The sequence below is a fragment of the Scyliorhinus torazame genome, chromosome 19 (assembly GCF_047496885.1).
Source record: "Scyliorhinus torazame isolate Kashiwa2021f chromosome 19, sScyTor2.1, whole genome shotgun sequence".
Classification (NCBI taxonomy): domain Eukaryota; kingdom Metazoa; phylum Chordata; class Chondrichthyes; order Carcharhiniformes; family Scyliorhinidae; genus Scyliorhinus; species Scyliorhinus torazame.
In genome coordinates, this window is record NC_092725.1 from 130733602 (window position 1) to 130877780 (window position 144179).

Consider the following 144179-nt stretch of genomic DNA (forward strand, 5'->3'; position numbering starts at 1 on the left):
GAGACGGCAACTCCCGGGGGAGACTCTGGACGATTTCTTGCGGGCTCTACAGATTCTCAGTAGGAACTGTGATTGCCAGGCAGTTTCGGCAGTCCAGCACACCGAACTACTAATCAGAGACGCTTATGTCACGGGCATTAAGTCGACTTACGTTCGCCAGCGGCTATTGGAAAGGGGGACACTCGATCTTGCAGAGACTGTGCAGCTTGCCAATTCCCTGGAAGTGGCCTCCCGTAATCTGGAGGCCTATACCTCTGACCGCGTGGCACCCTCGTGGGCATCGTGGGCCCCACCAGCTGCCGACTCGGGTACACCGCAAGCCTGCGCCGCGCGGCAGCCAGCCAACTCCGGAGGGCCCAAATGTTACTTTTGCGGCCAGAGCAAACATCCCAGGCAGCGCTGCCCGGCGCGGAGCGCGACCTGCAACGGGTCCGGGAAGAAGGGCCACTTTGTTTCCGTTTGCCAGGCCCGGTCGGTCGCCGCTGTTTCCAGGCCCGGCATTGCTACACTGCCCACGTGTGATCAAGGAGCGCCGCCACCTTCTCCACCACAAGCCACATGCGGCCCGTGGGCACCGCCATCTTTGATATGCCTGCCACGTGCGGCGCTGCCATCTTTGCCGCAACTTTGGACCGCGCCTCAGGGCCCCTGCTTGTCAGGCTGTTCGCTGCCCACTGATACCTCCGCCACCGCTGATCAGCCCGGGACCTCCCAACATCTTCCGCAGCTCGCCTCCATCACCCTGGATCAGTCTCGGCCCCGCAACCTCGCGGCAGCTAAGACGACGGGAAAGATCAACGGGCACGAGACGACCTGCCTCTTTGACTCCGGGAGCACAGAGAAGTTTCATCCACCCTGCTACGGTAAGGCGCTGCTCCCTCCCGGTACACCCTGTCACCCAGAAAATTTCCCTGGCCTCGTATCCCATTCCGTGGAAATCCGGGGGTACTGTATCGCGATGCTCACCGTTCAGGGCGTAGAGTTCAGCAACTTCAGGCTCTAGGTCTTCCCCCATTTCTGCGCTGCCCTGTTACTAGGTCTTGATTTTCAGTGCCACCTCCAAAGCCTTACTTTGAAATTCGGCGGACCTCTGCCCCCCCTCACCGTCTGCGGCCTCACGACCCTTAAAGTCGATCCACCTTCACTGTTTGCAAACCTCACCCCGGACTGCAAGCCCGTCGCCACAAGGAGCAGACGGTACAGTGCGCAGGACAGGGTTTTTATCAAGTCGGAGGTCCAATGGCTTCTGCGGGAGGGGATCATTGAGGCCAGTAACAGCCCCTGGAGAGCTCAAGTGGGGGTAGTGAAGACTGGGGAGAAGCACAGGATGGTCATTGACTACAGTCAGACCATCAGCCGGCAGCTCGACACGTACCCGCTCCCACGCATATCTGACATGGTCAATCAGATTGCGCAGTATCGAGTCTTCTCCACAGTAGACTTGAAGTCCGCCTATCACCAGCTCCCCATCCGCCCAGAGGACAGCCAATACACTGCCTTCGAAGCAGATGGCCACCTTTATCATTTCCTTAGAGTTCCCTTCGGCGTCACCAATGGGGTCTCGGTTTTCCAGCGAGAAATGGACTGAATAGTTGACCAGTACAGGTTGCGGGCCACTTTCCCGTAACTAGACAATGTCACCATCTGCGGCCACGATCAGCAGGATCACGACCAGCAGGACCACGACGCAAACCTCCAAAAATTATTCCATACCGCCAAACTCCTTAACCTCACTACAATAAGGAGAAATGCGTGTTCCGCACCAACCGCTTAGCCATCCTTGGCTACCTAGTGGAAAATGGAGTCCTCTGGCCCGACCCCGACCGCATGCGCCCCCTCCTGGAACTCTCTCTCCTCCACTGCCCCAAGGCCCTGAAACGATGCCTGGGGCTTTTCTCGTATTACGCCCAGTGGGTCCCTAATTATGCGGACAAGGCCCGCCCACTCATCAAGTCCACAGTTTTTCCCCTGATGGCTGAGGCCCGCCTGGCCTTCAACCGCATCAAGGCGGACATCGCCAAGGCCACGATGCACGTGGTCGACGAGTCCCTCCCCTTCCAGGTGGAGAGCGATGCATCAGACGTAGCTCTGGCCGCCACCCTCAACCAGGCGGGCAGACCCGTGGCTTTCTTTCCCCGCACCCTCTATGCCTCCGAAATCCGGCACTCCTCTGTCGAAAAGGAGACCTAAGCCATTGTGGAAGCTGTGCGACATTGGCGGCATTACCTGGCCGGCAGGAGATTCACTCTCCTCACTGACCAACGGTCGGTTGCCTTCATGTTTAACAATACGCAGCAGGGCAAGATCAAGAATGACAATATCTTGAAGTGGAGGATCGAGCTCTCCATCTATAACTATAAGATCTTGTATCGCCCGGGGAAGCTCAATGAGCCCCCTGATGCCCTATCCCACGGTACATGCGCCAGCGCACAAGTGGACCGACTCCGGGCTCTCCACTGTGACCTCTGCCACCCGGGGGTCACCCGGTTCTTCCATTTTGTCAAGGCCCGCAACCTGCCCTACTCCATTGAGGAGGTCAGGACCGTAACCAGGGTCTGCCAGGTCTGCGTGGAGTGCAAGCCGCACTTCTATCGGCCAGATAGAGCGCATCTGATGAAGGCCTCCCGCCCCTTTGAGCACCTCAGCATGGACTTCAAAGGAGCCCTCCCCTCCACCGACTGCAACACGTACTTTCTGAATGTGATTGACGGGTACTCCCGGTTCCCTTTCACCATCTCATGCCCCGACATGACTTCAGCTACGGTCATCAAAGCCCTGCACAGCATCTTCACTCTGTTCGGTTTCCCCACCTACATCCACAGTGATCGGGGATCTTCCTTCATGAGTGATGAGCTGCGTCAGTTCCTGCTCAGCAAGGTCATCACCTCGAGCAGGATGACCAGCAACAACCCCCAGGCAAACGGGCAGGTGGAGAGAGAGAACGGGACGGTCTGGGAGGCCGTCCTGCTGGCCCTGCGGTCTAGAAATCCCCCGGTCTCCCGCTGGTAGGAGGTCCTCCCTGACGCGCTCAACTCCATATAAAACTCCGTATAAAAGTGTATGCTCTCCTGGGCTGCTCCCATTCTGGTTCCAGCTGCAGGAGGCACAACATCTTGTGCAATAAAGCCTTGATTGTTTCACCATTCTCGTCTCGTGGTAATTGACGGTACATCAGCGGACAGCACAGGGGGTCCACGGCTGGTGACCTGCGTGCCGGGGCACACGGCAATGGCAGGTGGTATGGGTGTTGGCATGTGGTGCAGGATGGGGTGCAAATGGACTGCCGGCTGGTATGGTTCGCCCTCTATGTGGGGGTGGGGTTATGGGTGTGTGAAACGGGCGTTCGTGCCAGGGGCACGGTGGTGGAGGTGGCACACCCTGGCTGTCCTCAGCTGGACTTACAGCTTCTTGCTGCAATGCTTGCCGACCCTGGTGGTGGCGCCCACGGCGCTCACAGCCTCTGCCACCTGTGCCAAGGCCCGATTGACATACATGGGTGGCAGCCTCCTTCCCAACTGGGCAGCAGGGTGTCCTGCCTCTCCTCCACGGCATCCGACAGTGTGACAAGCTCGACATCAGCGAACCTTGATCTCCCACCGTGTACACCGAGGATTGCACCAGAGTTGATTTGTGTCTGGCACAGTATTATATTACTTGCCCGACACATGGACTGTTATTTTCTGTTGATGAGAACCTGCCAACGATTCAGATTAAGCTGCTTATAGAAACCTTCACATTTGCAACATATATTTCTTGTGAGGTGTGATGAGATCTACATTGCCTGCAATGTTTTCATCATTTGTTCAGTGTTTAAGCTAAATTGGTACCACTTGAGGTGAAAGTGTTTATTAGCAGATCTCTTGTACATCATTTGCATCAGTCCATCAAAATCCTGCACGGAGCTGATCAGTAAAGAACGTACAGAATACGGCAACAACAAGAAATGCTGGAAGCCCTGAACTGAGACAACAACAGAGGGAATAGACAAGTTAGTGTCGCAGGTATATACCTTTATCCGAAAACAAATTACGGATGACCACATTTGCAATAGTTAGAAATCTTTTCCATGGAATTTGTTTAAGGGACAAAAGGGATGATGCCTCTGAAAAGTATATCATAAAAACATCCTGTTGGCTGGTTCGGGAGAATATTATCATCCCATGCACATAAAATCCAAGCAGAAATGATCAAAAGCAAAAATCAAATCAAAGTGCTTCTGCTTATGCAGAGTGCTGATGCATGGCTGCCTGTCCCTGAATGATCTTTCTGCTCCTCACGCCCTTGGTTTGGTTTTGTCTGCTGCCTGCCATTCATTATTCTCCTCTCCCTCGCTTGGTCGACTCCTCCATTGCTGGTTCTCGCTCTGATGCCACTTTTGTCATTTCCACTGTTCCGAACTTCTGGGTTTACTGACACCCAAAATCTGAGGATGTAAAATTTCAGCTTTGGTTCTTTAAACTTTCCATGGGGCAAACACCAATGAGCCCTGAAGATGGGTGCAGGAATCGCGATGCTCGGTGAACCCATGTCCATTACGTCCGATGCAGGTGGCGTGCCAACTTCGTGCCACGTGCCAAGTTGCATGATGGCGGCGTGCAGTCAATGGTAGATCTGCCATTGAGGGGGTGGCACGCAGAAAGAGTTTGGATGGAGGGTGCACGCCAATACTTAGAGTTGGAGCTCGGCTTCCTGATGAAAGGTCTTTGACCTGAAACAATGCGATGGATTTTACCAGCCTCCCGGGGCTGGAATGGGAGGTGGCATGGGAAGCAGGGGAAGGGCGAAAGTCTTCCCATCGTTATTCCTTCTTGCCAGCGGTGGGATGATGGCCCCACCCACCCAGAGGATAATTGAATCGTTTAAGGCCAAATCAGGGACTCTTCTCTCTGCTGCTGACACTCTTCATTCCACAGAGGGCAGCCCCCCCCCCCCCCCCCCCCCACGCAGAGACATTGGTCTCCCCATCCCGGGCGCGGTTATGCTTGGCCTCACCAATTCCCCCCGCGCACCCTCTCCAACCCTTGCAGAACGAGAAGAGCTCACCAGCGAAATGGCTCACACCAAGTTTTTCACGAAGCTGGATGCCTCCATGGGGTTTTGGCAAATACAGCTGGACGCGTCCAGTCGAAAGTTGTGTACATTTAACACACCGTTCGGTCGCTATTGTTACAACCGGATGCCCTTTGGCATCATCTCCGCCTCGGAAGTGTTCCACCGCATAATGGAGCAAACGATCGAGGGCATCGAGGGGGTGCGAGTGTATGTCGATGATATTATTATCTGGTCCACAACTCCTCAGGAACACATCGATCGCCTCAAGCGAGTGTTCCACAGGATCCACGAGCATGGCCTCCGACTCAATAGAGCCAAATGCTCGTTCGGTCAACCAGAACACGTTGCCCGCCACAGAGACTGAACTTATAGACTGAATGTTGCATTACCTTGTGATCCGTTTACACATCTGTACATATTGTTTCTTCCAAATTTGTTATCTGCTCTCTGTCTGCACTAGACACATTCGTATGTAAATACGTCAACATACTTTGCATTTAGTCAGGCTCCTGTACACACACACACACTCACTATTTATTGACCTACACACATTTTTTAATAAGTAAAAAAAAAAGGGGGGAGATGTCATAATATACACACAGGTATATGATGGTGCACAGGCAGGCAGTGATTGACACACAGGATGACCAGTGAACACACAGAACACAGCAGCCAATCACCAGACAGGACACAACCACTATAAAGCCAGAGGGCACTAGTTTTCCCGCTCACTTGGGATGAAGCCTCTGAGACAGTCAGAGCCCGTGAGCAGCAACTAGAACATACACCATGTGGCCGTAAGATAGTCTGGTCAGGTTAGCCTCAGGTCTCCAGTCAAGTCAGCATAGTGTCAACCCACAGTTAAAGTTTGTATGATAGTTAAGAGTTCAACAAAATCAATTTGCATTTTTTCAAGTGTTGGAAGCCTGTCTCTCTCACTGCTGCAGCAAACGCAGTCCTCGCAGACCCAGCATACCCAACACATCAATGACCAGGTGATCAAAGGGTCTATTACAAAAATGGCTGCCAAGCTGATGGGGTAAAAGGGAAAGATTAAGAGAACTAATCAAGTGCTTGGTTGAAGAAGTGGAAGTTGGGAGGATCGTAAAGGAACAAATGTTAAAAAAAAAGGGTAAAGAGATTTATGATGGGAATGTCACAGTGTGATGTCTCGGAGATGAAGACAAAGCCATCACTGGTGGATGGAAGGAAGGGGAATTTCAGAGTCAAGAGAAGTGGAAGGTTTTGTGTGGCCGCAGCGGGGAGGGGGTCCTGCCAGGGCTGGCGGAAGGGAGGGGGAGGGGGGGATGGTGGGCCGAGGAGCCGGGTACCCTCGCACAGGACTGGGGCAGTGCCCAGTCACCGACCACCATCTTGCTAAACACCCACTGGCCACCCATCCCGGCCCCTGATTCCGCACAGTAGCACTGGCTGTATGGGTGCACCTACCCCTGCCACAGCCCCTGCCCCCCCCCGACACCGAACACCCTGCTCAACTGGCAACCACCCACTGGGGAACCACCCAGGGCCACACCCAAGGCAGCCCCCAGTGAGGGCAGTGCCAGCCAATAGTACCCCTGGTAGACAGGGGGCACCGGCGGATAACAGGCCCGCGGTGAGGGAGGTAAGGGTGAGGGGGATGAGGGGTGAGGAAGGGGGGTGAGGGGGTTGTGGCGTCTCTTCCGGCACTGCTGGCCAATCCGGATGACGTTGCCCACGGCGCTGACCATGTCTGCCACCTGCGCCCAGGCACTGCGAACGGTGGCACCTCGTGGCCTTCCTCCTGGGCCAGGGTACAGGGTCATCCCTCTCTCCTCTACGGCATCCATGAGGGTCTCCAGCTCAGCCTCCCTGAACCCTGGTGCTGCTCTCCCTCCAGCCACCGTATTGGCTGGGACGGTGTGTGTGGGAAATGGATCGTTTAAGTGTGGCTGCGGCGTGTGAGCGTCATGTGCGCCAATCATAGATCCGGCGAATCCGGCAATGTTTTGTTTGGAACCTGTTGTGTTCCCCGTGGCGATAGTGCTTGCCCATTCAGAGTTTGATGACGGCGGCAGACGTCATGTCGGGGCAGGGGATGGCGAAGGGGAACCTGGAGTGCTCATCGACCACACTGAGAATATACGTGTTTCGGTCGGTGGAGGGGAGGGGCCTTTGAAATCCACGCTGAGGCAATCAAAGGGGCGGGAGGCCTTCATCAGGCGCGCGCGGTCTGGACGGTAGAAGTGAGGCTTGCACTCCGCACAGACCTGGCAGTCCCTGGTGACTGTCCGTACTTCCTCGACGGAGTAGAGCAGGCTGCGGGCCTTTATGAAATGGTACAACTGTGTGACTCCCAGGTGACAAAGGCTGTCCTGCAGGGTCCGGAGTCAGTCTACTTGTGCGCTGGCACATGTACCTCGGGATAGGGAGCCTGCGGGCTCGTTGAGTTTACCGCGGCGATACAAAATCTCTCAATTCTAGGTGGAAAGCTTGATCCTCCACCGCAAGATTTTATCGTTGTTGATCTTGCCCCGCTGTGTGTTATCGAACATGAAGGCTACGGACCGTTGGTCAGTGAGGAGAGTGAATCTCCTGCCGGCCAAGTAATGCCTCCAATGTCGCACAGCTTCAACGATAGCTTGGACCTCTATTTCGACGGATGAGTGCCGAATTTCTGAGGCATGAAGGGTGCGGGAAAAGAATGCCATGGGTCTGCCTGCCTGATTGAGGGTGGCGGCAAGGGCGACGTCCGATGCGTCGCTCTCTACTTGAAAGGGCAGCGTCTCGTCTACTGCGTGCATCCCGGCCTTGGCGATATCGGCTCTGATACGGGTTAAGGCCTGCTGTGCCTCGGCCGTCAGGGGAAAATGGGTGGACTGAATGAGTGGGCGGGCCTTGTCTGCATAGTTTGGGACTCACTGGGCATAGTACGAGAAGAACCCCAGGCAACGTTTGAGGGCTTTGGGGCAGTGGGGGAGGGGAAGCTCCATGAGGGGGCGTATGCGGCCGGGATCGGGCCCCAGAACTCCGTTCTGGACCACATAGCCGAGGATGGCTAAGCGGGTCATGCTAAACACGCACTTCTCCTTGTTGTAGGTGAAGTTGAGGAGAGTGGCGGTGCGGAGAAATTTGGCAAGGTTGGCACCGTGGTCCTGCTGGTCATGGCCGCAGATGGTGACGTTGTCTAGGTACGGAAAGGTGGCCCGCAAACCGTACCGGTCGGCCATTCGGTCCATCTCCCTTTGGAAGACCGAGACCCCGTTAGTGACGCCGAAGGGAACCCTCAGGAAGTGATAGAGACGACCGTCTGCCTCGAACGTGGTGTATGGACGGTCCGATTTACGGATGGGGAGCTGGTGGTAGGCGGATTTGAGGTCTACCGTTGAGAAGACCCGGTACTGCGCAATCTGATTGACCATATCAGATATGCGTGGGAGGGGGTACGCGTCGAGCTGCGTGTACCGATTGATGGGTCTGGCTGTATTCCACGATCATTCTGTGTTTTTCCCCAGTTTTAACGAGAACCACTTGGGCTCTCCAGGGGCTGTTGCTGGCCTCGATGATGCCTTCCCGAAGCAGCCGCTGCGCCTCGGACCTGATGAAGGTCCTGTCCTGGGTGCTGTACCATCTGCTCCTGGTGGCGATGGGTTTGCAATCAGGCGTTAGATTGGCGAAGAGGAAAGGCGGATCGACCTTTAGGGTCGCGAGGCCGCACACAGTGAGGGATGGTAGGGGCCCACCGAATTTGAGGGTTAGGCTCTGGAGGTTACACTGGAAGTCCAGGCCGAGTAGTAGGGCAGCGCAGAGGTTAGGGAGGACGTAGAGGCGGAAGCCACTGAATTCTACGCCCTGGACCGTGAGTGTGAACCCCCGGATCACGACGGAATTGGATCCGGAGGCCAGGGAAATTCTTTGGTTGGTGGGGTGTACCGCGAGGGAGCAGCGCCTTGCCGTATCCAGGTGTATGAAGCTTTCGGTGCTCCCGGAGTCCAGCAGGCAAGAGGTCACGTGGCCGTTGAATTTCACACTGGTCGATGCGATAGCCAGGTTGCGCGGACGAGACTGGTCAATGGTCACTGAGGCGAGTCGTGGTCGGTCATCGCTGACGTCGGATGATGGGGAGCCTGGGGGGCCCAGGTCCTGGAATGCTGTCGGTGTCCATGTCCCGTGGGGGAGACAAGATGGCGGCACCTGATGATCCTGCAGGGGACAAAATGGCGGCGCTCATGGGCCGCACGTGGACTGAGGGGGAGAAGATGGCGGCACCCACTGGCCGCGTGTGGTCCGGGGAAATGAAGATGGCGGCGCCCACTGGCCGCGTGTGGTCCGGGGAAATGAAGATGGCGGCGGCCATTGTGTCTAGGCTAGGGGGGTGGGGGCGATAGCGGCGACTGCGCGGGCCTGGCACACCACGGCGAAGTGCCCCTTTTTGCCACAAGCCTTGCAAAGGGCAGCGCGGGCCGGGCAGAAGTAACATCGGGGGCCCCCGGGGTGCGCGGGCTGGCATGTGGCGCAGGCGTACTGGCTGGGTAAGGCCCCCACTGGGGCGGCCATCTGTGGGGTCCACGAGGGGTAAGGGGGTGGGCAGCGCGGCTGGTGGGGTAGGCCTGAATGTTACGTGAGGCAACCGTCATGGAGAGCGCTAGCTTCTTTGTTTCAGCTAGGTCGAGCGTGGCCCCTTCTAACAGTCTTTGGCGTATGAGGTCCGACCCAATCCCCGTTAGGAACACGTCCCACATAAGAAGGTTGGAATGTTCGGTGGCCGTAACGGCCTGACAGTCACAGTCCCGGACGAGTGGGATTAGGGCCCGCCAGAAGTCTTCTATGGACTCATCAGTGAGTTGAGAGCGAGTGGCGAGTACGTGCCTGGTGAAGAGCGTGTTCGTTTTCTGTGCGTAGTTTTCTTTGAGAAACGTCCTGGATCAGTGAAAACATGTTGGAGCTCAACCTTGAGTACAGGATCTGTATCTTCTGAGCCTCCGGAACAGGGGTGGTCGCTGAGTTGATGTCGGCCTCGAAGCAAGCTAGCCAGCGATTAAAGTCCTTTCTGCCGTCGCTTGATTGCGGATCCAGCTGCAGGCGATCTGGTTTGATTCGGAGGACCATCTTTTAGAAAATCTTAGAGCAATAAATTGAGGCACGATCAATTGAACAAAGACTTGAGTTGGGTACAACTGAGGCTTTATTGCTCTAAGATGTGTGGCCTCCCACAGCAGCTGGTGAAATGGCTGCTGAATGGAGGACATGCATATTTATACTCCGCCTACTGGGCGGAGCCAACAGGCAGGGACTACCGGCGAACCAGTAGTACAGGTCCTACTTTACATCACCTAATACAGGTGCAACAGTGGTTTACCACACACATTTGAAAGTTAGTAGAGTTCTCTGGATGGTCCTAAATTCACAGCCTGGCAGCCGAGAAATCCAGAACTGATTGCTTCATAATCCTGAAATCTGGGTTCTATTACTTGCATGCCACCTTGTCATATAATATAATCCTGGAGAACAGATGTGGAAGAACAATGTTGTTATTAATCAAAGCATATACGTTACAGCTTGTTATTTGAAATCACTCAAGTCAGAGCCACGCGGAAGTTATTTTTCCAGGACTTTGTTGTGACAGCAACTGTAATGGAATATAACAATGTTTCTTAGCTCCAGGGTAAGTGAGCAATATGATTTCCAATGGTAAACTACCAACTATACATGAAAACATTGGTGTGAAAATAGGATGGCACCACACCTGATTTGCAGGCATGAAACGAGCACCTGGACATCCAATCATTAATACAAGCCAGTCACTATATTGACCTCGGTATCAAAAGAGGCGTCTAGGATATGTGCCTGAAAAAAACTTTCTTGGTATTTGGAAATATAGAGCCTAAAGCCTGGTGATGACTCTTTTGTTAAAATGGCTTACGCTGAATGTGGCCACTGCTGAGTGAACTGTTCGATAAAAAAACAGGTCTACACACTTGGCTGAGGGACCACTGCCAGCATCATGAAGAAGTTAAAATGAAAAGAATGCTTATCTGAATGTGGTATCAGGGTGTGCAGGAGTGCCCTTGCTTGGTCCACATCAAAACCTAGGGTTGCTTCTGGCAACCACTCACTTTCCCCCGCCCGATTGCAATCTGACACCCTCCTAATTATCACCTCAACTCTCCCTTCCATTCACAATCACGGCTTCCCTCACAATCACAACCTTGAACCCTCTCCCGATCACCCCCACAATCAACACTCTTTCTTGTTAGAGGTCCTTCTGATCATCCTACTCTCTTCTTTCCAGTAAACCCCATTCTCATCTCCCTCTGCTTGATCGATCCCGAGCTCCATCTTCTACCTTCCCTCAATACCGAAGGAACATTCTCTGCTGATGATGCAGCAGGCCCAAATTAACACTCGGTACGACTGTAGCATCTTCATCGATGTTTTCAACCCTGTTGTTGACCATAAGTTCAGTCATGGCTGATGACAAGCACCGCCTTTCACAGGGTTGAGGACAGGCGTCTGTCCCCTGCTGCTTAGCTCCTGCGGTCTCCAGATAGGGACGACCTTATCCAGCACAATTGTGTCAATGAGTATTGTGCAGTGTGTCTGACTGATGTACCAGTAATTTGTGCAAGCTGTAAGTTGTAGGTGCAAAGCTTGTGGCAATGCGAGGAGAGGCTATGGATGTTCGGTATAAGTCATGATTGATAAGGATAAATGAATGCTGGCATGTCTGGGGTGGTGAATTGAGTAGTTTGTGGTTCAGTTGGTAGGATGTCGCATGTGAAGATGCATTCACCGACCTTGACTGTTCATGTGACGTTATTAAACATCTTGTGGCAGTGGCTCCAGATCCTAGGAGCAACACTGGTGGCGTTGACCTGCTTGGCTATCTGGTCCCACTGCCTTCACAATAAGAGGAGAGACCCTTTTGGCTTCCTGTGGTTGGAGAACGTCCCCCCCCCCTCCTGTCCTTCTCTCGCACAAAAGCCTCTGACGCAGGGTGTGAGAAATGATGCACGATCAATTGCACAAAGACTAAAGTTGGGTACAACTGTGGCTTTATTGCAGTCAGATGCATGGCCTCCTGCTGCAGCTGGTGAAATGGCAGGGCACCGGAGGTCATGCAGTGGTTCACCACATTCACCCCCTGTTAAAAATGAGTCCGGCAGGGGTGACGTGAAACTATGCACAATTAGTGCAATTATGTACAGTGGTAGGGAAAGGAAAGTCCATGTTGACAGTCCGGAGTCCGTCAAAGGTTCAGCCGGTCCGGTGCTTTGGTGCTTCGTTGGCAGCGGCGTAACGGTGGGGGCGAAGTCGGTGCTGGCGGTGGTGGAGGTGGCACCGATGGTGGCGGTGGCGGTGCTGATGCTGGCCAGTCATCGGGGAACTCCGGGAGTGTGCCGAAGTCCTCTTCGTCCTCTTGTGCAGAAAAGGGGAGGGGGGGGTGGGCTGGTGGGGTCAATATTGGTGCGGTGGGAGGTGGGGGGGTGGGGGGCGCATTGGTGGGGGTGTGTGTTGGGGTGGAACATGATGGTGCCAGGTCCCTGAATGAGACAGTATCTTGGTGGCCGTCAGGGAACTCAACGTAGGCATATTGAGGGTTGGCGTGGAGCAGGTGAACCCTGTCCACCAAGGAGTCCGCCTTGTGGAGTCGGACGTGCCTACGGAGAAGGACCGGTCCTGGAGCAGCGAGCTAAGTCGGGAGTGACACCCCGGATGTGGACTTCCTGGGGAAGGTGAAAACATGTTCATGGGGTGTGTTATTAGTGGCGGTGCACAACAGTGACCGGATGGAGTGCAGAGCGCCAGGGAGGACCTCCTGCCAGCGAGAGGCTGGGAGGTTCCTGGACCGTAGGGCCAGGTGGACAGCCCTCCAGACCGTCTCATTCTCCCGTTCTCCTTGCCCGTTTCCCCGGGGGTTGTAGCTGGTCGTCCTGCTGGAGGCTATACCCCTGCTGAGCAGGAACTGACGCAGCTCATCGCTCATGAATGAGGATCCCCTGTCACTGTGGATGTAGGTGGGGAAACCGAACAGAGCGAAGATGGTGCTGAGGGCAGACATCATATCGGGGCATGGGATGGCGAAGGTGAATCTGGAGTACTCATCGACCACACTGAGAATGTACGTGTTACGGCCGGTGGAGGGGAGGGGCCCTTTGAAATCCATGCTGAGGCGTTCAAAGGGACGGGAAGCCTTCACCAGGCACGCACGGTCTGGCCGGTAGAAGTGCGGCTTGCACTCCGCACAGACCTGGCAGTCCCTGGTGACTGTCCTTACTTCCTCGATGGAGTAGGGCAGATTGTGAGCTTTGACCAGATGGTACAATCGAGTGACCCCCGGGTGACAAAGGCTGTCGTGTAGGATCTGGAGTTGGTCCACTTGTGCGCTGGCACATGTACCTCGGGAGAGGGCGTCTGGGGGCTCGTTGAGTTTACCGGGGCGATACAAGATCTCGTAATTATAGGTGGAGAGCTCGATTCTCCACCGCAAGATTTTATCATTTTTGATCTTGCCCCGCTGTGTGTTGTTGAACATGAAGGCTACCGACTGTTGGTCCGTAAGGAGAGTGAATCTCTTCACGGCTAGGTAATGCCTCCAATGCCGCACAGCTTCAACGATAGCTTGGGCCTCCTTTTCGACGGATGAGTGTCGGATTTCAGAGGCATGAAGGGTGCGGGAAAAGAATGCCACGGGTCTGCCTGCCTGGTTTAGAGTGGCGGCAAGGGCGACGTCTGAAGCGTTGCTTTCTACTTGGAAAGGCAGTGACTCGTCCACTGCGCGCATCTCGGCCTTGGCGATGTCTGCTCTGATGCAGGCGAAAGCATGTTGTGCCTCGGCCGCAAGAGGGAATTGGGTGGACTGAATGAGTGGGCGGGCCTTGTCCGCATACTTTGGGACCCACTGAGCGCAGTAGGAAAAGAACCCCAGGCAGCCTTTAAGGGCCTTGGGGCAGTGGGGGAGGGGAAGTTCCATGAGGGGGCGCATGCGGTCGGGGTCGGGCCCGAGAAGTCCGTTTTGGACTATATAGCCGAGAATGGCTAACCGGGTCGTGCTGAACCCACACTTGTCTTTTTTGTAGGTCAGGTTGAGAACAGTGGAAGTGCGGAGGAATTTATCGAGGTTGGCATCGTGGTCCTGCTGGTCATGGCCGCAGATGGTGACATTATCTAAGTACGGAAAGGTGGCCCGCAAACCGTACTGGTCGACCATTCGGTCCATCTCTCTTTGTAAGACCGAGACCCCATTTGTGACACCGAAAGGGACCCTAAGGAAGTGGTAGAGGTGGCCGTCCGCCTCAAAAGCAGTGTATGGCCGGTCAGACTTCCAGATGGGGAGCTGATGGTAGGTGGATTTCAGGTCAATTGTTGAGAAGACCCGGTACTGCGCAATCTGATTGATCATATCAGATATGCGTGGGAGGGGGTAAGCGTCGAGCTGCGCGTATCATCTGGCTGTAGTCCACGACCATCCTGTGTTTCTCCCCAGTTTTAGCCACTACCACTTGGGCTCTCCAGGGGCTGTTGCTGGCCTCGATAATACCCTCCTTAAGCAGCCGCTGGACTTCGGACCTGATGAAGGTCTTGTCCTGGGTGCTGTACCGTCTGCTCCTAGTGGCAACGGGCTTGCAATCCGCAGTTAGATTGGCAAAAAGGGGGGGGGTCAACCTTGAGGGTCGCAAGGCCGTAAGGGGGGTAAGGGCCCGCCGAATTTGAGGATGAGGCTCTGGAGGTTGCACTGGAAGTCCAGGCCCAACAGGAGTGCAGCGCAGAGATTAGGAAGGACATAGAGGCGGAAGTTACTAAATTCTATGCCCTGGACCATGAGGGTGACTGTACAAAAGCCTCGGATCGGGACGGAGTGGGATCCGGAGGCTAGAGAGATCCTTTGATTGGCAGGGTGGACCGCGAGGGAGCAGCGCCTTACCGTATCTGGGTGAACGAAGCTTTCGGTGCTCCCGGAGTCCAGCAGGCACGAGGTCGCGTGGCCGTTGATTTTAACCGTCGTCGACGCGGTGGCCAGGTTGTGCGGGCGAGATTGGTCCAGCGTCATCGAAACGAGCTACGGGTAGCCATCAGATGCTTCAGGTGGCGAGCGTGTGCAGTTCCGATGTCGGGATGTCCGGAGACCCTGTGGGGGACATGATGGCGGCGCCCATCGTGCGTCTGGCGTGGGGGAGGGGGCGATAGCGGGCGCGATCGCAGCGACTGCACGGGCCTGGCACACAGCCACGAAGTGGCTCTTTTTACTGCAGGCTTTACAAACTGCAGTGCGGGCCGGGCAGTGTTGGCGGGGGTGCTGCTACTGACCACAGAAGTAGCAGCGGGGACCCCCGTGGTGCGCGGATCGGCGTGCGGCGCAGATGTATTGGGAAGGCAGAGCCCCGGCTGAGGAGGTCGTCGGCGGGGTCCAGGAGGGGTAGGAAGGAGTAGAAGGGTGGACTCACCAGGTAGTTGCGAGCGGGTGGCGAGTACATGCCTGGCGAAGAGCGTGTTCGCCTTCTGCGCGTAGTGTTCCTTATGGAGTTCCATTGCTTTTGTGTAGTTCGTGGCATCTTGGATCAACGGGAACACGCTGGAGCTCAGTCTGGAGTACAGGACGTTTATCTTCTGAGCCTCCATTGGCGCGGGGTCCGCCGCATTGATGTAGGCCTCAAAACATGCTAGCCAGTGAGTAAAGTCTTTCCTGGCGTCGGGCGAATGAGGATCCAGCTGCAGGCGATCGGGCTTAATTCTGATATCCATTCTGTGGAAAATCTGACTAATAAATTGATGCACGATCAATTGCACAAAGACTAAAGTTGGGTACAACTGTGGCTTTATTACAGTCAGATGCGTGGCCTCCTGCTGCAGCTGGCGAAATGGCAGGCCACTGGAGGTCATGCATATTTATACAGTTCTCCGTGGGCGGAGCCAGCCGGCAGGAGCTACCGGCGAACCTGTAGTGCAGGTCCTACCTTACATCTCCTATTACAGTGGTTCACCACAAGAAATTTGAGCATACGTTGTCCCCCTGTTAAGCTATTGGTTCCTCTCCTTGCATGTCAGATTGTCTTGCCCAGTCACGTGCAGCGCCTGCTCCTTTCGCAATGCACCTGAAGAGGTGGTGCTAACCTCGCAAAAACTTGGCCCTTCTGCTGAGCTGTTCAGCTGCTAAGCAGCATGTTTAGTGCTGAACTTCAGCGTCCTAATTTGAGTGAATTTAAATTTAATTCTCAGGCCTTTACGCCTGATAGAATCCTTCTCCCCTCCCTTTGCTTTGTCCATTCATGTCATCATGAATGGTAGGGCAGCACGGTAGCATAGCGGTTAGCGCAATTGCTTCACAGCTCCAGGGTCCCAGGTTCGATTCCCGGCTGGGTCACTGTCTGTGCGGAGTCTGCACGTTCTCCCCGTGTGTGCGTGGGTTTCCTCCGGGTGCTCCGGTTTCCTCCCACAGTCCAAAGATGTGCAGGTTAGGTGGATTGGCCATGCTAAATTGCCCTTAGTGTCCAAAAATTGCCCTTAGTGTTGGTTGAATGGGGCTACTGGGTTATGGGGATAGGGTGGTGTGGGCTTGGGTAGGGTGCTCTTTCCAAGTACCGGTGCAGACTCGATGGGCCGAATGGCCTCCTTCTGCACTGTAAATTCTATGAAATCTATGAAATGAGAGTACGCCGTCGTCAATCACAAGAGGTCCCCAACAACCTGCACCTGGTGAGCAGAACCCGCCCGAGGTGCACAGGTGAGCATGCTGCCCTTGGGTAGAGGGTCATGGCCATGCAGTACCCTGGCACTTCCCCCCCCCCCCCACCCCACCACACTGCTTGGGCATTGGCCCCTGGCACTGCAGTGCTACATTGTTCTGATTGAGCCCATCCCACCAGCGTGACATTGTGGGACCTGCCCTTTAACTTTTTTAATAAGTTCCTGACAATACGGCAGCAGAAGCCATCCTTTGGGGTCGACGGCTTCCACGTCTTTCTTCCCCACGTACTGTGCCATTCTGCCAAAAAATGGGAACATTCTGCCAATTGTGACTCTTAACCAGGGTAAATATTGGGTCAGATTTAGCTGTAGATGCAATAGTTGGGCTAACAGCATACAATGTTATCTAATTATATATCAGATAACAACTTCCGGTTATTTGGCATGTGCCATTCATGTGAAAATGGGGTGTTGCTATCCTGCTCTTCTAAAAGATCTCTTAGAAGAGTATTTCACCAAGCGGTTCATCACTGAAATATATGGCATAGCATGAAGTGCTGTAATGATGTGATAAATACACACTAAACTCACCAGAAAAACGTTGGGGCTTGTCCAGAGTTAAGTAAATTTCTATTGGTGTTTTAATTGCTGCAAAAAAGCCTTTCATGCACTGGAACATTTTTTTTTACAAGTGTGGAGTATCATTTCTTCAGATTTTAATTATTGCTGGCGTCTTCCAACTTTATTTCACACTGAATGAAATATTTGAACTTATTCTTCCTATGCCAGACTCTCCGTGCCTCAGGAAATATTCAGGAGCTGAACTGTTGTTTATCTTGGTCACGGGTCCCAACTCCCCTGTTAAGGGATGAGGGTGCTGCAATTGTTTTTTTATTTGAGCACTGTGACTTGCGCAAGATGTGTTTTTGAGCGAATCCGCGGTGCTGACCCTTGTGCTGGAAGTTTGTGAGATCCCTGGAGATCAGATGGCCTTATGGGAGTGCAAGTTGAGATTGAGGAAAAGGGACACTTCCCTTGGCGGCGCGGGTGAGATCATTCATCCTCTTCTAAGGAGCACTACCGATGACCTCCCTGCTCCCAAACTTTGGTAGTCAGGTTGGTGGACCTCTGGCTCCCATCATGGGGGGGGGGGGGGAATGACCTCCTGCTGGACTCTGACTGGCTGGGGGAGTGCCCCCAGTTTTGCCGCTGAACTTGGGCCATCGCTCTCCACGCTGCAGAGAGTGAATGTGTGCATGGGCACTGCTTAAATATGGCGTGCAGGTACCATTTAAATATGGCACCCAAAAATGATGAGGCAACGGTTGGGAACACGAAACCCACGAAATACGACGTGCTGCTCATCGTGCATTCATAATGAGGTGTGTAAACCCGCCAGGCCAGCCAATGGGAACCGTGGTCTTTTCCGCCCACCATCGCACTTTGTCTCCAGAGTGGGAAATTCTGCCCAGCATTTCTCCTGATATTTAACCAAAGGTGATTCTCAGTTGATCGCGATCTGTCATTCTGACTGGATTTATACAGTAGCGACACCAATGTGCAAAGCAGTGTTTTTCACTGTTTGTCATGCCACGCAGGGGCTGGTTTAGCACAGGGCTAAATCGCTGGCTTTGAAAGCAGACCAAGGCAGGCCAGCAGCACGGTTCAATTCCCGTACCAGCCTCCCCGAACAGGCGCCGGAATGTGGCGACTAGGGGCTTTTCACAGTAACTTCATTTGAAGCCTACTTGTGACAATAAGCAATTTTCATTTCATTTCATTTCATTTCAGTTCAGGAAAACAATGGGACAATTCCACTTTGAGCTCTCAGTTCACTTTCGATCGCATTATTCCATTATGTTTGTAAGAATACTGAAGTGAACGTAGCCCAATGTTGGCTACATGCCTGCTCCTCATTTGCAATCATTATTATCATCTTAACGACAAGCTAACAATTGAGCTGAAAAGTTATTTTGGATCTGCAGTGGAGCAAGGATATTGATTTCTTTGTCATTTCTGTGGCCAGACTATTTTACATAACAAAAGTATATTCTATTGTTGAGGATCTACTGCACACAAAATGATTTGTACATTTTGTTTTAAGCTTGAATACAATTGCTTTTAATAACTAATTGTCCTATGTTCATCTTCATCCTGTCAATCACAAAAGAGCTCCACATAGAAACATGACATTTGCTCGGGATTTTCATTACATTCTTTGTGTTCCATAGAAAATGGACAAATCCCAAAGGGCTTGCATAATGTCTTTTTGGTGAATGGGAATAATTTGCAAATGAAATGGTATTGAAAATATTCTGATTAGATAATGATCATGACAAAAGTCACCGTCCCTTTATGGCCTGAAAATTCAATGTGTCCATTTTTTAAAAAATAAATAAATTCAGATTACCCAATTAATTTGCAATTTAGCGCGGCCAATCCACCTACGCTGCACATTTTTAGGTTGTGGGGGCGAAACCCACGCAGACACGGGGAGAACGTGCAAACTCCACACGGACAGTGACCCAGAGCCGGGATCGAACCTGGGACCTCAGTGCCGTGAGGCAGCTGTGCTAACCACTAGGCGACCGTGCTGCCCTCAATTTGTCCATTTTTTGAGTGTGCCAGAGACGTAGGTACAATCTTTGAACCTTCATGTAAAGGCTTAAAGCACCTCTCATTTTGGCCCTTAACTATCAGTTCCATGAAGCAAATGCGCTGTGGGGGGTAACAGGCAGCTCGCCGGGTGAAATGTGGTTGGAAATTGGAGCCAGTACAACCCCAGTAGCTGTCTTTGAGTATCGCCGGTATCAATGGCTGAGGGGGGTTGGTTTTCTTTTATTCATTCTTGGGATCTGACGTTGCTGGGTAGGCCAGCATTTATTGCCCATCCCTAATCACCCTTGGAAAGCTGGTGGTGAGCTGTCTCCTCGAACCATTGCAGAGCATGTGGTGCTGGTACGCGCACCGTGCTGTTAGAGAGTGTGTCCCAGCAACAGTGAAGGAACAGCCAATATATTTCCAAGTCAGGGGTGGTGAGTGTCTTGGAAGGGAACGACCAGGTGGTGGGATTCCCAGGTATCAGCTGCCCTTGTCCTTCTAGGAGGTAGCAGTCATGGGTTTTGAGGGTGCGTCTTGTAGATAGTACACACGGCTGCTACTATGCGTCAGTGGTGGAGGGTTTGAATGTTGTGGAAGGGGTGCCAATCAAGCGGGGCTGCTTTGTCCTGGATGGTGTCGAATCTCTTGAGTGTTGTTGGAGCTGCACTCATCCAGGCAAGTGGGGAGTATTCCATCACACTCCTGACTTGTGCCTCGTACATGGTGGACAGGCTTTGGGGAGTCACGAGGTGAATCACTCACCGTAGGATTCCTAACCTATGGCCTGCTCTTGTAGTCATAATATTTACATGGCTCGTCCAGGTCAGCTCACATTGGTGGCCAGGTTAGGGCAAAGAGATCTTTGTGGAGAAGAGGGCAATTGGCAGTTCAGGAGGAGTGATTGGTAGATGGTGGATGGTTGAATGTGCCATGGGTGATGTTGGTGGATGACCAGCAGAAGAGGCCTGTGATCTTCGGAATCAGTTCTCCTTCTCCGCTCAGTTCCAAATTCAGATAAGAATATTTTAAAATCTCGCCTAGTTGGTTTCAGCCTTGAACATTTTGGCGACATGGTAAGCCTGCAGAGTGCAGAACAAACCAATATTGCAGTGAGGGCTCCAGACAGGCACCGGGACCCTTAATGCAAAGGGCCTGAAGCCTGTTTCAGGCTTGAGCAGTACGCCCTGATTATTTTGGTCTCCATACAAGGCTGATGGCGCTCTTCTGCATCACAATAGAATGACCACATATCCCGGTTTTGTGAGGATAATCCCGGATTTTCATTAGACCTCCCGGTGTCCTCACAGTCTCCTCAAAATCATTCAAACGTCCTGGGCGGGATTCTCTCAGCCCAGGCCAGGCCGGAGAATCGACGGGCCGGGCGCGAATCGCGCGACGCCGCCCTGACTCCGGAGAGCGGAGAATCGGTGCCATTGGCATCAGCGCGGTTGGCACGGCGCTGGTTGGGGGCCGCTCTACGTGGCTCCCCGCCGATTCTCCGCCCGGGATGGGCCGAGCGGCCAGGCAAAAAATCTGAGTCCCGCCGGCATGTTCACATCTGGTCTTACCCGGCGGGACCTCAGCGTTCATACATCCGGGGGCAGCCTGGTGGGGGGGGAGAGAGAGGTCCGACCCCGGGGGGGGGGGGGGGGGGGACTCCGCTGTGGCAAGCCTCTCGGGCTGGGAGCCTCTTTTGTCCCGCGTCGGCCCCTATAGCCCTACGCCATGTTGTGTCGGAGTCACTGCGTATACGTAGACACGCGGCGCCCACCTGACGCCGGGATCGGCAGCCGGAGCAGCGTGGGTCGCTCCAGTGCCGTGCCGGCCCCCTGTAGGGGTCAGAATCACTGCTTCTGAGGGTATGTCTCGACGGCGTTTACGGTAGTGTCAACACTTAGCCTCAGGATCAGAGAACCCCACCCTCTGTTTTTCAGCTTTTCCCATTTTTTGGACAATCTGCCGGCAATGCCAGTGGGAATGGGGCAGTGGCAAAATAGCCAACCAGCAGGTAAAACGAGCGGACACAGCAGAGCTGGGTTGGGGAGAACATCCAGGGATGATTGACAGCTGATCCCAAGGCTCCGGCATGCCTCGGAATTTTATCACTCTGCCTTTTACTCACAATCCTTGCTTAGCCTGTTCACTGTTTTCGGCTGAGATAAGTCTTCAAAGTCGTATGGAGGAATAAACCGTAGAATTACAAATTGTGCGACGTTCACACAAAATCATGAATGATTAACTGCGACCTACTTCCATATATGCCAGACCTATATATTTTAAAGAGATATCACGAATCACATATCCAAAATATTTGAGGATTAATCTTTAAATAACCATTTCAGTCATGACTGGCTCCACAGGAATCACTGACAGCAGAGGATTACAAAGGGGAAGCTATTGTCCAAGCATTTGATTTATATGGCTATCTGTGATCTTCGAAGTTCACTGTGAATTGATATTTTAGCTCTCGCAACGCACAATTTTAAAAGAACAATGATTTGTAAGGTTTAGTTCACGTTAAAACCACTCGTAAAACATGAACAGCCAGATGTAACAGTAGAAATTATTTGCTACCAAAATGCATAATAAGAGTGCATAAGATAAATCTAAATTAATTGACCTTAGACGAACATTTATTATTTTGCAGGACGCAAACTAGAGGTAGAATCATATCAAGATGCCACTAAGGTTGCTATTCCTGTGAAATTGTACCACACGCCTCCGACATACTGTAAGCAGCAGGCAATGAGCTATATTTACAGATTCAGAACATGCTCCATGTCATACTTAACAATCTGCAAAGCAATTCTAAGATCTGTAAGGAATAATTTATAAATAAGCATCTTGGTCTGATTATAGCGTGATTATGGTTTTAAAAAAATCAATTTAAATAAACAGCTGTAAAGTTGTAATAGGAACTTTAAATCACAGATGACAGCCCCGCTCTGAGACTGTAGATGATCATGGGCTGGATTCTCCGTCGGCTGATGTGGAATCGGGAAATGCAATTGGGCGGAGAATCTGTTTTGATGCCGGAATCGTGACGGGCGCCGGCTTCATGCCAAATATCAATTCTCCGGTGTTTAAACAGCGGCCTCAATGCATTCCACTCCAGTACAGTAAACACCGTCGGCGTACCATTAGCGGGACCATTAGGGCAGCACGGTAGCACAGTGGTTAGCACAATTGCTTCACAGCTCCAGGGTCCCAGGTTCAATTCCCGTAGCACAATTGCTTCACAGCTCCAGGGTCTCAGGTTCAATTCCCGGCTTGGGTCACTGTCTGTGCGGAGTCTGCATGTTCTCCCCGTGTGTGCGTGGGTTTCCTCCGGGTGCTCCGGTTTCCTCCCACAGTCCAAAGATGTGCAGGTTAGGTGGATTGGCCATACTAAATTGCCCTTAGTGTCCAAAATTGCCCTTAGCGTTGGGTGGGGTTACTGGGTTATGGGGATAGGGTGGAGGTCTGGGCTTGGGTAGGGTGCTCTTTCCAAGAGCCGGTGCGGACTCGATGGGCCGAATGGCCTCCTTCTGCACCGTAAATTCTATGATTCTATGACCCAGTTTCTCCGGGTCCTCCGCGATTCTCCGCCTCCATGGCTGGGAATTCCCGACGGCGAGGTTCACTTGTGTTTTTAAAGATCATGAAACAGGTGCCGTGGCTGATGAAGGAGACAGAGGAGATCGGACACGGAGAGGCGCGACCATGGGATGCAGGTTCTGGCACTGGCTGGGGGTGGGGTGGGGGCCTGTCAAGGCAGTGGGGGGGGGGGAGGTGACGGGGGGTAGGGCCATGGTGTCGGGGTGATCCCCCACAGGGTCTGGGTCTCCAGGAACATAGAACATACAGTGCAGAAGGAGGCCATTTACCCATCGAGTCTGCACCGACCCACTTAAGCCCTCACTTACACCCTATCCCCGTAACCCAATAACCCCTCCTAACCTTTTTGGACACTAAGGGCAATTTAGCATGGCCAATCCACCTAACCTGCACGTCTTTGGACTGTGGGAGGAAACCGGAGCACCCGGAGGAAACCCACGCACACACGGGGAGAACGTGCAGACTCCGCACAGATAGTGACCCAGCAGGGAATCGAACCAGGGACCCTGGTGCTGTGAAGCCACAGTGCTAGCCATGTGTGCTGCCCTTTGTCGCAGACGGCAAGGCAGCCATCTTGCTGCGCACCCCACTGACCGCCCACCTTGGCCTCTTGTTCTGCAGAGTCACACCAGCCATTTGGGTGCCCCCATCCCACCACTCCAGCACACCACCCTCCGCCATACCACCCCACAAAGTGGCTGGCAGCAACCGAAGGGGCATCATGCGGCCCACCCGGGCAACGTCTTCAGTCATCGCTACAGCGCGGGTGCCGGACAGGGGCTGTGAAGTGTACCTCTGGCAAGGGCAGTGCCAGCCGATGGTACCCGTGGCAGCAAGGACGGGCACCAGGGCCAGAGGCCCCCATGGAGGGGGAAGGGGGACATGGGAGGTCAGAGTCCGCAGTGCCAACCTGGGCCATCGTGTGCCCCGATGGACCTGGTTGGGCAGGGGGGTGCGCACCATGCTAACATGACGACCTTTCACCCCACTGAAGTCAATGGATATTGGAATTCAACCAGCAATGGTGGCCTTCCTGCTGGTCGCCGCAGCCCTGGGGGATACCCTGCTACTGCTCGAGGACGAGGAAGCTGCAGCAGCGGAGCGGGCAGCAGCGGGGCGGGCAGCAGTGGACCAGGAGGCTGCTGGTGAGGATGGAGAGCCGGCCGCCCAACAGGCGGAGGAGGAGGAGGTGCAAAGGAGGCGCCCCAAGAGTCCTTCGTGAACCGGCCGCGCTTGACATTCGAGGATGTGCCGGACCGGGCATGCGTTCGAAGACCCTGGCTGAGCAGGGGAACAGTGCAACAAATCTGCCAGATCAGTGGGCAGCTGGCACCGTTTGGCGACGCCTGACTCATGCCCATGGTAGCACTTTCCACCGACCACCTGGGTGATCCCTGCATGCGAGCTGAGTCATTCCATCACACAGGGCCATCGAACCCTGGGGTTCCGGAGGTTGGGATGGTGGAGATGTGCTACATCTAGGTGGACCCCTAGACGGTACATCAAGAGTGTAAACGACCTGCTGCGATTCTCGGCCTGCGACCGTCTTCTGGGGTGACCAGGACTGGATAAGGCCGGCTGCTGCTCGGGTGTCCCAGGTGGCGTGGTGCTGTCCTGTTTTGCCCACTGCACACTGGATGTGCCAGGGACAGAAGGGGGGGGATTCCGAGGTGCTCGCCGTCGGTGAAACGGGGTGCCGCTCTCCTTGCTGTCAACTTGTTGGCTGGGATGGTGTGTATGGGGGGTGAAGAGCTATATGCGGCTGCAGCTTGTTGGCCTCCTGAGTGTCAATCACGAACCCGGTGAATAAGACACTCTTTTTTATTGGAATCGATTGTGTTCCACGTAGCACCGGTGCCAGCACCTCCACAGTCGCTGAATTGGTCCAGGTGCGGGGCCAGTTTTGCTGTCGTGGAAGTTCACGAATCCTGCGCCAGGGTCAACACTTAGTCGCAGGAATGGAGAATTCCGCCGCATATGTTTTGTTGTGTTCTGTGACCTTGCCATTGCAATGATATACACTGACTGGTGACTTAATGATGATTGATGATTTATTGATGAACACGTGGAAAGATAACAAACAGAATACTATACAGACTAAGTTACAATCTGAGTTCCGTGACCTCTCCTGGAACTACCCTATGTGCGACTGTCCTGTTGTACGCCTTACTATCAACTGGCGAGTGTCCCACATCATGTGACCGATGTCTGAGGCCACCAGCTGCTCACTATGTACAATACTATTCACAGGCATATCACCACATCCCCCTTCCTTTGGAGATGTGAACATTTATATACAAAAACATGATTTGTATTATCGATTAACACATGTGGCATATATATATACAGATTCAACTGTGCTTCAATTAACATGATGTGCCTGCTGAATGTGTCCTTTGTGCACATCTCATTGTGCATCTTCGACAGGATCACTCCACTGATCTTAGAGGCTCTTCTTAGCTTTCCTATGTTGCATTTGCTTCTGGAAGACTGGTTTCCACGCGGGCCTTTTGTGCCTTAGTCTTGCTGGCCATGCCTGTGTCACCAGCTTCTGCGTCACCAGCTTCTTTCATGCCTTTATGCGATGCTTTTTGCTGCTGCGTTGTTGTGTGCTCTCTGTCCTGTCAGCCACATTGCCGATGTCTTCTTGTTTGGTGTCATCTGTAGGACTCACGGGATCCCCCTTTCTCCTTCTCTTCCTCATTTCTTTTCGTGAGAGCAATTTTGTGACTCATTTCGGTAGTACCCATGTTGCCGCTGGCCTGCGCCATGGGGGCGGTTGTTTGGGGATCGTCTGCTGAGAAGTCACGTGTTGGCATACTTCCGAGGGACTGTATGGTCATGGTCAAGTGTGCACCTTCATTGGGGGGCTGCAGAGCCTCGCACTCTAATGTCTGGGTACGTCCACATCCCCAACATTGGGTGCTATCCCAGAATCTTGTATTTGAGATCAAGTGATGGCTCCTCGTCACTCAAAATGACAATGCATAGGTCATCTTTTCCTGAAGAACAAGTAATGGCTCATCCTCATCTTGTAATGTTATATACGTATCATCCATCGTCATGAAACTGCAAACGGATACAGCCACCTGCTCCTCGAACTCATCTTTCAGGGGAGTGGTCTCGAGTATTGGGGAGTGTATTACCGGAACTATTTCGTAGGCCTTAGATATTTCACCGTATGCCTCTGGAGCCAGTTTCTCCACAATGGGTACTATACCTTCTGTTATTAGTTTGTTCGCAGCTGAGTTGTTTTCATCCAAAGTATCAGCTACTTCGACCTCACTTTCAATCTTTGCATGCTCCAACTTAGAGCTTCACACTTTTCGGTGTCCTCCGCAGACCCTTGTGATCACCTCGCCATTCCCGTCAAACCACCGGAGTAGTGCTTCACAGGCTTCCTCATCGGGTTTACCATCACGCCCGTGAAACAACCTGACTAGCGTTTCATAGTCAGGCTCACCCTCCGAACATCTACGTTCTTCATCATGCTCATGGTCTTCGTAAATATCATGGTAGTACTCATCATCGGAATCAATATTGTTTTGTTACCTGTGTGATAGGTAACATGTGCTACTCAATCCTTGGTTACTGATGAGGTATTCTGAATGTCGATGAAGAAGATTCAAACTCGTCCAGTAGTAACAAAAGGTTTATTGAGTAACTACAACAATAATTGCATGAGTTCTTTACTTTAACTTTGATACCAGTGATAAGGTTAACAAGATCTAACTACAGTAACTGTACGTAATTCCACTAGCCATCTGAACTAGTCTGCTATTGCCCTGGTCACAGTGCACCCCCGAGAGAGCCAGAGTCCCAATGTGGTTGCCTTTTATACCCCTGTTGGTCCGGCCCTCTAGTGATCATGTGAAATGAAATGAATGAAATGAAAATTGCTTATTGTCACAAGTAGGCTTCAAATGAAGTTACTGTGAAAAGCCCCTAGTCGCCACATTCCGGTGCCTGTTTGGGGAGGCTGGTACGGGAATTGAACCGTGTTGCTGGCCTGCCTTGGTCTGCTTTAAAAGCCAGCTCTATAGCCTTGTGCTAAACCAGCCCCTGGTGCTATTGATTACACATTAACCCCTTGTGTACATGCACATATAGAGATCACTACATCCCCCTTTTTTTGTGTTACATATTTTCTGTATGTTGTAAAGAAAATTGAACAAACATAATGGATGCAGTTTGCAAATGCATTACATAAAATCAATGAGTTAGTCCGTCAAATGTTCATACATTTAGCCTCTTAGGTTTTTTCGCTTGCGTGAAATCGGTAGACAAATGATGTTATGTACAAGTTGTGATGATCTTAATGATTATACAAAGCCAATTAATATTTATGAGTCCAATCTGAATTTTAAAAAATTTGTGAGTCCATGTTTTATGAGTTTGTTCGGTCGAGTTGCTTTCTTCTTCTGTTCATAGAATCATAGAAGTTTACAGCATGGAAACAGGCCCTTCGGCCCAACCAGTCCATGCCACCCAGTTTTTACCATTAAGCTAGTCCCAGTTGCCCGCACTTGGCCCATAACCCTCTATACCCATCTTACCCATGTAACTATCTAAATGCTTTTTGAAAGACACAATTGTACCCGCCTCTACTACTACCTCTGGCAGCCCATTCCAGACACTCACTACCCTCTGAGTGAAGAAATTGCCCCTCTGGGCCCTTCTGAATCTCTCCCCTCTCACCTTAAACCTATGCCCTCTAGTTTTAGACTCCCCTACCTTTGGGAAAAGATGTTGACTATCTACCTTATCTATGCCCCTCATTATTTTATAGACCTCTATAAGATCACCCCTAAGCCTCCTACGCTCCAGGGGAAAAAGTCCCAGTCTATCCAGCCTCTCCTTATAACTCAAACCATCAAGTACCGGCAACATCCTAGTAAATCTTTTCTGCGCTCTTTCTAGTTTAATAATATCCTTTCTATAATAGGGTGACCAGAACTGCACACAGTATTCCAAGTGTGGCCGTACCAATGTCTTGTACAACTTCAACAAGACGTCCCAACTCCTGTATTCAATGTTCTGACCAATGAAACCAAGCATGCCGAATGCCTTCTTCACCACCCTGTCCACCTGCGACTCCACCTTCAAGGAGCTATGAACCTAGATCTCTTTGTTCTATAACTCTCCCCAACGCCATACCATTAACTGAGTAGGTCCTGGCCTGATTCGATCTGCCAAAATGCATCACCTCACATTTATCTAAATTAAACTCCATCTGCCATTCGTCGGCCCACTGGCCTAATTGATCAAGATCCCGTTGCAATCCTAGATAACCTTCTTCACTATCCACTGTGCCACCAATCTTGGTGTCATCTGCAAACTTACTAACCATGCCTCCTAAATTCTCATCCAAATCATTAATATAAATCACAAATAACAGTGGATCCAGCACCGATCCCTGAGGCACACCGCTGGTCACAGGCCTCCAGTTTGAAAAACAACCCTCTACAACCACCCTCTGCCTTCTGTCGTCCAGCCAATTTTGAATCCAATTGGCAACCTCACCCTGGATCCCGTGAGCTTTAACCTTCTGCAACAACCTACCATGCGGTACCTTGTCAAAGGCTTTGCTAAAGTCCATGTAGACAACGTCTACTGCACTGCCCTCATCTACCTTCTTGGTCACTCCCTCAAAAAACTCAATCAAATTTGTGAGACATGATTTTCCACGCACAAAGCCATGCTGACTGCCCCGAATCAGTCCTTGCCTCTCTAAATGCTTGTAGATCCTGTCTCTCAGAATACCTTCTAGCAACTTACCTACTACAGACGTTAGGCTCACCGGTCTGTAGTTCCCAGGCTTTTCCCTGCTGCCCTTCTTAAACAAGGGCACAACATTCGCCACTCTCCAATCTTCAGGCACCTCACCTGTGGCTGCCGATGATTCAAATATCTCGGTTAGGGGACCCGCAATTTCCTCCCTAGCCTCCCACAACATCCTGGGATACATTTCATCAGGTCCCGGGGATTTATCTACCTTGATGCGCTTTAAGACTTCCAGCACCTCCTCCTCTGTAATATGCACACTTCTCAAGACATCACTATTAATTTCCCTTAGTTTCCTAACATCCATGCCTTTCTCCACCGTGAATACCGATGAGAAATATTCATTCAGGATCTCACCCAACTCTTGTGGCTCTGCACATAGATGTCCTTGTTGATCCTTAAGAGGCCCGACTCTGCCCCGAGTTACTCTTTTCCCCTTTATGTATCTGTAGAATCTCTTTGGATTCTCCCTTGCATTATTTGCCAAAGCAATTTCATGTCCCCTTTTGGCCCTCCTGATTTCCCTCTTAACTCTATTTCGACAATCTCTATACTCTTCAAGGGATCTACTTGATCCCAGTTGCTTATATGCCTCCTTCTTCTTTTTGACCAGAGTCTCAATATCTCGAGTCATCCAGGGTTCCCTACTTCTACCAGCCTTGCCCTTCACTCTAAAGGGAATGTGCTTACCCTGCACCCTGGTTAACACATTTTTAAAAGCCTCCCATTTACCAGCCGTCCCTTTGCCTGCCAATAGTCTCCCCCAATCTACCTCTGCAAGTTCCTGTCTGATACCATCAAAATTGGCCTTGCCCCAATCAAAATTGGCCTTGCCCCTACTTCTGTTGTTGAAGTAGTGATGTTGATGTTGTTATTTCTTTGTGAACGTCGTCAGTGTTCCTGTGTTTAAGTCATCAATGAGGTATCTGAATGGTCGAATAACTTTGTTGTCTGATTTATGTTTTTTTTCCCTTACTTGCGGTAGCGATTCTGTGTTACATCTTTGTTGTCTGACCTGGACCTTTTCTCATGTTTGTGGTATTGATTCTGTATGTCATCTTTGTTGTCTGACCTGGACTTTTTCCTGTGCTTGTGGTATTGATTCTGTATGGCATCTTTCTTGAAAGCTGGTTTGCTTGTTTGTTGTGGAGCAAATGTGAATTTGTGAGATTTGTTGCCATGCCATGGCATGTTTGTACTCTTGCCATTGTTTTGCAGTGTGCTGTGGCATTGTCCTTCATGTGCAGAGTTGTATCATGTTGTACAGGTTGTTGTTTCATTGTTGTTTCTGTCGTTTCTGTGTTTGTTGTTTTCGTTGTCGTGCTTGTTGTTTCTGTTTTTGTCGTTTTCGTCGCTGTTCTTGTCATTTTTCTTGTCGTGCTTGCTGTTTCTGTTATGCTTCTTGTTGTCTTTGTTGTTCTTGTTGCGCCGCATGTTGTTTTTGTTGTTGCAGTTGTTGTTCTTGTTTCTGCTGTGCATCTTGTGTGTTTATTGTTCTTGTTGCGCTCAATGAGTGTGCCGTATGGATGATTTGAGTCATTGTCACAGTTATTGGTGTCAGTGTCCGTTTTGGTATCTGTTACATTGAGCGTTTCTTCTTGAGAATTGTGAGAATGATCTGATGTTGCATTGATGTTGGTGACATCAGTCATTTGTGGTGGATTCGATTCCTCTTCTTTGCTTCCTTGGTACTCGTCTTCTAGAGTCATTTCTGGTTCACTTGAATCATCATTGATTTCATTGTGCTCCTCTTCTGGAGTTATTTCTGGTTCATTTGAATCACCTTTGGTTTCTTGGTGCTCCTAGTCTGGAGTCAAAATCTCCATGATTTCATTTTCTTGTGGGTCGTGGTGCTCCTCTTCTCGAGTCAAAATCTTCATGATTTCATTCTCTTGTGGGTCTTGGTGCTCCTCTTCTGGAGTCAAAATCTTCAAGATTTCAATTGACGTGGTCTCTCTGGACTCATGAGTATCCCTCCTCTGATTGTTGAGTGCTTCTGTGCAGACGAGGTGAGATCTGTCAGTCACACTGTGATCCTGCACATCCTGTATGGGAATTGTGATTTCTTCACTTGTCTCACATATAGTGGGTAGACATTCAGTGTCCTCTTGTTGGTTAAATGAGCAGGGTAGACTTTCATAGTCTTCTTCTGGTGACTCAAATAAGCTGGGTAAACTGTCTTCTTGTTGGTTAAATGAGTTGGGTTCTGGTGGCTCAAATAAGCTGGGTAGACTGTCATAGTCTTTTTATTGTTCACGTGAGCTTGGTAGACTTTCATAGTCTTGTTCGTGCATGGCATTCACGATGGAGTGTTTGCTTGCTTCCATTTTTGAGTCTGTCACCGAGCTGTCTGTGGAGGCTTGTGTCGCTCTCTTTGTGGAAGCATGTGTCGCTCTCTCTGTGGAGCCTTTCATCGCTCTCTCTGTGGAGTCTTTCATCACTCTCTCTGTGGAGTCTTTCATCGCTCGCTCTGTGGAGTCTTTCATCGCTCTCTCTGTGGAGACTTTCATCGCTCTCTCTCTGGAGTCTTTCATCGCTCTCTCTGTGGAGCCTGTCATTGCTCTCACTGTGGAGTCTGTCATCCCTCTCTCTGTGGAGTTGTGCAGTGATCTCGCTGTAGAGTCGATCTGTGCTCTCTGTGTGGCGCCGTCTTCTTCTTGGGTATTGCTGTCATCCAATGTATCGACGATCTGCCATGGCATCATGGTATTGGATTCATCTACCATGACAAGAGCCGTGTTGAGCATTTCAACCGTGTTGCTGATACAATGATCATCAATTCCGAATAACACATCCATGTCTGAGCAGTAGTCTTCAATGAATAAATCATCTCTTTTTGTTTCGGATTTGTCATTGTTCTTTCGATGTCCAATGAAGAAATCATCTTCTGAGTAGTATTCTTCAATGAACAAATCATCTCTGTTTGTTTCATAAGAACATAAGAACCAGGAGCAGGCGTGGGCCATCTGGCCCCTCAAGCCTGCTTCACCATTCAATGAGATCATGGCTGATCCTTTGTGGACTCAGCTCCACTTTCCGGCCCGAACACCATAACCCTTAATCCCTTTATTCTTCAAAAAACTATCTATCTTTATCTTAAAAACATTTAATGAAGGAGCCTCTACTGCTTCACTGGGCAAGGAATTCCATAGATTCACAACCCTAGACACAGCTACAGGGTGAGAGATGCTGAAAGTTGGATGTTTGAGTGACAGGACAGTAGTGCGACTGAACTTCCTCACCTTGAGGTGGCAAAATGCTCCCATGTATTGGTGAGCTCAGCAGATGCCAAGTCTGAACGTTGATAACATGGTTAGCTGACAGCAGCGCTCACAAACTCAGAATATGGGCTTCGGGCATGAAAACCGTGCCAAGGAGGCAGAGATCACATGGAGTTGCCTGATTTATGACCCTTGTCCATGGGTGAGCACATCTCTCCTTATACAATACACCTTCACCTTTCAAGAACAAAGAACAAACAAAGAAATGTACAGCACAGGAACAGGCCCTTCGGCCCTCCAAGCCCGTGCCGACCATGCTGCCCGACTAAACTACAATCTTCTACACTTCCTGGGTCCGTATCCTTCTATTCCCATCCTATTCATATATTTGTCAAGATGCCCCTTAAATGTCCCTATCGTCCCTGCTTCCACTACCTCCTCCGGTAGCGAGTTCCAGGCACCCACTACCCTCTGCGTAAAAAACTTGCCTCGTACATCTACTCTAAACCTTGCCCCTCTCACCTTAAACCTATGCCCCCTAGTAATTGACACCTCTACCCTGGGGAAAAGCCTCTGACTATCCACTCTGTCTATGCCCCTCATAATTTTGTATACCTCTATCAGGTCTCCCCTCAACCTCCTTCGTTCCAGTGAGAACAAACCGAGTTTATTCAACCGCTCCTCATAGCTAATGCCCTCCATACCAGGCAACATTCTGGTAAATCTCTTCTGCAGATGAGAGGGAAGAACACGCCTGCCTCAATCTTACACAGCCAAGAATAAACATGAGATGATCCTGCCAAGCATGTGAATGATGTTCATTCCACAAGCACGCTTAAAATTAAAGTCGAGATGCCACTGATATTGAGGATGATCAGGAGATGGATCACATGCTGTGATGATATGGATGCTCCCTACATAGACGAAAGCAACATCTGAGTTACGTGGGGCCGTGGTATTACACCTGATTGAAAGCAACACAGCTCATCATAAAAAGGAGGCACAGGAGGAGATGTGCCCTGGCCTGCTTTGAGGGTCCTGCTGTGGGCCAGGTGCATCCTCCTGGGTCTATGGAGCTGGTAGTGATGGGATCAGAAGATTTGGATTGGTCGGAGTTGTGTGGATGGCCCCAGGATGTCTAGCTGCAGGACCCGCTCCCTATCGGCACCCGATTTAGCTGCACAGACTGAGATAGGTGTGCATCGGCTCAGTTTAATAATAATAATCGCTTATTATCACAAGTAGGCTTCAATGAAGTTACTGTGAAAAGCCCCTAGTCGCCACATTCCGGCACTTGTTCGGGGAGGTCGGGATGGGAATTGAACCCGTGCTGCTGGCATTGTTCTGCATTACAAGCCAGCCATTTAGCCCACTGTCCTAACCAGTATCTGGATGAGGAAGCACTGAGATCATGAAATTGCTGGCGTATCCCCGGCCGTCTGCCAGCAATCTGGCGTGTTTCCTATGCCTGCATAACTAATGAGGCGGGGAATGGACCATACGGTGCGAAACCCCACCATTGCGGGTGGCGGCAAAAACACTATCGCACTTCGGGGAAAATCGTGCCCACTGTCTGGGTTCACCATCCTTACAACTGTGTAAGTCACAACAACCTCCGGTACTTGCACAAGCGCAGTTAGACTCAGAGGGAGCGATTCTCCCAATTGGACACTAAGCTCCCTCGCCACCGTAAAACCAGAATGATTCCCAGTATCCTAGAAGGGAATCATTTGTGCTATTCAGTGGCACACCAGCTTCTCGCTGAACCTGAGAGTGGCGGGACCTAATCTCTCTGACAGGCCCCACTCCTCAGAAATCAGGGCACCATTTTTTAGGGCGCCTTGATCTCAGAATGCTGCTGCCGTACCTCCCCTGGAATGCTGGCAATGCCCCCCCCCTCACCCTAATCGCTGCCATGGGCTGCCCCCTCCCCCCAGTCACCCCAAGGTAGGGAGAACAAAGAGATAGCCTCTTTAAAAACAGAAAAATAGAAAAACAGCTGCTCCTCAGAATTAATGGGCCCTTGTAGAGTTATATAAATAATACCTCCTTTGAAACTGCATGGACCTGTCAATCAAAAAGCTTTTGAAAGGAAATGGTCTGTGAAATTGAAGGTAAATAATGCAGTTCAAAGCTTTTAGGCATCCAGGCATGCGAACAGGCTAGAAAACGTTAAATGGCCATGAAATTGACAGTGAAAAAAACACTTTGAAGGTTTTCACCACATTAAAGGGAATACCTTCACCTTTATCTCACAACTCTTTGAACTTGACATACTTACAGACTGTTTGAAAAGTTTAAGTCTCAGATGAGAAGACTTCCAATTTATTCAGAGAACTTTAATTTTGAGATATTGACAGATGTTTTAAAGGGTTTAAAGGCTACAGATGGTAAAACCAGCCAAATGACCCCCATTACAGGAAAGATCCCCGATCTGAGCCCTCCCAGTCCAGCACACCTGACTCCCACCTCCAATAATGGACCCCTCTAAACACCCTGGATCCAATTGTAGGAAGGGCACTCACTTCCTTTGCTACCCCTCAGAGGGTAAACCATCAGGCCCCCGTTTCTCAGGATTTACACCTGTTCACACCAGTGGCAATCGCGTCCGGGGGGGGGGGGGGGGGGGGGGATGCTGTAGCATCACAGGAGGCCAGTGAATCAAGCTTCTTGCCCATAAATGACACCCAAATTAGGGTTAAAGGCCACTTTGCACGTTCCTGCCAGGTCTGGGCAGGATCCTCGTCGGGGCCATCGGAAACCTTTTCCAATTCACTGGGTCATCTGGATTCCCACTATGGGTGGCCCCAGAGAATCTTGGCCGGAGAATCAAACTTTATCCGTGTACCACTGCACCTCTGCCAGGTCTGTTATCGAATTCCCTCCAGATGAAGATCTTTAGAAATCACTTGAACTGAAATGAACATCCACTTTTTACGCTCCAATTAAAAATTCCTGGAAACGTTACACCTTGTTGAAGAAGTGTAACTGGAGTTTTAATAGCATATCATTTTATAATGACTGCTAATTAACTTCTGTTCTTAAAAAATAAGTTCTACATTTGGAAAATGTTAAATCCCTCCATTGTGATAAAAACTCCATAGCTGGTTAATTATTAATTTTCAAAGTTTGTTTTGTATATTTTGACCATAGCCACATGTGTATATCCCAATCTCTATTTTGCGCCGCATGAAGTGATTCAAAAATGAAGTGTAATATATTTGCTTCCTGGTGTGCTGTTTCTGAGATTGTTTCATTGCGATTGGCTGTTTGATGAAACCAGAAAATACTGGACAATCTCAGCAGGCCTGACAGCATCTGGGGAGAGAGGAGAGGGAGCTAACACTTCGAGTCTGGATGACTCTTTGACAAAGGAGAATCCCACGCTAGATTTTTGACAAGGACATTTAAATGAGCACAATTCTGGAGCAACTGAGAAATAAGATCCAAGCAAGCGAATAGGACTCTGCCTAACAAGATTTGGTTGGCCGAGAATTCGAGTTGGCCTTTACCTCCCTATCTGAGGAAGTGAAACAGAGTTTTGCCACAGAACTTCAATTGGTTGTCAACTGGAGTGGAAGAAGAGAAATCTTCAACTGCAAGCAATAAATCGCCATGAATCTGTCTTCCTAAACCTCCACACCAAAAATGAATTGCAACTCTGCAATGTTTCAAGACATTATCATCTTAGGTGAAAAAGCAACTGTGACAGAGAACTTGTGAACCTTTAACACTTAAGTGCACGCAACCTCTTGCAGTTGTCATGATAGGAAATGTTAGGAACTTGGGTCCAGAAATTGGGCCCAAGATGTAGCAGGCAATTTGCAGCTTAAAAAGACCGCTAGCAGCAGACTCAGAGGGATATGCCCACATCTGGCTGACTCAAATTCAGACTTCGACTCGTTAGGGAATGCAGAAGGTGATTCACCCGAAATCCATTGTCATTCATGATAACCTTGTTTGACCAGCCATCAGCCCATCAGAGTCTGCTAACCCGTCCATCACTGGAAGGTTAGGTACCTATTAATTGGCATAGCTCTATTCGTTTGTATAAACGGGAGTGGGTAATCAGCCAAGTTCATTGAGTGATTCAAGGCTAGCCACCTCAGGGGAGAACCTTTGTTTGAGGGTATGGGTAGAGCTTAGAGAGAGAGGAAGAAATAAATGTTGTATTGAACAGTTACGGCAGAAGCCTGTGGAGGTCACCCAGGGTGGCCTGCAAGAAGCTGTTCCAGATTACAGACTTTTGAAAAGGGTTGTATAGAAACTTGACATACAGCTGGAAATTGCTTTGTAAATTCAAGACTCATCTTTGCCTGTGTGTGTAAGTGGAACAAAACTGTATTTTCATGAAAAGTTTTGTTTGATGGGAACTAGTGTTAAGGTTAAGAAAGTACATATAATCTGTTAGTGATAAAGTTGAAGTTCAAGATTTTAAATATTGTTATCCTGCCTTTTGTTTTAATAAAGTTTATTTATAAAATAACCAAACCCTATTTCTTATATTCTTACTCCTGAAACAATTTGATCTTTCTTCGCAGTCTTAAAACTTACAAAAGCTACCCGTCTAGTTCAGTCTTAGTCATTGTTGAGGGCTGACCAGATGGCCGTAACACAATCACTTAAAGTGTTTGCTGGCACTCATTAATAAGGCTGTTCAGTATTTTGGTAGATACCACTTGGCCTAACGCCTGTTCCTCGAGCAGCCACCAGCGATTGGAAGTAAGCAGGTTATTGCAGAGGATGTAAATTAATGGTTTTTAAAAGTTTTACAATTCAGTAACTCTTGGGAGGTTTGAAGGGGACATTTGAGACACATTGGGAGACTTTCTGAGACACTTTATCAAGACCTTAACAACACTCTATCAACATTTATTCTGGAAATTCTCAGGAGTCTTTGCCTAAAAAGAGTGGGTGCTCTGAGGACGCCACGAGGAGAAAAGGAGTGTTTGGCCATTGGTATATTACGAAGGGCTACACTTGATCAGCAGGGGGTTTGGGAGGAGGATGTGTGGCCAGACAGAACAGGTAATTATCAATTAACCCTCAAATTGTGTTCTAAAATCAGATTTTGAAACAGGAAAATTTTATTTGCACAGCACCCACTTAAGCGTCTGTTTTCACCCTTTTACTAAAATAACCAGCTTAATGTTTATAATTTTTTATGGTTCAAATCCATATTGTCTGCTAATCTTTTCTCACAGTTTTGCTTTGCTTCCCGTATTAACTTTTCAATTCCCACCAGCACATTCCATAATACTGCTCCTAATAATATCTTGAGCCTTCATCACTCACTCCAAAAATCCCTTTACCCGACCCATCTCCACCACCCCCACCATGCCCACTCAGTGAGCTGCAGAATAACATTGGCAAGCCTTTGAAATTCTCAAGAAATGGAAAGGAAAATCAGTCATTCAAGAAATCCTTTGAAAAACATCGCCCTCTTTCCTTCTTATAAAATGGTCAATCAAAGACATCCGATGGAATTTCCATTGAAGAAATCTTTAGCCTTATCCAAATAAACACATTGGCATTGAAAACCGCAAGTCATAACAAAATTATAAATAGGTCAATCAAACAAAGTTAGCAACTGTGTCAATCAACCTCTGCAGGGCTGAATGCATCAGTCATTCTTAGAGCTCAGCCAAAAATTCCTAAGGAGGCCACTTGGCAACTGTATCAACAGAAACAAGCGTAACAGATGGCTGGACATCTGTTTTGCCAGTTGGTCTCATTCTAAATGTGACAAAAATGACTAATGGGGTCAGGCTAGTTGGGGCTGTTTAAATAGTTGCAAAGGGCATTGTTAACTTGGTTTGATTGACTGTTTAATCACTTTATAATAACATGATCTTTCTTTGAAGTGGTTTTTCGATGCCTGCGCCATGGATAAGATTAAAGATTTAATCACTGGGAATTTCACTGTTTTTGAACGTCAGTTTTATGAGAATGTTGGAGACGCAGTGGTTTTGAAAGGGATTCTCTTTTAATTTAATGAGCATTTTGAGACTTGCCATGTTATTATACGGAACCATGAACAGGTCTCTTGCAAAGCCTGGCCCGACACTATCCAAATTGCGAGGAGAATGAAATGCCTAGTCCACAATGGAGATGTCAAGGTTGGGAGTGCTGTGCGCAGGCTTACTTCCTGCACCCTTATCCATTACTGGCAAAACATTTACAAGAATAGGAATGGGCAGGAATCTCCGAATCGGACCCTGCTTGCCATTTGTAAAGTCCTTCCGGCTCTGTTCCAACACAGATGGAAGCATGAAAATATGGACCTTTGTTTTCGATACTTTCAGGACTCTTTCCATAATTACTTTCAGCCTAATTAGGTTGTGTACACTGTTTGCTAGATCAGTGTTCTTCAAACTTTTTTTCCGGGGACCCATTTCTATCAACCGGCCAACCTTCGGAACCCAACCCAGCCGACATTCGCGACCCACGCCGGCCGACCTTCGTGACGCACGCTGGCCGACCTGAGCGACCCACCTTTTTCTCCGACCTTGTTTGCTGCTGACAAAAATGGAGGAAATGGTTTTGTGTCCCTTTGGCCCTCGCACACGCTCCTCCAATGGAACCTGCTGGATGAAGGTGAAGCCTTCCGGTGACGGAAAGTATGGAGTCTCCATATGTCCAAAGTTCTGCATTTTCTTCCTGTACATTTTGTCAAATAAAACCCCACCGAACTTGCAAAAAAAAAAAAATGAATAAAATAAATGAAAAAAAGAAAAATTAAATGAATAAAATGAATAAACCCCCCCCCCCCCCCGAGCTTGCAAAACAAAAAGCTGCGACCGTTTTTATAAAAACGGCCTCAATGCGCATGCATGCCCGATCATCGGCGCGCATGCGCATAGTTCTGTGCATGAGTACTAAAGATGTGGCACGCATGCACAGTACGGCCACATTGTTTTTTATGGTCGCGGCCGTTTTGAAAGCCGCTTGCAGCCGGCATTATTAACAGCCGGCTGATGCGGCTGTTTCGGGCAGATTTGCGCTATCGGCAGTGCCGCGACGGACGGCTTCACGACCCTCCCGACACCCGCCCGTGACCCACCCGCAGGTCGCACCCCCGAGTTTGACAATGCCTATGCTAGATGACCTCCTGCTTCCACACACTCCACTTGCCTCATTTCCCAGAAGCAGATTCTAAACTGTTTCCTTCCTTGCTGGACTTGAGACATATTGACAAATGAAACCCAGCTCGATCTCTCTGGGGGACTGGGGATTCCCGGCTTACACAAACACAAGTTGTTGTCACACAACAGAAACTCTTTCCCCTCCCGTATGTTAAGTAATGGGTTAAGAGACATTCCAATTAGTTGTCTCATTTATGTTAAGTATCCAATAATTGACACTGATATGTAAAGGGGCTTCAGCTGGCCTTTGTGTCAGGTGATGTGATGTTCAAGTTTTGTGCAGAGTCTGTTAAAGTGAAATAAAGGTGTTTGTAAAACGAGCAGTACCCTTGACTCTTTATACAACAGCAGCTAAACGTCTAACAAATGGAAGCAGAGGATGGTTGTTGTGCAAATGTGAAGGGTTAAAAGATACAACTTTTCCAGACCAAACCAAGGAGTGAATGAGAAGATGAAAAAAAAAAGAAGATATGTGACTGATCCTAGGATAAAAATGGCTGGATATGACTATCCCCCCTTATTTTCTGAAAGGGGATCGTACGACCAATGGAGAAGTGCAGTAGTTATGTGGACTGTAGTAGTTATGTCTGCCTTGGGAAAGAGAAAACAAGGTATGGCATTGGCTCTTTCTCTACCTTATGACAGTAAAATCCGAAGCAAAATGTTTTCTGAGCTGGAATTGGAAGAGTTAGACTCAGAACAAGATCTGGAGACTCTATTACATTATATGGATAAGATTTATAAAAAGGATGACTTGTTAAGTGCGTATGAAGCATGGTTGGATTTTGATAGGTCCTGAAAAATAGAGGATTTCTCCATGGAAAACTATATAATGGAATTTGGCAGACTATATAAAAGGCTGCAGATACACAACCTGGAATTTCCAGTCTGTGTTGGCCTTTAAATTACTTGACTGTGCTAGAGTGAGCAACATGGATAGGCTCCTGGTTTTGACAGGTGTTCAGTTTACTGATAAGGATACCTCCTTCGATCAGATGACAGAAGCTTTAAGAAAGGTTTCTGGGGAAACATTCAATTCCGATGGCTCTGATGACCCAAATAAGTCAGTCTGCAATAAAGCAGAATATGGAAGATACACTACTAACAGGATGGTGAAATCGTATGGTTACGAACAGAGCTCAAGACTATAGAAGGAGATTGGGACCGGAAATTATGAAGACAGAAACCCAGTTAGAACCTACAATAGGAAGATGAACCCCAGAAATGCCCGGGATATGATAAATCGATGTTTTTGATGAGACTCTCAATACCATTATGCTTTCAACTGTCCAACACGTTATAATAGAGTGTTTGAAGCGACACATGACACGGCAGAGTCAGAAGAGGAAAAAGATAGTGACCAGAAAGAAGGCATTGTCCTATTAACAAGCAGTTTTACGCCGGTAATGAGGGTGTTGGTTGCAGAATCCTACAATTGTGCTCTGTTGGACAGTGGCTGCACATCTACTGTGTGCGGAATTGACTGGTTAAAATGTTACCTGGACTCCTTGAATGCTGAAAATCGTAACAAGGTTAAGGAATTTGAAAGTTCCACAATTTCAGGTTTGGGGATGATAATACTCTGAAGTCGCTGAAAAGAGTGGTGATCCCTTGCAATATTGCAGGAGTGAATCATTTCATTAGCACGGATGTTGTATCAAGTGAGATACCTTTGCTTCTGTGAATCTACAGAATTCCCTGCCCACTGAAGCAGTTGAGGCTCCTTCATTAAATGTTTTCAAGATGAAGATAGAGTTTTTTGAAGAATAAAGGAGTAAAGGGTTCTGGTGTTCGGGCGGGAAAGTGAAGCTGAGTCCACAAAAGATCAGTCATGATCTCATTGAATGGCGGAGCAGGCTCGAGGGGCCAGATGGCCTCCTCCTGCTCCTCGTTCTTATGTTCCTACCTTCTTATTAACTCCCATACCGGCTGAGGTTATTCATGAACTTCTCAACTTTGTCCCTCGCCTGAGGTGCGGTGACCCTCAGGTTAAATCACCACCAGTCAGCTCTCCCCTCAAAGTGGAAAGCAGCCTGTGGTCATGTGGGTCTTTGAAGGCTTTACTTACTGCTTAGAGAATCTTTCACGCCAGCAGCCCAGATACACGATGCTGGCATGATGATCGGCCTTCCTCCTCTGGCATTCAGCAGTGTCTCCCCTCGTGCGAGTGTATTTTAATGCAACAGAGATGTCATTTATGGCGATAGTGTTGAATGGGAAAGTTATTTGCGTGTCCACAGTGCACCTGACAGGTTTTCTGAAGTAAAAGAGTATGAGCAAAAGAGAAGGAACATTTCCATGGTTTTGCAAGCAGCATCCTTGAAAGTTCCTGATGCTTCAAATGTTTGTTTTGGTCACATGCGAGATATTCCAATAGTAATAATAGGTCCAATGATGGATACAGACCATAGCACTTTGACACTCATTTGTCTCCAGGTCCAACAAACATGGAAGATTCCATCCAAGTAGGATGTGCACCTCTTTCGGTGGTGAATGTCCAGCAGACGGCCATCCTCTTGTATAGATTTTCCTGCATCCGAGGTGGGGAGGGGGGGCCCTTGCCATGGGAGGGGGGGCCCTTGCCATGGGTGAGCAACATGCTGGTTTCCGCATAATCAGGGCTGCCAGTGTTTCCAGTTAATGGTTATACGCTGCCTGACAACCTTCGTCGGATTGCTAATTATGCATCTACCCGCCATCTCAGCATTAGCATTCCAAAAAAAGCCTCAGGTACAGTAATGAGTTGGAGCTGAAGCGACGTTGTGTGAGCCACTTGATTTTTCTGATTCCTTTGTACACAAGCTATTTCCCGAAGGACCTGCTGAGACTGGCAAGGCTGGCACAATGGATAAAACCCTGCTGCCAGTCACGAGGTGTTCCACCTGAGGGAACTGAGAGGGACTAGCTGACTTTAATTACACTTTTCAAAGCAGTCGAAGGCAGCAGAGGGTCAGATGCCGAGACTGTGCATTTTGGCATTGATTTGTGCTTTCCCGCTAACTATTCAGCAAACTGAATATTGCTGGAGGCAAAGTTAAATCACTTAAGAGGTGCAGTATTTAATTTGAGCTCAGTCTGCTGTAAATGTAATTTGTAACAAAGCATTTTTCGCATTTAAAATACTTCAAATGTTATTCAGTTTTCCAACAGTGTGAATATATTCATTTTTTCCCCCCTATCATTTCCCCATTTCTTCACTCCCTTCCAGCTTGTCCAAAGGTTTTTGGCTCTTTGCCAGAATAGGATATTACAGGGGCCAGGGACTCAAATGTTCCGCAGCCCATGTGGCCATTTGCTCTACAGAGAACTGCCATGTAATTTGGTTGAATAATATAGTCGAGCTCAATCCCATTCTGAGTTCCGCCATAATTCACGAGACAGTGATTAGAAGTAGGCAACCTATTGATGTTTAATCCGGGGTGTTTAGGCTAATGATAGCATGGCTATGAGCATGGCTAAGAACAGATACAAAACAGCCATCATGTGAGATCTCCCTCGTTTATTTCGATCAACCACTCAAGGTACCTTAACCAGCAGAGCCTATTTCTATTAGTTCGGTATTCTGTCATGCCCAGTATGGAGAGTTCAAATTATGAACTTAATTTCAGTCAAACCGGGACACCAACATGCATTTAAAATGACTGCTGGCTGCAAATCGTGTCAACTTTGGCATTTGAGCTACAACCAATGTCAAGTTTCGAGCAGATATCTAATTAAATATGGACATTTGCAGCCATCCGGGGAATTCACACATCTCTTTGTCATGATATTCAGGTGAACATCACAGCACCTACATACACACATAATGATGGACAGATCAACGGACCAATCAACACACACAACATGACAGCCAATCACGGACAAGAGCATACACAGTACAAAGCAGGGAACACGACACTTCCTGAAGACTCGAGCAGGAGAGAGCTCAGGGCACAGACCTCATTGCCAGCCACTCAGAGGTTCACCATGTGCTGAATACCAGAGTTTACTATGTTTATAGTTCAATGAAATAAAACTGCGTTGTACCATACGCAACCGTGTTGGTTCATCTGTGTGTCAGAGTACCCAACACTTTCATGATACCAGGAGTGAATTGACACCTACCGACAAATCTGCCATCCTGCGCCATGGGCACCGTCAACACACCGCAGCCGCTGCAAGTCGCTGGGAACTTCGGCGTAAATTGGAAGCTGTTCAAGCAGCGCTTCCAGCTCTTTCTGGAAGCCAATGAAAGAGAGAGCGCCTCGGACACCAGAAAGATCGCCATCCTCCTCACCACCGCAGGGCAGCACGCCATCCATATCTACAACTCCCTGGTGTTCGCGGAAGGCGAGGACATATCCAAATACGAGATGGTCCTTCTCAAGCTCGACCAACACTTCAATGTCGAGGTCAACGAGAGCTTCGAGAGATATGTCTTCCAGCAGCGCCTGCAAGGTAAGGATGAGCTCTTTCAGTCATTCCTTACCCATCTCCGCATCCTCGCGCAGTCCTGCGGTTACGACACCACCTCAGAGTCCATGATCCGGGACCAGATCGTTTTTGGGGTCACCTCGGGCACCCTACGCCAGCAGCTTTTAAAAATAAAAGGCCTCACCTTAACCTCCGCAATCGAAGCCTGTGTCCTGCACGAAAACGCGACTAGCCGCTATGCACAATTTCAGGCGACCGAATCGGCGCGGCGGGGGTCCTACGCGGCCGGATCGACGAGCCAGGTGCCCCACGAGGCCGAACGGGTCCAGGCGATCGAGTTCCTTCTGGCGCACGGCCCGGATGACGTCGGCCATTTCCCGCGCTTTTCGAGGCCTCCCGCGCTTGTGCGCGCCAAAACCTACGGCAACACTGAGGGATGTGATGTGCAGGTGCGTCCGACGCAAGACCGAACTGCGCATGCGCAGTGGCGCAACGAACGTCATGACGTCACGATGTGCGGCAACTGTGGAGCTGCACATTTAAAGCGGCAATGTCCCGCAAGAACCCAACAATGCCTACGCTGTGGCAAGGTGGGCCACTACGCTGCTTACTGTCGAGCAGCTCAACCTGTCGATCTTCCACAACTCCGACAACCTCGCAGGGACGTGCGGACCATTCAGCCTCCCCATTACGAATCTTGCCCAGACGACATCCAGACCGGTGACACAGATGACCAAGACGCCTTCCGTGTTGCGGTATGGGAACCGAGTTAACACGATCAATCTGGGTGATGAATGGTGTGCCACCCTGACGGTCAACCCGAATTTGTCGCCCACCTACTAGACTGGACTTATGAGACTGTTTATACATTGAACTCATGCAACCACTTTGTTAATATGTTTATGTTCTTATCGTTACAGGAATTCGCTTTATCATTCAACATTTCCCCGTTCTTTGTTCATGGTACAACCTCATTGTTATGTCACACCCGACATCGCCCCTTGTATATAGTTAAACCCCATGTACATGCTGTAAATATTGCACGCACACACATTTAGCTACACTCTATTTATAACCACGTAGGCACATAATCCTGTAAAAAAAGGGGGATGTCATGATATTCAGGTGAACATCACAGCACATACATACACACATAATGATGGACAGATCAATGGACCAATCAACACACACAACACGACAGCCAATCATGGACAAGAGCATACACAGTACAAAGCAGGGAACACGACACTTCTTGAAGACTCGAGCAGGAGAGAGCTCAGGGCACAGACCTCATTGCCAGCCACTCAGAGGTTCACCATGTGCTGAATACCAGAGTTTACTATGTTTATAGTTCAATGAAATAAAACTGCGTTGTACCACACACAACCGTGTTGGTTCGTCTGTGTGTCAGAGTACCCAACACATCATTCTTTGTCAAGGATGGGCCAACAAAAAAGACTGGGGTTTTCCAGACTGCCTATTTCCCTGTTTCATACTTAAAAAAACATAAGATTGAAAGTCACTTGGTGGAAGATAGATGTGAACGGCCCTTTTCACCATCGCATTATGTCGCAATGCTTCTCCCCATTCAAACTAGACTGCATGGACCTCTCACCACACAGGATGTGGAGTCAACATGCACACGACCCCTTTATTTGAAACATCCATAGAATCCCTACAGTGCAGAAGGAGGCCACTCGGCCCTTCAAGTATGCACTGACCCTCTGAAAGAGCACCCCATCTAGACCCAACCCCCCACCTAGAGGCAATTTATCATGGCCAATCCACATTACCTGCACATCCGTAGACTGCGGGAGGAAACCGGAGCACCCGGAAGAAACCCACGTGGACATGGGGAAAATTTGCAAACTCCACACAGACAGTCACCCAAGGCCGGAATCAAACATGGGTCCCTGGTGCTGTGAGGCAGCAGTGCTAACCACTGTGACAGTGTGCCGAAAACGATGGCAACTAGTAGACAATCTAGACAAGTGAGGCAGTGATGTTGTTGTCTGCTGTTAAAAATCAACTAAATTCTGTTCAGCCAGTCTGTGAGGCTACCAGGCCACCAAGGTACATAACCTGTTCACCCAAGAACCAGCCTTCTAGAAATTCAACTTCAAAAAACATCACAACCCGCTGTGAACTCTCTGCTTCACAAAGTCGTTATTTCAAAGCAAAAGTATCCTCGCCAACTCTGACTGCCCCACAGCACTCGGTCCCGTTTCCTCCACGGAGAGCCCCACTCACCAACACTCCTCAGTGCGGGGAGAGATTGGGACATCATTCAAAACCCCAAGCCCAACCCCCAAACCCCAACTCACTGTAAGGGGGTCCCCAGGCACCTCCCTTTCATACTCACCTCACCCCACGCAGGGCACCCCCCCACCCAATCACTGCCATCCAAACAAAACGCCCGGCCTCCGCGAAATAAACGGCCGGCGAATTGCCGGGCCCCTTGGCTGCGCATGTGCACGGCGACGACCTGCAGCGGTCGCGCTGCACAACATGGCACCGACCGTGTGCGTGTGCTAGATAGTGCCCCTTGGACACCCCCTCGCCACCCCCGGGGCCACCCCCAGCCATCGCGGAAGCCCCCCCCACCCCCTCTCGGCCAGCAGCACGGCTCAAGCTCAACTGTGGCGGCGCTGGATACAGACGCAGTCGCCACGCCGGGTTCTCGACTGCTGAGACCACACGTCAACCGCGCGGTCGGGAACCCGGCTCATTGAGGGTGGAGCATCGGGGGAGGGGCTTCAGGTGACATCCTAAGGCCGTCCCAACGACGTGCGGCACGTGTCGCGTTGACGCTGTTTTGGAGGCAGCGGACATTGCGTAAATAAGGCGGCGCCCCCGATTCGGTTGGAAGAAAAGATTCTCCGCCCCATCGCCGATTACGAAATCGCCGTCGGGAAACGGAGAATCCCGCCCATGGTAACTGACAATGGGACCGTATTCACAAGTACTGAGTTTCAAAACTTAATCGCTCTCAGCAATTCTAACAGATCAGAACTGTGCCTTCCCACCCAGCATCAAATGGAATAGCCAAGAGAACCTTCCAAACTTTCAAGTCTGGACTGAAGGAAATGTCAGGTGGAAACGAGGAGACTCACGATTCTCTCCTTAGCTACCCGACCCCTTCAAATGCAACAACGGGAGTTCCACCAGCAGAACTGCTGATGGAACACTGCATCAGACTGTGACTGAACCACATCTCCAAATTTGCCGGGGAAGGTAGAGGCCGGCTGAAGTAATCACAAAACAAACCACGATTCACATAGTTCAGCATGACCATTTCTGGTAAATGAAGCCGTATATGTGTGAAACTTCGGTGGTGGATCAAAGTTGGATCCCCGGAATTATTGTCTCTAAGACCAGATCCCATTCACATTCTGCCTGGTCATGATGTGGTGATGCCGGCGTTGGACTGGGGTGAGCACAGTAAGAAGTCTTACAACACCAGGTTAAAGTCCAACAGGTTTGTTTCAAATCACTAGCTTTCGGAGCTCTGCTCCTTCCTCAGGTGAATGAAGAGGTAGGTTCCAGAAACATATATATAGACAAAGTCAAAGATACAAGATGATACTTTGAATGCGAGCATTTGCAGGTAATTAAGTCTTTACAGATCCAGAGAGAGGGGCAATTCCAGGTTAAAGCGGTGTGAATTGTCTCAAGCCAGGACAGTTGGTAGGATTTCACAACCCATGGCCAGGTGGTGGGGGATGAATGTAATGCGACATGAATCCAAGGTCCCGGTTGGATAAGGCGGTAAGGTCTCACGTGTGCGCAGCTTGGCTATAAGTTTCTCCTCGCCGATTCTGCGTTGTCGCGCATCCTGAAAGCTGCCTTGGAGACTGCTTACCCAAAGATCAGAGGCTGAATGCCCTTGACTGCTGAAGTGTTCCCTGACTGGAAGGGAACACTCCTGCCTGGTGATTGTCACGCTATGTCCGTTCATCCGTTGTCGCAGCGTCTGCATGATCTCGCCAATGTACCACGCTTCGGGACATCGTTTCCTGCAGCGTATGAGGTAGACAACGTTGGCCGAGTCACATGAGTATGTACCGTGTAACAGTGTAATGGTGGTACCCATGTCGATGATCTGGCACGACTTGCAGAGATTGCCATGGCAGGGTTGTGTGGTGTCGTGGTCGCAGTTCTGAAGGCTGGGTAGTTTGCTGCAAACAATGGTTTGCTTCAAACAACAGAGGGTTTACGTCAAACAACCGCACAACCTCAAACAAACCTTTATTAACATTAAATTAAAAGAGACAGTTTAAAACATAACCATCCTCTAAATCCCCACGCTCTTAACAAGTAATTGCTATGGAAGACGCAGCTCCAAGATTATTTCTGACTCAGAAAATTCTAATGAAAAAAAACTTGAATTAAGCAGCGCCTTTCACAATTTCAGGGTGTCCATGAGACCCAATGATACATTTTTGAAATTCAGTCACCGTAAGGACATAAACGAACACAGCAGTCAATTAGCATAAAAGCAAGGTTCCCAAAACAGAAATGAAATGAATGACCAATTTAGTTGTTTTAGTTATGTTGGTTGATGCATACATACCGGGGCACTGGGGCAATCCCCTGTTCTTCTTCACGTAACACCATGGGATCTCCCATGCCCACCTAAACAATGCAGACTGAACCATAGTTTAATGCTTCACCCAGGCAGCAGCACACCCTTAGTATTGCAATGGAGCTTCAGCTGAGATTGGAGCTCCTGGAATGGAACGTGAATAATCTTCTGACTCGAAGACTAGAATGCTACAGTTGAACGAAGGTTGTACAAGGATGGGTGAATGTACTTCACCTTCAGGATGCTTGAATGAGATTTTGTCACAGAAGAATGACCAAATAGAGCAGGTTAATGTGATGCTTCTAACAGTGGATCTTTATATAGAGGACATACATACTATGAAAGAAATTTGGCTCTTGAATCTGCGGTACTTGTCAAAGACTGAGCATCTAGGGATTTATGCAATACATGTCTAATACCAATATTCATCTTGTTGCATATTAGTGCATGTCATTAGCCCAGTAAAGTGCAGAGAGGCTTGATTAGCATTAGAAGAATGTCAATTACTTATCAGACATAATTCAGTTTTGTTAAGAATCTATGTTCTGTATAAACTCTAACCTTTTCATTAATTCAACTTTAATTGCTATGAGGTGCTTTCTCTTTTCAAAAAAAAAAATCAATAAAGCAGATGTTGAGAATTGTAATTTTAACTGGCAGGGTTGGACCTGAATGTTGGAAAGCTCTTTGCTGGGAGATAGAGCTGGAACAGAAAGATAACGGCCGTGACCTTGTTATTGCCGCTGCTATTTCATACCGGATACAATGAGTTAGTGCGGAATTGACCGGAATTCCACAAGTCTGTCTGCTGATTGGCCAGTGGAAGATAGGTGGAATCTGTGTTTACATGTGTTTCCGTGGTTTCCATCCATCTTAATTCCACTGGAAATCGGAAAGAGTCCTCAGTGAGGATCCCAGTGACCAATTAGAATCTCTCGAATTAAAAGGATTGTTTCCCTGCATTCTCACCAAATGAGCGTAATGGATGTCCGACTGTTTGGGATGAGACAGGCGAGGTTGCATCTTGTGGCTTGGATAAATGCTGATTACCATTCTCCTAGGACTGGTGTAATTCTTGTAGTGATGGCTGTTCAATGATGATGCTGTCCCAACAATGACGAAAGAATGTATTTAAGTCAAGTCAGGATGTATGTGACTTTGAGGAGAAATCGGTCATTTGTTTCCCCACACATTTGTTGCTTTTGTCCTTCTCGGTGTCCTGCCTGTCGCTGTTTCTCTTCCTGCCATTGATGGTGCACAAGGCAGACTTTCATCTGTTCCCATCGTGAGGTTTTTCCTGAAGAAGGTCGCTAGCCTGTTCGTGTATTCCACCACATTCCTGTCTTGAGCCGTGCAGATGGCGAAGAGGCTTTGAGAGGCCAAGAGTTGAGTCATTTGTGGCAGACTCTGCCTCTACCTCTACCCTTTAGTTGGGGCTTGCTGTCATCTCTCATGGGCTCCTTTACTATCAAAAATGTTGCCAATGGAACCACCAGCAAACAGAACTGTATCTGTGCATAGACATTTCTGTAGTAGCTGAAGATGGTTAGGCTGTGGACGCTGTCTGAGGAATATCTGCATTGGTGACCTAAGGGCTGTAAGGATTGTTCTCCCACAGCCACCATCACTGTCCTTGGTGCCAGGTGTTACTCCAGCCACTGTGACTTCAGGTTAGCGAAGGTTCAATGCTGTAGTGGTTGAATATTTCCTTGATCATGGGCAGCTATTCTCACCTCTCTTCTAACATTAAGATATTGTGCCCATGTCATGATCAAAGCTGTGGTCAGGTCTGGATTGGTTCTGGTGGATTATGGAGTTTCAGCGAGCAGGTTATTCTTGGATAAGTGTTGTTAGATTACACTATTAATGACTCCTTCCATTATTTCACAGATGATCGGCTATTTTTAAGCCAGAATACGTGGCTGGGGCTAGTGCGCGCCAAGCCAGAAGTGCGCTAAATTTTGCAAGAGGTTGGGTATGCTTCCTGACATCATTATGAAAGAGCGCAACTTTGAGGTCGAGTTTGTGCCCGCCAACAATTAAAACCATTAACAGTCCAACGAGCAAAAATTTTATGTCGCCTGTGCTATTTTCAGCTCATTGCACAGGCAAGGCGGGTGGACACACAGCATATTTTTGCACTTTCTCATCCAAGTGCAGGGTAAATGGCCCCCAGAGCATCAGCAGTTTCTCTGTGATAGAGTTTGTAGCTGGGTGAGTACAGAGTTTTCCAAGAGTTATTTAGCATCCGAGGAGTGACTTTCAGCATTTCAAGAACTCCCCGGAAGGTTTTCCTGAGAATTGGAGGATAGTGTTCCATCATTTGCAAGGCACTGGTCCCCTGCATCTGATCCAATGGGGGTAGTCTATTCTGCTGGTGGGACCTCCTCTGAAGTGGAAGAGAGGGACAGGAGGACAAGTGAGTGCAGGCAGCACCCCAGGCAGAGGTCTGTAAGAGGAGAGGCACTGGCTAAGTTGGTGAAGGGCTGGCAGGGAGGCCAATGCGGGAGGGAATGCTGAGGCACCAATACCCAGCAGCTTGAGTATACAGGCAGCGCAGCAACTACCTCTAAATGTCTGAGGTCCAGTGCCACAGGAAGCTACACCTCTCCAAGGACACAGTGACATCCCTTTGTTATGGGCGAGGCGTTTTCAGAACCCCAAAATGTATGATGGGGTTCAACCAACCTCTCCTTTTAATGTATTTGTTGCTTTTCCGAGCACACGGCTTTTTCCCTAGGTGTGGGATTACAATTATGGACACGTGGGTTTTTCAACACAAAACACTGCTTATTCCATGAACTCAACTTAATATCTTAGATAAACATTGGATCTCTTAACACCCCTTACTTCAAAGATAACTCAGAAAATATTGCAACAGTAAATAACTCCTTAACATCCACGCTGCTGTCTCAAACCTGGCTTTCTCCCTTCCAGCAAATCACAGCAAACCAGAACTTCTCAAGCTGCTGTCTAAAACTGGCTTTCTACATTTAAACTGCTCTCAGCAAAACCAGCCAAGCACTTTTTAGCTGCTCTCAGCAAAACCAGCCAGGCACTTTTTAAACTAACTGCAAAACCAAACTGCAAAATGGCTGAACCGAGCTGAGCTCCACCGACTCTATGACATCACTGTTTTCTTAAAGGTACATTGCTTAAACATCCATATCTTAAAGGTGCTCTCACATGACACCTTTGCAACCTGTTGGGCCCAAAATCGCCTCCAACTGTGGGGTGGACAGTCGCCCCATGCTGGTGGATTAAAGGTCACAGTGACCCGCAACCGCTACATCTCCGGTTCATTTCTGCACTCAATGGGGGATCCGTGCTGCATTTCAGAATCAGCTACGAACACTTGTGTCAAGCTAGTGAGTGATGCCATCTTCAGACCCGCCCACACTTTCCTCAACTACCAGACAGATGAGGGCAGCCAGGTGGCGGGAGCACGAGGGTTTGTGACGATGGCTGGGTGCCCCCGCATCGGTGGTGTTATAGCGTTATAGCCATCAGGGCACCAGCAGGGGAGCTGGGAGCTTGCATCAACAGAAAGGAGTTCTGCTCAATGAATGTTCAGATTGTCTATGTTCACAGGACACAGATTCTCCAAGTGTGTGCCTGTTACCCACTAGGACTCATTGGCACCTACCCCACCCGCCTTCCATTGCCACATGGAGCTGCTGCCATTGCTGAACAACAGGAAAGTTATTCCTCTTCAGCCTCACAGTGCCCTCAGCTTCCCCCAAAACCCCTGTCAGTCTTCAGTGTGCTGTCTCCTCATTCTTTATAGCTCCCCTGGCCCAGATTCTCATTGGACCCGGAGCCCGATGCGTTCCCACCCCCCGCTCAGTGCGAGCCAACCAGCAGACGCTGTGGTATTCTTTGTGTTGCTAAATTCAGAATGGTTAGCGTCGTGTTCACAAAGACCACAAAGTAGCTTGAACTTCAACAAAGCTATAAATTTATTAACACTACTAATTTGGATTTGACACGTACGTCTAAAGAATCCACTGTTGATTATTAACATTTAAACTGCATTCAGCTTCTGATTCAATGGGATTATCTTTATACTGATATAAACTATGATCTGCTCTCACTCACACCATTTGTACTAAGAACAAAGAACAAAGAACTTCTGACTCTCTTTAGCTAACTCCTGCACACACTCACCCCACAAGGCTTAGCATAACTGCCTTATATACTTGTAACTGTAGCTCCCTCTAGTGGCTACTCTAGACACTTCATTAACTCTTGCAGTTTCAAATTCCTAGGGGTACACATCTCCAAAAATCTGTCCTGGTCCACCCACGTCGACGCTACCACCAAGAAAGCACAACAGCGCCTGTACGTCCTCAGGAAACTAAGGAAATTCGGCATGTCCACATTAACCCTTACCAACTTTTACAGATGCACCATAGAAAGCATCCTATCAGGCTGCATCACAGCCTGGTATGGCAACTGCTCAGCTCAGGACTGCAAGAAACTTCAGAGAGTTGTGAACACCGCCCAGTCCATCACACGAACCTGCCTCCCATCCATTGACTCCATCTACACCTCCCGCTGCCTGGGGAAAGCGGGCAGCATAATCAAAGTTCCCTCCCACCTGGCTTACTCACTCTTCCAACTTCTTCCATCGGGCAGGAGATGCAGAAGTCTGAGAACACGCACGAACAGACTCAAAAACAGTTTCTTCCCCACTGTCACCAGACTCCTAAACGACCCTCTTATGGGCTGACCTCATTAATACTACACCCTGTATGCTTCATCCGATACCAGTGCTTATGTAATTACATTGTATATGTTGTGTTGCCCTATTATGTATTTTCTTTTATTCCCTTTTCTTCCCATGTACTTAATGATCTGTTGAGCTGCTCGCAGAAAAATACTTTTCACTGTACCTCGGTACACATGACAATAAACAAATCCAATCCAATCCAATCTTACAGTTATGATAATACCACAGAGGTGTTCCATGCTGGGCAGGCCTTAATTGGCCACTCAGTGTGATATCACGTTAAACGTGCAATCTCAGGAGGGAGCGGGTTTCACATCCGCTGTTACCCATGTCGACTTCAGGAAGGCCCCGGAGGTAATGTTTAGGCCTTAATGTTTGGCACGCAGGAAGCCATGCAGGATGATTCCAATGAATTGGTATTGACAACACATTTATGCCTTTCCCTGTCCCAGGTGGTTTGTTTCGCTGGGCTGCTGATCCACAATCTAAAGACTGAGCATGTTTTTGTGTGTGAGAAGCACAGGAAATGTTAATAACCATTTATAATAGGCGCAGTGTTACACCTGAAGCCATATCCACTATAATTACACTGCCCGATGCTTGACTCTGAATTCTTCTTATCACAATCAATGTCAGCCACAAGCTTCCCAAGTGTCCAATGAATGAAATCCTGGGCCGATAGGTCAATGTAGCAATCCAGGGAATGGGTAAATTGGGCACTGAAATTTCTGGTAAATTCAGGATTCTGAAATTTTAACGAACCGGCTCCCATAAATATTTACGTCATGTCTGAATTTTAAAAGTATTTTTTCAATTAAGATTCACATTAAAGTGTTCAAGGAAACTGTTTTTGGGGTGTACAATGGCATTTGACAATAAATAAAATTCATAAAGTACTTCATGTACCTTTGATTAAAGAATGTACTTTTACTAACTAAGTTGTGATCTACACCGTATATTGGTTAAGATTAAGGGCAACATCTATCTTCAAACATAACCAAAAAAGAGGTCTTCTTGTGGAGACTGAGGACTTTGCTGAGTTAATGAGTACTTGGCATCTACATTCACCAAAGAAGAGGAGGCTGCCAATTCAGCAGCAGCGATGTTGGATAGGGTGAAAAGAAAGAGGTCCTGCTTAAGATGTTAAGATAATCAAAATACTGCGGAAGCTGGAACTTGAAGCAAGAACAGAGGATGCTGGGAACACTCAGCAGATTTGGCAGCATCTGTAAGACGAGAATAAAAGTTGGGCGGCACAGTGGTTAGCACTGCTGCCTCACAGCTCCAGAGACCCGGGTTCGATTCCAACCTCGGGTGACTGTCTGTGTGGAGTTTGCACATTCTCGTCGTGACTGCGTGGGTTTCCTCCGTGTGCTCCGGTTTCCTCCAAGGATACGCAGCTTAGGTAGTCTGGCCATGATAAATTGCCCCTTAGGGTGGGGTTACGGGGTAGGGTGCGGGGTTGGGCCGATGTAAGGTGATGTTTCAGAGGGTCGACCCAGACTCGATTGGTCGAATGGCCTCCCTCTGCACTAAAGTTATTCTATTCTATTCTATGATTAATGGGCGCAATGCAGCCAACGCCATTAGTCCCATGGAAATATCCCGGCGTCCGGAGTCAACGGCCCCACCTACGAGGCCTCAACCGGGTGCTGATTAGTACTGGCTTTCACAAGCATGGATCAGACATTTTGACATTTCGGATGGTCGGCGACAGGGCAGGCTACAACCCCGGCACCGAGCACCCTGGCAGTGCGAACTGGGCACCCTGGCAGTGCCAACCGGGCACCCTGGCAGTGTCAATCAAGCACTGCTAGGGTGCCAATGGCACTGCCAGAGTGCTTGAGGCCCCCCATGCCCTTGAAAGGTTAGGGGGAGTGAAGGGGAGGGCATATCATATCAGAGAATTAGAGAATCCCTACAGTGCTGAAGGAGACCATTTGGCCCATTGAGCCTGCACTGACCCTTTGAAAGATCGCCCTACCAAGGCCCAATCCCTGACCTATTCCAGCAACCCCACCCTAAGAGGCAATTTATCATGGCCAGTCCTCCTAACCTGCACATCTTTGGACTATGGGAGGAAACCGGAGCACCCGGAGGAGAATGTGCAAACTCCACACAGTCACCCGAGGTGGGAATCGAACCTGGGTCCCTGGTGCTGTGAGGCAGCAGTGCTAACCACTGTGCCACTGTGCCGCCCCATCCTGAAAGGTGTGTGTGTGTGGGGGGGGGGGGGGGGGGCCTCAATCCCAGTTAGAGGTCAGGGCAGCCTTTCAAATTGCGCCCGATCTCCGAGGAGCCGGTCTCACTGGCGAGTTCAGCTTCCCAATGCTGGAAAACTTCAAAGTGTGGTCTCGACCAGGGAGAAACTCCTCAAGACCCAAATAAATGGCTTTGAATAGCGGACTCCATCTCGACACTGCAGCTGTTGCTAAACACTCCTCCAAACTCACCCAAAATCACACTTTGAAATGTTGCCATTGAATCGCGCCCAACGTTTCAAGTACTTTTGACACTTCACCAGAATTATTTGTCGGTACTTAAGAGTTTGGCTGTCTTGAAAGCAGAGGCATCATCAAGATGTAGGAGCGGAACGCCGAGGAGGTTTACTAGAATCAGTGCCAGCGATGTTGTAATTATTTTGAGAGACTGCAGGAGCTGACAGGTTGCACTGAGAGCTGAGATAGTTTATGGTAGTTTCAAAATGGCTTTGATAGAGTAAACAAAGAGAAATTATTTCCAATGACAGAAGGACCAGGAACGAGAAATGACAAATTTAAGTCGATAAAATGGAGTCAACATGAGGAAAACATTTTTACACAGCACCTGAAATGCACGTCTTAAAAAAGGTTCTTTTTAATGCAGTCACAGGGTGTGGATGACATTGGTATTGCTAATATTGATCTCCCATCCCGAATAGCACTCATGATGGAGGTAATGGACTGCATCTGGAATACAAATCAGTGGTTTCCTGTGGGCCTGGGGCCACATATGTGTGGTGTTGGGCGTTCTGACACACAGATGAGCCAACACGGTTGTATATGGTACAACGCTATTTTATTTAAACTTTCTATGTACAGTTTTGTCTTGATACTCTGCACGTGGGGATTCCCTGTTTGTGATCTTGTAACAGGTCTTGTCTGTGTCTTTGTCCCCAGACCTACTGTCCACTAGGTGTCGTGCTCGTGCTTTTATGTGGTTGGTGTCCTTGTGTGTGATTGGTTGTGGTGTTGTGTGCTCTGATTTGTCTGTTGGTGTGTCCATCATGATGTGTGTGTTTGAATATCATGACATCCCCCCTTTTTACAAAGATATGTGCCTACGTGGTAATAAATATGATCGCGTCGTGAGTGCATCTAAGAGTATGTGTGTGTTGTGTACAGCATGTGCATATGAAGTAACTATTTACATGGGGCGATGTCGGGTGCGTCACATGAACAAGGTTGTACCATAACAGAACATGAATGCGAACGAGAAAAAAACTTGAACAGTGGTCCAGTCAGACGACATCTGGAACGATAAACAACAACAGGTTATCATATAAAATTGTGTAACTTGTTAGACATATGAACGGTGTTATAAGTCCAGTCTAATGGGCTTGCGACGAGTTCGGGTTGACCGTCAGGGTGGCACACCACTCATCGGCTGGATTGATGGCATTGACCTTGTTGACATCGATGACGGAAACGCGGAAGGCATCCTGGTCATCTGCATCACTTAACTGGAAGTCTTGATGCGTGGGCTGGACGGTCCTGACTTGTCTGCGAGATTGTCGGGGATGTGCAGGATCCATGGGTTGAGCCGAACGACAGTGGGCAGCATAGTGGCCCATCTTGCCACATCTGAGGCACTGTCGGTTTTTAGCAGGACATTGCCCTTTTAAGTGTACAGCTCCACAATTGCCGCATGTCATGACGTCACGGCGTTCGTTGCGCCACTGCGCATGCGCAGTGCGATCTTGCGATGGGCGCGCCTGCGCAGTGTGTCCCTCGATGTGGCCGTTATTTTTGGCGCGCACCAGCGCGGGAGACCGCAAAAAGCGCGGGAAGCGGCCGCTGTCGTCCGTGCCGTGGGTCGGGAAGTGATCGACGGCCTGGATGCGTTCGGCGTCGTGGGCGGCCTGGCTTGCCGATTCGACGGCTGGGGCCCCCTCCGTGCCAACTCGGACGCCTGAAATCGGGCAAAACGGCAGGTTGCATTCTCGTGGAGGACACAGGCTTCCACAGCAGACGCTAAGGTGAGGCTTTTTATTTTAAGAAGCTGCTGGCGTAGGCCACTAGAGGCAACGCCAAAAACAATCTGGTCCCTGATCATGGACTCTGTGGTGCTGCCGTAACCGCAGGACTGCGCTAGAATTCGGAGGTGCGTCAAAAAGGGTTGAAAAAGCTCCTCCTTACCTTGCAGGCGTTGCTGAAAGAGGTATCTTTCAAAACTTTCATTCACTTCAACCTTAAAGTGCTGGTCCAGTTTGAGGATGACCGTGTCATATTTGGATTGGTTTTCGCCTTCTTCGAACACCAGTGAGTTGAAGACGTCGAGGGCATGCTGACCTGCGTAGAAGAGGAGCATTGCAATATTCGTTTCATCCGAGGCACTCTGTTTTTCGTTGGCTCGGATGTACAGGTCAAATCGCTGCCTGAAGAGCTTCCAATTGGTACCTAGGTTCCCCGCGACTTGCAACGGCTGCGGTTTGTCGGTGCGGTCCATGTCCAGAATGGCAGGTTAGTTGGCAGGTATCGATCCACTCCTGTACCATGTGGTGTTGGGCGTTCTGACACACAGATGAGCCAACACGGTTGTATATGGTACAACGCTATTTTATTTAAACTTTCTATGTACAGTTTTGTCTTGATACTCTGCATGTGGGGATTCCCTGTTTGTGATCTTGTAACAGGTCTTGTCCGTGTCTTTGTCCCCAGACCTACTGTCCACTAGGTGTCGTGCTCGTGCTTTTATGTGGTTGGTGTCCTTGTGTGTGATTGGTTGTGGTGTTGTGTGCTCTGATTTGTCTGTTGGTGTGTCCATCATGATGTGTGTGTTTGAATATCATGACAATATGGGCAGCAGATTTCCATTCCCCAAAGGACATTAGGGAATGAGATGGGTTTTCAAGACAATCCAACATTTCTATTGTCACTAATACTGATAATGGCTTTGTATTCCAGATTTTGAAATGAAATGAAATGAAATGAAAATCGCTTATTGTCACAAGTAGGCTTCAAATGAAGTTACTGTGAAAAGCCCCTAGTCGCCACATTCCGGCGCCTGTTCGGGGAGGCTGTTACGGGAATTGAACCGTGCTGCTGGCCTGCTTTCAAAGCCAGCGATTTAGCCCTGTGCTAAACAGCTGAATTATATATTATATGAACTGAATTATATATAAATTACCTAGCTGTTATGTGAGATTTGAATTCAAGATCATTAGTCTAGGCCTCTGATTAATTCATCCAATATCATAGAGTGAAATCCTGTGGTCACGGCAGGGTCTTGGCTGGGGGCTGAAGAACCAGCAAGATCCCAGGACCGCCTCTTTTCGGGACATTCAGATACTTGACAGGTAACGGGTCAAGAACTCTAGGGGGGGTGTTAGTAGTGCCTCCTGCTGAGAGCTGCCACCTGATCAAAGGCCGGCAGCTCCTCTGCACTCACTTGGAAAGGGGCGGCTTCTTCTCGGGTGACATCCATCCGAGGTCTCAGATGGCGAAGGGGCCCAGGCACAGGGGAGTGATGGTGGGAAGGTGGTTGTGGAGTGCAGTCACGGGGTAGGGATTTTGACAGCAAGGGCAAGGAGTCCAGCCCCCTAATCTGGAGAGCCCCTGTCTGCTGCTGGGTTAGTATCAGTGATGGTGAAATGTGGCCTGTAAGTGGATATTAGTGCCCTCTTAGGGACCTCAGTTGGCAGCGGGGCGAGAAGGCTGTCCATGGACCTTACTGCATGGACTTAATCGGGTGGAAGCAGGAAGGAAGTACCGCTCTCTCACCCGACTGAATGCTCCCCCCATTGACCAAAAAGCCATTGGGGAAGGCACGGTAGCACAAGTGATTAGCACTGTGGCTTCACAACGCCAGAGTCCCAGGTTCGATTCCCTGCTGGGTCACTGACTGTGCGGAGTCTGCACGTTCTCCCTGTGTCTGCGTGGGTTTCCTCCGGGTGCTCCGGTTTCCTCCCACAGTCCAAAGACGTGCGGGTTAGGTGGATTGGCCAGGATAAATTGCCCTTAGTGACCAAAAAAGGTTAGGAAGGGTTACTGGGTTACGGGGATAGGGTGGAAGTGAGGGCTTAAGTGTGTCGGTGCAGACTCGATGGGCCGAATGGCCTCCTTCTGCACTATATGTATCTATGTATGTATGTCCCAACGAGCGCTCAATGGTAAAATCCAAATATTAATTGTATAAATGATTGAAATGAAAAGAAAATTACAGGCCCATGTGGAAAGAGCACGGAAATGGGATTAATTGGCTGGCTGTAACACAGACATAATAAGCTGAATGACTTTCTTCAATGCTGTATGAATGTATGATTCTATGAACTAAAACACAATGCAAATCAGGGACTCCTTCATTTAATTAAATGACAAGACCATGTAAACAGCTTAAAGCGCACAAATATTAATTAATGTAGTAAGTCTTCCTGTCGGCCATGTCATCCTAAGTTTAAAAGATGGGAAATTTAATTTTTTTCACTACGTTTTGTTTTACATTTTTACACATAGCTGATAGGACAATTAAGGAAAGATATTTTTCTAAATTCGCAAAATCGATTTTTCAAAAACCTCAAAACCCTTCAATTGTGTTTTCAGATTTATTTTTATAGTTTGCCGAGCTGCCTTCTGAGAACTATTTGACAAGATTATTTTCTGGTGAATGATGCCCAGACTTGCTTTCTGCAAAACATCCCTCGCAGAAGTCATTTTACTTTTTAATGTAAATTGAAGATTCATTTTGTATTGCAGATGTTGAAGCATCCCATAGGTTCTAATGATTTGCAAGTTAAAAACAGTAGATACGGGTTGTCCCTGAAGAAGAATACCACTGCGACCAATTTTGTTTGCTAATTCATGGATTAAATTGCTTTACAAATGAAGGAGTTCGGAACTCCTCCATCATGTACAGCAGCAGAAGCTACAACGATCATTGATATCTCTTAAAATAAGCCAGTGTACGCTCTCAGGATGTGACTGCAATGCCAAATATGTTTATTGACCTCAGCAGAGTTGTTTTAAGGTAAGAATCATAGAATCATAGAATTTACAGTGCGGAAGGAGGCCATTTGGCCCATCGAGTCTGCACCGGCCCTTGGAAAGAGCACCCCACTTATGCCCACACCTCCACCCTATCCCCACAAGCCAATAACCCCACCCAGAATCTTCAGGAGGAGGTGGTGGGATGGTGGTATTGTCCCTGGACTAGGAATACAGAGACCCAGGGTCATGTTCTGGCAATCTGGGTTCTAATACCACAACGGCATGTGGTTAAATTTTAGTTCAATATAAACCTAAGATTAAAAGTCTAATGATGACTATGAAGATCATTGTCATAAAAACCCATTGAGTTCACTAATGCCCTTTCGGGAAGGAAATCTGCCACCCCTTGGTCTGGCCTGCCTGTGACTATGAAACGACTGCAATGTGCTTGACTCTTAAATGGCCTAACACTCAGTTCAAGGGGCAATTATGAAGGGCAATAAATGCTGACCAAGCCTGCGCCGCCCACAGTCCCTGAATGAATAAAACAACTATTCTCTCACCTTCTGTAGTCAATGCAATGATTGTCAAGCATCAGTTGGTGAATGAACAATGAAGGGTTTATTGACAAACAATGTACAGAGTACATTAAATAATGTCTTCATACAGCTCCAGGTCACAACTGGCTGAAAAAGCCCGGGCTCCGCACTGAGGTCTCCACCCTTGTTTCCCATTGGCCGATCAGGTCACATGACCCTTCCAATGTGCACCCCCTGAAAGGGCCGAGTGATTCCATCCCTTCACCTACAAGTCCCTTATTACTGAGTGCACTGATAACTTGTACAACTTTCCAAACATTAGCAATAGTGAATAATTTTTGAATCACAGCTCAGCAGGATCTCAGTCTGTCAGGGGACTTTCTCTTTCTTTGGAAGCAACGTAGCTCAACTGGTTGAGTTTCCGCTGGAGAGGTAGCTTCCGTTTGGTTTACTTCACTGGAACTCTCTCTTGATCGCAGAATGCCACCTTGCACTGTTTCCTCCATCCCATTGGGTGTAACACTTTGACCTTCTGTTGGCTGACAGGCTGTTCACTCATTGGCCAATCAACAACACTGCTTGCTGGCACCATTGGCTCAGGCACTATTACTGGTCTCTAGGATGGCACCGGTGGCAGTAAATAGTCTCAGTGTTTCTTCAAAAGCTTGTCCTGCACAGGGCAGTGACCCCGGCTTGGCCAACACGACTCCCGGGCCCCAACTTTGGTCCACATCCAAATTTCTTTACAAAAACTGGATCATCTGTCTCAAATGCTCTTTTCACATTTTTCCGAATTGTGGTTTATTTGTTAGCCACTCTTGCCTTGTCCTCACTGTCATGTGAGAGTACCTTTAAGACATGGATGTTTAAGCAATGTACCTTTAAAAAAACAGTGATGTCAGAGAGTGGGTGGAGCTGAGGTCAGGTCAGCCATTTTGCAGTTTAGTTTTGCAGTTTGAAAAGAGCTTGGGAGTGTCTGTGTTTGCAATGAGCTGGATCTCTGCCACGAATGACTATCTCTGGATCATTTGGGTGATTTAAACTCATAATAGTAAAGCCTCTAACCTCATGTGATTCTGCTTAAAGGTGTTAAGTCTCTTGGAAGTTTGAAGGAACATTTTGAGGAGTTATTCACTGTTGCAATATTTTCTGAGTTGTCTTTGAAGTAAGGGGTGTTAAGAGATCCAATGTTTATTTAAGATGTTAAGTTGAGTTCATGGAATAAACATTATTCTGTGTTTAAAAACCCATGTGTTCATAATTGTAATCCCACACCTAGGCAACAAGCCGTGTGCTCGGAAAAGCAACAAATCCATTAAAGGGAGAAGTTGGTTCAACTCCATGATACATTTGGGGCTGTTTAGCACAGGGCTAAATCGCTGGCTTTGAAAGCAGACCAAGGCAGGCCAGCAGCATGGTCCAATTCCCGTATCAGCCTCCCCGAACAGGCGCCGGAATGTGGTGACTAGGGGCTTTTCACAGTAACTTCATTTGAAGCCTACTTGTGACAATACGCGATTTTCATTTCATTTTCATTTCATTTCATTTTGGGGTTCTGAAAACGCCTCGCCCATAACAATTGGGGGCTCATCCGGGATAAAATTCTATCTATTGGATTGGCTTTTGTGAACTTAAAGACAGTGAAGGATTGTTGCTTTTCCGGTGTGGTATTTTAGTTTAAGTGGGGAGAGTGTTGTGAACAATGACTCTTTCAGAGGCTCCGAGGTTTTTGGGGGTGGAGAATGTCACACGTAGTACTTTACGGACAGAAACGAAAAGCAGACTGTTAGATTTGGCATGAACATTGCAGTTAACATTACCTGACAAAATACGAAAAGATGAGGTAATTATGGCGGTGGCTAAGCATTTAAAGTTGCCTGAAATAGAGTTTGACTCATTGGAAATAGCAAAAATTCAGTTGCAAATTAAACAAATGGAACATGAGAAAGAATTAAAGCGGCTTGAATACGAGAGTGAGAGAGAGGAAAAAGAAAGAGAAAGAGAGAGAGAGAGGAAAAAGAAAAAAGAGAGAGAGAGAGTAAAAAGAAAAGGAGAGAGAAGAAAGGGGAAAAGAAAGAATAGCCCTAGCAGAACAAAAAGAAAAAGAAAAGGAGATACAGATCAGGGAAAAAAGATGAAGAGAGAGAGTTTGAACTTCAGAAAATGGCCATGAAACATAACAATCAGTTAAAATTTGCAGGCGTAAAGGGAAATGTACAGTTGGATGATAGTGATGAGGATAGTGAGAAAGAGCGTCATAGTCGAAAGCTTGGTGGTAATCTATTTATAGATGTCCAAGCATTGCCAAGGTTTGACGAGAAGGAAGTAGAAGCCTTTTTCATTTCATTTGAGAAGATAGCTAAACAAATGAAATGGCCACAGGACTTGTGGGTGTTACTGATTCAAACAAAGCTGGTAGGTAGAGCTAGTGAAACGTTTGCATCACTACCGGAGGAGTTTTCTGGAACGTATGAGGAGGTGAAGAAATCCATCTTAAGTGCATATGAGCTAGTGCCTGAAGCTTACAGACAAAGGTTTAGAAATTTAAGGAAAGAATTTGGTCAAACGTACATGGAGTTTGAAAGGCTCAAACAGAGTAATTTTGATAGGTGGATAAGGGCTTTGAAAATAGACCAAACGTATGAAGCTCTCAGAGAAATTATACTTTTGGAGGAGTTTAAAAATTCAATTCCTGATGGAGTGAGAACTCATGTGGAAGAACAGAGGGCTAAAACTGCGAGATTAGCAGCGGAAATGGCAGATGATTATGAATTAGTTCATAAATCAAAGATTGGTTTCCGACATCAGTTTCAGCCGGTGAGGGATAGAAACTGAGGACATGAGAAATACTCAAGTGGTAAAGGTAAAGGTGATCTGATGGGAGACAATAAAGAGAGTGTACCTCAGATTAAAAAAGAAATCCAGGAGGGTGGAAAAGAAATGAAAAGTTTCAGATGTTTTCACTCTAATAAACTAGGCTGTGTAAAGTCACAGTGTTGGTGGTTGAAGAAAAGCACTGGGAAGGCTGATGTGGTAAAACAGGATAAGACAGTGGGGTTTGTTAAGAGTGGTAAAGGAAAGCCCAAGGGAAGCAAAGGAGGTGCAAACGACTGTACAGCCTGTTCAAGAAGTAATTGTTGAGAAGGTGCCAGATGTCTTTAAAGAATTTAATTGTATGGGTAAAGTTTATTCATGTGTATCAGGAGGAGCAGGTAAAGAAGTCACAATTTTAAGAGATACAGGGGCTAGTCAATCTTTAATGGTAAGAGATTAGGAATTATGTAGTTTGGGAAGAATGTTGCCAGAAAAGGTGGTGATATGTGGAATTCAGGATGAGAGGAGTAGCGTTCCATTATATAAGGTAAGGTTGGAATGTCCAGTGAAGAGTGGTGAAGTGGTAGTAGGAGTAATAGCTAAACTATCTTGTCCAGGAATACAGTTTATCTTGGGTAATGATGTAGCTGGATCGCAGGTGGGAGTGATGCCTTCTGTGGTTGATAAGCCAGTGGAAAATCAGACAACTGAAGTGTTGAAGGACGAATATCCTGGGATTATTCCGGATTGTGTAGTAACAAGGTCGCAAAGTCACAGGTTAAGACAATAGGAGAAATCAATGAGTGAAGATGAAGTTGAAGTGCAATTATCAGAAACGATTTTTGATCAGTTGAGAAAGAACAAGAACAGGTGGAGGATGAGGCGGATATTTTTAGTTCAGGAAAATTGGCGGAGTTACAACAGAAAGATGTGGAAATAAAACGGATATATCAGAAAGTATGTACGGAAGAGGAATCTGAGAGTATACCAGAGTGTTATTACCGTAAAAATGATGTCTCGATGAGAAAATGAAGACCTGTACATATGCAGGCGGATGAAAAGTGGGCAGAAGTTCATCAAGTAGTATTGCCGGTAGGTTATAGAAAGGAGGTGTTGCGAGTTGCACATGAGGTACCAGTGGGAGGTCATTTGGGAATAAGGAAAACTCAAGTTAAAATCCAGAAACATTTTTATTGGCCTGGACTACATAAAGATGTAGTTAAATTTGGTCAATCATGTCACACATGTCAAGTGATAGGGAAACCTCAAGCAGTGATAAAACCAGCGCCCTTAATACCCATTCCAGTATTTGAGGAACCTTTTACGAGGGTCATAATCGATTATGTAGGACCGCTTCCAAAAACAAAAAGTGGGAATCAATATGTTTTGACTGTAACGGATGTGTCTACTAGGTTTCCAGAGAACATTCCAGTACGTAACATTACAGCTAAAAGGATTGTGGAGGAGTTACTTAAATTCTTTACTAGATATAGACTACCCACAGAAATTCAATCAGATCAAGGAGCAAATTTCACTTCAAAGTTATTCAAAGAAGTTATGGATAGCTTAGGAATAAAACAACTTAAATCAACTGCGTACCATCCAGAATCGCAGAGAACGTTAGAAAGTGGCATCATACATTAAAGACAATGTTGAGGGCGTATTGTCAAGATTAACCAGAAGATTGGGATAAAGGAATCCCATTCGTATTGTTTGCAATTAGGGATGCACCGAATGAATCTACCAAATTTAGTCCTTTTGAACTAATTTTTGGTCACGAGGTAAGAGGACCACTTAAATTGATTAAGGAAATTGGCGGGTGAGAAATCGGAAATTACACTATTGGATTATGTGTCAAATTTTAGGGAACGATTAAATAGAGCAGGTGGTAGGTGAACCTTTCAAAAGTTATGTTTTGTGGACCGTATCAGATTGAAAGGAAATTAAGTGAGGTGAATTATGTGGTAAAAACACCAGATAGAAGGAAGACTCACCGAGTGTGTCATGTGAATATGCTTAAAAGATACTTTGAAAGGGAAGGAGAGAAAAAGGAGGTTTTAATGATTCTAACTCAAAGTGACGAACCAAATCCAGATGACTGTGAATTTGACATACCTCAAATTAAATTGGAAAATGAGGATGTTCTTAAAAATTGGGATGAATTGTTAAGTTACCTCCCAGAGGAAAAACGAACTGACCTGAAAGCGTTATCGATGTCACATGGGCAAGTTTGCAGTGATAAATTGGGAAGTCCTAAAATGGCTATGCATGATTTAGATGTGGGAAATGCTGTTCCTATCAAACAACATCCATATAGACTTAATCCTTTAAAATATAGTCTTAATCCTTTAAAATTGGCACAGGCTAACAGAGTGATTGAGAGTATGCTAAAGAATGGCATAATTAAAGTGGGTTGCAGCCAATGAAATGAAATGAAAATCGCTTATTGTCACAAGTAGGCTTCAAATGAAGTTACTGTGAAAAGCCCCTAGTCGCCACATTCCGGCGCCTATTCGGGGAGGTTGGTACGGGAATTGAACCGTGCTGCTGGTCTGCTTTCAAAGCCAGTGAATTAGCCCTGTGCTAAACAGTCCCATAGCGATGGTACCTAGACCAGATGGTACCTGTTATAACCTGTCTGCTTACCATTGGCTGGGGACTAATGACAATCCCACAATCCTGTGGGAGTATGAGCTTCCCCAATGCAGGGTGCAGAGAAATCATTAGCAGACTCCCTGTAGAAATAAAGCTGACCAATTTGGAACCAGCAGGATCGAGTAAGCAGCAAGTGAGGTTGCTGTTCGCACAACGGATGCGTTACTATTTCCGGGCAAACAATATCACCGAAAACGCGCGGCAGGTGGTCATATTGCTCACTGCCTGCGGCCCACATACGTTTGGGGTGATTAGGAACCTTACGTACCCAGTTGCGCCGGACACCAAAACGTTTGATGAACTTGTGAATTTAGTGGGGCAACATTTTAACCCAACCCCGTCCACGATAGTCCAACGTTAGCGGTTTGATACCGCTGAGAGGACCCCAGGAGAATCCCTTGCTGACTTTCTATCCAGGCTACGCAGGATTGCGGAGTACTGTGACTATGGTGAGACCTTGTCAGAAATGTTACGCGACCATTTGGTTTGTGGTATTAACAATGCGGCAACCCAGAAAAAGTTGTTAGCTGAGCCACTTTTCAACAGGCCATTCAAATAGTATTGTCCCGCGAGAGCGCAGAACGAGGGTCCAGGAGCTACAGGGAATGGAAGTGCATGCCTTGGGGCGCAACCCCTTCCGTCCAAAAACGTCCCCCCGCACTCCTGCGATACCTTGGGCGAGGCGACGACCGAAGGGAACCTTTTCCAGAACCAATGGATGAGGAGCCATGTCCGTGTCAGACTTGTAGGCGCCGACCCCGTCGCGGACGCCTGTCCTGGGGGCGGCCGTCGTTCCGACCGAAACTGGGACAAGCCCAGGGGCCGTACCTTCCATGTGGATGAACCTGCGGCGTCTACTCCTGAGGACGTGGAGACGGAGGACGACTGCCTGCAGCTGCATTGTGTGGCAGCTCCCCGTGTGGCCCCCATTAAGGTGACAGTACGGGTCAATGGTCACCCGCTTGAGATGGAGTTGCGGTCTCCGTGATCGCTCAGAGGACATTCGACCGCATCAAGCAGGGTATACAGACCCTTACATTAACCGGCACACAGGCCAGGTTGGCCACCTACACGGGGGAACCATTGGACATTGCAGGAACTACGATGACCCCTGTTGTTTATGGATGCCAGGAGGGGGCGGTTCCCACTTATCGTAGTGCGTGGCCATGGGCCCAGCCTGTTGGGTCGGGACTGGTTGCGCCATTTGCGCTTGCAGTAGCAGCACATCCTCCAAACAGTTTCTGAAGGGTTGACTGAGGTGCTCGGACGATACCCAGATGTATTTCAGCCCGGTTTGGGGAAAATAAAAGGGGCTGTAGCCCATATCCAAGTCGAACCAGGAGCCACGCCGCGCTATTTCCGGGCGCGCCCGGTGCCTTACGCCTTGCTCGAGAAGGTAGAAGGGGAGCTCACTCGTTTGGAAACTTTGGGTATTATCAGGCCCGTCCGTTTCGCTGACTGGGCAGCACCAATTGTACCTGTAATGAAGCCAGATTGCACAGTTCGCTTGTGCGGTGACTATAAACTTACAGTGAATACGGCTTCCCGACTCGACCGATATCCAATGCCTCGCATAGAGGATCTCTACGCGAAGCTTGCAGGTGGACTCTCATTCACAAAATTAGGTATGAATCACGCATACCTACAGTTGGAGCTGGACCCTGCCTCCCGACCATATGTGACGATTAATACACACCGGGGCCTGTATGAATATACACGTTTGCCCTTTGGAGTATCCTCTGCCTGCACTACTTTTCAACGTGTTATGGAGGGAATTTTGAGAGGTTTACCGCGTGTCGCTGTCTACTTAGATGACGTTTTGATCACAGGGATGTCGGAGAAGGAACATTTGGAAAATCTGGAGCCTGTCCTTAGACGCTTTTTGGAGGCTGGAGTCCGTTTGCGTCGCACAAAGTGCGTCTTTCAGGCGAAGGAAGGAGTCTACCTGGGTTATCGGGTGGACCGCAAAGGTTTGCAACCCATCGCAGAGAAGGTGCGTGCGATTCAACAGGCCCCCGCCCCGACTGACACTTTGCATCTTCGTTCTTTTCTCGGCCTCGTAAACTATTACCGGAAGTTCCTCCCCAATCTGGCAACTATGCTGGCCCCGTTGCATCTGCTGCGAAAGAAAAATCACACCTGGATTTGGGGTCAGCCGCAAGAAACCGCTTCCCGGCAGGAAAAACAACAATTGTCGTCATCTGGGTTACTAACCCACTATGATCCTGGAAAGCCTTTGCTCGTCACATGTGATGCATCCCCGTATGGTATTGGGGCCGTCCTGTCCCACAAGATGGAGAACGGGGCCGAGCGGCCGATAGCTTTCGCCTCCCGCACATTGACTGCAGCGGAAAAAATGTGCGCGCAGATCGAGAAGGAGGGCCTGGCAGTGGTCTTTGCGGTGAAATATTTCCACCAGTACGTGTACGGCCGCCACTTCACTATCGTGACTGATCATAAGCCTCTGTTGGGACTTTTCAGAGCCAACACCGCCCATTGCTTCCGCACGGATCCAGCGCTGGGCTTTGTTGCTTGCTGCATATGAGTATTCTCTGGAGCACAAACCAGGTACGCAGATAGCGAATGCCGACGCACTGAGCCGATTGCCTTTATCGACCAGCCCCATGTCGACCCCCATGACCGGTGAGGTGGTTGCAACCCTAAATTTTATGGACACCTTGCCTGTCACGGCATCACAGATCCGTGAGTGGCCCCAGACGGAGCCAGTCCTGTCAAAGGTTCGGCACATAGTCCTGTATGGTGGGCAGCATAGACAGCTCCCAGGCGCGTTGCGGGCATTTTCCTCCAAGCTGTCAGAATTCAGCGTGGAAGACGGCATCCTCTTGTGTGGGACGTGTGTGATTGTCCCGGAAAAAGGACAGGAGCTGATACTAAGAGACTTGCACAATGGGCATCCAGGTGTGACCAAAATGAAAATGTTGGCCCGGAGTTATGTTTGGTGGCCAGACCTCGACGCCGACATTGAGAAGGTGGCCCAAAACTGCTCCATTTGTCAGGAGCATCAGAAGCTTCCGCTGGCCGCACCCCTACATCACTGGGAATAGCCAGGGTGGCCTTGGGCGCGCTTGCATGCGGATTTCGCCGGCCCTTCTCAAGCATCCATGTCCCTTTTATTCATCGACTCCCAGTCTAAATGGCTAGAGGTGCATAAGATGGTAGGCACAACGTCCTGCGCAACAATTGAGAAGATGCATTTGTCGTTTAGTACGCATGGCCTCCCCGAGGTGCTGGACACGGATAACGGCACTCCATTCACCAGTGAGGAGTTTGTGAGGTTCATGAAGATGAACGGCACACGCCATATCCGCACTGTCCCTTACCACCCACCTTCAAATGGGTTGGCGGAGGGCGCAGTGCAGACATGCAAACGAGGCCTAAAGAAGCAGTCTTCCGGGTCAATGGACACGAGACTGGCTCGCTTTTTGTTTTCATATAGGACCACCCCCCATGCGGTGACTGGGGTAGCTCCCGCAGAACTCCTAATGGGCCGGAGACTTCGCACCCACCTTAGTATGGTTTTCCCGGACAGTGGCGCAAATGTACGCCGCACACAAGAACGGCAGGGACCGTGATTTTCTCGGCATCGGCTGATTCGGCAGTTTGCGCCCGGTGACCCAGTGTTCGTTCGGAATTTTGCTGGTGGTGCCCAGTGGGTCCCTGGCGTAATCTTTCGCCAAATGGGCCCTATATCTTACCAGGTGGAAGCCCAGGGTCGGCCCCAGTGCAAACATGTATACCACGTTCGGTCCAGAAGACTATCCCTTCCAAAGATTCCCCGCCCCCGGAGATCATTTCTACAGCCGCAAAGACCAGAGACAATGGAAAGTAGTCCTCACAATCTTCCTCAGGTGCCTCACTCAAAGCCTGCGCAGGTCATTACAGAACCGCATGGAGATAGAGACGCCAAGATGACAGAGGCAGCAGACTCTGACTCCGAGATGGAGACACAGGACGCATCAGAGGGGGAATCCTCGGGCCCACAGGCCGTGGATGTACAACCGTTATGCCGTTCATCACGGACGCGCCGGTCTCCATCTCGTTACACGCCGCCCGATCCAGCGCCTCATGCAAATAGTGTCCGGCCTGCGGCAAAACGAGTCCGATGCCCTCTTTCACCAGGGTCTTCGGTGGATTCCTTGGACTTGGGGGGGGGGAAGGGATGTTATAATCTGCCTGCTTACCATTGGCTGGGGGACTAATGGCAATCCCACAATCCAGTGGGAGTATGAGCTTCCCCAATGAGGGGGGGCGGAGAAATCATTAGCAGACTCCCTGTATAAATAAAGCTGGCCAGTTTGGAACCAGCAGGAAGGAGTAAGCAGCAAGTGAGGTTGCTGCTGTTGTAAATATATATATGTTATTGTAAATAAATGTTATTTCTTTGTATCCTTGAAACTTGTGCTGGATTCTTCGTGGCCCTCACAAAATTACCCAACGGTTGTGAGTGGACTATCGAAAGGTGAATGCAGTTACAAGAACGGACTCTTATCCTGTCCCACCATTGAAGGATTGCATGGAGAAAGTGGGACAATCTGCATTTATTTCCAACTTCCAGACATGGAAAGAGCATTTAAAACATCGTATGGAGTTCTTCGATTGACTTCAGGTGGCGGGTTTGGTGATGAACCTAGCCGAAAGTGAATTTGGAGAAGCCCGAATCACTTTCCTTGAGGAGTTTCCAATACCCTCAAGCCGAAGGGAGGCAATGCGATCTCTTAACATGAATTAATTTGATAGAACCTTTGTGCAAAAGTTTTGTGGCGTGATTACTCCACAGATGGACTTGTTAAAGAAACCTAAAAATTTCAATGGACAGCGGACTTTCAACGGGCATTTGACTGCCTGAAAGCTGTGATCACCAATGCTCCTGTGTTGGAGAATTGCAAACTGCTCTGTGGTCAGATTGGACTAAATTATCTGATTCTGAAGAGAAATGCCGAGGAATAGAGGAATGGATGGATCGTGCAGAGATTTTGCTCAAAGAGACTGTCAATTGAGAAGGTTTTCGGTTGGAGGAAGAAGAACAAAGAAAAATGGACTATATTATTATACCTGTTTGAGTGTGTTGTTTTCTTTAAATGAAAATGTATATTTACTGTGTACATTTCTTAGTGGATAGTGCAAATGTGAAAAATGAAACCATCTTGAAGTTGATGGTTTATTTTTTTTTCTTATGGGGAGGTATCATGTGAGAGCACCTTTAAGACATGGATGTTTAAGCAATGTACCTTTAAGAAAACAGTGATGTCAGAGAGTGGGTGGAGCTGGGCTTTAGATCAGCCATTTTGAGGTTTCAGTTTTGAAAAAGAGCTGGTGTGTGTCTGTGTGTTTCCAGAGAGCAGCAGTTTGGAGGAAACAAGCTAGGTGTGTGTCTGTGTTTTGCAGTGAGCTGGATTTGCTGTGATGTCTGCCATGTAAGACTACCTCTGGATCATTTGGGTGATTTGAACTCATAATAGCAAAGCCTTTAACCTGATGTGATTCTGTTTAAAGCTGTTAAGTCTCTTGGAGGTTTGAAGGAACATTTTGAGGAATTATTTACTGTTGCAATATTTTCAGAGTTATCTTTGAAGTAAGGGGTGTTAAGAGATCCAATGTTTATTTAAGATGTTATGTTGAGTTCATGGAATAAACAGTGTTTTGTGTTTAAAAACCCACAGGTCCATAATTGTAATCCCACACCTAGGGAACAAGCGGTGTGCTAGGAAAAGTAACAAATCCATTAAAGGGAGAGGTTGGTTGAACTCCATGATACATTTTGGGGTTCTGAAAGCGCCTCGCCCATAACAGTAGAAGATGAGGTTGTTCTGTAGGCTAACAAGTCTTAGTAACGCAGGTGATTGCTTCTTCGGGCCATCCTTGAAAGTCTAAACTGTGTGTTCAGCCAACCTATTTGACAATGGCTGAGACGGTGCGGTCCGGATATCTTTTATTCCATTAAACATCATGAAACGCTGGAATTCCACACCTGTGAATGCCGTTCCAATGTCTGAGACAAGTACGCTGACAGACAGTGGGTGGCAGAATATTGGTGTAGTTTCTCACCTCTGGTGTAACAGGAATTAGTTCCATTGTTTCAAAACCCTTTCTATATCTGCATTGCTGCCAGGCCACCAAAGTGAGCTTCTCCCTCGCATTCTCATCTTGGACTTGCCCGGATGGGCGCTATGCAATTCTTCAAGCAGTGATTCGCTTCCTGGAATGGGGACGGCCACTCTCATTCCCCAAAGGATGACACCATTCCTGCAACTAAGCTCATCCTTCCTGAGCTGATAAGGCTTCATTTTCTCCAAGGTGTGCTCATTCCCCATCCATGGAGTATCATGTTTAATCTTCAACAACAATGGGTTTCTGTTGGTCCAGTACTTTATTTGGAGCGCTGTTACCGGTAAGAAGTCCAGAATGTTTAAGGCCACCACAATCACTTGCGGTACTTGAAGGGTGGCGTGCTTTCCGGTAATGGAAACCTACTTATGGCATCTGCATTTGCTATGTGACTCCCTGGCTGATGTAGGAAAGTATATTCGCAGGCTGGTAAGAACAGCGACCAACGTTGTATCCCCGGTGAAGCAATTGGTGGAATCGGTTTGTCTTCTTTGATGTGTACCCAATGGGTCTCTCGGACCCCCCTCCATTGTATGGGAGAACACAGCCCTGCCCCATATGGCAATGCACTGCATGTAAGTACTATCTTCTCAGGGGGCACAAAATGTACCAGTAAGCATGAAGACTGAAGTGGCTGCTTAACTTGGTTAAAAGCCACTTCCTGTGGTATTCTCCAACACCACCTCTGATGCTTCTTTAACAGCATGTGCAATGGTGACAGCAATGTCGCTAGATTTCAGAGGAAGCGCCCATAGTAGTTGACCAAACCCAGGAAAGATCTGAGTTCTGAGGTGTTCTTAGGGGTTGGGGCTTCTTTAATTACTTTAACTTTCTCTTCTACAGGGTGTAACCCCTGAGCGTCCACCCAATAACCAAGATAAACCACCTTGGTTGCTTGGAAAGTGCAATTCTCTCTTTTTATGTGCACTCCCGCCTCCTAAAACATCTTCAAAACTTCATCCAAATTGGCCAGATATCCCATTGTTAATGGATTCCATTATTAAAATGTTGTCCAAATAATCGACAACCGTGAGCAAACCATGCAGTCATATTCCATAGTTCGCTGGAAGTTGGAGAAGCTGATGAGACGCCAAACGGTAGATGTGCATATTGGTATAATCCCTTTTGAGTTTTTATGATGAAATATCCTCTTGGGGCGTCGTCCAGTTCTAATTGTTGGTAAGCATGGCTCATGTCCAACTTGGTATATGTCATACTCCCAGCCAACTTGGTGTAGAGATCCTCTATTTTGGGGATGGAGTGATATCTATCTAGTTTGGTGGCCTGATTTACCATCAGCTTGTAATTTCTGCAAATGCGGATGGTCTTGTCTGGTTTGACTACCGGCACAACGGGTGGTGCCCACTCCACAAATTCAATGGGCCTAATGATACCCAAATCTTCCAGTAATTTTAATTCAGTTTCTATCTTCTCTACTAATGCACAGGGCATGGATCTTGCTCTAAAACAAATTTCAGGGTAGCCTTCAGGTCTATATGGATTTTTGCTTACAATCCTTTGATCTTTCCCAATTCCTCCTGGAGGGATAAACCGTTCCATTCACCTGCTGGGCAATCCTTCATACTATGCACTGGGGCTGGATTATTTACTCTGCTGGTACTCCGCAGGCCCTGTTTGTTTTTACGCTAGTGCTTCAAGTGTCCTTTTCTTTCACACATGAAGAACTCTGTTTCCCTAAGTCTGCACGTTCGTGGGGAGTGACTTCCCCGCACTGATAGCGCTCAGTGTAATTCCTAGGCTGGTGTTTAAATCTTCTACACTTCATGGTTCTTCTGGCTTCTGCGTTCTTCTCGACTTAAACCAGCGCCTTCACCCTTGGAGCCAATGCTGCTCGTAGCTTCCTGCCCTCTTTGATGGACCTCATCGCTCTATGTGCTTCGCACCTTCTGGATACATTTCTCAGCGCTCTCTATCACTGAATCCATTTCTAGCATCTTCTGAAATGGTAACTCTGATTCAGCTAGCAATTTCCTCTGTATAGCTGCATGGTTTATACTACATACCAATTGGTCCCTCAACATGTCATTCAACACTCACCCAAAATTGTACTGCTCCGCGATTTGTCTTAAACTTGCTACGAAGGCTGCATTGATCTCCCCTGAGCTTCTCCTCGTGGAGTTACATCTGTCTCTTTGTAATATTGCTGAGGGTTTAGGCTGGTAATGCCAGTTAGCTAATGAACAACAAAGAGTTTGTTAACAAACAAACTATATACAGAGTACAATAATCGTTTCAGATAATGGAATAATTCTCGAAGTATTTGCCATTGCCTATCCACCGTCATATCTTTTAATCTAGTTTCCCAGTCTACCTGAGCTAAGTTTGCCCTCAAAAACAAGATACTTGGTTTGGTCATAGTTAAGATCCAATTAACTGAATTTCTCTAAAACTCTGGAAAATTCTATTATATTATGGTCACTCTTCCCCAAATGCTTATTTGCCAGGTGTTTATTATTTAATCCCCTTTCATTGCACAAAACTAGATTTAAAATGGCTTATTATCTAGTTGGCTCCCCAGTGTACTCAGAAAAACTACCTTGAATGCATTCCATGAAATCCCCCTCCTCAAAATTACCTCACAATATCTTTGTTACATATTGTACAAGAAGTGTTTGCTGAAGACCCACTGAGAATAAAGCCTCCCGTGCAGTGCCCTCCACCCCTGCTCTATTCCCAGTCCTTCCTGCTCTACATAAAATAATAAATAAATCTCCCACGCCATTAACCTCGCCCCCCCTCCCTCCCAGAACAAGGATAGAGTCCCCCACGTTCTCACATTTCATCCCACCAGCCTCCGTATGCAAAGCATAATCCTCTGCCATTTTCGCCAACTCCAGCATGATGCCACCACCAAACACATCTTCCCTTCACTCCCTCTGTCAGCATTCCGCAGAGACCGTTCCCTCCGAGATAATCTAGTCCACTCCTCCACCATACCCAGAACCTCTCCCATCACCCATGGCACCTTCCCATGCAATCGCAGGTGTAATACCTGCCCCTTTACCTCTTCCATGCTTAACATCCCAGACCCAAAACACTCATTCCAGGTTAAGCAGCATTTCACTTGCACCTCTTCCAATTTGGTCTATTGCATTCGCTGCTCCCAATGTGGTCTCCTCTATATCGGAGAGACCAAACTCAGACTGGGTGATCGCTTTGCTGAGCATCTTCGGTCTGTGCGCATTCAGGACCCTGACCTCCCCGTTGCTTACCATTTTAACACAAGACCCTGCTTCCATGCCCACATGTCTGTCCTTGGCCTGCTGCAGTGTTCCAGTGAAGCTCAACGCAAACTGGAGGAACAACATCTCATCTTCCGGTTAGGCATGCTACAGCCTTCCGGTCTCAACATCGAATTCAACAACTTCAGATGATTAGCTCTACCCCCACCTCGACCCACTTGTTTTCATCCCATTTAATTTTAACTGTCTTTTACCATTTCTTGATTTTCTTAATATATATTTAAACCCCCCCCCCACCCCCCCAATCTTATCCACCTTTCCTTACCCTTTCTGCTCTGTTGCTTCCCCCTTCCCCTCCCCCCACATCTGCAGTTCACCCTCTGATGTTAATTTCTCTGCTGTTTGGCCTTTCACATCTTTTGTTCTCTCTGGGGACCGCCATTAGCACTCTTTCCCCTTGGTTTCTGTGGCCATTAGCACCGGTTTCTGTGGCTCTGACTCATCTTTCATTCTCACTCCACAGTATAAATATTTCCCACTTTGTCTGTTAGCTTTGACAAAGAGTCATCGGAATCGAAATGTTAGCTCTTTTCTCTCCCTACAGATGCTGCCAGACCTGCTGAGATTTTCCAGCATTTTCTTTTTCCTTCCTTCTCTACTCTGTCACTTTTGCACACTGTACAAACCCATTCAAAATATGCTAAATTCTTCTCATACTCAGATATAGCCATACAATATGCACTGATATGCTTTTTCTATGGGTAGTACTTTCTGATGTAAAACTCAAGTATAAAGGCATAACGATTTATAAATATCCCCACATGGCAGTTTTATATCTTGGTCCTTTGAAAGAAAAGAAATCTATCCTTTTCTAACGTTTCCTGAACAACAGATGTTTTCAGCATTTGACACAATAGTTTGATCGAAGTATATAAGGGGACTTCACTTTTATTTCCCCATTCTACATAACTCGCTCAGATTCTTGTTTGTATGTAATATTAAGACCTTAGGGCATTGAATCTGAGTCCTACATTGCCATGGTTTATACAGTAATGTTTGTGAACAGTTTAGATTGTGATCAAATTGCTTTATTTACAATTGCAGCTACTGCAGCAAAATATCTTTCCTACTCCGCTTTGAAAATTGATTGTTCAGCACTTTGCCGAAATAAGTTCAATGTTCCTCTTGAAGAACCATGACCAGAAATGAAATTTAACGTCAAAGCATGAGATCAGGCTTCCCAATGCAACATCAGCCCAGCCGACGCCCGCCCCCCTCCCCCACACCACACCACTCTCCGCTCCTCCCACCTACTCCTTCCCAGTCACGCACTTGGTAGATTATTTGCCACATGGTGGGCGGGATTCTCCATAACCCGATGCCGAAATCGGGCCGGCACCAGTTTGATGCCGGTCCGCTGTGCTCCTCCCCCTCCAAAATGGCATCATCGTGATGCGCGCCGCAGGCTGTTTCAGCATCGTCGGCGTGTCATCGGCCCACCCGCGATGCTCGCCCGCCGATGGGCCGAGTTCCCGACGGCGCAGGACACGTGTGGTCCCGACCATGTGGGAACCCGGTGTGCCGGCTGCAGAGTGTCCAGTGCCACCACACTCGGTCGGTGCCGCTGGCCAGGGGGCGTCTGTTAGGGCTGGGGGGACTGGTGGGGGATGGCCGGGGGTGGCCAGCGGGTGGGTTGTGGAGTCGCGGTTGGCAGGTTGGGTTTGCACACGGCCGCGCCATGTTGAATGGCGCAACCGGTGCAGGTCATCAGCCCCAGCTATTCGTAATATACATCAATGATTTTGATGAGGGAACCAAATTCAATATTTTCAAGTTTGCTGATGACACAAAACTCAATGGGAATGTGAGCAGTAAGGACGATGCTACGAGGTTTCAAGGTGAGTGAGTAGGCAAATACATGGCAGATTCAGTGCAATGTGGATAAATGTGACGTTATCCGTTTTGGACGGAGAAACAGAATGGCAGAGTATTATGGGCAGTTTTGGTTTCCTTACCAAAGAAAGGATATATTTGTCAGAGAGGGAGTTCAGGAAAGGTTCAACAGTTTTATTGCTGGGACGGCAGGATTGTCTTATGAGGAGAGATCGGGTCGACTGGGCCTGCATTCACTGGAATTTAGAAGAATGAGAGGCAATCTGATTGAAAGGTATAAAATTCTGACGGGCTGGACAGACTGGATGAAGGGATGATGTTTCCTCTGGCTGGGAATCTGGAACAAGGGGTCACAGTCTCAGTATATGGATAGGTCATTTAGACTGAGATGAGGAGAAACCTCTTCAATCAGAGGATGGTGCATCTGTGGAATTCTCTACCGCAGAAGGCTGTGGAAGCCAAATCATTGGATATATTTAAGAAGAATATAGGTGTCTGCACTCTAAAGGCATCAAAGGGTATGGGGAGAGCGCGGGAGTGTGGCGTGGAGATAATCAGCCATTGTCATTTTGAGTGGTGGAGCAGGCTCAGAGGGCCAAATGTCCTCCTCCTGCTCCTAGTTTCTATGTTTCTAGGTGTATGTACATCTCAGTACTCTACATGAGATTGTCCTTCTGCTTCCCACCAGATTGCAATCTCTTAGCCATGTGACATTGCACCATAGTTATACCAGCAGTTACATCAGTATCTGGTGCTTCTGATGTTAACTCTACATCTCCCCCTCCAGTCTTTATCCCGACCATATACATCGCCTATATCTCACCCCAAAGTCTCAGACTTCACAGGGTACCTTTACCAATTTCCCTGATCTGGGCTTCATTTCATTCCAGGGTTGAGGACAAACTGCACTCTCTCATCATTCGATAGGCGTGTCTTCCACCTGGATGGTTGCAGAGTTTCAATTTGTTTCTGATTCCTTGTTTCCAAACGGATCTAAATATGATGTCCAAGTTTCCATTGGTCTCCTTTCCAAAGATATCCTTTTCATCTGTTATTTTGTTGGTTCATCTCGATTCTATATCCCGGCTCGGAACCTCTGCATTCTTTCTGTTGATTTGGGGCCATATTCTTTCCTGGGCTGTAGCACTTCAAGTTGTGTGCTGTGCCTGCTGTTAACCCTTTCCTCTGTGGAAAGGATATTAGTTTAATTGATGGTCTGTACCTTATTAGATGTTCTTAATTTTGGCAACTATCAGGATGTTAAAATTGGCCTCATTAACCTTGGGTTGGAAGAGAGCAAATAAAGTATTCCTAATCGAGTTATACTGGAAATTATGCACTTGAGCAGCAGTTTCTACTTTCCAAGATGGAATTAGAGCTCCGGAGTAACAATAAAAATAACACTGAGCAGAGTCTTATGTACTCGAAACTTTAACTCTATTTTCTCTCTCATAGATGCTACCAGACCTGCTGATTTTACCAACATTTTCAGCTTTTGTTTCAGATTCCAGCATCTCCAGTATTTTGTTTTTATAATAATAAAATATCTTTACAGGAGTAGGAGAGTAGCCTGTTAGCCATAAAAAAAAGAAAGTAACGTGCCAACAGTATGATGGAGGCATTCTGCAGGCAGCGACCATTGAGGTATTCTGCTCCCAGTAATGACGGAGGGATCGAGGAATGAAAAGACAGACATTGCCTGCCAGCAGTAATGATGGAAGCAACTTGCCAGCAGTAATGATGGAAGTAACTTGCCAGCAGTAATGATGGAAGCAACTTGCCAGCAGCAATGATGGAAGCAACTTGCCAGCAGTAATGATGGAAGTAACTTGCCAGCAGTAATGATGGAAGTAACTTGCCAGCAGTAATGATGGAAGTACCTTGCCAGTAGTAATGATGGAAGCAACTTGCCAGCAGTAATGATGGAAGTAACTTGCCAGCAGTAATGATGGAAGTAACTTGCCAGCAGTAATGATGGAAGTAACTTGCCAGCAGTAATGATAGAAGTAACTTGCCAGCAGTAATGATGGAACTAACTTGCCAGCAGTAAAGTTAATTTACTCACTCCCTCGAGGTTAGCCAGGCCATAATTCTCCAGTTATCAGGATTCTCTTTTCTCGCTGGCAGCGCACCCCTGCCCATGAGTTTCCTGGTGGATTGGGGCCCTTCAGATTGATGAAGGGAACCCCCTGATGAGCCGGTGCTGGTAAATTGAGTTCACAATTTAAATCTCTGTGTAGGTAGGCAGGTAGGTTCCTGAAGGCTGTCGGAACCCTGCTAGTAACCTGCCAAAGGCTCCCAAATGCCCAGTAGGCTTACCTCAGGGCTCACAAACTCCCCCATGCCGTTTCCATCTCCCTTCATTTTCCCCAGGTCTTTTCTATGAATATTAACACTGCCTCCATATCCTCATGCCCCTTTGACACTCCCATGCCCCTTTCATTCCCTTTCATTTACTCCCATGCCCACCCATGTGCCCCATGCATCCTTCATACCCACTATCCCAGTTACCACTATGTACTTGCAGGTCTTTGAAATGTTCCTGAAAATGATACAATAAGGAATGAGGCTTTGAAAACCTACTTTGAAAAAAAGTGCTAATCTGCAACTTAATAACAGTGTCAATACATCACAGACATTCAACGTTTTAACGTCAAACGCTTTCATCCACCTGGCATCTTTTATTTTTGTGTACATAAACAACATCAAAGAAACAGTAAATTATTGCAAGGCAATCACACTTTCAATGGAACAGAGCTTGCAATCCCCTGCAAGCTATGTCAACTGACCCTTGCTGAACTGAGTGCATTGGCCATGGCCATTCTTGGAGCTCAGCCAAGCATTCATAACAAGGCATCTTGATAAACAAATGTCTGGCCATCTGTTGTAACTGCTTCTGTGGATATAATTCCTCCCCAAATCGGTCTGAGCCTCGAGCCTACCTAAGGAGGTACCACCCTCGAATCCGAGAGATAAAAATTCTGTGGGAGTGGGAGGAGGTGACGAGTTTGAGATCCATCTGGAAATAGCTTGATTCATATTTCTCAAAGGAAGATCCAGCCATTTAGGCATACTATATCAGTAACCATGACTCCTCTTTGTTCAAAGCCTCAAACAATTGGCCTCAATTAAGAAAAATCGCAAAATCCTCAATGATCACCAACTCAAATCTAAGTAGAACTGGGCTGTCAGATGGACAGTCGTCAGGCTAATTAGCATAGCCTTGTTGCCATGACGGCAGATAATCACTCACCTCATTGACTTTTCTCAGTGAAACTTAAGATTGAATCTGATTCATAAGAAGCACGTTGTTTCCAATCCTCTTATCATGTTAGCATTAGGCATTGATCCACTCCTAGAGATTCAACATAACAAGTGTGGATTTGGCAAATCAGAGATAAAAACAGAAACTGCTGAGAATACACATCAGACCAGTCAACAGCTGAGCAGAAAGATTTGTGGAAAATCACAGTAAAAATTCACACTGGCAGCACATTTAAAAGGGATAAATTATATATTATAAAGTACTATAATTCAGTAGATCTTTGGCTGCATATTTTACTCATCTTTCGTATTATTCTTTTTATGGATCATAATACCTAAAGCTTTGTTCACTATTTTGAGTGGTCGGAGCATCGGGAAAGCGGTGCCACCCCGAATTCTGGTGCAAACTTGGATTCTCCGGCCGTTCGCCCGAACGCGATTTCGGCATCGGGGACCGGAGAATCCAGCCCGTCATCTTTGATATGACTGCAATCATAAAGTAAATTCTAACACCACATTGAAAGTAACCTGCCTTTAAATCAGTATTTACGCATTTGATTTTTGTTGTTGTGTTCATGCTATGTAAGCGTCCCTAGTCAGACCAGCGCTTATTGTCCAACCCTAATCGCGCTTCAGAGGTTTGTGGTGAACTGCCTTCTTTAACCACTGAAGGCCTTGTGGTGTAGGTGCACCAACTGTTAGGGAGGGAGCACCAGGATTTTGACCGAGTGACAGTGAAGGAACTGCGATATATTTCCAAATCAGGGTGGTTTGCAGCTTCTGCCTTCTCAGTGGTAGAGGTTTCAGGTTTGGAAGGTGCTGTCGAAAGAGCCTTGGTGAGTTGATGCAGTGCATCTTGTAGCCGGTAGACACTGCTGTCACTATGTGAGGGAATGAATGTTTACGGTGGTGGTACGGGTCCCAATCAAGTGGGCTGCTTTGTCCTGGATGGCGTTGAGCTTCTTGAGTGTAGTTGGAGCTGAACTCATCCAGGCAAGTGGAGAGTATTTAATTACACTCCCGACTTGTGCCTTGTAGATAGTGGACAGGCTTTGGGGAGTCAGGAAGTGAGTTATTCGCCCCAGAACTCACAGACACACACCTGCTCTTGTAGCCACAATATTTATATGGCTGGTCCTGTTCAGTTTCTGGTCAATGGTAACCCCCAGGATGTTGAGAGTGGGGCATTCAACAACGGTAATGCCATTGAATGTCATGGGGACATTGTTAGATTCTCTCTTGTTAGAGATGGTCCTTGCTTGGCATTTGTGTGGCTTATCACTTATCAGGCCAAGCCTGGATATTGCCCAGGACTTGCTGCATATGGATATGGATTGCTTCAATATCTCAATCATAAAATCATAGAAAAAGGGGGCCATTCAGCCCATCAAGACTGCACCAACCCTTCGAATGAGCACTCTGCCCTTGTCCAATGCCCATATCCCAGTAACCCCATAACCGAACCTGCAAATCCCTGGACACTAAGGGGCAATTTATCATGGCCAATCCACCTAACCTGTACATCTTTGGACTGTGGAGGAAACCGGAGCACCCGGAGGAAACCCGGGGAGAATGTGCAAACTCCACACTGACAGTGACTCCCGGCAGGAATTAAACCAGCGTCCCTGGCGCTGTGAGGCAGCAGTGCTAACCACTGTGCCACCATGCCGCCCAATGAAGATTTGCAAATGGTGCTGAACATTGTGTAATCATCATCGAACATCCCCATTTCTGGCATTATGATGGAAGGAAGGTCATTATTGAAGCAGCTGAAGGTGATTGGGCCTTGGACACTTCCCTAAGGAATTCCTGCAGTGATGTTTTGGGACTGAGATGATGGGTCTCCAACCACCACAACCATTGTCCTTTGTGCTCGATATGACTCCAACCAGCGGAGAGGTTTCCACAATTCCCATTGAGTTCAGGTTTGTTAGGGCTCCTTGATGCCAGACTCAGTTAAGTGTATCCCTGATGTCAAGGGCAGTCACCTCACCTCTGGAGTTCAGCGCTCTTGTCCATGTTTGGACCAAGGTTGTCATGAGGTCAGGAGCATAGTGGCACTGACAAAAAACTAAACTGTGCGTCAGTGAGCTGGTTATTGCTAAGCGAATGCCAATTCAGTGCACTGTCGACAACCCCTTTCATCACATTTCTAGTGACAAATACAGGATACGACTGGAATACAAAATATTATCAGAAATATTTCGCAGAATCACAGAACTGTTGCAAAGCAAAAAGAACCATTCACCTGTCATGTTTGTACAGGCTCTCCGAATGAGCAATTCACTTTGTGTCATTTCACCTGCCTTCTCCCCATAACCTTAAACATTCTACCCTTTCAGGTAACAGTTTCAGCCCCTTTTGCAAGACTCGATTGAAACTGCCTCCAGCACGCTCTCAAGGCAGCACATCCCAGACCTTAACCACTCGCTCCATGGAAACCTTCGGCGGGATTCTCCGACACGCCGAGGCGGAATTGCGCCCGGCGTGGGGGGCGGAGAATTGCCATTAACGCTGGCAATCCAGCACAACGGCGCTTCTGCTATTCTCCGTGGACCCGCCAGTCCTGCGGCACTGGTCGGGGGCCGTTGGAATAGGCCCGCACGGTGGTTCTCCGCAGTCGACCAGCCGAATGCCCATCGGTGTGGTACAACACGGTGGGAGCTGGGACCCCCGGCCGCAGTGGCGGTCCTGGTGAGGGGCGGGGGGGGGGGGGGGTCCTGGTGAGGGACGGGGGGTGGTCCTCAGCGGTGGCCAGGCCCGCGATCGGGGCCACCGACCGGCAGGCCATTGCGATCTGGGAGGGACCTACCTTCCTCCGCACGGGCCCGCTGTGTTGCACCAACATCTCGGCGGCGCCCAAACCAAGGTATGCTGCAAACGTTCTCGATTCTTAACCGTTTCTCCACAGCTATTCTGCAAGACTCCTCGTCAAACCTCCTCTCAGCCCTCTCTTCCCCAAGGAAAACAGTCCGAACCTCTCCAATCTACCATCGGAACTGAAATTCCTCACCCCTGGAACCACTGTCTTGAATCTTCCCTGCAGTCTCTTCAGCGCCTTCATGTTTTCCAAAGGTGTGGCTCCCAGAACTGGTCACAATACTCCAGCTGATCCTGAATGAGTGCTTTAACATCAACATTAACAGGGGCTGGTTTCGCACAGGGCTAAATCGCTGCCTTTTAAAGCAGACCATGGCAGGCCAGCAGCATGGGTTCAATTCCCGTAGCAGCCTCCCCGAACAGGCGCCGGAATGTGGCCACTAGGGGCTTTTCACAGCAAGTTCATTTGAAGCCTACTTGTGACAATCAGCGATTTTCATTTCATTTCATTTCAACATAACCTCCTCCAGGAACATAGGAGCAGGAGTGGGCCTTTTATTCTTTCGAGCACGTTCCGCTTTGCAATGAAGATCATTGCAAATCTGCACCACAATCTCACATACTCAACTTCACATACTTCAAATACTCAATCATCTCTTAATACCTTTGGCTGGAAAATGTTCATCAACCTGAGTTTTGATCCAACATTAATTGCCATTTACAGAAGAGAGTACCAAGAGTACTTCTACCCTCCTTTGTGCATTTCCTAATTGCGTTCTTAAAGGTCTTTGCTCTCATTTTTTGACTAAGCTCTCAGAATAATTTAATGCAACTTTATAGGCCAACGAAAAGAACAACAACGTTTCCTTTTATTAATAATCCTGGAAATGAATAAACCGATCTTTATCGAATGAAACAATATTAGAAAATGCCAGGCCGTACTTTATTACAAAAAGACTGCAAAAGTGACATTTGAGTAAAGGAATATTCTTGTCATCTTTATCTCACTTGAATGTATTCAAGATAATAAAGTTAATCCTCAATACCAGTGGAAAAAACTGCAATTAAAGAAGGATCCACTATCATTCTTCCATAATGTTACCTACGATCATTATTGAAAGAATGGGATGAACTACTTTGTGAATCCAATTGACAGGTTTCTTCTGTAGCATTTTATATTGAGGCTTTTTTTAAAAAATGCTTTTGAGCCTTGGAAACACAGTTTTGGGCCACAAATTCAACATAAAGCAAATGGAGTGATGGGGAAATGGGTAGTGCAGTGACACTTTGCTCCTACAATAGGCCACTGCTAAATTACTCAGGGCCTTCGTTAAAGTAGTCCTGGGCATTTGAGTCAAGACCTGCACCCTATCCTAATCGAAGTTGACATTCTCCTCCTGTAGAAGGAGGCCATTCAGCCTGTCAATTCTGCACCGACCCTCTAAAGACCACCCCACCTCGGCCGAAAGCCTACCCTGTCCCCATAACCCCACCTCGGGGCAATTTATCATGGCCAATCCACCTAACCTGCACATCTTTGGACTGTAGGAGGAAACCGGAGCACCCGGAGGAAACCCACGCAGACACGGGGAGAACGTAAAAACTCAACACAGTCACCCAAGGCCGATTCGAACCCGGGTCCCTGGCATGTGAGGCAGCAGTGCTAACCACTCTGCCACCATGTAACACACTCTTGAGGCTCCTGTGGTTATTTCGGAACCCATACACAAAGTGTATCTGCCTGGAGAGGAGCAGGACCAGAGAGGTCCTACTGCACATAGTCTGCTCCCAGCTGCAATCTGCTTTGCAGACACTGCCGCCCAATGCTTGGCCTCCATTTCCATTCTTCAACGCCCTGCCCCCAACCATGCAGGACTTACCTGAGGATCTGTGCTGGCTTGTGCTTGCTATCCACCCTAGCCCTTACCTGAAGATACCTGCCAGCCTGTGTTTTGGCTCTCCGTCCTCCACCCAACTCCCCCTCCCCCACCAAAAACAAAGGTTTTCCTCCCCTCATTCCTAGCTCAACCTTACCTGTGAATCACAGCCTGATGAGGTGAGCAGCTAGAATTCCATCTCGCCACACAAACAGCTGCCTTGGCAAATGTGACAAGCGCTAGGTAGGCAGCACGGTAGCACAAGTGATTAGCACTGTGGCCTCACAGCGCCAGGGTCCCTGGTTTGATTCCCCGCTGCGTCACTGTCTGTGCAGAGTCTGCACGTTCTCACCGTGTCCGTGTGGGTTTCCTTTGGGTGCTCCGGTTTCCTCCCACAGTCCAAAGACGTGTAGGTTAGGTGGATTGGCCATGATAAATTGCCCTTAGTGTCCAAAAAGGTTAGGAGGGGTTATTGAGTTACGGGGATAGGGTGGAAGTGAGGGCTTAAGTGGGTTGGTGCAGACTCGATGGGCCGAATGGCCTTCTTCTGCACTGTATGTTCTATGAGCACACCTTAATTATTATGACGAGGTCCATGAGAATAGTCCCTGGGCTCCTTGTTTTGAGCTTGTCCTGGTCACACGCTACTTGTCAATCATGCTAAAACTGGCCACGACAAATTCATTTCGAAATGTAGCTTTTTAGATAACCTTGGTTTCTTTCTCTTTTAACTTTCCAAATTAGTTGCGGCAGTTGCAATATTGCCTGGAGCTTCAGCTAAAATGATTTTCAAAACTGCTAAATATTAACATGTGTTTCTTCGCAAACCTGCTGACTTCCTCAAAAACAATGCAGTTTTCTTTAGATTCATGTCAAATTCCAATGACAAATGCTTTTATGCACAGATCATGATCGATGGAATGCTGGTTATAGCAAGGAAAAGGAATTGTGGGACTGATTTTCTGCTACTGTCTATGACTAGGTGGTCTCTAAAATTCACAAAGCTACCCCATCTTCCACTCATTTACTGCTTAATAACCATTAACGCACTTCTGTGTGACAAGATGGACAATAGTATTGATTGAAGTTATCATAATGACTGATATCCTGCACGTGAACTGCTATTGTAAGCAACATTTGATGTTAAAAATAAAAAACATTGCAGTTATTGTGCTTTCGAATCAAAAATATTTATTTTAAACGTGAATTAATGTTGCCAGAATTGATCTTCTTTCGCCTTTGTTTCCTTTGTTATTCTGTTCATGCAGTGTGAGCACGGCTGGCTAGACCAGCTTTTTCTGCTCATCCCTAACTGCCCTTGCGTAGGTGGTAGTGAGCTGTTGCTGCGGTCCATCTGGTACAGGTACTCCTGCTGGGCTGTTAGGAACATGGAGGGACATCCAGGAACAGCAGTGACCATTCAGTCCTTCAAGCCTTCTCTGACATTTGATAAACTCATGGCCGATCTCTTTGTGCTCACGACGCCTCCTTCTTGTCCCCCCCCCCCCCCACCCCCCCCCCCCCACCCACCCCCCCACCGCCCTCCTTCACCAGAGCTCTTGGCTCTTTTGGCCATCACAAAATGATCCAGCCTTCACTGCTCTCTGGGCAAGAGAATTCTACAGACTAATGACCCGGCAGCACGGTAGCACAAGTGGATAGCACTGTGGCTTCACAGCGCCAGGGTCCCAGGTTTGATTCCCCACTGGGTCACTGTCTCTGCGGAGTCTGCACGTTCTCCCCGTGTTTGTGTGGGTTTCCTCCGGGTGCTCCGGTTTCCTCCCACAGTCCAAAGACGTGCAGGTTAGGTGGATTGGCCATGCTAAATTGCCCTTAGTGACCAAAAAGGTTAGGAGGGGTTATTCGGTTAGGGGGATAAGGTGGATGTGAGGGCTTAAGTGGGTCGTTGCAGACTCAATGGGCCGAATGGCCTCCTTCTGCACTGTATGCTCTATGTTCTATGAGAGAAAATAATTCTCCTCATCTCTATTGATCCAACCTGTTCAACCTTTTTCATAAAGGTTGTAATGAGCCCTGTAATGAGTTGAGCGAAACGTCTCTGAACTGCTTCGAATGAAATGAAAATCGCTTATTGTCACAAGGAGGCTTCAAATGAAGTTACTGTGAAAAGCCCCTAGTCGCCACATTCCGGCGCCTGTTCAGGGAGGCTGGAACGGGAATTGAACCGTGCTGCTGGCCTGCCTTGGTCTGCTTTGGGTCCATTTGATGCTCGGGAAATCCAGTTATGGCCGCTAAATCCCACGAGAGGGCCATAACGGGCCATAAACTATCCTACGGGAACAATGTGTCCAGACACCTTTCCCCAGCCCTGATGCATCTTAATATCTGTAGCTCAGCCTCCAGCTCATTGACTCTGAGCCCAAACTCCTCAAGCCACAGACATTTACTGCACATGTGTTCGCAGGGAATCACATTTGTGTACATCCGATCCACATACTGCAGCCCCAACACACCACCAGCCCTGCCATTTTAAATATGTATTAATTTATTGTGTGTTAACTTTTAAAATTAATAAGTCCTGCTATTCTTAATAAGCTTAACTACTGGTATTAAACCTAACTAATACTAATAAAACCTTACAATTACATGAGATTTTAAACAAGGCGAATGCTCACCAACCAATTACCTGCTTCCCAGTGAGATCACACTTTGTGTTTTCCCAGAATGCAGCAGGTCAGCAGACTGAGTGGCTCGCATGCTGTTTTCTGGGCTCTCTGCCACTCTCGCTCTCCCCTCTCTAGGCTGCTGTCTGGGTTTGGGAACCTTTGTTGCCCTCTCTCCCTTCTCCACGTTGCTTTCCGGGCTCTGAATTCTGCACTGCTGTCTCTCTCTCTCTCAGCGAGAGTGAAGAAAGGGCGATATAGGTCCAATTCAAAATGATAAGTGGCTTGATGGGGAGTTGCCAGTGTTAGAGGCTGTGGGCTTCAAAGCAGGCTTGGTGTTTATTGAAGGGCATCGTGTATATAGTCCACACCGCTGAGTCTTCGGTCTCACTAAGGGCTTGTAGATGCTGGGCAGGATTTTTTGGAGGCGTTTGGGACAGCTGGTCATGAGGTGAATTACTTGCTGCAGAATTTCCAGTCCTGTTAGTTTCTGGTCAGGGATAACCCGCATGATATTGGAGATGGGGGATTCAATGATTGTAAGGCAGCTGAATGTCAAAGGCCGATAGTTGCTGCAGAATTTCCAGTCCTGTTAGTTTCTGGTCAGGGATAACCCGCATGATATTGGAGATGGGGGATTCAATGATTGTAAGGCAGCTGAATGTCAAAGGCCGATAGTTATAGAACATTGAATTACTACAGTGCAGAACGAGGCCCTTCAGTCCATTGTGTTTGCACTGACCCTCTGAAAGAGCACCCTACCTAGACCCACTCCCCCACTCTATCCCAGTAACTCAGTAACCTCACCTAAACTTTGGACACTAAGAGCAATTTTGCACGCCCAATCCACCTAACCTGCACATCTTTGGACTTTGGGAGAAAAGCAGAGCATCCGGAGGAAACCCACACTGACACGGGGAGAACGTGCAAAACCACGCAAACACTCACCCAAGGCCAGGATTAAACCCAAGTCCCTGCACTGTGAGGCAGCAGTGCTAACCACTGTGCCATCATGCCGTATTCTTTCTTCTTGGAGAAGATCGTTGTCTTAACCTTGTGTGGTGCGAATGCTGCTTGCCACTTACCTATATATATGGACACGGACTGTTTCCGTATCTGAGGAGTGGTGAATCGTGCTGGTCATGAGAGCAATATTTTGAGTAATATAATTTTGCAAAGTCGGTTCCAAATACATTTTTAAACTTTCACCTTACCAGGTTTAAAACAAAAACAGAAAATGTAGGAAGTACTCAGCTGGCCAGTCAGCATCTGTGAAGAGAGGCAGAGTAAATGTTTCAGGTCAATGGCCATTCATTGGCTGATTTTGTTTCAACATTTCCAGCATCCACAGGATTTTGCTTTTGTATTTATAGCCAAGTTGGAATAAAGATTATCATGCGGGTTAGGTATTGATTTTGTTTAAATTACCGAATGATAAATAATTCAATGGTTTCAAAATTTTGAGCGATGATCGCTACCCTTTTCAAATAAAATACATTTATGAAGCATCACAAAATATGAAAAGGTTAAGAGCCAATGCAGGTTTTTAATGCGTAAAATGGTCTCCTTCTTGGCTGCATTATTCCACGACTCTACAGAATTTTTATGGAAGTGTTTTGTGCAAAATTCTTCATTTTACGCACTTCATTTTACGATCTAGGCCAATTTACCCAAATGTAATTAAATTATCTGCATGTCTGACAGATCCATAGGATGTGGGCAAATGGTCAAAATGTCCTCAGGGTGAAAGGATTGCTAATAGGTTCAATTTTCACATGCACTAAAAAGCAATAAAATCCCATCCAGAAACAATTAAACAATCGTTCCACCCACACTCTCTGCAAAATCAGAAAGTCAGTCATGGCTGTGACAGCTTTCCACTACCCTCGTCTTTTAGTTCCAACCCGCTCTCTCCATGTTCTCGACTCCTCACCGAATTCAGGGAACAAAGAGAGGCCATTCTAGACTGGCTGTGCCAGGTGTCAGCACTTCAGCAAACGCTTCAATTCCATTTCCCTGATTTTCCCTTTATTCCTTGATATTCTACCAATCAGCTACCTATCCAATCCTTTCCAAACTACATTAGTTTCTGCCACAAGAGCCACTTGTAGTAAGTATTCCAGTAGGTCCGTGCGAGCATTTTCTTTTAACTTTCCCAATCATGCTTTTGGTAATAATTCTGAATCCATTTCCCCTTTGCTCCTGAGTCATGAACCAGTGGACGTGTCCCCTGGTCCTGGGAAGGTGGGATTAAGATCAAACTTTGAGAGAACTTTGTTGGGCCAGCTCCCTGGCGCATTCCCGCCTCCGAGTGACCCCGCCGGAGGCAGGTGCAAACTGGCAGAAGCTACCAGCCCGGAAAGAGCAGGGAACAAATTAGGAGCAAATAATTGGTTAATAAGCAATTAATAATAATATTAATAATAATAATACTAACAATAACAATAATAATAATCTTTATTAGTGTCACAAGTAGGCTTACATTAACACTGCAATGAAGTTACTGTGAAAAGCCCCTAGTTGCCACATTCCGGCGCCTGTTCGGATGCACAGAGGGAAAGTTCAGAATGGCCAATTCACCTAACAAGCACGTCTCTCGGGACTTGTGGGAAGAATCCGCAGCACCCAGAGGAAACCCACGCAGACACGGGGAGAACGTGCAGACTCCTTACAGACAGTGACCCAAGCCAGGAATTGAACCTGGGACCCTGGCGCTGTGAAGCAACAGTGCTACCCACTGTGAAGCATCACAGGAACTGTCCCTATCCCATACGGTGAAGCATCGTAGGTCAGAATGATGGGTTCCCTTGGGTCAAAAGGATCCACTAAGTTTGAGAATTGCAAGGCCTGCTTAACCTGTTGGAAGGTTTGCTACTTTGGTTCCTTCCAATGCCAATGGTGGTGTTTCATCAAGGGCATATGCAATGGCACTAATACCTTTGTGAGATTGGGAATAAAACAACTATAATAGTAGTTATAATAATCCTCAAGAAGGAATTTAATTCTGCCACATTTTTAGATGCCGGGACTTCACTTATGGCTCTCACCTTGTATTCATATGGGTTTAGACCATTTGAGTCCGCTTTGAACCCTAGGTAAGTGACCTCACTAGCTTGGAAAGAGCACTTCTCATGTTTGAGTTGGATTCTCACACCTCTGAATCTTCGCAACACCTCTTCTAAACTTGCTAGATGCCCCTCATGCGATGTTCCTGTTATTAGGACGTCATCTAGGTAGACCCCAAACTTTGAGATGCCTTGAAGGAGATTTTTCATTGTGCACTGGAATATTGCACAGGCTAAGGGGATGCCAAGAGCTAATCTGGTGTGTTGAAACAGGCCTTTATGCATGTTAATCTTCATAAACCTTTGAGAATCTTCATCCAGCTCCAGTTGTAAGTATGCTTGACTGAGTTTGAGGTTGGTATATGTGTGAAGTCCCCTGCCAGTTTCACAGAAAGTTCTTTAATTCATGGGATTGGGCTTTTATCTGCTTGGGCTGCCTGGTTGATTGTAAGCTCGTAGTCTCTACATACTCTAACAGAGCGGCCCGGCTTTAATACAGGAATGATGTGAGCTGCCCACTCTGAAAACTGTATGGGTGGGATGATTCCCAGTTCTTCCAGATGTTTAAGTTCAGCTTCCACTTTTTGGTCCTTGTTTTAAAAGAAACTTGGCTGTTGAGTCCGGGTTGTCATATATCTTGCCCTTTGCTCTTTTTATTCGACCCAACTTGTCTTGTTGCTGCCCCATGGACATCTTATTGCTGATATGTCATTGGAGTCACGGTTTCAAAAATCTTCAGTGTCTCCCCCGCATACATCGCCAGCTAGGCTGTTGTCTTACTCAAAGCCAAAGACTGAACACCTTCTCAAAGATATTTAAACGTTTGCTTACCAACAGCTGTAGTCATTGCCTGTTGTGTTCTGTCATCTTACCGTTGCAATGATGTAGACAGAACACCTGGTTGTTTAACTAGAACAATGATTTAGAACAAAGAACATAGAACAGTACAGGCCCTTCGGCCCTCGATGTTGTGCCGACCATTTATCCTAATCTAAGATCAACCTAACCTACACTCCTTCAATTTACTGCTGTCCATGTACCTGTCTAAGAGTCGCTTAAATGTCCTGAATGACTCTGAGTCCATCGCCTCTGCTGGCAGTGCATTCCACACACCCACCACTCTCTGTGTAAAGAACCTACCTCTGACATCTCCCCTATACCTTCCTCCAATCACCTTAAAATTATGTCCCCTCGTGACAGCCATTTCCACCCTGGGGAAAAGTCTCTGGCTATCCACTCTATCCATGCCTCTCATCACCTTGTACACCTCTATCAAGTCACCTCTCTGCCTTCTTTGCTCTAGTGAGAAAAGCCCTTGCTCCCTCAACCTTTCTTCATAAGACATGCCCTCCAGTCCAGGCAACACCCTGGTAAATCTCCTCTGTACCCTCTCCAAAGCATCCACATCCTTCCTATAATGAAGCGACCAGAACTGGACACAATATTCCAAGTGTGGTCTAACTAGAGTTTTATAAAGCTGCAGCTAAACCTCGTGGCTCTTAAACTCAATGCCCCTGTTAATGAAAGCCAACACACCATACACCTTCTTAACAACCCTATCAACCTGGGTAGCAACTTTGAGGGATTTATGTACGTGGACCCCAAGATCCCTCTGTTCCTCCACACTTCCAAGAATTCTGCCTTTAACCCTGTATTCAGCATTCAAATTCGACCTTCCAAAATGAATCCCTTCACATTTATCAAGGTTGAACTCCACCTGCCACTTCTCAGCCCAGCTCTGCATCCTGTCAATGTCCTGTTGCAACCTGCAACAACCCTCAACACTATCTACAACTCCACCAACCTTTGTGTCATCGGCAAACTTACTAATCCACCCTTCCACTTCCTCATCCAAGTCACTTAAGAAAACCACAAAGCAAAGAGCAGAGGTCCCAGAACAGATCCTTGCGGGACACCACTGGTCACCGACCTCCAAGCGGAATAGAACATAGAACATAGAACAATACAGCGCAGTACAGGCCCTTCGGCCCACGATGTTGCCCCGAAACAAAAGCCATCTAACCTACACTATGCCATTATCATCCATATGTTTATCCAATAAACTTTTAAATGCCCTCAATGTTGGCGAGTTCACTACTGTAGCAGGTAGGGCATTCCACGGCCTCACTACTCTTTGCGTAAAGAACCTACCTCTGACCTCTGTCCTATATCTATTACCCCACAGTTTAAAGTTATGTCCCCTCGTGCCAGCCATATCCATCCGCGGGAGAAGGCTCTCACTGTCCACCCTATCCAACCCCCTGATCATTTTGTATGCCTCTATTAAGTCTCCCCTTAACCTTCTTCTCTCCAACGAAAACAACCTCAAGTCCATCAGCCTTTCCTCATAAGACTTTCCCTCCATACCAGGCAACATCCTGGTAAATCTCCTCTGCACCCGCTCCAAAGCCTCCACGTCCTTCCTATAATGCGGTGACCAGAACTGTACGCAATACTCCAAATGCGGCCGTACCAGAGTTCTGTACAGCTGCAACATGACCTCCCGACACCGGAACTCAATCCCTCTACCAATAAAGGCCAACACTCCATAGGCCTTCTTCACAACCCTATCAACCTGGGTGGCAACTTTCAGGGATCTATGTACATGGACACCTAGATCCCTCTGCTCATCCACACTTTCAAGAACTTTACCATTAGCCAAATATTCCGCATTCCTGTTATTCCTTCCAAAGTGAATCACCTCACACTTCTCTACATTAAACTCCATTTGCCACCTCTCAGCCCAGCTCTGCAGCTTATCTATATCCCTCTGTAACCTGCTACATCCTTCCACACTATCGACAACACCACCGACTTTAGTATCGTCTGCAAATTTACTCACCCACCCTTCTGCGCCTTCCTCTAGGTCATTGATAAAAATGACAAACAGCAACGGCCCCAGAACAGATCCTTGTGGTACTCCACTTGTGACTGTACTCCATTCTGAACATTTCCCATCAACCACCACCCTCTGTCTTCTTTCAGCTAGCCAATTTCTGATCCACATCTCTAAATCACCCTCAATCCCCAGCCTCCGTATTTTTTGCAATAGCCTACCGTGGGGAACCTTATCAAACGCTTTGCTGAAATCCATATACACCACATCAACTGCTCTACCCTCGTCTACCTGTTCAGTCACCTTCTCAAAGAACTCAATAAGGTTTGTGAGGCATGACCTACCCTTCACAAAGCCATGCTGACTATCCCTGATCATATTATTCCTATCTAGATGATTATAAATCTTGTCTCTTATAATCCCCTCCAAGACATTACCCACTACAGACGTGAGGCTCACCGGTCTATAGTTGCCGGGGTTGTCTCTGCTCCCCTTTTTGAACAAAGGGACCACATTTGCTGTCCTGCAGTCCTCTGGCACTATTCCTGTAGCCAATGATGACATAAAAATCAAAGCCAAAGGTCCAGCAATCTCTTCCCTGGCCTCCCAGAGAATCCTAGGATAAATCCCATCAGGTCCCAGGGACTTATCTATTTTCAGCCTGTCCAGAATTGCCAACACCTCTTCCCTACGTACCTCAATGCCATCTATTCTATTAGCCTGGGGCTCAGCATTCTCCTCCACAACATTATCTTTTTCCTGAGTGAATACTGACGAAAAATATTAATACTTTCCATCCACTACCACTCGCCGTCTTCTTTTGGCCAGCCAATTCTGTATCCAGACAGTCAAATATCTCTGTATCCCATGTCCCCTAACTTTCTGAATGAGCCTACCATGGGGTACCTTATCAAATGCCTTACTGAAATCCATATACACCACATCCATTGTCCGACCTTCATCAATGTGTCTCGTCACATCCTCAAAGAATTCAATGAGGCTTGTGAGGCATGACCTGCCCCTCACAGAGCCATGCTGACTATCTTTAATCAAACTATGTTTTTCTAAATAATCATAAATCCTATCTTTCAGAATCCTTTCCAGTATTTTGCTCCCCACAGACGTAAGACTGATGGGTCTGTAATTCCCAGGGATTTCCCTATTCCGTTTCTTGAATAGGGGAACAACATTTGCCTCCCTCCAATCATCCGGTACTACTCCAGTGGAGAGTGAGGACGCAAAGATCATCGCCAACGGCGCAGCAATCTCCTCCCTCGCTTCCCGTAATAACCTTGGGTATATCCCGTCAGGCCCAGGGGACTTATCTATCCGGATGCTTTTCAAAATCTCCAGCACATCCTCCTTCTTAATAGCAACCTGTTTGAATCTATTAACCTGGTTCACACTGTACTCATGGGCAACAAGGTCCCTCTCTCTCGTTAATACTGAAGCAAAGTATTCATTTAGGGCCTCCCCATCTCCTCAGACTCTAAGCACGGTTCCCTCCACTATCCCTGATCGGCCCTACTCTCACTCTGATCATCCTCTTATCTTATTAAGTGTAGAATTCCTTGGGGTTTTCCCTAATCCTTCCCGCCAGGGCTTTTTCATGCCCCCTTCTAGCTCTCCTCAGTCCATTTTTGAGTTCCTTCCTGGCTACCTTGTAACCCTCTAGAGCCGAGTCAGGTCCTTGTTTCCTCAACCTTACATAAGCTTCCTTCTTCCTCTTGACTAGAAGCTCCACTTCTCTTGTCATCCAAGGCTCCTTCACCTGACCATTCCTTCCTCGTCTCATTGATGAACACATGGAAAGATAACAGACAGATTACTATACAGACACAATTTCTACATGAGTTCAGTGAACTCTCCTGGAGCTACCCTATGTGCGACTGTCCACTTGTATGCTTTACTTACCAACTGGTGAACCACTCACGTCTAGTGACCGATGTCTGACGCCCCCAGCTGGTTGGAGGTCGCATTACTAACTATGTACAAAACTATTCACAGGCATATCACCACAACGTCCTATTATTGCCCTCCACCTTAAGTCTTCCATTTATTGTGAGGACTGTCTGAATTGGGGCTGTTCTTCTCACACTCACCACATTTAATGTGTATGTTTCAGACTCTTCATCTGGATTCTTTTCCATTTTGGTCACTGATGAAGAGGCTTGCTGCCAATGTTTGCTGAATTTGTGCATTCCGGTGGGTGCGGCAATGTACCTGGATATGCACCGAAAACATGTAAACACTGCAGTGTCACGATTATTGGGTGTGATCGCCCCCACACCGATAAGAGTCATCTTGACTCCTGGGCTGATGGCCCAATTTCTTTCTTGCCCACTAACTACCATCTTGCTACGGGGATTGCTGCTGAACTTCCTCTGTGCCATTCTACCTGACCTTGCGCCTTGCAGCCATACCACCCCACAGCTGGTTCACCTCACCCTCTTGCACGCTTGGAAGCTCTGGCACGTCCCTCAGTGCAGTCAATCACCTGGGAGATCCCAATTACCCTGTCTAGGGTCAACTTCATTTCAGCCAAAAGCTTCTTTTGTACACCTATATTGTTAATACCGCATACTAAACGATCAGGCAGCAGGTCATCCAGTGTTGCACCAAACTCGCAACGCTCGGCCATTTGTCTGAGTCTGGCAACGAAGGCAGAGATACTCCAGGGTCCCTGACAGCCGAGTTAAACTTGCATTGCTTTTGTGTGATCTAAGGTCTGGGGTTGAAATGCCACCTGACCAGCTTCACCAACTGGTCAAATTACTTTGTGTCAAGTGCTTCCGGGAATTCCTGAGAAGACTGTAGGTTTTTGGCCCACAAACTGTTTACAGGGTAACCTTCTGCTTATCCCCCCTTATTTCGTTTTCCGTGAAGAAGTATCAAAGCCATTCAACATACTGGCTCCAATCTTCGGCTCCCTGATCGAATGGGTCCAACTTCCCAATCATTTTTCACTCACTTTTCTTTGGTATCGTTGATATTTTCCGACTCTGTGTTCGTCTTGGAGGCTTTCCTTCCCCACCCCCACCCCCTTCAAATTCGATGGCTGCAGGCTTGCGATCAATCCGGTTTATACTTGTCACTAATGTGATGGCTTGAGGCATTTCCAGGTATATAGTAGTATTGAAGAATAAAGTGTTGATTGGCAAATAAAAAGGGTAACGTATGTACAGGAACAGAACGTCTCTAATATAGGTGTTAACACTCTGTGTCCCGTGTTCAATCTGATCAGAATCCCTCTGCCTAGAACCTGCCCAGGTCCCTCATTGGTTGGGGTTTGCGCGTTCCTGCACGATAGGCCCCGAGTCAGTCACATGGCCCGTGAGGGCATGCCCCTTAAAGGGGCCACGTTCCCACAGAAAGCTTTGTATTCATTTATCATTTGCTGTTTTCTGTATTCAATGCCCTGCATTTAGAACAAGGAATCCCATTTGACTTTATCACCTTGGCTAATTGCACTTCAACCTTTAAAAATCTATGTGGGAGATGTGAATACCACCCACCAGATGGAAAAACTGGGCAAGAAGGCAGCTAAAATCAGCCAGGCGATTTAACCATCAATTTATCCACTGGATTCCTCTGTCTTCTATTTTAACCTGTTCTTCAGTGAGGCAGAAAGAGTTGTTGGAAGAGGAGTGGACACAAGAGAGGCCATTTAAGATATGTTTCTCCAGCTTCTTTTTGGGACCAGTGTCATGTGAGAGTACCTTTAAGAAATGGGTGTTTATTACTGCAGTGATGTCAGAGAGTGGGTGGAGCTGGGCTGTCTGTCAGCTTTTTATTTTCGCTTTAGGCTTTTTGCTGCAGGGTGGGTTTGGTTTCATTTTAGTTTTGGAGAAGCTCCAATCACAGCAGGATGTGTGTGAATCTCTGCAAGCTTATGAATGTTTATTTGCTGATTTCAACGTGGTAACTGCTCTCAATAGTGAATTTAAACCTGCTCTTTGTGTTAAAAGGGTCTTTTGTCTTCTGAATGTTGTTTGGGAATTTATTAAAGATTATTTAGTGTTGTATTCTTTGGGGGTTGTATTTGAATTGATGGTTGCTAAGATGTTCACTGTATGTTTTAAAAAGGTTAACTTGAGTTCATAGAATAAACATTGTTTTGCTTTAAAAATTACTTTTCCATTTCTGCTGTACCACTCCTGTAGAGTGGGCCGTGTGCTCCCCATACCACAATCTATTAAAAGTTGTGGGTCAGGTGAACTCCATGATACACTTTGGTGTTCTCTAAACCCTGGCCCATAACAAATTGGGGGCTCACCCGGGATAAAAGTCTATCTATTGGATTGGCTGAGTGAACTTAAAGACAGTGAGGGTGAGCATATTGTGGATGCTTTTCAGGTGTGGTATTTTAGTTTAAGTAGGGAGTGTGTTGTGGACAATGGCTCTTTCAGAGGCTGTGAAATTTTTGGGGTGGAGACGGTCACACGCAGTACCTTATGGACAGAGACTAAAAGCAGACATTTAGATTTGGCAAAAACATTGCAGTTAACATTACCTGACAAAATGCGAAAAGTTGAGGTAATTATAGCGGTGGCTAAGCATTTAAAGTTGCCCGAGATACAGTTTGACTCATTGGAAATGGCAAAAAATTCAGTTACAAATTAAACAAATGGAACATGAGAAAGAATTAAAGCAGCTTGAATACGAAAGAGATAGAGAGGAAAAAGAAAGAGAGAGAGAGGAAAAAGAAAGATAAGAAAGGAGGAAAAAAAGAATAGCCCGAGCAGAACAAAAAGAAAGAGAAAGGGAGATACAGATCAGGGAAAAAGATAAAGAGAGAGTGTTTGAACTTCAGAAAATGGCCATAAAATTGGCAGGCGTAAAGGGAAACGTACAGTTGGAGGATAGTGATGAGGATAGTGAGAGCGAGCGTCACAGTCGAAGGCTTGGTGGGAATCTATTTAAATATGTCCAAGCATTGCCAAGGTTTGATGAAAAGGAGTTAGAAGCCTTTTTCATTTCATTTGAGAAGGTAGCTAAACAAATGAAATGGCCACAGGACATATGGTTATTACTGATTCAAAAAAAGCTGGTAGGTAGGGCTAGTGAAGTCTTTGCATCATTACCGGAGGAGGTATTTGGGATGAGGAGATGAAAAAACCCATCTTAGGTACATATGAACTCGTGCCTGAAATTTACAGACAAGGGTTTAGAAATTTAAGGAAATAATTTGGTGAAACATACATTAGTTTGAAAGGCTCAAACAGAGTAATTTTGATAGGTGGATAAGGGCTTTGAAAATAGACCATATGTATGAATCTCTCAGAGAAACTATACTTTTGGAGGAGTTTAGAAATTCAATTCCTGATGTAGTGAGAACTCATGTGGAAGAGCAGAGGGTTAAAACTACGAGATTAGCAGCAGAAATGGCAGATGATTATGAATTTGTTCATAACTCAAAGCTTGGTTTCTGACATCAGTTTCAGCCAGTGGGGGATAGAAACTCGGGACATGAGAAATACTCAAGTGGTAAAGGTAAAGATGATCTGATGGGAGATAATAAAGAGAGTGTACCTCAGATTAAAAAAGAAATCCAGGAGAGTGGAAAAGAAATGAAAGGTTTCAAATGTTTTCATTGTAATAAACTACGCCAAATAAAATCACAGTGTTGGTGGTTGAAGAAAAGCACTGGGAAGGCTGATGTGGTAAAACAGGATAAGACAGTGGGGTTTGTTAAAGTGGGAAAGGAAAGCCCAAGTGAAGCGAAGGAGGTGCAAAACATTGTACAGCCTGATCAAGAGGTGATTGATAAAGATGTCTTTAAAGAATTTACTTGTGTAGGTAAAGTTTCCTCATGTGTATAAGGAGGAGTAGGTAAAGAATTCACAATTGTAAGAGATATGGGAGCTAGTCAATCTTTAATGGTAAGAGGTGAGGAGTTACGTAGTTTGGGAAAAGTATTGCCAGAAAAGGTGGTAACATGTGGAATTCAGGGTGAGAGGTGTAGTATTCCATTATATAAGGTACGGTTGGAAAGTCCAGTGAAGGGTGGTGAAGTGGTAGTCGGAGTAATAGAGAAACTATCTTGTCCAGGAATACAGTTTATCTTGGGTAATGATATAGCTGGATCGCAGGTGGGAGTGATGCCTACTGTGGTTGATAAACCAGTGGAAAATCAGACAACTGAAGTGTTGAATGATGAGTACTCTGGGATTTTTCTGGATTGTGTAGTAACAAGGTCGCAAAGTCACAGGTTAAGACAAGAGGAGAAATCAATGAGTGAAGATGAAGTTGAAGTGCAATTATCAGAAACGATTTTTGATCAGATTGTTGAAAAAGAATAAGAACAGGTGGAGGGTGAGGCGGATATTTTTAGTTCAGGAAAATTGGCGGAGTTACAACAGAAAGATGTGGAAATAAAACGGATATATCAGAAAGCATACACGGAAGAGGAATCTGCGTGTATACCAGAGTGTTATTACCGTAAAAATTATGTCTTGATGAGAAAATGGAGACCTGTACATATGCAGGCGGATGAAAAGTGTGCAGAAGTTCATCAAGTAGTATTGCAGGTAGGATATAGAAAGGAGGTGTTGCGAGTTGCACATGAGGTGCCAGTGGGAGGTCATTTTGGAATAAGGAGAACTCAAGCTAAAATCAAGAAACATTTTTATTGGCCTGGAACACATGAAGATGTAGTTAAATTTTGTCAATCATGTCACACATGTCAAGTGATAGGGAAACCTCAAGCAGTAATAAAACCAGCGCCCTTAATACCCATTCCAGCATTTGAGGAACCTTTTACAAGGGTCCTAATTGATTGTGTAGGACCGCTTCCTAAAATGAAAAGTGGGAACCAATATCTTTTGACGATAATGGATGTGTTTACTAGGTTTCCAGAGGCCATTCCAGTACATAATATTACAGCTAAAAAGATTAGAACATAGAACAGTACAGCACAGAACAGGCCCTTCGGCCCTCGATGTTGTGCCGAGCATTGTCCGAAACCAAGATCAAGCTATCCCACTCCCTATCATTCTGGTGTGCTCCATGTGCCTATCTAATAACCGCTTGAAAGTTCCTAAAGTGTCTGACTCCACTATCACAGCAGGCAGTCCATTCCACACCCTAACCACTCTCTGAGTAAAGAACCTACCTCGGACATCCCTCCAATATCTCCTACCCTGAATCTTATAGTTATGCCCCCTTGTAACAGCTACATCCACCCAAGGAAATAGTCTCTGAACGTCCACTATATCTATCCCCCTCATCATCTTATAAACCTCTATTACGTCGCTTCTCATTCTCCTCCGCTACAAAGAGAAAAGCCTGAGCTCCCTCAACCTTTCCTCATAAGACCTATCCTGCAAACCAGGCAGCTTCCTGGCAAATCTCCTTTGCACCCTTTCCAATGCTTCCACATCCTTCCTATGATGAGGTGGCCAGAACTGCACACAATACTCCAAACGTGATCTCACCAGGATCATGTATATTTGCAGCATAACCCCGCGGCTCTTAAACTCAAGCCCCCTGTTAATAAACGCTAACACATTATAAATCTTCTTTGCGGCTCTATCCACTTGAGTGGCAACCTTCAGAGATCTGTGGACATGAACCCCAAGATCTCTCTGTTCCTCCACATTCCTCAGAACCCTGCCGTTTACCCTGTAATCCGCATTCAAATTTTTTCTACCAAAATGAATCACCTCGCACTTATCAGGGTTAAACGCCATCTGCCATATTGCGGCCCAGCTCTGCATCCTATCAATGTCTCTTTGCAGCCCACAACTGCCCTCCACCTCATCCACGACTCCACCAATCTTGGTGTCGTCAGCAAATTTACTGACCCACCCTTCAGCCCCCTCCTCCAAGTCATTGATAAAAATCACAAATAGCAGAGGACCCAGCACTGATCCCTGTGGTACACCACTGGTAACTGGTTTCCAGTCTGAAAATTTTCCATCCACCACCACCCTCTGTCTTCTATGTGATAGCCAGTTACTTATCCAATTGGCCAAATTTCCCTCTATCCCACACCTCCTTACTTTCTTCATGAGCCGACCATGGGGAATCTTATTAAATGCCTTACTAAAATCCATGTATACAACATCAACTGTTCTACCTTCATCTACACACTTAGTTATCTCCTCAAAGAATTCAATCAAATTTGTGAGGCAAGACCTACCCTTTAGGAATCCATGCTGACTATCCTGGATTAAGCTGCATCTTTCCAAATGGTCATAAATCCTATCCTTCAGGACCTTTTCCATTATCTTCCCGACCACTGAAGTACGATAACTGTCCTATAATTACCAGGGTCATTCCTGTTCCCTTCCTTGAACAGAGGAACAACATTCACCACTCTCCAATCCTCTGGCACTTTCCCCGTGGACAGCGAGGACCCAAAGATCAAATCCAAAGGCTCTGCAATCTCATCCCTTGCCTCCCAAAGAATCCTTGGGTATATCCCATCTGGCCCAGGGGACTTGTCGACCCTAAGGTTTTTCAAAATTGCTAATACATCGTTCCTCAGAACATCTACTTCCTCCAGCCTATCCGCCTGAATCACACTCTCATCCTCAAAAACATGGCCCCTCTCCTTTGTGAACACTGAAGAAAAGTATTTATTCAACACCTCTCCTATTTCTTCTGACTCCATGCACAAGTTCCCACTACTGTCCTTGACCGGCCCTACCCTCACCCTGGTCATTCTTTTATTTCTCACATAAGAGTAAAAAGCCTTGGGGTTTTCCTTGATCCGACCCGCCAAGGACTTCTCATGCCCCGTCCTAGCTCTCCTAAACCCTTTTTTCAGCTCATTCCTTACATAGAACATAGAACATAGAACAATACAGCGCAGTACAGGCCCTTCGGCCCACGATGTTGCACCGAAACAAAAGCCATCTAACCTACACTATGCCATTATCATCCATATGTTTATCCAATAAACTTTTAAATGCCCTCAATGTTGGCGAGTTCACTACTGTAGCAGGTAGGGCATTCCACGGCCTCACTACTCTTTGCGTAAAGAACCTACCTCTGACCTCTGTCCTATATCTATTACCCCTCAGTTTAAAGTTATGTCCCCTCGTGCCAGCCATATCCATCCGCGGGAGAAGGCTCTCACTGTCCACCCTATCCAACCCCCTGATCATTTTGTATGCCTCTATTAAGTCTCCTCTTAACCTTCTTCTCTCCAACGAAAACAACCTCAAGTCCGTCAGCCTTTCCTCATAAGATTTTCCCTCCATACCAGGCAACATCCTGGTAAATCTCCTCTGCACCCGCTCCAAAGCCTCCACGTCCTTCCTATAATGCGGTGACCAGAACTGTACGCAATACTCCAAATGCGGCCGGACCAGAGTTCTGTACAGCTGCAACATGACCTCCCGACTCCGGAACTCAATCCCTCTACCAATAAAGGCCAACACTCCATAGGCCTTCTTCACAACCCTATCAACCTGGGTGGCAACTTTCAGGGATCTATGTACATGGACACCTAGATCCCTCTGCTCAGCCACACTTTCAAGAACTTTACCATTAGCCAAATATTCCGCATTCCTGTTATTCCTTCCAAAGTGAATCACCTCACACTTCTCTACATTAAACTCCATTTGCCACCTCTCAGCCCAGCTCTGCAGCTTATCTATATCCCTCTGTAACCTGCTACATCCTTCCACACTATCGACAACACCACCGACTTTAGTATCATCTGCAAATTTACTCACCCACCCTTCTGTGCCTTCCTCTAGGTCATTGATAAAAATGACAAACAGCAACGGCCCCAGAACAGATCCTTGTGGTACTCCACTTGTGACTGTACTCCATTCTGAACATTTCCCATCAACCACCACCCTCTGTCTTCTTTCAGCTAGCCAATTTCTGATCCACATCTCTAAATCACCCTCAATCCCCAGCCTCCGTATTTTTTGCAATAGCCTACCGTGGGGAACCTTATCAAACGCTTTGCTGAAATCCATATACACCACATCAACTGCTCTACCCTCGTCTACCTGTTCAGTCACCTTCTCAAAGAACTCAATAAGGTTTGTGAGGCATGACCTACCCTTCACAAAGCCATGCTGACTATCCCTGATCATATCATTCCTATCTAGATGATTATAAATCTTGTCCCTTATAATCCCCTCCAAGACTTTACCCACTACAGACGTGAGGCTCACCGGTCTATAGTTGCCGGGGTTGTCTCTGCTCCCCTTTTTGAACAAAGGGACCACATTTGCTGTCCTCCAGTCCTCTGGCACTATTCCTGTAGCCAATGATGACATAAAAATCAAAGCCAAGGGTCCAGCAATCTCTTCCCTGGCCTCCCATAGAATCCTAGGATAAATCCCATCAGGTCCCGGGGACTTATCTATTTTCAGCCTGTCCAGAATTGCCAACACCTCTTCCCTACGTACCTCAATGCCATCTATTCTATTAGCCTGGGGCTCAGCATTCTCCTCCACAACATTATCTTTTTCCTGAGTGAATACTGACGAAAAATATTCATTTAGTATCTCGCCTATCTCTTCAGACTCCACACACAATTTCCCATCCCTGTCCTTGACTGGTCCTACTCTTTCCCTAGTCATTCGCTTATTCCTGACATACCTATAGAAAGCTTTTGGGTTTTCCTTGATCCTTCCTGCCAAATACTTCTCATGTCCCCTCCTTGCTCGTCTTAGCTCTCTCTTTAGATCCTTCCTCGCTACCTTGTAACTATCCATCGCCCCAACCGAAACTTCACACTTCATCTTCACATAGGCCTCCTTCTTCCTCTTAACAAGAGATTCCACTTCCCTGGTAAACCACGGTTCCCTCACTCGACGCCTTCCTCCCTGTCTGACCGGTACATACTTATCAAGAACACGCAGTAGCTGATCCTTGAACAAGCCCCACTTATCCAGTGTGCCCAACACTTGCAGCCTACTTCTCCACCTTATCCCCCCCAAGTCACGTCTAATGGCATCATAATTGCCCTTCCCCCAGCTATAACTCTTGCCCTGCGGTGTATACTTATCCCTTTCCATCATTAACGTAAACTTCACCGAATTGTGGTCACTGTCCCCAAAGTGCTCTCCTACCTCCAAATCCAACACCTGGCCTGGTTCATTACCCAAAACCAAATCCAACGTGGCCTCGCCTCTTGTTGGCCTGTCAACATATTGTTTCAGGAAACCCTCCTGCACACACTGTACAAAAAACGACCCATCTATTGTACTCGAACTATATCTTTTCCAGTCAATATTTGGAAAGTTAAAGTCTCCCATAATAACTACCCTGTTACTTTCGCTCATATCCAGAATCATCTTCGCCATCCTTTCCTCTACATCCCTAGAACTATTAGGAGGCCTATAAAAAACTCCCAACAGGGTGACCTCTCCTTTCCTGTTTCTAACTTCAGCCAATACTACCTCGGAAGAAGAGTCCCCATCTAGCATCCTCTCTGCCACCGTAATACTGCTCTTGACTAGCAGCGCCACACCTCCCCCTCTTTTGCCTCCTTCTCTGAGCTTACTAAAACACCTAAACCCCGGAACCTGCAACATCCATTCCTGTCCCTGCTCTATCCATGTCTCCGAAATGGCCACAACATCGAAGTCCCAGGTACCAACCCACGCTGCCAGTTCCCCTACCTTGTTTCGTATACTCCTGGCATTGAAGTAGACACACTTCAAACCACCTACCTGAACGCTGGCCCCCTCCTGCGACCCTTGCTACCTTGTAACCCTCAAGCGACCCTACTGAACCTTGTTTTCTCATCCTTACATACTCTTCCTTTTTCCTCTTGACAAGACATTCAACCTCTGTTGTGAACCATAGTTCCCTCACACGGCCATTTCCTCCCTGCCTGACAGGGCTATGCCTATCAAGGACATGCAGTACTTGTTCCTTGAACAAGCTCCACTTTTCATTTGTGCCTTTCCCTGACAGTTTCTGTTCCCATCTTATGCTCCCTAATTCTGCCTAATTGCATCATAATTACTCCTCCCCCAATTATAAATCTTGCCCTGCCATATGGCCCTATCCCTCTCCATTGCAATAGTGAAAGACACCAAATTGTGGTCACTATCTCCAAAGTGCTCTCCCACAAACAAATCTAACACTTGGCCCGGTTCATTACTCAGTACCAAATCCAATGTGGCACCCCCTCTTGTCGGCCTATCCACATATTGTGTCAGGAAACCCTCCTGCACACACTGTACAAAAACTGCCCCATCCGAACTGTTCGACCTATAGAGGTTCCAATCGATATTTGGAAAGTTAAAGTTGCCCATGACAACTACCCTGAGACCTACACACCTATCCATAATCTGTTTTGCAATTTCTTCCTCCACATCTCTATTACTATTTGGGGGCCTATAGAACACTCCTAACAATGTGACCGTTCCTTTCCTATTTCTAACTTCGGCCCATAGTACCTCAGTAGGCAGATCCCCTTCAAACTGCCTTTCTGCAGCTGTTAAACTGGTCTTGATTAACAATGCAACTCCTCCACCTCTTCTACCACCTTTCCTACTCTTACTGAAACATCTATACCTCGGAACTTCTAACAACCATTCCTGCCCCTGTTCTAACCATGTCTCCGTAATGGCCACAACATCGTAGTCCCAAGTACCAATCCACGCTCCAAGTTCACCTACCTTATTCCGGATGCTCCTTGCATTGAAGTAGACACACTTCAACCCACCTTTCTGTCTGCCGGTACACTCCTGCGACCTTGATACCCTCCTCAGTACCTCACTACTCTCGACACTGGCTTCTGGAACACAGCTCATTTTCCCAGCCCCCTGACAAATTAGTTTAAACCCCCCCCCCCCCCCCCGAAGAGCCGTAGCAAATTTCCCTCCCAGGATATTGGTGCCCCTCTGGTTCAGGTGCAAACCGTCCTGTCTGTACAGGTCCCACCTTCCCCAGAATGTGCTCCAATTATCCATGTATCTGAAACCCTCCCTCCTACACCATCCCTGCAGCCATGTGTTTATCTGCACTCTCTCCCTGTTCCTCACCTCACTAGCACGTGGCACGGGCAACAAACCAGAGATGACAACATGGTTTGTCCTGGCTCTCAGTTTCCACCCTAGCTCCCTAAATGCCTGTTTTAAATCCCCGTCCCTTCTCTTACCTATGTCGTTGGTACCGATGTGTACCACGACTTGTGACTACTCCCCCTCCCCTTTAAGGGTTCTGAAAACACGGTACGAGACGTCACGGACTCTGGCACCCGGGAGGCAACATACCATCCGTGAGTCTCTTTCGCTGCCACAGAACCGTCTATCTGTCCCACTAACTATCGAGTCCCCAATAACTATTGCTCTCGCTCCTTCCCTTCTGAGCTATAGGGATGGACTCAGTGCTGGAGATCCGTTCACCGTGGCTTACCCCTGGTAGGTCGTCCCCCTCAACAGTATCCAAAACGGTATACTTGTTACTGAGGGGAACGACCACAGAGGATCCCTGCACTGACTGCTTCCTCCCAGCCCCTCTCACCGGCACCCATCTATCTTGATTCTTCAGAGTAACTACAGCCCTGAAACTACTATCTATGACCACCTCTGCCTCCCGAACGATCTGAAGTTCATCCAGCTCCAGTTCCCTAACGTGGTTTCTGAGGAGCTGGAGATGGGTGCACTTCCCACAGGTGAAATCAGCAGGGACACTGACGGCGTCCCTCCCCTCAAACATTCTGCAGGAGTAACATTGCACTGCCTTCCCTGCCATCCCCTCTAGATAAAAGAAAGAAAAAGAAAGAAAGAGCTTATCTGTTATTCTCTCTACCCCTTAGGTTAAAGGAGGTGGAAGGGTGGGGGACACTACAAGTGTAGTGTCTAGGGTTTAGAAACTGCCCAACTTAAATACAGGTAAAAATAAAACACTTAACCAGCAACCACTGTGCCCCACACGAGAACAGCAATCAGCTGTTATAGGCCTACGCAAACAATTTAAATCTTTACTACTTACCCAGCAGTCACTCTATCCTCACTCCAACCGGATTCAGCTGGAAACTCCCAACAGTAAGTTTTTTTTAAAATTACTCCCCTTCTCAGCAAGCACTCCCTCAGCAACCACTGCACCCCGCACGATAACACCCCAGGGAAAAGAAAAACTACTTGAACACCTTGGGTGTCTTACTCAGGTACACTTTCTGGATGCAGTGACCGCAATGCACTGATGCAAATTTTCCCCGCACAAGCCAATCAGCAGCTCTGCTCTACTGTCCTCTGCTGGATGCTTGCGTTCACTTGAACACCTAGGGTGTCTTGCTCAGGTACACTCTCTGGATGCAGTGAACGCAATGCACTGATGCAAATTTTCCCGGCAACAGCCAATCAGAGGCTCCGCTGTACTGCCCTCTGCTGGATGCTTGCCTTCACTTGAACACCTGAGGTGTCTTGCACAGGTACACTTTCTGGATGCAGTGACCACAATGCACTGATGCAAATTCTCCCCGCACAAGCCAATCAGCAGCTTCGCTCTGCTGGTCTCTGCTGGATGCTTGCCTTCACTTGAACACCTAGGGTGTCTTGCTCAGGTACACTTTCGGGATGCAGTGATTGCAATGCACTGATGCAAATTTTCCCGGCAACAGCCAATCAGAAGCCTTGCTGTACTGCCTTCTGCTGGATGCTTGCCTTCACTTGAACACCTAAGGTGTCTTGCTCAGGTACACTTTCTGGATGCAGTGACCGCAATGCACTGATGCAGATTTACACCGCAACAGCCAATCAGCAGCTCCGCTGTACTGCTTTACTTAATATGGATGACCCACAGAAATACAATCGGATCATGGATCAAATTTTACCTCAAGGTTATTCAAAGAAGTTATGGATAGCTTAGGAATAAAACAATTTAAATCAACTGCGTACCATCCAGAATCGCAGGGAGCATTAGAAAGGTGGCATCAGACATTAAAATGTTGAGGGCTTATTGTCACGATTATCCAGAGGATTGGGATAAAGGAATTCCATTTGTGCTGTTTGCAATTAGGGATGCACCTAATGAGTCAACCAAATGTAGTCCTTTTGAACTAATTTTTGGTCATGAGGTAAGAGGACCACTTAAATTGTTTAAGGAAACATTGGTGGGTGAGAAATCGGAAATTACATTATTGGATTACGTGTCCAATTTTGGGGAACGATTAAATAGAGCAGGTGAATTGGCTAGACAACATTTAAAAGTTGCACAAAATGAAAAGGGTAGCGAACAAGAAATCCAAAGGTCATAGTTTTGCCACTGGAGATAGAGTTTTAGTGTTGTTACCAGTGGGGGGGGGGTGAACCTTTAAAAGCAAGGTTTTGTGGACCTTATCAGATTGAAAGGAAATTAAGTGAGGTGAATTATGTGGTAAAAACGCCAGATAGGAGGAAAACTCACCGAGTGTGTCATGTGATTATGCTTAAAAGGTACTTTGAAAGGGAAAGAGAGAAAAAGGAGGAGGTTTCAATGATTGTAACTCAAAGTGATGAACCAAATCCAGATGACTTTGAATTTGACATACCTCAAATTAAATTGGAAAATGAGGATGTTCTTAAAAATTGGGATAAATTGTTGAGTTACCTTCCAGAGGAAAAATGGACTGACCTGAAAAGGCTATTGATATCACACGGGCAAGTTTGTAGAGATACATTGGGAAGTGCTAAAATGGCTACACATGGTGTAGATATGAGAAATGCCGTTCCAATCAAACAACATCCGTACAGACTTAACCCTTTAAAATTGGCACAGGTTAACAGAGAGATTGAGATTATGCTTAAAAATGGCATAATTGAAGTGGGTTGCAGCTAATGGAGCTCACCCATAGTGATGGTACCAAAACCAGACGGTACCCAACGGTTGTGTGTGGACTATAGAAAGGTTAATGTAGCTACAGGAACGGACTCTTATCCTATCTCACGTTTGGAGGATTGCATTGAGAAAGTGGGACAATCAGCTTTTATTTCTAAACTGGATTTACTTAAAGGTTACTGGCAGGTACCTTTATCCGAAAGGTTGAAGGAGCTTTCAGCTTTTGTGACTCCAGATGGTATATACCAATACAAAGTTATGCCATTTGGCATGAAAAATGACCCAGCCACATTTCAACGATTAACTGACAAAGTTGTTTCAGGATTACCCAATTGTGCGGTATACATTGACGATCTGGTAATTTTCCGCCAAACATGGAAAGAACATTTAAAACATCTGATGGAGTTATTCGATCGACTACAGGAGGCGGGTTTGGTGGTAAACCTAGCCAAAGGTGAATTTGGAAAAGCCCAAGTCACTTTCCTTGGCCATACAATCGGACAGGGTCGAATGGTCACATGGGATGTGAAACCAACAGTTATTGAGGAGTTTCCGATACCCTCAAGACAAAAGGAAATAATGCGATTTCTTGGCATGAGTGGATTTGATTGAACATTTGTGAAAAATGTTTGTACCTTGATTGCTCCACTTATGGACTTGCTGAAGAAACGTCGAAAATTTCAGTGGACAGCGGAGTTTCAAAAGGCATTTGACTGCTTGAAAGCTGTGATAACCAATGCTCCTGTGTTGGAGAATTACAAGGGACTCTGTGATCAGATTGAACTAAAATATCTGACTTTAAAGAGAAATGCCAAGGCTTGGAGAAATGGACGGATCGTGCAGAGACTTTCTTGTTCAAAGAGACTGTCAATCGAGAAGGATTCCAGTTGGAGGAAGAAGTACAAAAAAAAATGGACTATATTATTGTACTTGTTTGCCTCTGTTGTTTTTTGAAACGAAAATGTATATTTACTGTGTGCATTTCTTAAAGGATAGTGAAAAGGTGAAAAATGAAACCATCTTGAAGTTGATGGTTTATTTATTTTTTCTTTGGGGAAGGTGTCATGTGAGAGTACCTTTAAGAAATGGGTGTTTATAAATGGGTGTGCACATAAATATCTGTAGTGAGTGTACCTTTAAGAAATGGGTGTTTATTACTGCAGTGATGTCAGAGAGTGAGTGGAGCTGGGCTGTCTGCAGGTTTTTACTTTCACTTTAGGCTTTTTGCTGCAGGGTGGGTTTGGTTTCATTTTAGTTTTGGGAAGCTGCAATCACAGCAGGATGTGTGTGAATCTCTGCAAGCTTATGAGTGCTCATTTGCTGATTTCAATGTGGTAACTGCTCTCAATAGTGAATTTTAACCTGATCTTTGTGTTAAAAGGGTCTTTTGTCTTCTGAATGTTGTTTGGGAATTTGTTAAGGATTACTTAGTGTTGTATTCTTTGGGGGTTGTATTTGAATTGATGGTTGCTAAGATGTTCACTGTATGTTTTAAAAAGGTTAACTTGAGTTCATAGAATAAACATTGTTTTGCTTTAAAAATTACTTTTCCATTTCTGCTGCACCACACCTGTAGAGTGGGCTGTGTGCTCCCCGTACCACAATCTAGTAAAGGTTGTGGGTCAGGTGAACCCCATGATACACTTTAGGGTTCTCTGAACCCTGGCCCATAACACAAGTAGAAACTGGGTCAGAAATGCTCCTCCGGGCTCCGGCTTCATGATATAAATATTGAATTGAGAGCTCCCCTCTACATTTTGCACATCTAAGTTTCATTCAGTGTATCCACCTATTTACCATGTGGAAAGCACTGGAAATCAATTATTCATTCATTAATATGAATAAGCCTTTTTAATGGATTCTCTTATCTTATTTTCAACTATGTCAATTTTAACTAATTGAATAACTTGTAAATTTTGTTTTGCCACTTGTACTTACGTATCAGTCTGACTTTGCGTTTTTCTAAGTACTTTGCTGAAGTTAAAAGTCGTGTTCAAGTTTTGGAAAACACCATTAATATTGAGGAAAACCGACATGCGGAAATGCGGCAGGCGTTGCATTTCGCCTTCTTAATAATATGGTTGAAAGACCATGAAATAACTGCATCAATAAATAAATGGAAATTATGAAAGCAAACCCGACGGTTAGGTCAAAGCAACAACACAGCCGATACGAATCCAGTGTGTTGTCCATCAATTGGACAATAACGTGAAAACTCAGCTAATAAAGAGAGACTGTTATAATCTTTATTATTGTCACAAGTAGGCTTACATTAACACTGCAATGAAGTTGCTGTGAAAACCCCTCGTCGCCACATTCCAGCGCCGGTTCGGGTACACAGAGGGAAAATTCAGAATGCTAATTCACCGCACGTCTTTCGGGACTTGTGGGAGGAAACCGGAGCACCCGGGGGAAACCCACACAGACACGGGGTGTATGTGTAGACTCCGCACAGACAGTGACCCAAGCATGAATCGAACCCGGGACCCTGGCGCCATGAACAAACAAAGAACAAAGAAATGTACAGCACAGGAACAGGCCCTTCGGCCCTCCAAGCCCGTGCCGACCATGCTGCCCGACTAAACTACAATCTTCTACACTTCCTGGGTCCGTATCCTTCTATTCCCATCCTATTCATATATTTGTCAAGATGCCCCTTAAATGTCCCTATCGTCCCTGCTTCCACTACCTCCTCCGGTAGCGAGTTCCAGGCACCCACTACCCTCTGCGTAAAAAACTTGCCTCGTACATCTACTCTAAACCTTGCCCCTCTCACCTTAAACCTGTGCCCCCTAGTAATTGACCCCTCTACCCTGGGGAAAAGCCTCTGACTATCCACTCTGTCTATGCCCTGAAGCAACGGTGCTAACCACTGTGCTGCCGTGCCGCCCGTAAGCACCCTTTAAACATTTGGAGAAAGACTATCTATATGTTCGTCTTGAATGTGTTTTTGTTTAAAGAAGACGCCATTGACGTTTGGTGACTTTGTGTTTGTTTTGAGGATAGTAACCTTGAGATTTTTTCCAGTCACACATCAGCAGGACTTCACCAGGCGTCCATCATATTAGTTGTCCCTGGTGGTAAAAGGGCTTAATTAACAAATTAGTTGCTTCATTGCCTCCAGGCAGTGTTGATCAATCTGCAAATAGGCAATCCAAAAAATCCAAACAGAATTTGGATATTGCAGATTTTGTGTATTCAAACTATTCTTACTGAATGTACTGCGATTCTTTGGTTCTCACGGGATTGCAGTGGTATCGTTAGTAGATTTCTTATGCATATTAGCACAGTTGGGCTTTACAATGGTAGCTTGTTTCAATCAGCCGCTACATTACATATTACAACCTGAACTGGCAGCGAGCGTGTGAAAATATTTATTTTGGATTTCTCTGTTATTTGAACTAGAAAATACAAGAGCTGCCAACCTCCAGTATTATTTGGACATGTCATTCTCGTAAAAGTGACGCCTGAAATCTTAATTTTCTTTACACCTCGGTGAATATGGGAATGAGTTTGTTTTGTTTCAGCTGTTTGAAAATTCAAAGTGGCAAGACAGCACAGTGGCTAAAAGGAGTAAAGAGGTGCGAGAAGTAAAAGAAAACACGGATTGGGTGATGTCACCTTGAGTTTTGAGATAGGTGGAAATGAAAGTTCACGGTGGGGTTTACACCCCCCAGCTGGGGAGAGGGGTGGGGGAACCCTTGAAGGTCTTGATACAATTTTGTGAGAATCAGGCACTTACCAGGGCAGCGTCGGACCTCCCATTAAATTAAGCCCCAAACAGGGCAGAGACACTGCCGTCGGGAGCTGCTGGCCAGTCAGAGGTTGACAGCTCACCAGTACCAGCAGCGCCATCAGGAGCAGTGACCACTGCCGATTCTACATTCGGGCCTTCACCAGTAGGTAGGCCTCAAGAGGGTACAAGTGCTCGCAGTACTTCCCAAATGTCGTACCACGTGCAATCTCATCGTCTTTGCAACTCGCCTTCTACTTTGTAGGATCTCTTGCTTTCCACTCAATCGTTATGGCCCTTTATTTATATTGACCACCAGCCATAGTCCATCTGACATCCCCAGACATGGGAACATTGACAAAGCACAGGTCTATGAACCCTGGGCGGGATTCTCTAATCCCGCGGCAGAGTGTGCACGCCGCCGTAAACGGCGTTGCGTTTTACGACAGCGTGAACGGGCCGCTGCCAGGACCAATTCTGGCCCCTACAGTGGGCCAGCACGGTGCTGAAATGGTTCGCGCCACTCCAGCTGCCGATCCCGGCGCGAACTATGCGGCGCGGGATCCGCGCATGCGCAATGGCGCCAGCGCCAACGCGCACATATGCAGTGGCTCCCTTCAACGCGCCGGGCGTGACGCAACATGGCGCAGGACTAGAGGGGCTGGCGTGTAGGAAAGGAGGCCCCTGTAGTGATCTGCATATCTGTGTACATATATATACATCAGGGGTCAATGTAGACACACTACAACTAAGCAATCACTAGAGGGAGAACGGGAGATGTATAAATACAGACAGGCAGGAAGTCAGTGGACTCTTCACAGGAACGGCAGCTGGTGAGCAGGACACAGACAGGCAGCTCAGATGTAACATAGTATAAGCGCTGGAGAGAGAACAAACTCAAAATAAAGCATTCATTTCAACTGTAAGACTACCAGCTTTATTCAGGCACAAGGAATAACATGGCCCCCAGCCAGAGAGGACGGCCCGCCGATTGGTGGGACCCGATCGCGGGCCAGGCCACATTGGATTCCCCCTCCGGGGTCGGGCCCTCCTTCCCCCCCCCCCACAGGCCGCCACCCGACCCTTCAACGGCGAGGTTCCGCCGGCTCAGAGCAGGTTAGAACGGTGCCGGCGGGACTCGTTTTTTTTCTTACGGCCACTCGGCCCATCTGGGCCGGAGACTCGCGGGGGGGGGCAACGTAGAGCGGCCCATGACCGACGCCGCGCCAACCACGCCGGCGCCAATGACGCCGATTCTCGGGTCTGCGGAGAATTGCGTGCCGGCTTCGAGGCGCCGTGGCCCGGTCGCGGGGATTCTCCGGCCCGGCCCAGGGCTGGGAGAATCCCGCCCCCTATCTGCCTTGCATCACAACTGCCCTGACGGCAAACCCGGAGGCCTGGTTCACCATCAGGGTCTGTTCCAAACCTGACAAACAGAAAACTGTTCCTTTCGAGGAGAACATGGTTTGGTTTTTTTCGCGACGTATTCTGAAGTGCCAACCAGAAAACACAGACTGGAAACCTAACCCCACTGCAATTAGTTTTAGATTTCTCCTTTAGAACATTCAGGGCATTTCTTGGAACTTAATGATTCCACAATCAGGAAACCAATTAATTGTCTTGTGGAACACCCTTGTCCAGTTTGGTCTTAAAGGGGACATGGCACAAAAAGAAAATGCAGGCTTTTTCCAGGCACACAGGCCATCGCTGAGGTAACAATTTAAATTAATGCAAGTCCTACAAACCCAGGTATAAGGTAAACAAAAATTAATAAAAACAAAATATCTTGCTTCGAAAAGAAAAAAGTTGTTCTGTTTTTAAACTGTAAAGAACTAAATCCCAATAAATACTGCATAGGTATTTGCAGTCTCAGATCAAGAATAGGTTTTCAACCTGTAAAAAATGGCGTGAAATTTAATTTCCTTTAGTCAGAGAATCACAGTTCTTGGTTCACAGCAATGGATTAATGGCTTCTGCTGTTAGATTTCTCCCAGCCAACGATCACCACGTAAATTAGTTCAAAGAATAAGGTGAGGCATATTTGTGATGGACACAGGTCATTGGGTGATGCCGCCCTTGTAATAGGATGCTTGTAGCATTCACTTTCCAAAGGCAGCTCCATAAATCAGAGTCCAGTTACAAGGGAAAATGAGCTCCCTCTCTTCTCCACAGTGTGATTTTACAAGTCATCTTCTGTCTTCAATGGTGGTCGATCAAGGGTCTTCCCAAGTTCTGCTCATCAATTTACCATTTATTGGCTGTTGCGATTGTTGCTTTGATTCCCTGGATCTGGGCTTGGTTCACCTTTGGACACTGTTCTTGTTCCCTTTGGTCGCCTCAGTGCCTGAAATGGGAATTTGTTTTGTTCCGTTCTATTGTTATCGCAAATTTAAAAGAAAAACTGCTGGAAATACTCAGCAGGTCGAGCAGCATCTTTGGAATGAGAAACAGAGTTAACATTTTAGGCCTGTGACCTTGTATTAGGTCTGGTGAAAGGTCACAGACCTGAAATGTTGGGTTGGATTTTCATTCCGTTATCCCGATCCTGACGGTGGGGCTAAACTCCCCGTTGGGAACTCAGAACTGCCGGTCGTCGGACCCTGGAAGTGGTGTTTAAGGAGGCGGCCAATTAAATGGCCGAACCTGGGTTTCCCATCCAATTAAAGAAGGTGGGCGGCTCCTGAGGCTGGAAGACCAGTAAGAGTCCCTCCAGCACTGTCACATTGGTAGCCCTGTAGCCACCTGGGTTGGCCAACTCCCGACATAAAATGGAGAACAGCAAAGGCTGAAGGGAAATTCAGCCAACACAGGCAGAAACTAGCAGGTGCAAGGTTACTGTGTATTAAACTCTGCAAAAGCCCAGACAGCATCGATACAAGCAGCCATCTGCATAATAATGTAGCAGTCATCTACATACTAATGAGCGATCCCCAGGAACAATCGAAACATTTGGGATAAACAAAGCCAAGCCAGACTCCTCGGCGCCAGCAGGAGCCAACACAAAAGAGGTTAACGGACACCTCAAGACCACCCAACAATCAGGGAACCTCTCCAGTATTGGAGAAATCGAACTTTGAACCAGGTACAGGGTCCGCCCCGAAAGGCGGGAAGGCCCTGGGGACTATAAAGTTAAGCCCCCAAGTTCAAATCGTCCTTCTTGACCGGGTCACTCAGCAACGTGAACCAACCCTTGACAGTGACCGGTGCAACTGCCGCCAAGAGACAGTAAGCCTTAAATCAACGCTTGCTATGAGATAGGCGCTCCTAGCTACCAGTCAGTACCAACCTTTGAATCCCGCAGACTCAGAATCCGAACGAAAGGCCATTTGTTCCCCTGACCTGGTGGGCCAGTCTGAAGCTAAGTATAGGCCTGTTAGTTGTAGAAGTAGCTTAGAAGTAGAATTTATGTATGAGTAGCGATTACTGTGTATAATAAATGTGCTTTCATTTGAATCTTACTAATTGGTGTATTGAGTTATTGATCATTACTTGAACTTGAACCTCGTGGCGGTATCCTAAAGATACCTGGCGACTCAAGAGCAAAGGTTATAAAACAGAGCCAATTGAACCAACCAAAAGTTAGCAACAGCCCCATCATTAATAATAATCTAATAATAATCTTTATTAGTGTCACAAGTAGGCTTACATAAACACTGCAATGACGTTACTGTGAAAAGCCCCTAGTAATCACATTCTGCCGCCTGTTAGGGTTCGCTGAGGAAGAATTCAGAATGTCCAATTCACCTAACAAGCATGTCTTTTGGGACTTGTGGGAGGAAACCGGAGCGCCCGGAGCAAACCCACGCAGACCACGGGGGAGAACGTGCAGACTCCGCGCAGACAGTGACCCAAGCCGGGGATCAAACCCGGGTCCCTGGCGCTGTGACGCAACAGTGCTAACCACTGTGCTACTGTGTTGCCCAAAGAAGGTACAAGCTGTCGATGGAGATAGGTAAATGAGGGGGTGCCTCAAGTTGGAGATGCTCGTTGAAGGCTTTTAAACAACTTAAAATTACAAAGCCACTAGGTCGTCATTGTGGAGCCTTCCACAGGACAGCCAGCGGTTACAGCTGTGGACTTCTGTGAGGGTGTGTGATTAAATTGTAAGAGGGAATGCCGCCCTGTGGTCTGCCTCCCAGAGGCCATCTACAATCTTGGCCACCTTAAAGCATCAGCTGGATCCTGCATACTGACCGGAAAATTTCAGTTGGTGATCACAAACTGACTTCAATAGGGCCCCTTCAGTTGCCTGAATGGTTGCTGGCACTTGTGGACATGCATCCGTCACACATTCCTCCCTCCCACTGATTCAGTGCGTTCAAAACTGCCGGCAAACTAACCTTCCATCTGGCAGCAGGAGGCATTGAACCTTTCACCTTGCGGCTCACCTCAGCCGTGCTTCAAAAATCCAACCAGTGAACTCTGGTTCTCTCCCCCACACATGTTGTCAAAACTGCTGAGTATTTTATTTTGTACATCATTGTCTTCTTTTGATCATAATTGTACTTTTTTCCACACTGGAAAAGAGCCTGTTACATAATACATTCCTGGGGAAGTGTAAAGGATGGAATAAGCTTTCTCTTTATTCTAGTAACAAGTATTTAGCAATTATACGTGTGCAAGAATAAAATGGAGTTTGAAAATAGTGTGAAAGAATGTGTCAAATCTAAGCTAAACTGTTAATGCGTGCGTGCAAAATGCCGAGCTATGGACAGATGGTTTCTGGTTGTTGGAGGCCAATCACCTCAGTCTCGGGACATCACTGCAGTAACTTCTCAGGGTGGTGTCCTTGGCCCAGCCATCTTCAGCTGCTTCATCAATGGGACTTTCCCTCTATCATAAGGTCAGAAGTAGGGATGTTCGCTGATGACTGCACAATGCTCAGCACCAATTGCAATGCCTCAGGACTGTCCCTATCCAGGATAAGATTCAGGCTTGGACTGAAATGTGGCCAGCAACATTCACACCACAGAAATGTCCATCCCCAACAATAGACAACACTTGAAGTTCAATCACATTACCATCGCTGAATTTCCCTTGCATGTCATTTAAATACCTGGACGCCGGATTCACCCAATGCCCAGGACTCAGTGGCCACGCCTGGTAGACCTCGCCAGAGCGCTGTTTGGTACCGGTCAACACACAAGTGGACCAGTCATAACGGCACCTAGGGGGTCACCCAGGCCATTGGAGACCTCTGGGTGGTCGGGGACAGGGCAGGGTAGAACTCTCCCTGAGAATCTTGGCACTGCTAGGGTGCAGGGGAATTGCCAAGATGTCAGAAGGCAGTGTCAGGGTGCATAGGTGCACTTTCTTGCTCTGTTTATAAATAGTTATGTCGAAACGTGATTAACATTATGTCCTTCTCCACCTTTTAAAATTCTATGCATTTGTGTGGTTGCATGCCATACTGATTTTGCCCAGACTTTGAATGTGAAAGTTAGTTGCTTCAGGTCATGTGATTAAGGTGGATTTACGTTCCCTTAGAGATTGAAAACTTCTGTGACCTTAAGTATAATGATTGACAGTGGTCAAATCACTGTTCACTAAAGTAAAGATGTCATATGGGATGCAGTGACAGAAGAAATGAACACTGTAGATTTGTACTTTAAGGGCTGAGGTCCCTGCAGTATAAAGTTAATCTACTAATGAAGTTTTCCTAACTGCCGCGTGGGTATCTTTTAGTTTTCCTAACTGTCCAATATTTTCCAACTCTTATCTGGAGCAGAGTCCTATTGCTAATCATTTTCTAGTAAATTATTTTAGTTTTTGTCTGTCTTTATAAGTCTAGCAAGGATGAGATGCTCCTGCTCTTGATCATTATGCAGTGAACTAGGCAAAGTGCCTAGATCTGACTGTTGGCCTTGATTATGATACACCCATAGTGGATTCTTAAATATGTTGATAGTGCCCAAGAGTAACAAAGCAGTCTTGCAAGTCTCCTTAGTATTTCCATCATTGCATCTTTGAGGGACAGTCGCATATAAGTTAGAGGAAACTTTATCCAATTTGTATGGTGTTTGGGAAATAAATTATTGGAGAAAGGAACTTGCAGTGGAATCAAATGAATTAGGGGCTAGGGGCAGCACGGTAGCCTTGTGGATAGCACAATTGCTTCACAGCTCCAGGGTCCCAGGTTCGATTCCGGCTTGGGTCTCTGTCTGTGCGGAGTCTGCACATCCTCCCCGTGTGTGCGTGGGTTTCCTCCGGGTGCTCCGGTTTCCTCCCACAGTCCAAAGATGTGCAGGTTAGGTGGATTGGCCATGATAAATTGCCCTTAGTGTCCAAAATTGCCCTTAGTGTTGGGTGAGGTTCCTGGGTTATGGGGATAGGGTGGAGGTGTTGACCTTGGGTAGGGTGCTCTTTCCAAGAGCCGGTGCAGACTCGATGGGCCGAATGGCCTCCTTCTGCACTGTAAATTCTATGAAATTAGATATGTACTGAGGAGTAGATCGGGATAGTGGAAAAAGTGGTGAATGCAAAAACTAATGTATTAGCTGATAACTGTAATAACTGATGTGGGCAGCACAGTAGCACAAGTGGCTAGCACTGTGGCTTCACAGTGCCAGGGTCCCAGGTTCGATTCCCCATGGGGTCACTGTCTGTGCGGAGTCTGCACGTTCTCCCCGGGTCTGTGTGGGTTTCCTCCGGGTGCTCCGGTTTCCTCCCACAGTCCAAAGACAGGTTAGGTGGATTGGCCATGATAAATTGCCCTTAGTGACCAAAAAAAAAGGTTAGGAGGGGTTATTGGGTTACGGGGATAGGGTGGAAGTGAGGGCTTAAGTGGGTCGGTGCATACTCGATGGGCCAAATGGCCTCCTTCTGCACTGTATGTTCTATGTTCTGAAAAAAAGAAGGTGCTTCTTGATAAACAGCAGCTTGGCACAGGAGGTTAGCAGCGCTAGGTTCCCTCTCAGCACTTTTGTATATCCCTTTGTAGCATCTTTTTATATCCTCTTCGCAATTTAATTTCCTACCTACCATTGTGTTGGCAGCAAATTTCACAACCATAACTTTGGTCTCTTTATCCAAGTCATTTCAATAAATTGTAAAATGTTGACACCACGGCACTGATCTCTGTGGCACGCCATTCATTCCATCCTGCCCCCCTACCCCCTATTCCATGAGCTTTTATTTTCTGCAATAACCTTTGATGTGGCACTTTTTCCAAATGCCTTCTGGAAATCTAAGTACGGTACATCCACCGGTTCCCCTTTATCGACCGCACATGTGACCTCCTCAAAGAATCCAATAAATTGGTTAAACATGATTCCTCTTTCACAAAACCATGTTGACTCTGCCTGATTGCCTTGATTTTTTCCAAGTGCTCTGTAATAACGTCTTTACCGCTGGCTTCTACCATTTTTCCTGTGACAGATGTTAGGCTAAGTAGTTTCCTGATTTCTGAATAAGGAAATTACATTTGCCATTTTCCAGTCTAATCGGGCCTTCCCCAAATCTAGGGAATTTTGGAAAATTAAAACCAACGCATCTGCTATCTCCCTCACCATATCCTTCAAAACCGTCGGATGAAGTCCACCTGGACCCGGGAATTTGGCAATTACCACTTCCCTGTTGATTGTCATTTTTCTGAATTCCTCCCACCCTTCCATTTCCTCATTTACGGCTACTTCTGGGATGTTACCTGTATCCTCTATCACAGAATCCCTACAGCGCAGAAGGAGGCCATTTGGCCCATCAAGTCTGCACCGACCCTCCAAAAGAGCACGCCGCTTGGGACCAATCCCCCACTCTATCCCACACAGACCTACCTAACCTTTGGACACAGGGGCAATTTAGCATGGCCAATCCACACATCTTTGGACTGTGGGAGGAAACCCATGCAGACACGGGGAGAACGTGCAAACTCCACACAGGCAGTCACCCGAGGTTAGAATTGAACCAAGGTTCCTGGCGCTGTGAGGCAGCAGTGGTAACCACTGTGCCACCGTGCCACCCTTATAGTGAAGACTGATTCAAAATACCTATTAGATTCATCCATCATCTCCCTGCATTAATCTGACCTGTGTTGCTAACTTTTGGTTGGTTCAATAGGCTCTGTTTTATAACCTTTGCTCTAGAGTCGCCAGGTATCTTTATGATACCGCCTCGAGGTTCAAGTTCAAGTACTGATCAAGAACTCAACACACCAATTAGTAAGATTCAAATCAAAACACATTTATTACACACAGTCAATCGCTACTCATGCATAAATTCTACTTAACAAATTATCTCTATAACTAACAGGCCTATACTTAGCTTTGGACTGGCCCACCAGGTCAGGGGAACAAATGGCCTTTTGTTCGGGTTCTGAAACTGCAGGATTCAAAAGCTGGTATGGATTGGTAGCTAGAAGCGCCTATCTCGTAGCAAGCATTGACTTGAGACTTACTTGCTTGATGCGGCAGCTTGGGCAGTTCACTCTCAAGGGTTGGCTCAAGTTGCTGAGTGACCCTGCCAAAGAAGGACGATTTGAACTTGGGGGCTTTGCTTTATAGTCCCCAGGGGCTTCCCGCACTTCGGGGAGGACCCCGTACCTGGTTCCAAGTGATTGGACTGCGTTCCGATCACTTGGATCGATTTCTCCAATGCTGCAGCGGTTCCCTGATCGCTAGGCGGTCCTAAGTGTCCATTGGCCTTCCTTTGTCTTGGCTCCTGCTGGCGCCGAGGGGTCTGGCTTGGCTTTGTTTACCTTAACTGTTGCCAATGTGCCTGGGAATCGCACATTACTATGCAGGTGGCTGCTGGTTTTGGTGCTGTTTGGTTGTTTTGCAGGTTCCAATATACATGATCTCTGTATTTGCTAGTCTTTGCCTGTGTTGGCTGAATTTCCCTTCAGCCTTTGCGGTTCTCCATTTTAAGTCGGGAAGTGGCCAACTCAGGTGGCTACACCAGTACTCACTTTGTTAACTCCTTACTTAAATATATACAGAAAGTCTGGCTATCTATCTTTATACTTCTAGCTATCTCCCTCTCATACCCTATTTTTATTCCATGCTTAATAACCTTTTGGTCATTCTCTTAATTTACTGCCTAGGTATTAATGAAGCCAGACTTTTTTTCTTTTTTCCTTATCTGAGAAAGTATTTAAAAAATCACCCTTGCCAGATCTTCACCTGCAACAATAGGATTAATAGCGGTCATATCCTACTACCTGGGGAATACCTTCTTTTGTAAGTCAATCACAATTTGAGATCAGTTCTTGACAGCAGTTTCCAATGCAGTCAACAGCAAAACATTCAAGTATTTTGCTTGGTACGCATTTACAGCCCAATGACTAACTATTCAGAACCATCCTCGACATCTTATTAGGGGTGGATTTTACAGTGGGATTGATTACACTGGTAGGGGGCTGTATAATTCAGCCCTGTCCATTTGTTATCCTTGAATACTATCAGCTTCTGAGTTATTTTGGTCTCTCGCAGAGCATTAGGGAATATCAAAGAATTATAAAAGAAAAAAGGGAGTGAAGTATCCACTGATAATGATTTATAACCGCTCAGAAAACCAAACCCAAATTCCACGTTTCTATATACTTACGTGTATGTTTAATCCTTCTCAATGTAAATTTTACATTCCAAGATTTTTTTTCCTATCCAGTGTAGCTTTACGCTTTATGTAACCTTTCCTGACACAGCAGTCGTTATTTGAAATTCAAACTACTTTCCTTTTGTCAGAATTTCAAGGGATTCAAGCTTGTAGCTCATTGGTTACAGCAAGACTGTTATTAGCACAAAGCAAGGACCAACACATTACAGTGTTCCGGGCAGTAATTACTGTTTTAAACAGATCAACCATCACCTATGGTGTGTTGGGTGTTCTGGATCACAACCAGGTCACCAACACTTGAAGTGGTGCAACTCTATTTTATTGTAAGGTTAACTATATTAACATACTTGAACTGTGGGTAAATGCAATACCAGCTTTAACTGTTGTCCCTTGCCTAGTCCTAACCAGATGATGCACTCAGCACATGGTGAATGTCTGTGTTGCAGCTCTGTGCTCCGAGCTGGCTGATACTAGAATGAGCGGGAACTCTCCTGTCCCCTGTCTTTATAGTGCATGTTCTCTCACTGGTGATTGGTTGCGGTGTTGTGTATGCTGATTGGTCCCACTGCATGTCCATCAGTGTGTGTCTGCACCATGATATACTGGTGTATATTATGACAACCTATAGGTTGCTGACAGAGGGCCATGCATTGTCTACGTCCTATTCAGCTTCTTCAACTGGATGGGCGTTAAGGCTGCTGCCAACATTACATTGGATCATACAAGCCAAGCTGACTCCTCTTTGTATTTAACTCCTGTACTTAACTGTCCACAACCCCTGCAGTACATTGGAGCGGCACGGTAGCACAGTGGTTAGCACCATTGCTCCACAGCGCCAGGCACCCGGGTTTGATTCCGGCTTGGGTCACTGTCTGTGTGGAGTCTGCACGCCCTCCCTGGGTCTGCGTGGGTTTCCTCCGGGTGCTCCGGTTTCCTCCCACAAGTCCCGAACGATGTGCTTTTTCGGTGAATTGGACATTCTGAGTTCTCCCTCAGTGTACCCGAATAGGTGCCGGAGTGTAGCGACTAGGGGCTTTTCACAGTAACTTTATTGCAGTGTTAATGTAAGCCTACTTGTGACACTAATAAAGATTATTATTATTTATTTATTCTATTATGTCCAGATTCATCTGACCTAATGCATCCAATCATTTCCATCCACGGCAACACACACTTTGGTTTTCCTGCTTACTGAGTAAGCTTACACATCTCGAGCTCAGTTTTACATGGACATCGCCTGCTCCGATCCAACAAAGGCATCCTTTCTGTGCCCTATTGTGTATCAAGATCCAGACACAGTTACATTTATTCTCAATCCTTTTACAGAAAACACAAATACTGATGTAGCTCAAACGTTTCAACTATTAATTCCCAGCACCTTCTTGGACTCCATTATGTTTTTGACAAGAGGTCAGCTCAAACATGCAGCCGACATTGTAAAGCTACTCAAACTACTTTTCTTCAACTACTTGATTTTCTGCACCATTTAAATGTATTCAATGCACTATTATCAGAGACAGAACAATATTTTTGCAACATATGCTAATTAATCAGTAGTATAATCACTCATAAATTAATTGTGATGAACATAAGAAATTGATATCTATATTGTCCGATATGTATCTGCTGCAATAATATATATATATATTTTAAATCCTGCTTTTAAAAAAAGACAGACACTACGGCTGCAGAAGGTACAATTAAGGAGTCGTGAAAGTGAGATCATCCTTCTTTCCAACCTTGTTTATGTTTACAAGGAGAGGCTTAATGGGTTTGTTTTGATTTCTGGGACTCCCTGGGGAGTAGAGAATTTAGAGACATAAATTCTCTGGGCAGGACTTTCCAGTCGCCGACTCCAAAATTGCGTTCGGCGATCGGCAATCGACCAGAGAATCCCCGTTCATGACCAATGGGGGGGGCGGCGCTGCTTTCGCGATGCTCCACCCCTCCAAAGTGGCAAACTCGGAGAGTTCGCCTCACGCCGTATCGACAGGCTCAGGACGTTGCCTGAGGACCACCCCGGGATGATCCGCCACCGACCAGTCGAGGTCCAGACGGCGTCGGCTGCGTGTGGTCTCATCCGTCTGGAACTCAGCGTGGCAGCTGCGGACTCAGTCCAGCGCCGTCACAGTCGGGAAGGGTCGATCCGCGGGCAGAGGGAACATTGCCAGAGGCTGGGGGTACTGTTGGGGGGTGGTCCGGGGCTCGCGAGCTGGCCAAAGGTGGAGCACTATTTCGCAAGCCGGGTCCGCGAGTGGCCAGCGCCACATTGCACGTCATGGCTGCTGCAGGCCGCCACCGTGCACATACGCAGCCACGAACACAGCACTTCTCCAGGCCATATCGGCAGCTAGAGCCGGGTGCTCTACGCTGTCTTGTTGTTAGCCCCCAGCCAAACGTTCCCACGCCGGTGTGGGAACATAGCCTCAAAACCGGAGAATCCAGCCCTCTCAGTGGGAGATTATGGGCTGGATTCTCCAATTTTGAGGCTATGTCCGGAGGAAGTGTCTAGTTTTACGATGAAAAAGTCGGCACCGCCCCAGCATTGATGCTCCGCCAGGTGGGGGGCTAGCAGCCGTGCCACATAAAGCCCCCGGTGTTCCCGACAAAAATGGCCGGAGAATTGCGATGTTTGTGGCCGTGCGTGCGCACAGTGACGACCTGCAGTGGTCACGCTGTACAACATGGTGCGGCCGCCAGATATTGCCCCCCTGTAATCCCCCTCGCCCCCTCGACCATCCCCCAGCCCCTGCCGATGCTGCCCCGGCCAGCAGAATGCCCCCCCCCGCCTCCTACTTCAGATCCCTGAAAGTTGCCACCCAGGTTGAGAGGGTTGTTAAGAAGGCGTACGGTGTGTTACCTTTTATTGGTCGAGGGATTGAGTTTCGGAGCCATGAGGTCATGTTGCAGCTGTACAACACTCTGGTGCGGCCGCATTTGGAGTATTGCGTGCAATTCTGGTCGCCTCGAGAGCCTTTTTCCTCGGATGGTGATGTCGAGCACGAGGGGTCATAGCTTTAAATTGAGGGGAGATAGATATAAGACAGATGTCAGAGGTAGGTTCTTTACTCAGAGAGTAGTAAGGGCGTGGAATGCCCTGCCTGCAACAGAAGTGGACTCGCCAACACTAAGGACATTCAAATGGTCATTGGATAGACATATGGACGATAAGGGAATAGTGTAGATGGGCTTTAGAGTGGCTTCACAGGTCGGTGCAACATCGAGGGCTGAAGGGCCTGTACTGCGCTGTAATGTTCTATGTTCTATATTGTACTGTGGCTGCGCTGGACACAGTCCGCAGCTGCTCGGCGAGGTTGACGAACACCCAGAACACACATATCCCGCGCCGCCGGGAAATCGGCCCATTGAGGGCGGAGCATCGGGGGAGGGCCTTCAGGTGACTCCCGTAGGCGGCCCCAACAGTGAGTGGTGTACTCACCGATGACTCCGTTTTGGACAGGGCGGAGCATCCGAAAACAGGCGTCACTCCCGATTTCGGCATCAAAAGGGATTCTCCGCCCGATCGCCGAATACAATTTTGGCGCCGGCAAGTGGAGAATCGCGCGCCCTATGTTCTCCCACCGGAGCTGAATTGTCCTTGATTTGTTCTCCAAATCAGGGACCGATTCCCAATCCTTCGCCATGCAAGTTTAGGCACGGCGAGGATTGCGAGCGAATCCTGCTTTCGGGTGGTCCAATAGCAAGGGCCCGTGGCTAGCTACCCCACTTTGCATTGGTAATCAATCCCCCACATGCAGCGCAATTCATGCCCCTACCCCTGGATTTTTGTAGGGGGGGGGGGGTGATCTAACCCTCCCCCACCACAGAGACCCCTTAAATAAAGAGACCCCCCACATAGACCTCCTAAATAAAGAGACCCCCTCAGAGACCCCCTAAATAAACAGACCCCCAAAAGAGACCCACTAAATAACAAACCCCCTCCTCCCAGGACCCCTAAATAAAGAGACCCTTTCACAGACCCCCCAGAAGAGAGACCCCTGTCAGGAAGCCCCTCACAACAGAGACCCCTGCCCAGAAGTCCTCCAGGAGGGAGACCCTGTTAGGATACCCTCGAGAAGGAAGACAAGGGAAGTCCCCTGGAAAGGAGACCCCTGGCAGGAAGCACCCTCCCCCCTCCCCCGGAAGAGAGACCCTTATCTGGAAGATAGAGATCAGTCCAGACAGAGGCAGTGAACAAAATGACTGCTTTAGCATTCACCTGGGCAATACGCCTGCCGGTTCAGGCAGAGGAAGCAGCACGTGTCAATTCCTGGAAGGAAAAAAAAAATTAGCTGGGTTTAAACCCCATCAGGGGTGGAATTCTCCACAATCGGCGCGATGTCCGCCGACCGGCGCCAAAAACGGCGCAAATCAGTCTGGCATCGCGCCGCCCCAAAGGTGCGGAATCCTCCGCCCCTTGAGCGGCCGAGCCCTAACCTTGAGGGGCTCGGCCCGCGCCGGACTGATTTCCGCCCCGCCAGCTGGCGGAAAAGGCCTTTGGTGCCCCGCCAGCTGGCGCGGAAATGACTTTGCCGGGTGGCGCATGCGCAGGAGCGTCAGCGGCCGCTCACGGCATCCCCACGCATGCGCAGTGGAGGGGGTCTCTTCCGCCTCCGCCATGGTGGAGACCGTGGCAAAGGCGGAAGGAAAAGAGTGCCCCCACGGCACAGGCCTGCCCGCGGATCGGTGGGCCCCGATCGCGGGCCAGGTCACTGTGGGGGCACCCCCCGGGGCCAGATCGCCCCGCGCCCCCCCCCCCAGGACCCCGGAGCCCGCCCGCACCGCCTTGTCCCGCTGGTAAGTGAGGTGGTTTAATCCACGCCGGCGGGACAGGCGTTCTAGCAGCGGGACTTCGGCCCATCCGGGCCAGAGAATCGCGGGGGGGGCCCGCCAACCGGCGCAGCGCGATTCCCACCCCCGCCGAATATCCGGTGCCGGAGAATTCGGCAACCGGCAGGGGCGGGTTTCACGCCAACTCCCGGCGATTTTCCAACCCGGCGGGGGGTCGGAGAATCCCGCCCGTGATCTTTGATCTGCAAACCATTCATTAATTTCTCTTTGATATTGATTTTACTCGGCTATGATTGGCAACTTCCACATACCCCAGCTGTCAGCATTATTCCATTTATCTTCCATCATGGTTGAGTAACTCTGAAGTGTTCCAACCAATTTGGAGCGCAAATCAAGTACAATTCAGCTCCGGTGGAAGAACATAGGGCGGGATTCTCCGCTTGCCGGCGATCGGGCGGAGAATCCCTTTTGATGCCAAAATCGGGGGTGGCACATGTTTGTGGATGCTCTGCCCACTCCAAAACGGCATCATCAGCGGGTATGCCAAATGCCGTTGGGACGGTTTATAAACATCAAGCTTTGATTGACAGCTCCTGAAGCACTTCAAACAGAGTTAAGTGCTTTCCAATCACCTCTCTTCACGGTTGAGTGATTGTGAAGTGGTCAGCCAGAAAATGACAGTACTTAACTCTGTCGTTTCACACTAGTTCGTACCCGCATGTACTTTTTTAATTCTTTCATGGGATGTGGACATTGCTGGCAAGACCGGCATTTATTGTCCTTTGCTAATTATAGTTGTGAATATAGTGGTGAACTGCCTTCTTTAACTGCTGCTTTCTATGTGATGTAGGTACACTCACAGTGCTATTAGGGTGGGAGTTTCAGGATTTTGACCTAGCCACAGTGAAGGAACGATGATATGTTTCCAAGTCAGGATGGTGAATGGCTCGATGGGGAACTTCCAAGTGATGTATTCCCTTGTGACTGCTGCCCTTCCCATGAGTAGAGGTCAGGGTTTGGAAGGTCAAAGAAGTCTTGGTGAGTTGCTGCAGTGCACCTTGTAGATGGTACACTCTGCTGTCACTCTGCGTTGGTGGTGGAGGGAATGGATCCGGTGGTAGGTGGCGTGCCAGCTGACTGGTTTGGCACAATCATCAGGGAACAGGTACTGAGCAAATTGTTGGGGCAGCAGGCTGACAAGTCCCCGGGCCCAGATGGACTTCATCCTAGGGTATTGAAAACAGCGACGAGGGAGATGATAAATGTGTTGGCTCTAATTTTCCAAAATTCCCAGATCCAGGGAAGGTTCTGTTAATTTGGAAAAGGGCAAAAGAAACTCCTTTGTTCAATAAACGACAGAAACAGAAAGAACCATACAGACGCGAGTTGTGAACTAATAATAATAATAACTGTTTCTCTTTCCACAGATACTACCAGACCTGCTGAGGTTAGCCAGCATTTTCTGTTATTATCATAGAGGGAAATAATAGGCTAAGTGGCCTAACAATTAACCTCTGACAACCACAACTGGGACTACATCCAGCGGTAAGTTCTCCCCTGTTGATTCCCATCAACTTTAAATTTACAAGGGCTCCTTTCACTGAGTGAACAGCTGCCGTGAAGTCAGGGTAAGTCAATCTCACGACACTTTTAAAATTCAGCTCCTTTGGTCACGTTTGGGCCTGGACGGGGCATCACGGTGGCGCAGTGGGTTAGCCCTGCTGCCTCCTGGCGCCGAGGTCCCAGGTTCAATCCCGGCCCTGGGTCACTGTCCGTGTGGAGTTTGCACATTCTCCCCGTGTTTGCGTGGGTTTCGCCCCCACAAAACAAAGATGTGCAGGCTAGGTGGATTGGCCACGCTAAATTGCCCCTTAATTGGAAAAAAAGTAATTGGGTACACTAAAAAAAATTTAAAAATAAAAATAAAAAATAAAAAATGTTTGGGCCTGGACTCTAAAGGGGTCTGGAGTCGAGTGGTCCAGGTGTAATCCACACTGAGTATTGTCGAGCACATGATTGATGAGGGAATTCTGCTTGATGGCAAAATTTACCAACACTTTACATCACTTTGGTCATGTTTGGGCGCAGACTGATTGAGCAACAGGTTTGGTCGAATTTGTTCAGGGCTGGATTCTCCGCACTCCGACGCCGAAATCGCGGCCGGCGCCGGGGCGCAGAATCCCGTTCCCCGCATGGAATCGGGACTGGCGCCAGTTCCTCTATTCTCCGGGGCCCGGAAAGCTGCGTACTCGGAGACCCCTTACCTGGGGCCGTTATTGGAGGCCAGTTATTGGAGGCCAGCTCTGCCATTCTCCACCCCCGGATCGGCCGAAGTCCTGACGGTGTGGACCACTCGTGGTCCTGCTGGTCGGGATACGAGCATGACGGCTGCGGACTCAGTCCCCGGAAGCCCTGGTCGGGGGCCGGCCGATCGGTGGGCAAGGGGGGGCATTATACTCGGCCGGGCAATTTTGGGGCGCGGGGTCTGGGTTGGGCACGTGGCCGATCGGGGGGTCTATTTTTAGGGTCCTGTTCCGCTGTCTGAGTCTGCCATGGAGTACGGCGTGGCCGCTGGAGGCCGCCGCCGTGCGCATGCGTGGCCTCCGATCCGGAATTGCGGGGGCCCGTATCTGCAGCAACAGTTGCGAGATCCATGCCAAGTCCCTGCTCGCCCCCTGCAGGGCTAGGAATATGTGACCCTTTCACCCCAGTTTTTCTGGTGTGAAAATCCACAGTTGTTACGACGGCGTGGGGACATAGTCCCGATAACGGAGAATCCAGCCCCCTGTCTTTTTGTGAACAGGGCATACCGGCCAATTTTCCATATGGTTGGGTAGATGCCAGAAAAGTGTGGCAAGAGGCATGGATATTCCGGGAGAACAAGTCTTCAGCGCTAAAGCTGGTTGTCAGGGCACATTGGCCTTGCTGTATCCAGGACACAGCCATTTCTTGCTGTCACGTGGAGTGAATTAAATAGGCTGAAGGTTGTCTTCTATGATGGAGGAAATCCACGCAGACACGGGGAGAGTGTGCAGACTCCGCACAGACAGTGACCCAGTGGGGAACCGATCCTGGGACCCTGGTGCTGTGAAGCTGCAGTGCTAACCACTATGCTACCGTGCTGCCCAGTCCGTGTTGCAATGCCATATTTAGGGTTGAGTCACGTGATTCCCTGTAACATCATCAGCTGCTTCGTGGGCGTTCTCCTTCAGTCTAGTTCGAACCTTTGTACTGTACACAACCTTTTAATAAACTCCTGTTGATTGTTGCTTTCAACCCACATGGAGCAGCACTCGTTTCATGTTAAGATACAACTACAAGATACAAAAGCCATAAACGAAAACTGGCGGCGAGGATCGGAACAGGAAGAAAAATTATTTCCGAAGCAAGAAGGAGATTGCAGCTTTCTATGGTCAACAGGGAGGCAGATCGACAGCAGGTCAGCACTCACCTCGGAACCAGTAAGTGTTCAAAAGAAGGGCCCATTCTGAATTTAAACCGGCACTCTGAGGGGTCCAGGCTGCAGAACTCACCCTGTGCAGTACAATAAGACACGGAGTTAGAGAGGGAGAAAGAGAGAAAACAAATTTGGGCATTGCAAGTTGCTACAAACCGCTCATGCTTTAATGAGACTATTTATAGAAAGGGAGTTGTGAGAGCATTCTGATATCGCTAAAATAAATGGTGGGACATTTTGGCACAATGTTCATTTGATGAAGACTCAGAAAGCCGGGAAGCACTATTCAGAGAGGCTCCACTGTTCTGTCCGAGCCAAAAGGATTTCAGAAGCTATGAAGTCACCTGCATTCCCAAGTGCCATTGGAAGCAAAACTATTAATTTGTTAAGAAGTTTGGTCCAAGCCAAAAAACCTGGTGATAAAAATGATCAAGAATTGGTTAAAATATTCGAAGATCATTGAGCACCAAAGCCTGTGGTGTTCTTTGTGTTCCTCATTCTAGGATGGTTGACGTAGTGTTCACAAAGACCACAAATAGCTTTGATAATGCACAAAGCTATAGATTAATTAACACTACTTAATTGGATTCGACACTTACTCCTATATAACAAACAGTTGATAATAAACATACAAGTTACACTCATCTACTACTAATCTCTGCACTAATACAATAACTATGATCTGCTCTCACTCACACTATCTTTCCTTCAGTCTGTCCTCCTTAAACTCTCAACCTCAAGGCTTAGCATCGATTACTTATATAGTTCTGCATCTAGCTCCCTCTTGTGGTTGACATGGACATGACATTAACCCTTACAGTTCCTTACATTTATGATAATGTCACAAAGCTATTAATTATTGCGTCAAGGTTTCAATTTCACTGAAGTAATCAGTCTGAAGGGGAAAATATTGGTCAGTTCGTTGCAGCGCCCAAGTGCCCTGCAGTGTTCTGCAAGTTTGGTGCCTTGCTGGATGATACAATGAGAGACCATTTGGTTTGTGGATTGAGAAATGAGGCCATTCAGAGGGGTTTATTAAAAGAACCAGATCTATGTCTAAAAACAGCATGCGATATTCCATTTCAATGGAGCTTGCTGATGAGAAATTTTCTCAGCTCAGCTCAGCTCAGCCACGAGGAAACAGAAAATGGATCCAAAGAACAAAGAACAAACAAAGAGAACAAAGAAATGTACAGCACAGGAACAGGCCCTTCGGCCCTCCAAGCCCGTGCCGACCATACTGCCCGACTAAACTACAATCTTCTACACTTCCTGGGTCCGTATCCTTCTATTCCCATCCTATTCATATATTTGTCAAGATGCCCCTTAAATGTCCCTATCGTCCCTGCCTCCACTACCTCCTCCGGTAGTGAGTTCCAGGCACCCACTACCCTCTGCGTAAAAAACTTGCCTCGTACATCTACTCTAAACTTTGCCCCTCTCACCTTAAACCTATGCCCCCTAGTAATTGACCCCTCTACCCTGGGGAAAAGCCTCTGACTATCCACTCTGTCTATGCCCCTCATAATTTTGTATACCTCTATCAGGTCGCCCCTCAACCTCCTTCGTTCCAGTGAGAACAAACCGAGTTTATTCAATCGCTCCTCATAGCTTATGCCCTCCATACCAGGCAACATTCTGGTAAATCTCTTCTGCACCCTCTCTAAAGCCTCCACATCCTTCTGGTAGTGTGGCGACCAGAATTGAACACTATACTCCAAGTGTGGCCTAACTAAGGTTCTATACAGCTGCAACATGACTTGCCAATTCTTATACTCAATGCCCCGGCCAATGAAGGCAAGCATGCCGTATGCCTTCTTGACTACCTTCTCCACCTGTGTAGCCCCTTTCAGTGATCTGTGGACCTGTACTCCTAGATCTCTTTGACTTTCAATACTCTTGAGGGTTCTACCATTCACTGTATATTCCCTACCTGCATTAGCCCTTCCAAAATGCATTACCTCACATTTGTCCAGGTTAAACTCCATCTGCCATCTCTCCGCCCAAGTCTCCAGACAATCTAAATCCTGCTGTATCCTCAGACAGTCCTCATCGCTATCCGCAATTCCACCAACCTTTGTGTCGTCTGCAAACTTACTAATCAGACCAGTTACATTTTCCTCCAAATCATTTATATATACTACAAAGAGCAAAGGTCCCAGCACTGATCCCTGTGGAACACCACTGGTCACAGCCCTCCAATTAGAAAAGCATCCCTCCATTGCTACCCTCTGCCTTCTATGGCCTAGCCAGTTCTGTATCCACCTTGCCAGTTCACCCCTGATCCCGTGTGACTTCACCTTTTGTACTAGTCTACCATGAGGGACCTTGTCAAAGGCCTTACTGAAGTCCATATAGACAACATCTACTGCCCTACCTGCATCAATCATCTTAGTGACCTCCTCGAAAAACTCTATCAAGTTAGTGAGACACGACCTCCCCTTCACAAAACCGTGCTGCCTCTCACTAATACGTCCATTTGCTTCCAAATGGGAGTAGATCCTGTCTCGAAGAATTCTCTCCAGTAATTTCCCTACCACTGAAGTAAGGCTCACCGGCCTGTAGTTCCCGGGATTATCCCTGCCACCCTTCTTAAACAGAGGAACAACATTGGCTATTCTCCAGTCCTCCGGGACATCCCCTGAAGACAGCGAGGATCCAAAGATTTCTGTCAAGGCCTCAGCAATTTCCTCTCCAGCCTCCTTCAGTATTCTGGGGTAGATCCCATCCGGCCCTGGGGACTTATCTACCTTAATATTTTTTAAGACACCCAACACCTCGTCTTTTTGGATCACAATGTGACCCAGGCTATCTACACCCCCTTCTCCAGACTCAACATCTACCAATTCCTTCTCTTTGGTGAATACTGATGCAAAGTATTCATTTAGTACCTCGCCCATTTCCTCTGGCTCCACACATAGATTCCCTTGCCTATCCTTCAGTGGGCCAACCCTTTCCCTGGCTACCCTCTTACTTTTTATGTAAGTGTAAAAAGCCTTGGGATTTTCCTTAACCCTATTTGCCAATGCCTTTTCATGACCCCTTCTAGCCCTCCTGACTCCTTGCTTAAGTTCCTTCCTACTTTCCTTATATGCCACACAGGCTTCGTCTGTTCCCAGCCTTTTAGCCCTGACAAATGCCTCCTTTTTCTTTTTGACGAGGCCTACAATATCACTCGTCATCCAAGGTTCCCGAAAATTGCCGTATTTATCTTTCTTCCTCACAGGAACATGCCTGTCCTGTATTCCTTTCAACTGACACTTGAAAGCCTCCCACATGTCAGATGTTGATTTGCCCTCAAACATCCGCCCCCAAAATCCATCTCAGAGAAGGCCGACACGCTGTCATCGTTGTGCAAAAATGGGCATTCACAGGCCGATTGTTGGAGCAAGGACAGCCAATGTATCAATTGTGGCAGAACTGGCCACACAGCAAGAGATTGTTGGAGTAAAACAATTGCTCCAGAGAAGATTGCTCCAATAAAATCACAGAACACATTTAAAGGAAGAAACAAAACAAAGCGAGCTAAGAAAATTCACAATGTGGAAGTAAAGACCAGGAACCACACTGAAGGGACACCATGGGTTGAATTCAACCAAAACATGTCTGAGGTCTGGATTCTTCCTCCCCGCCCGCCGCAAGAATGCCACGGGTGAGATGTGGACAGTGGAGAAGTCCATTGACCTCCGGCGGGATTCTCCGGTCGCCGGGCGGGCGTAGCCGGAGAATCCCCCCGAAGTGTAATTTTGGATGAGGTAGGCGGGGTGTTTCCTGCCAGATTTTTGGGTGAGATCCACACTGATATGCACCCACACTTAGCGTGAAATCTACCTAAAAAACAATAGAATCTATCCTGGTGGGACTAGCGGGGTCATTTCCGGAACTTGTAACAGCAATCTGATTTCCATCCGGCCAATGGACCGGGCATCAGATCTGGAGCGAGCATCGCTAAGTGGGTTCTTAAACTCACTTAGCCATACGAGACAGATCGCGATGTCTCTGGTTAGATCTCGCAAGGCATAACAGCCATCAGGAACCCCGGGGAGGCCTCTCTCAGATTCTACTGGCCACGTTGTGCCCGGCGGGCAGATCGCAACCTTGGTCACTTTTCTGGGCCTTGGGGAGCTTCTCCCCAGTCAAGCCCACACTTAGAAATGTTTTCATCAATAGGGAGCTGAACTCACCGGCGTGGCCAATTCCTCAGAGATCGGCGAGTTGAAAGGCAAAAGACAAACGTTCTACTCATCGTCTTGCTCTCACGTCCACATGTCTGTCCTTGGCCAGCTGCAAGCCCAGCGCAAACTGGAGGAGAAGCACCTCATCTTCCGATTAGACACATTACAGCCTTCCGCACTTGACATTGAGTTTAACAACTTCAGACTGTGAACTCTCTCTCTCTGCCTTCAGCCCATTTTCTTTCTTTCAATTTATTTTCATTTCTTCCATTGATCCATTTTCCCCTCACCATTGTTCCCCTTTCCCCACTTGGGCAAACTGTTGCTAGTTGCCCTTTGACACACTGCTCACCTTTGTTCTGCCATTCACACATTCTAATCTCTTTATGTCTCACTATCAGCACCCTCCTTAGCCTTAATCACCCCCATTTACATTCCTTTTGTCTTTCTGTCCACGACACCTTTGTCAATCTCCACCTATCGCTGGCTCCCCATCCAGCCCCACCGCTCCACGCCCACCCACACAACAGTATAAATCCGACCCCATTTCCAGTTCTCTCCAGCTTTGACAAAGAGTCATCCAGACTCGAAACATTAGCTCCCTTTTCTCTCCACAGATGCTGTCAGACCCGCTGATGTTGCCAGTAAATCCCAGAGCTGCACAGGCAACCACTGCAGAACAGATGCCCACCTGATCTTCTAGCCTATGTCTTATTATAATGTCATAATTCAATGCTTGCACTTGTCTTTAGATGCAAATAACTATGTAAAAATGCTAGTGTTTGTCCTTAGAAGTAAAGGGAGAGGGATGTTTTACGTGTGTGTTGTTGTCGTTGAGTCGCAATGTTCCTTCAGGGTTAAGTCACGTGATTGTTTGAAAGGTCACCAGCTACTTTGCGAGTTTTCACCTTCAGTCTCTGTACAGCTCACAGCCTTTTATTAAACCTGTTAATTGTTGCTTTCAACCCACGTGTCTCTGTGATCACGTTCCTTTATGGTACAAGTACAAAGATACAACAGCTTCCAACCACTGCAAAATCCCGCCCTTGACCGATGCTGGGTGGTCCATCAGTTTTATTCTTCATGGACTGTACAAACAAGGCAACTATGAATGGCTTACTGGGCCATTTCAGTCATCCACATTGTTGTGAGTGTACCAGCCAGAATGGAAAAGGACTGCAGATTGTCTCAAGGTTACCATTACTGATACCAACTTATTAATTAAAAATTATTGTATTTACATTTATAGTCCCCACTGAATCTAGTGGAATTTGAACTCATGTGTTTGCATCATTAGTTCAGGCCTTTGAATTATTAGTCCTGTGACAGAGCCACAATGCCACCATGCACCTCCCCTTGCTGATATAGTCCCTTTAAAATATTGCATTGTGTTTCTTTGTATCTTCATCACTGTCTTGTTTTGTTTACTCTCAGGAGGGATTCTGGAAGTCTGGCTTACAAGATATAGATAATTGCTGTGCTTCCTACTGTGCAGACAACCAAGTGATTTACCAGGGTGCCCAGGAGCCCCCAAAGTCAATACCTCTCTTGGACTACTTCGAACAGGATAAACCTCTCTCAAAAGGAAATTATTGACAGAAAATAAAACCAATAGCTTGCTACAATTATCTTTCTCTTTTAAAAGGAAGACTCAAGTCCTGTAGTCAGCATCAAAAGTTGGCATCGATATAACATTTTTAATTGAGCAAACTATTCCAACAAGGGTGATACCACGAAGATCGCTTTTGATACGGGAGTGGGTAGAAGGACAATTGACCAGATATGTGGTCAATAAGGTGGGTTTTAAGGAGTGCCTTAGAGGAGGAGAGGAAGGTCAAGAGATTTAGGCCCCAGATCTCATTATGGCCTCGGTTCAAACATGGACACAAAATCTGAATTCCAGAGGCGAAGTGAGGTACACAATTGACCGATGTAACATCCAGCAAGAAGCCCTGGTAAAGTTGGATGGGGAATTGGGGTAAACTCTCCAGTTGCTGGCATCATACTATACCCAGCACAAAGGATCATGATTATCATTGTTGGAGGCCAATCATCTTAGCTGCAGGACAACATGCAGGTGCTCCTCAGGATAGTGTGCTAGACCCAAACAATGACCTTCCTTCCATCATAAAGGAGCAGCTTGTGGTAGAGCCCACTAGGGAACAAGCAATTTGGTGATGTGTAATGAGCGAGGCAGAAGACAGGAAATTTTAGGCCGGTTAGCCTGACTTTGGTTGTTGGTAAGATTTTAAAGTCTATTATTATGGATGACATTATGAAGCGCGTGAGATTAGACATGCATGGTAAAATAGGACTGAATCAGCACGGATTCGCCAAGGGGAGGTCATGCCTGACAAATCTTTGATGAGGTAATGAGGAAGTTAGACAAAGGAGAACCAATGGACGTGATCAATTTGGATTTCCAGAAGGCCTTTGACAAGGTTCTCAACAGGAGGCTGCTAAACAAGATAAGAACCCATGGTGTTAGGGCAAGGTACTGGCATGGATAGAGAATTGGCTGATTGGCAGAAGGCAGAGACTGGGAATAAAAGGGTCATTTTCAGGATGGCAACTGGTGACTAGTGGTGTTCCGCAGGGGTCGATGTTGGGACCAGAGCTATTCACGATATATATTAATGATCCGGAAGTTGGAACTGAGGGCATCGTTGCTAAGTTTGCAGATGATACAAAGATATGTAGAGAGACAGGTTGTGTAGAGGAAGCAGAGAGGCTGCAGAAGGACCTGGACAGGCCAGGAGAGTGGGCAAAGAAGTGGCAGATGGAATACAATGCAGAAATATGTGAGGTTATGTACTTTGGTAGGAAGAAAAGATGCATAGACTATTTTCTAAATGGGAAGATGCTTCGGAAATCAGAAGCACAAAGGGACGGGAGAGTTCTTGTTCACAATTCTCTTAAGGTTAACGTGCAGGTGATGTCATCCGTTAGGAAGGCAAATGCAATGTTAGCATTCATGACGACAGGGATGTATTGTAGAGGGTGCATAAGGCTCTGGTCAGATCCTATTTGGAATATTGTGAGCGGATTTGGGCCCTGTATCGAAGGAAGGATGTGTTGGCCTTGGAGAAAGTCCAGAGGAGGCTCACAGGAATGATCCCTGGAATGAAGAGCTTGTTGTATGAGGAACGGTTGAGGATTCTGGGTCTGCACTTGATGGTGTTTAGAGGGATAAGGGGAGATCTAATTGAAACTTACAGAATACTGAGGGGCCGAGGTAGAGTGAATGTGGGGAGGATGTTTCCACTTGTAGGAGAAACTAAAACTCGAGGCCGCAGCCTCTGATTGAAAGGACAACACTTTAAATCGGAGGTGAGTAGAAGTGTCTTCAGCCAGAGGGTGGTGAATCTGTGGAACTCATTGCCGCAGATGGCTGTGGAAGACATATCACTGAATGGCTTTAAGACAGAGGTGGATAGGGTCTTGATTAATAAGGGGATTAGGGGTTATTGGGAGAATGGGGATGAGAAACATATCAGCCATGATTGAATGGTGTAGCAGGTTCAATGGGCTGAATGGCCTAATTCTGCTCCTATGTCTTATGGTCTAAAGTCAGAAATGAGGATGTGCGCCGATGATTGCACAGTGCTCAGTGTCATTCCCAACTCCTCAGATAATGAAGTGTCGGCTAGTGGCCATCTCAAATAAGTGAGAATCTAATCATCTCCCTTTGACTTGCAATGGCATTAACATCGCTAAATCTTCCAAGATCGACATCCTTGTAGTCAGAATCTTAATTGGACCAACCACATAAATAGGTGATTGTTGGAGGTCAGACGTTGAGTATTTTATCTGATGAGTCACATACTTCCTAACAAGGTACACATCAAAAGTGTGTTGGAATATTGTCTATTTGCCTGAAAAAGACAGGCTCTACCAACATTCAAGATTATCATCCAGGGCCAAGCAGCCCATTTGCCCAGCGGAACATTCACTTCATGTACCCTGACACAAGACCTTTTTGACAGCATCTTCCAAACCTGTGACCAATACCAAAGAACAAAGAACAATACAGCGCAGGAACAGGCCCTTCGGTCTTCCAAGCCTGTGCTGACCATAGTACCTGCCTAAACTAAAACTGTCTGCACTTATGGAGTCCGTATCCTCCCATTCCCACCCTATTCATATATTTGTCTAGATGCCCCTTAAAAGCCGCTATCGTGCCTCCTCCTACCACCTCCCCAGGCAGCGCATTCCATATATTTACCACCCTCTGTCTAAAAACCATGCCTCGCACATGAGTTCTAAACTTTTCCCCATGCACTTTGAATCTAGGACCCTTTGTACTTGACTCTCCGACCCTAGGAAGGAGCATCTGACTATCCATTCTGTCCATACCACTCATAATCTTGTGGACCTCTATTGGGCAGCACGGTAGCACATGGTTAGCACAGTTGCTTCACGGCACCAGGGTCCCAGGTTCGATTCCCCGCTGGGGTCACTGTCTGTGCGGGGTCAGCACGTTCTCTCCGTGTGTGCGTGGGTTTCCTCCGGGTGCTCCAGTTTCCTCCCACAGTCCAAAGATGTGCAGGTTAGGTGGTTTGGCCATGCTAAATTGCCCTTTGTGTCCAAAAAAGGCGAGGTTGGGTTACTGGGTTACGGGGATAGTGGAGAGGCATGGGCTTGGGTAGGGTGCTCTTTCCAAGAGCTGGTGCAGACTCAATGGGCTGAATGGCCTCCTTCTGCACTGTAAATTCTATGATTCTATGATAGGTCGCTTCTCAACCTCTGTCATTCCAGTTAGAACAGGCCGAGTTTATCTAACCGCCTCTCCATACCAGGCAACATCCTAGTAAACCGCTTCTGTACCCAAAGGATCCACATCCTTCTGGTAGTGTGGTGACCAGAATTGTACACAGTATTCCAAATTTTTAATTTCAATGCCCTGACCGATAAAGGCCAGCATGCCGTATGCTTTCTTGACCATCTTATCCACATGTGTTGCCACTTTCAGTGATCGGTGGACATGCATGCCCAGATCTCGCTGCCTGTCAGTACCCGCAAGAGTTCTACCATTTATTGTGTAATTCCTGCATGCATTGGGCCACTTGAAAGACAAGGACAGAAAGCCCATGAGAACACCACAACATGCAAGTTCCCCTCCACATCACACAGACCCTGACTCGAAACTTTATCACTGTTCTTTCAACATTCCTGTGTCAAGCTCCTGGAACACCGTCGACCAGTACTGTGTGTATCTACACAGCATGGGCTTTAGCCCAGGGGCTGGTTTAGTACACTGGGCTAAATCGCTGGCTTTGAAAGCAGACCAAGGCAGGCCAGCAGTTCAATTCCCGTACCAGCCTCCCCGAATGTGGCGACTAGGGGCTTTTCGCAGTAACTTCATTTGAAGCCTACTTGTGACAATGAGTGGTTTTCATTTCATTTCATTTTCATTAGCAATTCAAGGCAGCAGCTCAACTGCACCGCAAGGGCAATTAGAAATGGGAAATAAATGTGGAACTATTAAAATTGGGGGTGTATAGAGGAGAGAACTTTAGAGCACAGAGATCTCAAAGACTTTCGGAGCTGGAGGAGGTTACAAAGATAGTGAGGTGTGAGGCCATGGAGTGATTTGGTGCCAAGGTTGAGGATTTGAAACTTGGGGCATTATCAGATCAGGAGCCAGTGTAGATCTGTGAGCACTTGCACATAAGATATGGTGAGCAGATTTGGATGGGCACAAGTTGGATGAAGGGTGGAAGATGAGAGGCAAACCAGTCGAGCAGTGAAATTGTCAAATCTGCTGGTAATAAAGGCATGGATCAGGGTTTCAGCAGATGAACTGTGGCAGGGTCGAAACCAAGCTGCGCCACGGAGGTGTGCAGTCTTGATGGTGGAAACTAATTTCAGGACGAAACAAAATACCAAGTTTGCAAATGGTCTGGGTTGTCGTCAGAAGACAAACAGCGGAATTCTCCATCGGCGAGATCCTCCGGCCCTCCAACAGCGCACCCACGCCGGCGGGTTTCCTGACGGTGATGGGGTGGCCACAATGGGAAACCCCATCGGCCGGCTGCGGGAATGGAGAATCCCGCTGCCGGCGGGGCCGCCCCGCGCCGGGAAACGCAGCTGGCGGACCAGAGAATCCCGCCCAAAGGCTTCAGCTGGAGGAAATTTCTGTTTATCCAAAATGTGATGCTGGACAACTCGTCCAACATACCAGAGTGGAGGGGTCCAGAGAGGTGGTCATATGTGCTCGGGCTGGGACTCACTAACTGATTATTTTAATGTATTGGACTCGTTTTCAATACACCTTTTAATTAAAGTTGTGATAGGGTAATTTTATTTTTATGATCATCCATTTATGAATAGTACTTTAAGGGATGAACAATGCGCGCAAAATGTATTTCCATACGGATGATGAAGTGAATTGAATATTGATGAGAGACAGCATGGATTTGGAAATTTGAGGCAAATGTTGTGCTTATGAACAAGTTGACTAAGGTGCGTAGATGAGAGTTAGAAAGGGATCATAAGTTTCAGAGATGACAGTGCGGGTGTGAGAAGTGAAACCGTTGTTGATGATTCGCTGACTATCATAGAATCATAGAATTTACAGTGCAGAAGGAGGCCATTCGGCCCATCGAGCCCCCTTAGGCTCTTGGAAAGAGCACTCCACTTAAGCCCACGCCTCCACCCTATCCCCGTAACCCAGTAACCCCACCTAAGCTTTGTGGACACTAAGGGCAATTTATCATGGTCAATCCATCTAACCTGCACATCTTTGGACTGTGGGAGGAAACCGGGGCACCCGGAGGAAACCCATGCAGACACGGGGAGAACGTGCAGACTCTGCACAGACAGTGACCCAAGCCGGGAATCGAACCTGGGACCATGGAGCTGTGAAGCAACTGTGCTAACCACTGTGCTGCCGTGCTGCTCGCTATGATTGAATAGACCAGAATGGAACCCCAAAGCAGAGCAGGTCCAGCCAGTTGGAGGTGGGGCTTTGGAGGAGGAGCGGTCGATAAAGGAGAGGCACCCAGAAATAAGGAAAACTAATGCATATCTTTTAGATATCATTAGTTGTATTCTTTAGCAACAGAAGTAGTTGCATAAATTATTCAGCAAAGTTTCCCAGTAGTATGTTATTCAGATGCTTGAGATAGATAGCTCTTCAATTTTTAATCAGAAAGATTACAGAAAGAGTCCCACACCTCTTTTAACAACATGACTCGCCTTGACATTATTATCACCATTTACGGACGTTAATCAGACACTTCCTTGTCCTCTGTGGAGTTTATCTGTTTATCGATTTTTGCCCTCCACAGGTAGGCACTAAGCTTTGTGTGGTTCTGTTTAACTGGCTGTTCTTCCTGTTTACATTGCTGCAACGCTATTCGGAATTCTGTCCACTGTGAGAGTTCCCAGTGGCAGCTGTACCCCAGACTGAAGGAGCAGACAGAATACATAACGGGGGCTGATTAGGTAGATCCAACAGGGTTGGTTAAGTACATAATGTGTCAATGCAAATTTGTCTCTTGTGCATCATTATGTTGCAAGCAGCTCCAATATACAAAAATCTGCTTTTTGAATAGCAGAGAAAGCATAATGTACGCGGTATATTTCAGGTCTTGCCCACAAAGCTATATGTAATTCTGTGTTGTGCTTTATGGTTTCTGGGAAGAGAGAAAGTGGAAGGTCACAGCACCTTCTTCAGCTTCCTATTTACATATTAACACAGCTTTCCCCGAGGCTCCCCTGTTTTCTTTCAGTGTAGGTTCCCCAAAGTCAGTCAAACCAGCGTGGAAGATCATGGGATTTTAAGTCCACATTGCATGGAGGGCAAATTGCATTTTCCTGATCTTTTACCTACTTTTCAAAATAAACATTGCGCTGGAAGGTGGTCCCACCCATACGCCGGACCAAATTAAGCACCACGGCAGGTTTGCACCCACAGGGGTGGATTCTCCGGGTCTGTTAGTCAGCGGCGGGAATCGCGATAGCCCGGTGAATCGGATGTGAAGCCAACAACGGGATTGACTCCGTCACGAGTTTCCCAGGTCGCCCTGCCAACCCCGACGAGGCTCCTTTATAGACAAAGAACACAGAACAAAGAACAAAGAAAAGTACAGCGCAGGAACAGGCACTTCGGCCCTCCAAGCCTGTGCCGACCATGCTGCCTGTCTAAACTAAAATCTTCTACACTTCCTGGGTCCGTATCCCTCTATTCCCATCCTATTCATGTATTTGTCAAGATGCCCCTTAAATGTCACTATCGTCCCTGCTTCCACCACCTCCTCTGGCAGCGAGTGCCAGGGACCCACTACCCTCTGTGTAAAAAACTTGCCTCGTACATCTACTCTATACCTTGCCCCTCGCACCTTAAACCTATGCCCCCTAGTAATTGACCCTTCTACCCCGGGGAAAAGCCTCTGACTATCCACTCTGTCTATGCCCCTCATCATTTTGTAGACCTCTATCAGGTCGCCCCTCAACATCCGTGTTTCCAGTGAGAACAAACCGAGTTTATTCAACCATCCCTCATAGCTAATGCCCTCCATACCAGGCAACATCCTGGTAAATCTCTTCTGCACCCTCTCTAAAGCCTCCACATCCTTCTGGTAGTGTGGCGACCAGAATTAAACACTTTACTCCAAGTGTGGCCTAACTAAGGTTCTATACAGCTGCAACATGACTTGTCAATTCTTTTTTCTCAATGCCCCAGCCAATGAAGGCAAACATGCCGTATGCCTTCTTGACTACCTTCTCCACCTGTGTTGCCCCTTTCAGTGACCTGTGGACCTGTACACCTAGATCTCTCTGACTGTCAATACTCTTGAGGGTTCTACCATTCACTGTATATTCCCTACTTGCATTAGACCTTCCAAAATGCATTACCTCACATTTATTCAGATTAAACTCCATCTGCCATCTCTCCGCCCAAGTCTCCAAACGATCTAAATCCTGCTGTATCCTCTGACAGTCCTCATCGCTATCCGCAATTCCACCAACCTTTGTGTCGTCTGCAAACTTACTAATCAGACCCGGCAGGAAAATCCATACACCTAATTA